Below are 106,323 nucleotides of genomic sequence, written 5' to 3' on the forward strand. Positions count from 1 at the left end.
GCTTGCCCTGGCAACCTGCTGGGTTGCAGTATAAGGGCTCATTTTCCATTTGAAAAAGCAATACAGGCATTCCCAGGGTGGGAAGGTTCGAGGGTACCTGCTTAGCACAGAACACAGGAGAGTGCTTTGTCACCCATTGTGAGGTGTGACCAGGAGTGGGGTGGCTGGGCATCTGAGGCCTCAGGTGAGGTGCAGGGGCTTGGAGATTGCAGATGCACGAGAACCTTGTCCTCAGAGCAGCTGTCCCTAAAGATCACCCTTCTTTCCCAAACATACCCTTCTCTGAGCCACCTCTGTATCTCAAACATTCCTGCAGACTAACACAGATCATAATTATGTCTTCAAAGGGCCTTACATGCATTAATGTATATATTTAATGCATTTAAGTCTCCTGAGAGATGAGTCTGTCGGGTAGGAGTCATGATTATACCCACCTTATGGATGAGGAGACTGAGACACCATAGGCAATGTAACATGGCTGAATTCTCTCAGTTACTAAACTGGCCCAATCAGGATGCCAAACAATAGGTTTTTTATCTACTTTGCAGAAGAAGTTGAGGCTCAGGGAACAGCTGACTTGCTTGAAGTCTCATGCCAAGCAAAGGGACCGAACCCACATTCACGTGTGCACGGTCCAGAATGCAAAGCCCAGAATGTGTTCTGCTACACACACCACATGGGTTCCCCTGCTCTCTGTGAGCTCTCAGACCTTGTCTCCATCCCCTACCCCATCCCCCATGCCCACAAGTGCTCCCTGAAGGACAGATCAGAGGAGGGCTGACATGTGACACACAGGTGACGTATGTGTACACAGGGGAGCTGAAAGGGGCTTTGGAGAACAAGTAAGGATCAAGAAAAGGGAAAGGGCCTATTCAGGATCACAATTTGTCATTTGTCCCACTTCTATCTCCTGTCCCTTACCCCATCACTGACCACATGAGGTGGCAAAAGGCTTCTCCATGGATGGGGAAGGGTGACAAGGAGAAGAAAGGTCCCACAGTTCAACACCCACACTTTGCCACACAGTGCTGTGTGCTCTCCCTGACACTCTCACCCTTCCTGATGACCTTTGGCATTATTTCTGGCCTAGTCTCCCATCTAATGCCTCTCTTCTCCCCTTTTGTCCTGAGCTCTCTACTCTATTCTCAGGCATGGGGGAGGAAACCCTGACTGTCTGCAGGGTCTTGGGTGCATCAGGCAGCACCAGGTCTCCAGGACCTTGATGTCAGGGGCAGAAGGCCATGGGCTTATTGCCAGAAAAAGTAGGGAGCCAAGGCAAGTTTTGGGTCAAAGATGACATGATGGAAAGGATGTTTCAGGAAGGTTGGACCAGAAGAATGTGAGAAGCGGGTTGGCAGGGAGGTGTGTGAAGAACCTGAGATAATACCAACAAGGGTGGATTTGGACAAGGGTTGTAAGGAAAAGAAAAAAAAAAACAAAAACAGTTTTCATTTGGAAAACCTCTGGAACCAGAGACTTGGTGGCTGATTAAATATGGAGAGAAGAAGGACCGAGATGTTGGCTAGACCCACACCAGTGGCTCACACCTGTCATTCTAGCTTCGTGGGAGGCTGAGATCAGGAGAATGGCAGTTCAAGGCCAGCAAAAATACCCCATATAGAAAGGGCTGGTGGACTGGCTCAAGTGGTAGAGCACTTGCCTAGCAAGCATGAGGCCCTGAGTTCAAACCCCAATACCACCACCACCAAAAAAAAAAAATGTTGACCAGGACTCAGCATGTCTCCCCTAGGTAAATTGTAGCAGCAGTGATGGACACTTGCCCAGCAGAGGAGCCTGGAGAGAGAATGGGCTTGGTGAGAGTGTCTTTGCCATGTCAGAGTCAGCCTGATCAAGTGACAGATTGGTCTCAGTGGGTCCAAAGTCTGTAATCTCCAGGAAGGAACATTGGGCTGTGAGTCAACCCCAGGTGGAGACTTGTCACGCTAGTCCAGCTCTAAGTGTCATCATCATAAACTTCTGACCCCAGCACAAGTTGACCTTTTGGGATGCCCACTCCTCTAAGAGAAGGGAGCAGAAGGAAGAGGGTCTGGAAGCTGGTGTGGCCTCCATGTGCAGCAAGGACAGATGGCACAGCCATGGCTTTGTCCTTATCAAACACCTTGATGACACCAGGCAGCTGACAATGGAGTGGGACTTTTTATTTGAAGCAGGTGAATCTAGCATTGCCCCCAACTGTCCCCAGGCATTTTGCCACAAGGAATCCTCTCAATCTGGCACTCCCTGGCCTTCGCCATTTAGCCTCTCTGAGTTGCTGTTCCCAGTGACTGACGGCAGAGGGCAGCAGAAGCCCGGCTCCCAGTCAGGGACCTCTGCGGGTACCTGACTGAGCTCAGCCTCCACTAAAATGCAGTGCTCCTGGGGGTGTCTCTGTGGAGTGGAGGGGCACTAGCTCCCCATGTGCTCAAAACCAGGCATCCACACAGGTGGCTTGGGTGCTTGCAGGATCCCTGGCAGGGCCAGCTCTTGTACCTGCCCAAGGAGTAAGTCCAGCTCGGGGTCCACATCTCAAAGATGGAGTGAACCAGGGGATGGCCCAAGCCTGAGGAAGCAACAGCTACAGACAGAAAGGAAGAGAGAAAGGCTTTCATCTGGGTACTCTCTTGTCCCAGTGAGAGTCAGGGTGACAGAAGGAAACTCCAGTGAAAAGACACTAGAAAGAGTACACTAGAAAGAGCCCAGGGGCTGCTGTGGCTGCTGCTACTGTTATTGCTTCAGGGGGAGGAGGCTACACCGATGCTCACAGGCTCATCACCGTTTCTGTCCTTCTCAGCTACTGGGAGGCCCGCCTGAGGTGAGCAGAGGAGGAAGGGAACTGTGGACCCCTCCAAGAAGAACAGCAAGGGAATGATAGAGGGCAGCCCCTTTGGGCAGCGCCAAGTCTGCAGGTGTGCACACACGTTCTGGACATATTTATAGGGAAATGGGAGTGCGGACAGGTATGTGTGATCATGAAACTGAGTGTGTCCACTGTCCTACTGTGCATGCAGAGGGGGCAAAGCATGGGTGGGCCCACCTGCAAGTGTGACTGCTGAGTCTGTGTAACTGTGGAGATGAACTACACCTGCAGTGCCCATAAGAAAGGCCAGAAGGTGGGGCTAAGCAGAGTACAGGAGGGTGTGACCTGTCCCCTCCCTTCACCCACCACTCATATGCAGGAGTGAGGGAGCAGAGCTGAGGAGACCTGTGGATGGGGAGGTGACAGGTATACACATACAGAAGAGTCTGGGCACTGGGTGCCTGTGTATATACAGGTTGACCACATATGACTTCACAGGGGCACACGTGCTGTACATAGAGGCCTTCCAACCTCTAGTGCCACTCTGAGGAACCCTGAGGCCTCGGCACCCATCTTAGGCACTGAGATCCACCACTATGTGTCTGTATACAAGTGTTTGTCCCTTGAAGCTGGGGGCCAGAAGCAGCTGGGCGTCCCCAGCAAGCATGTAGCAAAAGGCCCGAGGGGCCTGCACTGCCAGCTCCTGGAACCGTACAAACTTCTGTCGACCCTCGTCCCACTGGTAAATCTGAGTGAAGGAGAAGTCGCTGCCCAGCGCCAGGTAGCGGCGGCCACCCACCAGGAAGGGCTGCAGGGCCAGTGAGCCCCGGGAGGGCAGGGCCTGCACTTCGGAGAAACGGGTGCCTTCCCAGCGCAGGATCTTGGAGTCACCTATGTAACGGCTGAGGCACAGGTAGCTGTCTCGGCCAGCACGAAAGTGTTTCACAGCCTGGGCATCAGGCACTTGAGTCACCTCTCCCTGGGGCACAAACTGCTTCTGGGTACGACTCCACTGATAGATGACAGGAGCCTGAGAACTACTAGACACAATCAGCCGTGGCTTGCCCTCGCCATCCACAAACTCAAGGTCAGTGTCACGGTGCCAGGCATGCAGGGCCTGGTGGGAGTAGAAGCCATTCTGGTGCCAGCGGTAGAGGCTGGTGGCGCCTGCCTTGGAGCTGTCGGCCACAGCAAAGTACCAGTCGCCATCGATGCGGAAGGCCTCCAGGTCATTGGGCTTGCGCACGCGCTGCGGGTCTATGTCCTGTAGCTTGGTGAAGCGCGTGGTGTTGGGATCCCAGTGGTAAATGTAAGAGCCACCAAACAGCTGGGCCACTACCACATACAGCTGGCTGTCCACCACCATCGGCTTGCAGTGCACGGCAGAGGGGGCTGCCAGACAGAAACGGACAGGGTCAGGCAGTGTCAGATAGGCCTGCAGATCCCATCCCACCCCACCCATGGGAGGAGACTGTCCCCCCTACCATGGGCCAGGACCCAACTCTCTACTACAGTATCCGCTCCCTCTGAAATCCATCCACCCAGCACTCATGGCTCCCTAATTTCCAATAGTCTCACATCCAACCATCAGTTTTAGTAGCATCCTTGCCTCCAGGGTTCAAATACAAGTTGACATTGAACATAAAACAGGTATCCCTAGATACTGACTGATGGTTTAACCATAATGTTGGGCATTGGATTTTTATTGTGTGTAGTGACTGTGCTAAGTGTAAGCATTTATTTGCTCCATTAGTTATGCAGAAAACGACCCTATGATTTTGCCCATTTCACGTAGAGAGAAGCTGAGATTCAGAGAGAGACAGTGACTTGACCACAGCCATGCCACTGGCAAGTGGTCAGCCAGGAAAGAATGACATAGGTGACAAAGGAGAAATCCTAGACATACTAAAAGGACATGTTTGATGTTCAGATTGCTGTGCTCCTCAGGGTTCTCATTTTTGGAAGGATTTTGATGTACAAGGATGTATGGCCAGCGTGCCTGTGCTCATAGCCAGATCTACCTAAACCCTCCTCACCCACAAAGCACAGGAGGCCACACACGGCTTACCTGGCATGTGGGAAAGCCCTGCCTTGCTCACTGTCCTCTTCACCATGACCCTACCTTTCCCCTGGGGAATTGCATGCAGTGCCTCAGTCTCCAGCAGTCACTGCCTTGGTCTGTCCCCCAGCTTCAGCTCTGCCCCACAGACTTTTGCTGCATACCCACCCAAACACCTCAGCCTCTGCCTGGCCCACACTGAGCTCCACACCACAGCTACGCTGGCTCCTCCTGGGAATTCCATTTTAGCATGTGGCCCACCCAGTCCAGAATCCCAGGGGTCATGGTCAGCCCCAATACTCTTCTGTCCTTCGTTTGCCACTTCCTTATTAGCCCCAGTCCTGGCCATCCTTCCTTCTACTTTCTAAGACTTTAAGATATGAGTTGCTTATTCCTTAAAAGTTTGATAAAGAGCCGGGTACCTGTGGCTCACGCCTGTATTCCTAGCTTCTCAGGAGGCAGATATCAGGAGGATCACAGTTCGAAGCCAACCCTGGCAAACAGTTAGAAAGACCCTATCTCGAAAAAACCAAACATAAAAGGGGCTGGTGGAGTCTCTGAAGGTGTAGGCCCTGAGTTCAAGCCCCAGAACCACAAAAAAAAAAAAAAAAAAAAGTTTGATAGACTTCACCAGGGAAATGCTTTGGGCCTGGAATTGTCTTTGGGGGAAGGATTTGTTTTGTTTTGTTTTGTTTAATAGACTTCAAGTTCATTAATAAACAGATTTAAATGTCCTGTGATCTTGTGTTAGTTCAATCCTCCTTTCTAAGCCTCTCTCTATCCTCACTGCTGCTGCCCAAGTCTCAGCTCCAGCATCCTTTCTGAAGACAGGCATGCATCCTCTACTGGTCTACCTACATGACCTGGCTTTTTCCCACACAGTATGCTTTCTAAAATGCAGATTGGGCCAGGTGACTGTAGCTCATGCCTGTAATCTTAGCTACTCAGGAGGCAGAGAAGGCCTCCTAAGCAAATAGTTCTCAAAACCCTATCTCAAAAAATCTCATCACAAAAAAGGGCTGATGGAGTGCCTCCAGTGATAAAAGTGCCTGCCTAGCAAGCACGAGGCCCCCCGCCCCCCCTCCCCGTTTATTTTTTTTTTGGCCTCCCTCCTTCCTTCCTTTCTTTCTTTCTTTCATGCTGGGGATTAAACCTGGGGTCTCATGCATTTGAGGCAAGTGTTCTATCCATGAGCTCCACCCCCAGTCCCACTTATTTTTTTTCCATAGAGTCTCTATGAGAGTTTTTGCCATGCTGGCCTTAGACTGCAATCCTCCTACACCTTCCATGTAGCTAGGATAACAGGCATGTACCACCATACCTGGCTCATTTGTTGAGATCGGAATTTTTTTTTTTTTTTTTTTGGTGGCCCTGGAGTTTAAACTCAGGTCCTCATGCTTGCTAGACAGATGCTTCACCACTTAAGCCACTCTGCCAGTCTTTTATTTGTGTTAGGTATTTTCAAAATAGGGTCTCTTGAACTATTTCCCCAAGCTGGCTTCAAACTGTGATCCTCCTGATCTCTGCCTACTGAATAGCTAGGATTACAGGTGTCAGCCACTGGCACTCAGCCTGAGGGCCTAAGATGGGATCTTGCTAACTTTTTGCTCAGGCTGGCCTGGAATCTCAATTTTCCTGATCTCCTCCTTCTGAGTCACTATGCCTGACCCAATGAATTTTTTTTTTTTGAACTCAGGGCCTCCAACTTGCTAGTCAAGCACTTTACCATGTGGGCTATGCCCCCAGCCCTGCTGACCTGAATCTTATGTTGCAGTTAATTCAAGCTACCTATGATGTACACACACATGCACTTACACAGTAAGTTATTGCACACCTTTTTGACTTTATACCATTCCCTCTGTCAGAACACCCTTCCCCTCTCCCTTTTTTTGTTGTTGTGAGACTGGGGTTTGAACTCAGGGCTTCACACTTGGAAAGCAGGTACTGTACTGCTTGAGCCACACCTCGAGTCCATTTTGTTCTGCTTATTTTGGAGATGGGGGTCTCATAAGCTATTTGCCCTGGCTGGCCTCAAACCTATCTTCCTGATTTCAGCCTCCCAAGTAGCTAGGATTACAGGTGTGAGCCACCAGTGCCCCACGCCACTTCCCCTATCTTCCTCTCCTAATGAATTATCCCTTAGCTTTCAAAACTCAGCTCAAACTCAGTATATCCAAAACTGAACTCAACAGCCACTCCTATCTCCTCCTTCATATTTTTCTCACATTCTTCCCTCTCCCTCATTCTTCAAGAGGCTTAGGTATCTCCTCCACCAGGAAGCCTTTTTTTTTTCAGTGCGAGGGATTGAATGCAGAGCCTTGCACATGGTAGGTAAATGCACCACCAGTGAGCTACAGCCCAGCCCAGGAAGCCTTCCGTGACTGCTCAGAGCATTGTCTTCATACCTTCCTCTTAGCACCTATCAATCACTCTGTGGATGTCATCTGTGTATGTACCGGCCTCCCCCAAACACAGGAAAGTCTTTATGGGCAGACACCATGCCTACCTCTCTCCCTGTTCCTATAGGAATTCAATGGAGTTGAACAGATCCTACTGCTACCTCCCAGACCAGGGCCAGCACAGCCAGGTCGGTGCAGTACCTGGGATTCTATCATAGTCTCGAAGCTGCCGTTCCACATAGTCCCACTTCAGGATGGTGCAGGCGCTGGCACCTGGCTGGGCCAGAGCCAAATACAAGTCACTGGAGTATAGGAAGGGCTCAGCTGACACAGCTGGGAAGGACAGAGTCTGGTAGAGCACGAAATCTGTAGGGATGAGAAGTGTGGGCAGTGGAACTCAACACGGGGAAAGAAGGTACTGGCCACTGGGTGGCAGCCATGACCTAGCAGCTGGGGCTAGGTGGGCCATTTAGCCAGTGCCTGGGGCACCTCCTACCCGTGGTGATGCAGTCAAACTCTCGCAGTGGCAGGTCCTGCACCTTGTGCTCCTGAAAGCGGGGCGGGCTGGCACAGTAGATGGGAGCCACGGTGGTGTTGGTATGAGACAGCCACTCCACCAGCCACTTCACCTTGCAGTCACAGTTGAGTGAGTTACCCCGTAGATCCCTGGATCATGAGGGCAGGGTAGGGGGCACAGAGGAGACAGGCTCTTAGCTACTCTGCCCATCTGCCCTTTAGGCTTTCAGAAGTAGATCTTGCCAAGGCTGCTTCGAGTTGCTCATGGGCAGCTTTGTGTAGAGTAGAGAGAGACCCCCCGCCCCCCGCCAGAGAAAATGCAGCCCTACAACACAGGAGCAGCCAGAGGAGTGCAGAATGAGTGGGGTGCCAGCCTGGCACCCCTCCTGGGCTGGATGCCTTCTGCGGTGGAAAACCCACACAGTTATATGTCATATTCCTGTTCCTCCACCTCTCCTGGGATCCAGGAGAGTTTTATTTTCTTGTATAAATAATGATAAATGATTGTGGCTATGCTATACAACTTTAATGTAGATTCAAGTCAAACAAACATTTAAAAAGTATGTTTTTGAAAAGCACTATAATCTCTCATGTGCATTTTGTGAGGAACCCCAATTTGGAAAGTAATATGATCTTACCTTCTTAGAGCCTCCCAAACTCAAGCCTCCCAGACTGTCAAGACCCTATGATCACCCAATGCTGGCTCCCACACTCCTCCCTCCAGGGATGTACCCTCTAAGGCATTGTTAGAAGAGGCAGGACTCAGGCCTTACAAGTCACTCAGGATGTCCAGAGGCCGAAAGATATCTCTGGGTAGCGTCTGCAGGTTATTGTTGGCCAGTGAGCTGCAAGAGAGATCCTAGGGTCACTGAAGACCATGACTGAGGCCAAAGGCCAGAGGACACATGGGGCTGTGGTCCAGTGTGTATCTGTGTGTCAGGTACTCACAGGTGTGTCAAGGACTTGAGTCCTCTGAAGGTAAACTTGGACAGTGCCCAGATGTCATTGTTTTCAATGAAGCTGGAGAAAACAAGAATGTGCCTCAGTTGCCACTCAGGACCCCAGACACCCACGCAGCCATCTCCCCTCATCTGAGCCCAGATCCCAGCCCAGAAGTCTAAGACAGGCTTCCATCTAGTGCAATGACATCAAGCCTGGAGTCACAAGGTGGTCAGGCAGGATGGTACAAGCAGGGCCGTGGATGCAATGACCCCCTGCCTGGTCCTGCTGTGAGATGATCCAAGGCTCCCATATCCACTACATCCCCAGCCTTCCCATTCCACCTCAGCCCACTCAGGTCTGGGCTCCCGCCTCCCTTTTCCTTTCCCATTGCCCCTTTCCCTCCCACACACAGGTACTGCAGGTGCGACAGCCCTGTGAAGGCGTTGTCTCCAATCAGCGTGAACTTGTTGGAGTTGAGTAACCTGTGGAGACAAAGGTGGAATTAGAGCTTCCAAGTGTGTGCCTGCTGCCCCTAGCCCACTGCCTCACCCCAGAGCTTCCCTAAGATCTGTCTGTCCTCTCCGAACACGTCTGGACCCTAGCAGTGAGCCCCTGAGCCACCTGGGCACCAAGACCTCATGGGAATCTGTTCCAATGCCAGAAGCTCCCAGGCTCCCTGCTTGCTCCTAAAAACTTGGGAAAGTTCTCCTGCCAATATGGCTTACCCCACAGGTGTCTCCTCTCTGTCCCTATCCTCACCCCAGTCCTCTCCAGTCTTTCATGGACAGCTGCTCTGCCATGCTGGCCTTTTAGCCCCCAGCTGTTTCTTTAAGTCCTAGTTCCTGGCTTGAAGAAATCCGTTTCTAAGATGACCCTCCCCACTGTTGTCCACTCTCTGGTATTGGCCCAAGCTATTGCACCCAATTCCCTTGGGTTCCTACAGGAGCCAAGACCATGCCCCAGATTCCACGTTCTTGGCTTCTACATGCAGTCTACTTGTTGCCCTGACTCCTGACTTCCGGCTGCCCCACCTTTCGTGGGTATATTCTAGCTAAGCAAAAAAGGATACCTGAATCTTCATCAACCTGGGCTGCCTCTACCCACTCTCCCTTGCCCGCTTCCGCCATGCCCCCACCCGCCTTCCCCAAGGCCATCCATACAAGAACTGCAGCAATGGCAGGTGGGAGAAGGCTCCATCCTGGATCTCTGAGAAGGCCGCATTCACCAGGGTCCTGCAGGGGACACCCCAGTTATTACTGTGGGGAATGCTCAGGGCCCTTGCTGGGCACAAAGGTACACTGGGCGGTGACTTCTCACCAGCCCTGGCCCCCACCTGCATCAGTCCTTCCCTTCTCCTCCCAAACTCACTGCCCTCCTTCGCCATTCTCCTCCCCCACTGCCTGCGGGAGCACCAGTGGCCCCAGGCTCACCTTCCCTCTCAGCCAAGAGAAGGCTCCATTACCCGCACCACAGTCATCATCCAAACACCCACAATGGGCTGGTACTGTTGAGGGACCAGGCACTGCGATGAGGGAGGGAGCTGGCATCCTGTTCTCAAGAACCTGGCAGCCTCTCTAGTCCCTCAGGCAAGGGGAGCCTGGGGCCAGTTGCTGCAAGTGATGCTGGCCAGGCTGGGTGCAAAGCAGCTGGCTCAGTGGCAGGCGTCTGCCCTGTGCCAGGGTACCGTGCGGGCAGGCTCCCTTGTCACCCCTCCCCCAGCTGCCATCCCTCCTCCTGCTTTCTGTCCTTGGTGTAACATCACAGGCAGGGACACACATGCTCATGTAAACTCCCCCTCTGCCAGGTCTGTATGCTCTGCAAGCACACACTATCACTAATGGCTGCTGCTGGTGATGATTCATTCTTGGCCATGAACTCTGGCTTTCCTCAGTCATGGCTGCTGAGCCTGCAAGACTGCAAAGCTCCCTGATGGCTGGGACCTGGAGTCCCCAGCATTGAGGATCCCTCAAAGTGCTCCTGGTCCCTACACTCTGAAGAGAGGGAATGGGGGTTCTCCCACCCACCCAAAGCAGTCCTTGCCCTGTCTCCCACCCCACTCCAAGGCCAGGTGGCCACTCACAGGGAGATGACCTCTGAGGGCAGGTTCCTGGGTACTGCCTTTGAGTCCACGCAGAAAGCGGTGTCCCTAGTGCAGGAGCAGCTGGGTGGGCAGGGGGGCGTCTTGGGAGGCCTCTTAGCACTGACTTGCAGCATCAGGCAAAAACCGAGCATGGACAGCGCCAATAGCCAGCACCGGGGACCCCGCCCGGCCTGCAGCACCGCCATGCCGCCTGCAGGTTCTTCCTTCAGCCACCAACCGGCCTGAGCCCTGCTGCTGCCTGCAGTCTGTGCCCACCCGCTTGGGCTGCCACCTCCCAGCTGCTGCAGTCCGAGGCACCTGCACTGTAGGTTCAGCGGACTCCTCCTGCCCTCTGGCGCTGGCTGCAGGACCCCTCCCCCGCTCGCTCCCGCCAGCCGGCTGCAGAGCGCTGCGCTGAACCCCGACCGACCGACCGACCGACCGCAGTCTAGGGCTGCCCTGGCTGGTGGTGGACGCAGACTGCGGCGGAGGAGGCGCGCGTGGGGCGGAGCGGGGAGGCCCACGCCCACCCGAGAGCAGTCAAAGGAAGCACGGGTTGCACCCGGGCGGCAGTATGCCTTACCAGGCTCTCTGCGACCACCGATTGTGTGTCTGATCCCTGGGGCTCAGTGCATGAGTGCACGTGTGTGAGAGCGCACGTATGCATCTGTGTCTTCGGCATGACTGCGTGTAGACCTGTCTTTGCATGGGGCACGTGGATTGCTGTGTCTCTGTGTACTTGTGTGCATGTCTTGACTGTGAGGGGACATAGGTACAGAGGCATGTCATAAGTGACACGTGTGCATACAGGTTGGCTTGGAAACTCAAGGGTGCTTATCTGTACTCATGTCTTTCCACTGGCCGCTGAACAGAACGTGCCTTTGTGTCTGTCAGCTGAAAAGCGAAATGTAGCCTTTGGAGTTGGAGTGGGAACTTGTGGAATTCTGGAACATTTCTCATTGTACAACCACAGCCTGTTGGAGCTGGGAAGTGCCTTGGATGGGTTCCAGTACAGCCCATTGTTTTACAAAGGAGGAAACTGAGGCCTCAAGAAAGAGGAAAGGAGCCAAGCTTGGTATCTCTATTATGTGCTGTGTACTTGGCGTAGTTAATCCTCTTGCCCTTTGGAGGGAATCAATATTAACTCCCGTTCACAGATATGGGAAGTATAGCCCTACGACCAGTAGTTCAATTTCAAGTTCACAGCAGTTCTTCTACATTAAGAATCTTCTTCTGGGAACTATTTGCACCTTTCACTTCTGTGCTCTTACAAAAGTACCCTGGAATTTTCCAGAGGCAACATAGATTGTCTCCTACTAAGCTCCAAATTAAAGAGACTGGCAAAAAATGTAAAATAGTTGCATCCTTCTTAGTTTTGTTTTTTGTTTTTTGGTTTTTTTTTGCAACAAATATATAGTTATTTTCATTTTAAAATATGTATGACTTCGCCAGGCACCAGTGACTTACACCTGTAATCCTAGCTCCTTGGGAGGCAGAGATCAGGAAGATCATGGTAGTTTGAGACCAGTCTGGACAAGTATTTCTCCAGACCCTATCTCAAAAATACCCAACACAAGAAAGGGCTGGTGGAAAGGCTCAGTGGTATATTGCCTTTCTAGGAAGTATGAGGCCCTGAGTTCAAACTCTGTACCAACAAATATATATAATATTTAAAATATTTATTTATATGTTAATATTTGAAAATTTTTGGTAAATGCCAATATGGTAAATATCAATAGATTTAACCCACAACACAAAAGCTTTCTGGGGTTTTCAATACTTTTTGAGAGCATTAAGAGGTACTGCCAATGCTGGGTATTGAGGGGTGGCGGGGAGAGGGAGGGGACAGAGTAGGTGGTAAGGGAGGGGGTGGGGGCAGGGGGGAGAAATGACCCAAGCATTATATGCACATATGAATAATAAAAATAAATAAATAAATAAAAAGAGGTACTGCCAAGAGTGGTGGCCACACCTAAAACCCCAGCTCGGGAGGCTGGGGCAGGAGGATCAAGAGTTTGAAGCCAGCCTGGGCTACACAGTGAGACCCTGTCTTTAAAATGACAGAGAGAGAGAGAGAGAGAGAGAGAGAGAGAGATCATTAAACCAAAAAACTTGAGAATTACTGCTCTACTCCATGTGACCTGGGAGAATGAAAAGGGACTGTCCCAAGAGCTCATAGGTACAGGGAAGGGGAGACTAGAAGACAGTGTTGGGCTCTCAGTCTTATGATTGTCCACATCAGTCCAGCGAACTGACATCAAGAGACGCATGGCTGCAAGATGCTTCCCAAGCTGTTCTCAGCATCTGCCAGCCTAGGAGTCTTCTCTGAGCTTAAGTCCATGTTCTCCCAGCCAGGGATGTCCCTGTGCTGTGACACCCACTTGCCTCTGACCATCCAGCTGCCTGTGCTACCCTTTTCATGCCAGCTTGAGGGAAGGGAAGTGATGGGGGTGGGGAGGATGCCTGGGCAGCTGGGCAACCGTCCCCACCCGTCCCTGGCACGGCTCTGCCTAGCACACAATGCGCAAGTGAATCTTATCCCAGCCCGTGCAGCTGAGAGGTTGGGAGGAGGAAAAGGAGAGGCACATAGAGAAGGGGTGACCACTGTGGGGCTCTCTATCACCCACAGTTCTCAAAGAGGGTAACGCAGAGACAGATGAAGGAAGGAGCTTGGGTCCTAGACTTAGCTAGTGAGAGGCAGTCTGGGGGATGAGTGAGGTGATGATAACGATGATGACTGAACTTTCACATCTGTGATTGGAGCCTCACAACAGCTTAGTGAGGTGGACAAGACAAACAGAAGTAGTTCCATTTCACAGATGAACATTCTAAAGACTAGAAAAGCAGAATGATTCGCTCCTGATCCCAGAGCTACCACTGGAAACAGAGACCACACATACCAAAGGAAGGAACTAGGAATGTCCCAGAAGGAGCCTCCTTGGGTTTGGATGGTCTTATCATTGAATATAATTACATGTGGGCTGTGCACATGCTCCCTGTCCTATGGCAAGTTCACAGAAGAACAAGGAAAGCATGCCCCTTTCCTTCTCAGGACAATAGCCTAGTTGGGGAGACAGTGGACAACCTTCTTCTTCCCTCCGGCCCCAGCTGATCACCCTGTGTGTGGTATGATGCAGTGCGGCAGAGAGGTGAGATATCAGAGGAGGGAGGGTATAGTGGGCTGGGGGGGGGGGGAGGTCATACAGAAGGTGCCATTGGCTGTATGGCCTTTTAGGGTAGGTGGCATTCAGAGGGAGAGATGGCTTCAGTAAATACCTAAAAGTGAGAAGTCTGCAGTTCAGAGCTGGAATGGGGGCTGAGGTTGAAGGCTGTGCATATGCACCTAAAGGGCCTCCTTTCTTCCTCTTCCAAAGAGCCCAAGATCACTTTCAGGTGGGGGTCAGTATCTGAATATGAATTTCACTTATGAAACTTGATGGCACTTTTGTCCAGCCCCCAAACAGACAAAAACAAGTGAAAAATAAAAATAAAGCAGTGGGAACACAACCTAGAGGCAGTCAGCAGGGGACACTGAGGACCTGAGAGAGAACAGAGGCTCTCTTCCCACACCTGGTGATGATGGCAAGCCCTACTCGTGAACCTGCTCAGAGCAAGGCCCACCACTGGACACTGCGGCCCCCTGAGATGCCCGCAGGGACCCCGTGATGCCTGCAGTTCTTCTTGGTTCTCTCACTGGCCAGCTGCCCACCTGGCTCAGGCCCAGCGTGTGTGAGTCAGCCATCAATCCCAAGGTTGCTGGGACAACAGGGTGAGGGAACGAGAGTGGGAGCCTGGGGGGTGGACAGGAGTGGGCAATGCAAGCAGACTATCTCCTACATCTGGCACCTGCACACAGCTGATGCCAACCTGAGAGGAGCAGAGAGCAGGAAACAGCCCCCCTTCGTCCTACAGCCCTTTCCTTCTTCCACTCATCCTAGAACACTGGCTCACTGCTGGAGGCTTAGGCAAATATTGAAAGGGGCAGTTAGGAGGGTGAGGAGCAAACATTTCCTTCCCTGAGCTTCTCAGAGGTTCTCAGCTCAGATGCCATGCTGTTGTACCATGTAGAAGTTGAGGCCCTCCAGCTAGAGAGGGGCTCCTTGTCAGGGCAGAGGAGCCTGCCAGCCCTTGAGAGGGGGCCGGCAGGCCCCTCTCATGATCAAAGTGCAGGGACAAGATGTGAGAGAGCCTGGCAAAAGGGACAGGAAGTGAGGTGATGTTTTAAAGTACAACTGGTTCTCTGTGTCCATGGGCTTTGCATTCACCAATTCTAACAAAAGTTGATGGAAAGTATTCAGGGAGTACTTCTACTGAATGAGTAGACATTTTTCTTGTCATTATTCTGTAAACAGTACCGTATTATAACTATTTACATTGCTTTAGGTATTTTAAGTCATCTAGAGATGAATTAGAGTACAAAGGAGGCTGTGGATAGGTGCTATGCACATACTATATGACATTTTATATAAGGGACTTGAGCATCTGTGAATTGGGTATCCACGGGGGAGGGAGTGTCCTGGAACAAATCCAAGGGATACTAAGCAATGGTTATATAAGAGGACAAGAGAGGCCAAGAAAGGGAAGTGCGGGGCTCTGGCTTACACATTGATGAAACTTTCAAGATAGAGGGATTTTAGAGACCACCTGGTCAGCAAGTAAAGGGGAGCCCAAGAGAAGGGCACAGACAACTCCAAATCACTGATAGATTTGATTTAGTGCATAAGCACAGAGATGGCTTAAGGAAAACGGATAAAGCAGGAGAGGGGAGAAGATTCAGAAAGTGGATGGATTTGGTTGTGTAGCACTCAGAGGACATTTAGAATCCAAAAATATAAAAAGGAGACTAGGAGCCTAAGAGCCTAGAAGGGCAAGGAGCAAGTGGGTTGACTCCCAGACTAGAAGACTGGGACCACGCCCAGCACTGCATAGAGCTGTTTCTGTCTAAGAAAGCACTATCAGGGGCTGGTGGTGTGAGCATTTGTCTAGCATGCTAGAGGTTCTGGATTTAGTCCTCAGCACCACAAAAGCAAACACCTGATGTTAGGCATGGAATCTGCCATCAGAGCTTTCAGCCTACAGATGAGCCCAGAGCAAAAAATGAAACATCACCCATGAGTAAGAGTTTCCCAGCAGTGGGGACAGAGTTTCCAGAATTAGGAAAAGAATGACTGGGGCAAGTCTGAGGTTAGGTATGGCATGCGTGGGAGGAGGTGAAACAAGGTAAAGAGGACTCTGATCTTCTTGGAGTATGTGCTTATAGACCCTCCAACTGCTGTCACAGCCCCTCCTCCTCAGCAGAGCTCCCCTGGGTATACAGGTAATGTTCTGGTAGAGCTGCTGCCCATGCGTGGGGAAAGTCTGTTGGGAAATGGGACAGCCAGACCCTTGGCTGCCGCCGGAGAGGCTCAGCCTGGCAGAAGAAGAAGGGAAGCCACAGGGTTGCAGGGGGAGGTGCCAGCAAGAGAGTCAGACAAGCCAGGAAGACACCCACGGTGAGAGGAGCAGGTGGCCTGAGGGCAAGTTTGCTTAGCTCACCCAGGTTTACTCTTGCTGGCCAAGAGAACTCATGTGCCTGGGCCAAGGGCCCTTAGGAGCTCTTGCAGCTGGCTTATCAGGGCCTTGGCTCTGGAGGACCAGGAACAAATAAGCTTCAAAGCTAAGAGCTTGATTGGCAGACAGATGACCCCATCCTTCACCTCTGTCCCCTCTCCCTGCTGATACATATAAGACCCTGGCCACACTTGAGGGATGAGGAGAGGAGAGAGCACAGAAAGATGGATGTGGGCAGCAAAGAGGTCTTGATGGAGAGCCCTCCAGTGAGTGTGTGTGTGTGTGTGTGTGTGTGTGTGTGTGTGCATACTGGTCTCTGCCTTCTCTATTCTCCCCTAGGCCTGTTTCCTCATCCAGAATCACTCAGTCAACTAGCCTAGGACCGTGCTAAGTTACAATGGGGACACCAAGACTACAAACCTGGTGGAGATGAATGTGACAAGTCAACAATTCTAGTATAAAGGGGTTGAGGGCTACCATAGGGGTCAGTGGAAAGGACTGTGGAAAATGCTGAACCACTAAGTACTTGGGAGGTCACAGGAAGTTATCACAGAGAAAATGACATGTGACTTGGATCCAGAAGAATAAGTCAGAACTTACAAGATAGAGGAGGAGAAAGGCATGGCAGAAGGATATGGATAAAGTCATGGAAGCAGGACAGCCTGGATCCTTTGGGGGAACAGAGACTGGCCACGGCTGGGGTGCAGAGGCCTTAGGGGGACAGCAAGAGCCCAGACCTTACTTCTAAAAATCTATGGATTTATTGGAATCTAGGCCACCTCCTCTAAGAAGCCTCCTTGGATCTCCTCAGCCCTCCTCTGCATATCAATAGCATTGCCTGTCCAGTCCTAAGAGGGTGTGGGAGGGTGTCCAGTTTGCGTGGGGAAAGATGTCTTCATCACTTCATGCTTGTCTCCCTACTTGCCCCACCTTGTTAGGATTACTCGGCAGGCTCCCGGGGCCGGTTTGGCATCCCCTGTTGCCCAGTGCACCTCAAACGCCTTCTCATCGTGGTTGTGGTGGTGGTCCTTATCGTCGTGGTGATTGTAGGGGCTCTGCTCATGGGTCTTCATATGAGCCAGAAACATACGGAGATGGTGAGTAAGTCTGGGACAGGATAGGCTGTGGCCATGGGAGCAGGCGAGAGGAGGGCTGGGTGAGTTAGGCAGATGGGAAACCATCCAAGAGGAATGGGGGCAGGCAAGGACATAGCTTGGAAGGACAGACACATGAATGGTGGCCACCTGGCTTAGACTTCTCTACCAGGTCTCTGCCCCACAGTGTGACAACCAATTTCCTCCAGCACTCGGTTCTGCTCACCTCCCTGAGCTCCCAGGAATGAAGGCATTGCATTTGAGTAAAGGAGACTGAGGCTGGGCACCAGTGCCAAAGAGGAATGCCAGGCACCATTATGCTTCCTTCCCCAGGTCCTCGAGATGAGCATTGGAGCACCAGAAGCCCAGAAACGCCTGGCCCTGAGTGAGCACATGGATACCACTGCCACCTTCCCCATTGGCAACACTGGCATCACTGTGTGCGATTACCAGCGGGTAGGTATGCCTGGACTTCGTGCCCTGGAGCACAGTGACAAGGCTTTGCTAGAGCCATTCAGCTGGGTCACTTCATCACACTCACCTCTCTCTTTTTTTGTCCTCCCCATCTCTTAGCCCTCTTGCCTCCCCTAGGGTGCCTGAATCCCAGAGGCTAATGTGACTCCAGTGTCCAAGTAGTGGGAGCTGGCTGAGGACCAAGGTTAGGGAAAGAGCAAGGCAGGGACCTTCCTTAATGACCTCTAGCGGTATTCTGTGACTAGCTCCTGATTGCCTACAAGCCAGCCCCAGGAACCTGCTGTTACATCATGAAGATGGCTCCAGAGAGCATCCCCAGTCTTGAGGCTCTCACTAGAAAATTCCAGAACTTGCAGGTGTGTATGGGTAAAAGAAGTGGGTTGTCTCCCTCACAGGAAGTTAGGGAGGGGTGTTTGAGATGATGGTCATTTGCTACCTGTAAGGCTGTTTTTTCTGGGCTGCCATGTGAGTGCGCCTCTTCATCTCTGTCCATCCCCCCACTCACCACACCTTCCCTACCTGTTCTCCGTCAAGCTGCTGGCCCCAGTGGAGCCCACATATCACCTGTGGCTTGTCCCCTGCACAGTGCTCTCTGAATAGGCAAGGAAACTGAGGCTCAGAGGGGTTGGCTGATGAGCTGAGGGTCCCCAGTAAGGGCTACAGGTGAGACAGAAACAGTTTCCAGACTCTAAAGTAGGTGTTCTTTCCAGGCCAAACCTGAAGCACTGACCTCTAAAATGGGCCAGGAGGAGGGGCATGATTCAGGCTCTGCACCCTTGGGAGGAGACCAGGCCTTCCTGGGACTGGCCATAGGCACCCTGTGTGGAGAGCTGCCTCTCTACTACATCTAGGACTCCTCAGGTGAGCAGGGTGGCTGCCAGGGTTCAGGAGCAGCATCAGGGAAAGCTTAGCTGCCACATCGTCTGACCAGGCACTGAGGACCTCTTGAAGAAGGTGTTCTGGGGGAGTTCAGGAGAGGGAAGGCTCACAGACACATGACCACACCGAGTCAGGTGGATAGCTCCCCTGTTCCTCTTCATCACAAGTTAACACTCGTTTGCTTCACAGGGTCTGTGGAAGCCTTCATGGGACGGCAAAGATCGTGAGAATACAGTCTTTTGCAGACAGGCAGAAGCTGCTCCTGCCCACACCCCAGGGACTGGAGCTGCAGGGAGAGGATGGGAGGGGCAGAGGAGAGGTGGCTCCTAGGGGCCAGGCCAGGGGACTCCTACCATAAAAGAATAAAGCATCCTGATTGAAAAACAAGAGAAGGATGGAACTTCTCTTTTCCCACACCTGCTCAGTCTGCTCTGTGTGGTGACCCGCTAGGAGAAGGGAAGAGCCTTGAGGGAGTTTTGCCGTGTCGCCTCCGTCCCAGAGTGCTGGGGATTCGGTCCACTCCAACTGGGGGAGAAGGGGGCAGTAGGGAGGGGGACCTCTGAGCCATCTACAGGCGTTAGGCGCCCTCCAGTGGTGTGTCCGGAGGGAGAGACAGCGACAGAGAGTGAGAGAGACAGCAAGACAGGGAGAGAGAGAGATGGGAGAGAGCAAGGGTCCAAGAAAGCGAGAGACAAGAAACACAGGCTAAGAGACACGATCGCAGACCGAGAGGTAGAGGCAGCGGGAGCGACCTGACAGCGTGTCCCGCGTCGGGAGGGGCTCCGGGCCGCGCCGGGGTGGTGGTAGGGGGGGACAGCGGCCGCTAGGGGGCCCCTCGTGGGAGTGGCCTCGGGCGGGCACCCCAGGGCGGGCGCCCCCCTCTTCTCCCCTCCCTGGTCCCGACCCGGGCAGCCGAGCCCCTCCGGGGCGGGTGGTGCGGCTCTCGCCCTCCCCGTCCGGCTGGCGCGCTTCCCGGCCCGGGCCGAGCACAGTGCCGGCCCCGCGGGGGCCGAGCAGGGCGAAAACCCGCCCTCCAGCGAGCTCATTTCCCTAAAAAGGAGGGGGGGGAGCGGGAGGCCGGCGAGAAAGAAAGGGAGAAGGCGCAGGGAGAGCGAGGGACGCCGGAGCGGAGGGCGATCGCGAGCCGGGCCGAGCCGAGCGGGGGGCGGGAGACAGGAAGCGGGAAGGGAAGAGGTAGGACCGCGGGGGGAGCCAGCGGGCGGGCGGCGAGCGCCGGGAGCGCCTCCCCTTCGCCTCCGGTGCTCCGCTTCTCTGTCGTCCGCTCCCGCGTCCGGGCGCGATCGCCGCCGCCGCCCGCCAGCATGCCCGGCGTGGCCCGCCCGCCGCTGCCGCTGCTGCTGCGGCTGCTGCTGCTGCTGCTGCTGCTGCTCCCGCGCCCCGGCCGGCCGCTGGACTTGGCCGATTACACCTACGACCTGGGCGAGGAGGATGCCTCTGAGCCCCTCAACTACAAAGACCCCTGCAAGGCGGGTAAGCGTCCCCCAGTCCCCCCGGCGCGCGGGGCCGGGCGCGAGGCGCGGGCTGGGTATAGGCTTTGGGGTGGGGGGAGGACAGTCCAGTGTGGGAAGCCCGGAGTTGCCTGGTTGGCAATGCAGTGGGGAACAAAAGAACGAGGGGGAGAGGGAGGGGGGAAGTTTAGGGGACTTTAGGACTGAAGTTTTGCTGCCGTTTGTGGAAGCTGCTGCCGGGCTCTGCCTCTTGCCTTCCCAGCGGATTCCTGGGGAAATCTCCCTGGGTCCAAGAGAATTCCGTGGCTAAGAGGCTTTTCCGTCTGCAGGAAACTTTTCTGGCCAAACTCTGTGTGTGAGTGTGTGTGTGTGCGCTTTTCCGTCTCCCCCATCCCTCCACCGTGGAACACTGGTGTCTGCCAGCCTGTCTCTCCGTCTGGGCTGCCCTGGGGCTGCACATCTGTCTAGGCTGGTACCAGGAGACCTGCAGCTCTGAGGAATAGGTCACCCAGACCCAGCCCAAGGGGAAGAAGGTTTTCCAAGGGATCCCCTGAGATCCTGGTCCATGGGTATCCCATACTCCTAGCCAGCAGCAGCTATCTGGGACTCAGGAGACAGCTGTCAAAGTTAGAGAAGCCTGCCCAGGAGGGGGACTTACCTGTGTCCCTGTGTGCCAGGAGGACCCTGCCCGGGCCAAGCCTGTGTGGCAAAGAGGACACAAAAGAGAACTCAGATATTCTACATCAACCCTCTCACCCCACAGAAACCAAAGGCTAATAGCCTAGGTCAGGGCCTGGGAGTGTGTGTGTGTGTGTGTGTGTGTGTGTGTGTGTATGCTTTGTCCGTGAGGTTCACTCTTGCTGGGACCAGAAGGGTCCTGACCCTGGAGTTACCAGATGGCCAGGCACTGGGGCCATTGGCCTGATCAAATGACCTGACCTGAGCAGGCTGCCTGGGACACAGAGGGGACAAAATATCAGAACTTTTCCTCAACTTCCTGCCTCTGACACCAAATAGCCAGCACCAGGGGCAGAGTTGTGGTTCCTCCACCTGGACACAGGGGTAAGAGGCAGCTCACTATAACCCTGGCTCTGGAAACCCTGAATCAGGGTCTCCATACCTGCTCTCTGGATGGGTGGATGCCAGGAAGGAATAGACTTTTCCAGTGGGGGAAGGACAAACCAAATTCCTCAGCCCTTCCTCCTTCATGCCTGCTGGGCTGTGGGCAAACCAGGATGTTAGCTGTCATCTTTCTCAGTAGGGGCGTGAGGTGGACAGGAGGCAGAGTGGACAGAGTATGGACTCTGGAGGACTTATTAGCTGCTTCCACCTTGGGAAAGCTACCTCTCATCTCTCACTTCAATTTTCTTATCTGTAAAATGGGACTGATAACGTATCTCTTCATAGAGTTGGTGATAAGGACTAAATCTGAGAACGTATATAAAACACTTATTGGTGCTTAGCATACAGAAAGCACTTAATAAATGTTGGCTGCTACTCTCTGTGTTCTGTGTCTCTGGCTCTCCTTTTTTTTTTTAAGGTGGTTTGGATTTGCTTTTTAGGAAAAGGTAATATCTCCCTGATTCTGTCCTTGTGTCACTTATCCATTCATTGATTTGGTGAGGCCTGATATGCCCCAGGCCTGGGTTTGATGTGGAGGTGCAGAGAGGTGCCAGACAGGCTCCTGCCCTCAAGGAGCTTACAGTCCACCAGAGCCCAAGAGTATACAGATGTAACCAACAGCATAAACCAAGATGTGAGGTGTCACACTGGAGGGTATTGTGTCCCTTGTCCCTTCTGTAGGCCTGATAGTGGGAACGGCAGAGCAAAGAGATTACAGGGGCTGAAGTCTTCGTGAGCCCAGGCATGGTCTCAAAGAATGGGTAGGAAGCCATGCTGATGTTGAAAATGGGAGTGATTTTGGGAACAGCAAGAGGTTGTGGGCTCTATCCCCAGTCTCGGGTTTCATGCTAGGGTGGGGCTGGCTGAGTTGGAACTTCAAATAAGAGCTCTGGAGAAAGTTCTCCACCAGGGTGAAGTGAGGTTTGTGGGGAGCTGGGCCAGGCCTGGGGGTGGCTGAGAGGGCTGGAGAGCCTGACAAGGCCACGCTTCAAGGTCAGATCAGGCCTCCCTCTTGGGCGTGACTGATGCTCAAGTTCTGTGGCTCACCCCTGGAGGAAACTTGGATTGATATTTCGAGGCACTCACATCCACGCGTGCATACAGACACACACACACACCTCTGCTGAGCCTGGCCTGCTGTACTGCCTCTCCTCCCCTCAATCCACGTGCTCTCATTTCTGTGTTGTCTCCTCTTTCCTGACTTTCAACCCTGACCTCCAGATGCTGGAGGTGACCTTGGCAGGTGCCTGACTCTACTTCCTTGAGATGTACCTGATGCGCCTCTCACCCCACAGCCATCTCCTCTCTTGCTCTCTCCATTTCTTCCTCTACCTACACTAAAGGCCAGCAATGAAAGCCCCTTTGACTCCCCCAGTTTACCTGTCAGGTTGCTGCAAGGACAGCCAGGCCCCATCATTTGAAATCATCTGAGTTTTTGCTTGTTTGTTGTTGTTGTTGTTGTTGGTTTGTTTAGAAAGGGTCTCACTATGTAGCTATGTGACCCAGGCTGGCCTTGAACTTGTGGTCCTCCTGCCTCAGCCTCCCAAGTACTGGGATTACAGGCATGCACCACCAAAACAGCTAAGTTAAGACCCCTGAGACCCTGGGGAAAGCCCTAGATTTTTGGGCAAGACCAGTTCAATGGACAGAACGCCAGGCTGGTCTGTTGGTGTGCCCAGGGATGATTTCACCATGCCTGCTTTCTAACCCTTGCCCAGGGAGACTTCGAGGAAGCCCTGATTTCTTTTTTTTTTTTTTCTTTTTTCTTCTTGTGGAACTGGGGTTGTCCCTGATTTCTTGTATGTTGGGATGCCAAGACAATAAGGGGGTCCCTCTCTGAGATTCCAAGCATTGCTTCACTGCTCCAGGTGACTTGCCAGTGACACTTGTGACTCTAGGAAAGGTCTTTCCTGGAGGCTGGATTAACAAAGCTGATCTCATAAACAGAAAGCCCAGAGGCCCTGACCTTGAGCTAGGGAGCAGTTACTTCCACCTCTATCTTCACTGGCGCTCAGAGGTCTTTGGGAAGAGAGGTGAGCAGTAGCTCACCAGCCCTCCTAACCATCCTCACAAGTCAGGGGGTTGGGGTGGAGGGGGGAAGGAGAGGAGGGGGCAGGTGCTCCAGGCCCAGGTGTGGACTTCACAGGGCCTGGGGAGTAGGAAGCAGACTCCAGAGATTGAGCATCCTCTCTCATCAGACCAAACTCCCCTTTCCAGACATGCTGAGTGAGTCACCCACCCACCTAAGCCCCTGCTCCCTGAGTCACCCTGTCTTTTAGGTGCCCCGAGGGAGGAGACAACACAAATCTTCTGGGCTCCGGATGGAGGGAGACCAGTGAGATTCCGTGGGAAAAAGGGACTCTTGAGAATTTTGTTTCTCCAGAGATTTGGGGAGAAAATATTGGGGAAGGAGGTGGGAGTAAAATGGGCCATTCCTCAGGCCTCTAAGGACCTCCTAAGGAAGATGAGGGGGGCTCAGTTGGTCTGTTTCTCTCTTTGTCTCTTTCCCTCTCCCTTACTTTCTCTCACACACATGCACAACCCTGTTGATTTATAGGGCTGTTCTTCTCCTTTGGGGAGTGTGGCCTGTGAAATGTAGTGAACACCTACAGTTTTTTGAGGGTCTGACAACACCAGCACTTGCACAGGGAAGTGACTGATGTGTGCTGGTGCACATTTGTGGGTACACTCTTGCTTTACAGCTGATCTGTGTACCTGTTCACATTTGGCCCTCACTCATGTGAGCAGACACCAGTCTGCCCTACACACGTGGCCTTGGAGCTCCATCAAGCTAGCCAGACTGCTGTCCCTGCCCACTCAGGAGGGGAGGTCTTGCTGTGTCCCGGGGGTGGGGACTTCAGAGTCCAGAGGCTGATCTAGGGGACAAAGGTCCTCCCCAGGTCCAAGCACACATTGTAGCTCTCTCTGCTCTTTCCCCACCTGTGCCTGGCCTGGAGATGGAGTAGCCACGAGTGTTCCTGGCTGGTTTACAACCAGAAAACAAAACAAAAACTTATCATCCTATGTTGAAAACAACTACTACCCTGACCTTGACCCTGACACTGACCCTGGAGCTTCCTTTGGATCAGAGGGGCATCCTGGGCTCTCCAAAATCCAGATTCCCTAGCTTCCCCAGGTCAGGGTCCCAAATGGGCAGGCCCTGCTGCCCTGCTCCCAGCTATAAGGCTCTCCTGCCCACACTAGCCCTCCTCTGCTTTGTTCCCACGCATTCTTCAGCCATGACATCCCGACCACAGGGCACTGCTCACAGCTGAGCTCTGCAGCCAGCCCTGTTCTACCTTCTACTTGCCCTGCCCTGGTCCCACACTGCCCAGGTCCCACACTGTCCTGGTCCCACACTGCCCTGGTCCCACAGGCCAGCATAGTCCTGTGGCTTCTGTTTTAGGTTTCCCTCAACTAGGGAAGTGAGTATAGAGGGAAGGTGTGGAGCTGATCTTGAGCTTCTGGGATTGGTGTTGGGGTTAATATTGAGGTGGTTATTTAGTGGGTGCTTACTGTGCTGCAGGCTTGGTTGCTAGGGGCTTCATTTATAGGCCTTATTTCATGCAGTACTCCTAGGAGACAGATTCCATCATTGGCTTCTTTTATATGGGACAAAATTGAACTGTAGAAGAGTCTACACGAATTGTCAGCTAGCAGTAGCCAAGATGGAATTCAAAGACATGTCTGTCTGACTTCAAAGACAATCTAAAAGTTCAGCCACATGTGTACCAATTGCCTTCCATATCCAAGGCTTCCACACTCACAGGTTCAACCAACTGCAGATCAAAAATATTTGAGAAGAAACTATGTCTGTACTGAATATGTACAGACTTCTTTTCTTATCATTTTCTAAGCAATACAGTATAACAACTGTTTACATTGTATTACATATAAATGTAATCTAGAGCTGATTTAAAGTATGCAGTAGGACATGTGTAGGTTCTATGCAAATACTATGCCATTTTATATAAGGGACTTGAGCATCCTCAGATTTTGGTGTCTGTGGGAGTCCTGAACAAATCCCTCAATAGACTAAATGACAGCTGTGTATGGCAATGCCTGTGAGTGTGGAGTGGAAGCCTGGAGGTACAGCACGTGTGCAAAGTTGCGAAGTATGCAACAGTGCTAAGTGTTCTTGTGGTATGTGCATACTCTGGTAAGTGTTCTTGTGGTGTGTGCGTACACTGGTAACGTTGGCACATAGGAATCTACCACCTTCTATTTCATATCTGCTAAGTCCCCTCTTGCATGTCAGCTGAGAAGTGTCTTCTGTTGCTGTCCCATCAAGTCAATGAGTCTACCCTCAGAGGGTGGCATTCTGAGTAAGAGAAGCTTTCTAATGGACTGGAAGAGACTATAGACTAGTTACAGGCTATTGAACTTGGCCAAGTCATTTCCCTCTTAGACCCAAGGGCTCTGGTCCTGAAGTCAGGGAGATGGGGTCAGGGAGCTGGGCTGGTGTCTGGAACAAGGTGATTGCTCCAAGTGTTTGTTATGGGACCACACGTGTGGTTTACTGGGCATGTCGTGGGTGGGCCAGGATTAAATAAATTCATTAATGTGCAAGCACTTTGTCAACTGGAAAGCACTACGTAAATTTCAGCAGACATTTACATAAGGTATTACTATCGCTACTATAATTGGCTTAATGAGTTTAGAACTTGTCACTGGTTTGCGTGTGTTAAAGCTTGCGCCTGTGTGTTTTTAGGACTGTCTGTGACTGTGTGTGTATTTATTGGTAGATGTGTGTGTCTGAATGGCTATTTTTGTGTATTTGTAGTTACAATATGGCTCCAGAGAGGTAATGAACTTGAGCACAGTTGTCATTGGACTAGGAATGGGAGGTTTGAATTATAAATTGAATTTTCCAGCAATTGGCAAAGTGTGGTCTTGATTAAATCATTTCCTTTCTGGCCTCAGTTTCCTTAACTGTAAAATGGGAAGATTGGCTAGATGACTGCTAAAGTCACTTCCACATTTTGTTGATCTGTGTCTCAGTGAGCGTGTCTCTGGGCATGTATTTTGGGGCTGGAAGAAAACAGGCACGGCACTTCATTCAGAAAACATCACTGAAAGTCCTCGACATACTCTGCATTTGGCAGCATGGGTGGGGATGTCCCCATATGTCTGTAGAGACACTAATTTCATGTCTGATTCTGCGTGTGAAGTAAGCAGATATATGTCCACCCAATGAGCCCAACTGGGGAGCCCAAACCTGCGTGTAAGACCTCAAGGTTAAAACAACTTGTATAAGCCTGACCTTTGCAGCCCTCTGCTAGGAGAAGAAGCAGATGTCACCGTGGGTGGGGCTTCAGGGAAGCTGCTCTGGTTCTACCTCCAGCTCAGCCTTCCACCTCCCCCAACCCCCACCCCCACCCCACACTGCCCAGCCCAGCGTGGAGCTCACATCTGGGCTTCTTCCAAAGCAGCCAGTTCTATGGCTCTATTTGCTCCAGACTTCTCGGAAAGAAGACGGCTGTTCAGCCCATCTCTCTGGAAACATCTCTCCCCAACTCCAGAAATGGAAATGGCTGTTTGGGGAAGATCTTCTCTGCCTCCACCTCAGGCTTTTCTTCTTCAGATAGGGATTCAAAAACTCAGGGTAGGAATCACTCTGAGGACTGTTAAACCTTTTCCTGCTACCTGGGGAGCTCTCAGTATGTGCCTTGGTTTTCCAGGTATACCTCCCTGCTCCAAGTCTCATTGGACTAGATAAGCGTATTAGATGTTATATATTTTTTTTCATAACCTCCCTTTGATTCGATTGAAATGGTTTTTGCTTCATGAACACCATATGCTTAGTACAGTGCCAAGGCTATGGGCCCACAAATAGACTATGTTAGTCAGCTTTCTGTTGCTATAACAAAATACCTGAAACTGTTGACTTAGAACGAGAAAACCAGTTCTGGAGTTTCCAATCCAAGACAGGAGGGGGCATGATTTGGGGCCTCTGACAAAGCAGGACATTATGGCTGGAGTCCATGGTGGAGCTAAACTGCTTACCTCATCAACCAGGAAGCAAAGAGGGGAAGAGGAAGAGGCCAGGATCTCACAATCCACTTTAAGGGCACCCCAGTAACCTAATGACCTCCCATAAACTCTCATCTTCTAATGGTCCACAGTACCTCCCAATAGTACCACCCTGGGAACCAAACCTCTAACATGGACACTTGGTGGACACTTAGCCAAATCTTAGCACCTGTCACTGCCCAGAATTCTCTAAGTCAGTATTTGTGTGCTCATGTATTGGTGAAGTTTAGTTCCACGAGGACAGGGACCTCTTCTGTCTTGCTAATCACTGACATAGTGCCTGGCCCACAGTAGGTGCTGACTAAGTATTTGCTGAGGAATGATGGAATAAATGACACAACTGTCTCTGTGGAGCTAACAGTCTGGTAGAAGTTGGGTATCTGCTTTGCTGGGATTTTATTTTAATTTTTATGGTGCTAGGGATGGATTCCAGGGCCTTGTTCATGCTAGGTAAGTGCTCTATACCGAGCTACATCCCCAGCCCTATTTTTTATTATTTAAACTCAGGACCTCACACTTGCTAGATAGGTGCTCTGCCACTTGAGCTACGCCTCCAGCCCTTTTTTGCTTTATTTTTCAAATAGTGTCTTGTGGGTTTTTTTTTTTTTTAACCCCCTGGGGCTGGCCTCAGATCGTGATCCTGTTACCTCTCTCTCCCAAGTAGCTAGAATTACAGACATGTACCACCTAGCTTATTTGCTGAAATGGGGGTCTCACTAACTTTTTGCCCAGGCTAGCTGGGAACTGCATCCTCCTGAGTAGTTGGGATTACAGGCATGAGCCACAGCACTCACCTATTCTTACTGTTATTTTCTTAAGAGACAGAGTCTCAGCTGGGTGTGGTAGTACCTGGGCTGTAATCAGTCCCAGCTATCAGGAGTCAGAGGCAGGAGGATCACAAGTTTGAGGTTAGCCTGGGCAAAGTTAAGATCCTGTCTCTCAAAAACAAAATGCAAAGCAAAGGACTGGGAGAATGGCTCAAATGGGTAGAGTGCTTATGTAGCATACCAAGGCTCTGGGTTCAATCACTAACGCACACACACGCACACGCACACGCACAAGTGACAGGGTCTCGCATGTTGTCCAGGCTGGCCTCCAACCCCTGGGCTCAAGTCGTTCTCCTCTCTCAGTCACCCAAGTACCTGGGACTACAAACACGTGTCATCATGCCCCACTTTTGTTGGGATTTTAACTAAAAAGTGAGCATGATCTCCCAAGAGATTCTAGAACCCGATTCCTTACTGCCTTTCTCCATCTTCCTCTGGTGGAATCTGAGTGTCAGAGTTGCTGTGGGGACTGGGGCTGTGTACCCACAGGGTTGGGTCTGTAAGCACAGTCCAGGGTAAGAGGATTAATTCCGCCCTTGGCCTCTTCTTTTTTCTCCAGCTGCCTTTCTTGGGGACATAGCCCTGGACGAGGAGGACTTGAGGGCCTTCCAGGTGCAGCAGGCTGGGGATCTCAGACAGCGAGCAGCCTGTAGGTCACCCATCAAAGCTGCAGGTACACTGGGGACAGGCCAGCTTTCTGTGTTCCAGAAATGGGAGTACTTGGAGAAACAAGGAATGCCCCTGTTTCCATCCAGGCCCTCCCAGGACAGAGGCCACGAGCTTGAACCCAGCACACAGGCTTGTCCTCCCTTGGGATACCTTTATCTCTTCCCCTGGAAAGTAGTAAGTGTAGACATCCCCAGGACCTAAGAGCTGACATCCTTTCTGCTTACAGCCTACAAAATACTTTCAAAAGTATTATCTAACTTGACTGTCCCCAGCACCTTCAGACCAGGCCAGCTCTAGTCTTACAGATAAGGAGACCAAGTCTCACAGAGGTAAAGTGGCTTGCTTAGTAACACACAGCTTGTCACGGGCAGGGTTGGGACTCCACAGCACAAGTCTTCAAATTGAAGATGCTCTACCCAATACCACAGAACTGCCTGGGCCTCCTCGTCCCACTTTGCAAGCTCTATGCATCCTTTAGGGCCCACCTCATGTGCTTCAGGACTCTTGCCCGCCGTCCCTTAGATGTGACTGTACACCTGCATTTCCTGTGCCCTCTGCTCTGCGTAAACAGTATCTCACATTCCATGACACATGCAAATGACTTGTTTCCATGTCCCACTGCCCTAGCTGGGCCCAAGACCTCTTCAAGCTTAGGGTCACCTCCTTCTTCCTCCCCGGTGGCCTAGGCACCTGACTGCCTATGTGAAACTGGGACAGGGGAAGGGAATGGAAGACCAAGGGCCTGGCTAGAAAGAGTCGACTTTTCCCAGACTTCTCACTGCTCTGTAGAGGAAGCAAGTCCTGCCGGCACCGTGCGGATGCTCAGAGCAGGTCCTTAGGGCCCCTGTCCAGCTCTCCTGTTGCCAAGGCTCAGTCCTGGGCACACTCCAGTCATCCTGGCCATCCGGAGGGAGGACCCTGGCATGGGCAACCTGGGGAGCAAAGATCAACTACCCCAGACAGCAGCTGGAATCAGAGGGTGGCCTGGTAGCCTGGAGGGTTTACTGATCTTAGTGGGGAACTGGTAGGCATGGCACAGGGGAAAGCCACACGAGGGGCCTGCTGCCAAACCTTCAGGTGACTTTTGGCAATGCTTTGGCCTCAGTCTTTTCTTCGGTCAGATGTAGACAATGGCACTTGTCCACCTCCCATAGAGCTGTCGCGGCCCATGAAAATGTAAACCTGGGAAGCTTCCAGAAATCATAAAGCCCCATAATCACTACAGATATGAAGGTTTCTTAGATGAGAAGGGATGTTTTCCAAATCTCAGATCCCCCAGGCCCCATAGTTCCTAGAAATGAGGACATCATTGTTCAGCCCATTCCTACCATTCATGGTAGCTGTGAATAGTTATAGAATAACTTCATGGTGATCATAGAACTTTGTAATTTTTCTGTACAGTCACTATGAACACTGAATTAGTGAATACTGAGTCATTGCTCCTAGGGTGAAATGCAGACTCCTGCTTGCCTCGGACCACGTTTTTGTGAACTGATTACTGTGTGACCCCTGGAGTTTGAACATCTAAGTGCTCTACGAACTGAGCATGCCCCCCCAGCCCTTTTTTGCTTTAGTCATTTTTCAAATAGGGTGTTGTGCTTTTGCCACAGGGCCCAGCCTGGGACGACGATTCTATTTCTGCCTCTGGTGTAGCTGGAATTACAGGCATGAGTGACTATACCTAGCTCTGACCATACTTCATGCGTACTTCATTTAAAGACACCTTACTTAATACCTAGTTGATTCATTAAAATTGACTCAGGCCTGAACAAATTCACCGAATGCATGTATTTCTCAGAAAGACACACACCAGCCTTCTTGCCCTTGGGAACAAGAGACAGCACTTCAGCACTACATTTGGGAGTCATTTGAAACAGCAAAACCATCAATAAAAAGCCAAAAATGCAAGCAGGTAGCACTCAACTATACCTCAGAAGGCATAGTTGTTTACAGTATAAGAGCTGAGACAAGCAGGCAGAGAGTCACCTCGTTCAGCCTCAGCTGGCAATGTGTACGTTGGGTGGTTCAACTTTTTCACTGCTTTGTGTATGTCCACGAATGATGATGAAAGCCCTCAGTATTGATTTGGGGTTGCAGATAAATGTTAGCAAGTAGACTAATTCTCAGATGCAGAATCCACAAATTCAGGGCTTGTTATGCTTTGGATCCTCTTCCTTCCATCCACTCACCTGCTGCCAGTGCCTTCTTCCTCTTACAATTTCAGGAAACTCTTCTGCCCCTAGCTGCCAGAGCACTAGTGGGCAGTCACAGAGGGAAACCCGGGGGAGATGGAGAGGCAGGCCCCGCAGCCGGCGGGCAGCTACATCCAGACCAGAGCGTGTGTGGCCGGATGGAGTCATCCCCTTTGTCATTGGGGGAAACTTCACTGGTGAGCATTCTGTTGTGGGACCCCAAGCACAGTCTGTGTCCAGCCCTGGCCGTTCCTTTGATCCGTCTGTCCACAAGTTCCTGGCTGGGCAGTATGCACTCGAAATGACTATAATGCTTTAGCAGTGGGTGAAGGTGGCCCACCGGACACTGTGACAGCCTAGCATTCTTCCTCCTGGCAGGTAGCCAGAGGGCAGTTTTTCGGCAAGCCATGAGGCACTGGGAAAAGCACACCTGTGTCACCTTCTTGGAGCGCACTGATGAGGACAGCTATATTGTATTCACCTACCGACCCTGCGGGTGAGCAAGGACCCTGGGACACCGTGTCCTTGGCCATGATCCCCAGCCAGGTTCTGCCCTGGGCACTGCCACTGCCCCAAGTTGGGCACTACCCTGGGCCCACCCAGCCCTTCCTGCCATGGGGCATCTCCTATTGATAAGGCTCTGACCTTGGCACACAGCCTGGGCATTGTGCAGTGCACTCAGGGCTTTCCCACCCCTCCACTCCCCTGCCTCCTCGGCAGCCTGGCCCGGCCCCTGAGTGGATGCACTCCCCCAGCTCGGGACCGCCCCCCTGAGCTGGCCCCGCCCTCCAGGTGCTGCTCCTATGTGGGTCGCCGTGGTGGGGGCCCCCAGGCCATCTCCATCGGCAAGAACTGTGACAAGTTCGGCATCGTGGTCCATGAGCTAGGTCATGTCATTGGCTTCTGGCATGAGCACACGCGGCCTGACCGGGACCGTCATGTCTCCATTGTGCGTGAGAACATCCAGCCAGGTATGGGGCACCTCCTGCCCCAGCTCCACCTCCAGGGCCCCTTTTGGGGTGAGAGCTGCATCTGCAACTGGTGGGGGGTGGAGTTGGACCCCACCCCCAGGCATCTGCACGGCAGTGATAGCAGCTCAGTGACTCCACATCAGTGTGGAGCTGCTTGGGGCACAGGTCCTGGTCCTGGTCACAGGGGCCATGCTGAGTAGCCAGAACCCAGCTGGCCCATGGGGGCAGGTTAGGGTGCAGTTGGCCCATCCCTGGATGTTACTGCAGACCTTTCTCTTCACCTTATTGCAGTCTCCTGCCCTCTGCCTGTTCTGTCCTCTATGAGTTTTCCTTCCTTCTCCTTTTCATTCATTGGCTCCTCTGATGGACAGGACTGTCCTACAGACCTCCCCACCCCCTCCCCTGCTCCCCTTGGCTGTTCTCCAGACCCTTAGGTAGGCGGTCCCTCACAGGTACAGGGAGATATACAGGTCATTTCTTCCCCCACACACCCTTCTCCTGGTCCTCCCAGGGCAGGAGTATAACTTCCTGAAGATGGAAATTCAAGAGGTGGAGTCCTTGGGGGAGACCTATGACTTCGACAGTATCATGCACTATGCCCGGAACACGTTCTCCAGGTGAGAGATGGGCTGGGTCTCTTCCAGGGACTTGCCCTCTGGAAACCATTTCCTTTCCAGCTCCCATTTGCCCTGGCCTGCCCTGCTGTGGCAGGCGCTGTGGCAGCCCCCACCCACAGGGTCTGCCTGCCCTATTGTCTTCTTCTAGGGTGGAGTGATGGCCAGCCCAAGTTCCTTGCTTATAGCTGTACACGCTAAGGGCCTTTGGCCTGGAAGGCTGAAATCTAGCACTCCATGAGCCCCTAAACTGTACCAGCTCAAAGGAGCTCTGAGCTTGTCTCATCTGTTGCCTGAGAGGGCATATTTTTCTCATTGGTACCCCTTTCTAGTTATTTGCCTTTTGTGGGTGGCTAATTCGCACAAAGCCTGACTCCTGCTCTGGACTGGTCCCCATCACCACTCTCACGATGCCTTCTTACTCTGCTGGATTCCCAGAAGTCACAGTCAGAATCCCCAGGAGTTGGCGGCCCAGCCTCCTCCCCAGCTGCTGCCACCAGGGTGTGGGGAACTCCCACCCCACTCCCCACAATGCTCCTTCCTGGAGTGGCCTTCCTGTGCCTAACTCTTTCCTCATCCACATTCCAGCCCCGGGGTGGTGGCCCATCCCCCTCTTCTCTGAAGTCCTTCTACATTCATTCTTCCTGCTCCAGACCTGAGAACAGAGACCAAGGAAGGGCAGTGAGGTCATTCTGCCCGCTACACCCACAGACCCTCCTTCCATTTCCCACCACATCCCACCCCACCCCTGCTCTGCTCTGCACAGCTGGGTGTGAGTCAGGGGCCCTAGGGAGGTGAGGGGCTGCTGCCTCCCCTTCCTTCTCTTCCCACATGAAACACCAGGGCTTAGCAGGGAGGAACTGGGGAACAGGGACACTGGGGACTGGGAGCTGGCCAGCCACGGTGGAAGCTGCTCTTGCCCTTTGGCCTTGCTCCAGATGCTGTCAGACACAGCGTGTTGGAGGATGACGACTTGGCTGGGCAGACCTGGGAGAAGTTCACCAGGTTGAATCAGCATGTAAGGCCTAGAAGCAGGAGCTGGGTGTGATCAGAGATGATGGACTAGGGGCCCAAAGTTCTCCTGGGGCTGGGAGTTGGGGCCAGACTGAGTCGGGGCACCAGGGAGTCCTTTTGCCATCGTAGGCCTGGGTCTCTGACCACCCAAAGCATCCCTGGGGCTCCCCCAGCTCCTGCGGTATGGCTGCCACGGAACAGGGTGGCTGCTGGTCAGTGGGCAGCTTAATGACAGGGTGAGATGTCTCCACCCGTCCCTGACCCTGCCGAGGAATGTCTGGGCTCTGGCAGGGTCGTGACCTGAGGGTGCAGATGGGCCTGCCGTCTTCCCTTCTTGCCTACCTTGCACATGTCATCCTCAGGGGCATCTTCCTGGACACCATTGTTCCCAAGTATGAGGTGAATGGTGTAAAGCCTCCCATCGGCCAAAGGACCCGACTAAGCAAAGGGGACATCGCCCAGGCCCGCAAACTCTACAAGTGCCCAGGTTAGAGCAAGAAAGGGACAGGCCAGGAGGGGTGGAGGACAAGGTCCAAGGGAGGCAGCCTGGGGCCACCAAAGTCAGAGCTGTAGGTCTCAGAGGAGGGTGTTGGGGGAGGAATGTCAAGGGAGGGTCAGGTTTCCACCCAGGGACCAAATTGGGACTAAGCTCTGAGCACCCATCTTTGAGAGGGAAGGGTCTAGAGGATTGAAGAGTACATGGTAGAAGCAGAAAAGGGGAAAACAGAGCCATTCCAGGGCAGTGAGGAGTGAGGCCCATCAAAAGGAGCTTGACCTTAACTCTGGGACCCACGTTACCTTGACAACAGTGCATCTGGTTACCCTGACAGCCTTAGGCCAGGGTGATAGGATGGTATGTGCCTGTGTGTAAGGAGGAAGGGATGGATCTTAAAGGCACAGAACCAGCCCCACTCCTCAGCTACTCCTCTCACCACCAAAGGGCACCAGGTGAGCCAGGGGGAGGGGGATCTGGTGCCTGTAGCCAGCTGCCCAGTTATTTCCTTTCCTTGACAGCTTGTGGAGAGACCCTACAGGACAGCACAGGCAACTTCTCCTCTCCTGAATACCCCAACGGCTACTCCGCTCACATGCACTGCGTATGGCGTATCTCAGTCACACCTGGGGAGAAGGTAACTGTGGTCAGTCGTGGGCGTCTAAGCCTCCCCTCCTCTGCTGGGAGGGAGAGACCATATTTCCTCCTGGGAGCCCCAGCTTAGGGACCGTCCCCACACCGGGATGCATCAACTCACAAGTCTGATGGAACACCACAGTGAGGACAAGTGTTCCCACCAACTCTCAGCCTGCCTTGGCTCTCAGGTATTGTGAGTCAGCACTGCCAGTTCAGTTTTGATCGTCCGGCTCCTCTTGAATGCTTTTCTTTCTTTTTATTCTCCTGGCAATCTTTTGTCTTCATTTTACAGAGGAGGAAACTGAAGCACAAGGAGGTCACGTAATTTAGTCACACAACTAATGAGGAGTGAGGAGGAATATGAACGTTTCCCAGGGCTGGGTTCTATCCCAGCCTTGGTTTTGATAGCCTGGGTGGCCTTGGATGAACTGCTCAGCCCCAATCCTGGGCTTTCTCATCTTTGTCCTCAGGGTTTGGGTCAGGGCCTCCCAAAGGACCCCTCCCAGTTCTGACAGTTCTGATCCTGGGAACAGTAAAGGAACAAGACAGGTGCCCCCAGCAGGCTGCTTCCTGGTACATCTCTCCTTCCCATCCTTCCTTCCTCCTACCTGGCCTCTGGGCCTGATTTTGTGTCCCTGGCTCTCTCTCACTGGCATCCCATTTCTTCTCCCTCTCCCTGTCACCTGAATGTCAGTCCTGATCCAAAGTCTGTGGGTAAGCTCTAGGTTCTCACATGTACTGCCACTGTGATAAGGCTGGCTTTGGGCAGCTATAGAAGTGAATCAAAGCTGTCTGCATCTTCTTGGTCTACTCAGACAAGACCTCTTCTGGGAAGCCTGCTTTGCTTGCTATTCATGCAGACAAGCAGAGTGGACACCAAGTACCCAGAGGGCCCTAGCCTGTCTATTGCCATCCCTCATGTATGTTTAATTAGCTTTGTTTGAATACCTGAGATGACAAAGGGCTCACTACTTCTCACAATATTGTATTTTGTTCTCTAACCAGCTCTTCCTGTTCTAAAGTCTCTTCTTAATAGAGAGGGGGTCCACTGTCCCTAAAGATCTCAGTCCTTCCCTCAAGAACAATTCACTGTAACTTAACCTCCAACCTGGGGAGGTCACCCTCCTGCCTTCTTAGATGTACTTGTCATGTGCAACCTGGACCTTCTTCGGTCCTTCATGTTTTTATTGCTCCCAAGAATGAGCTACGAGACTTTGTTCCCTTGGTTGGAATGTGGTATTTGACGTACTGCAGAAGCCTTGAGCTAGATCCCTTGTTGTGATTGGTTGCGTCATTCATGCCCACATCTCTCTAAGGTGGTTTTGAACAAGCATTCCACCAATCCAGCAGGTGGTCAGTCTTTCACTTCTGCCATGGCTCTTTTCATAAGTGTGTCCTCTGGATCTCTGGCCTGGTCTTTGATCAGACCTTGCTTGCCATCTTCTGTCCCTGGTACAGGAAGTGGTGAATAAATGCTAAATACATAAGCTGGAACGCCTAACCAAATCACTTCCACTGTTCTGCCAATGGAGAAAACCCCCTTAACTTTTTGTTGTTGGTGTTTGTTTTGAGACAGGGTCTCAAACTGAGCCCAGCTGGCCTCAGTCTCATGAGCCTCCTGTTTCAGCCTCCCAAGTGCTGGGATTTTAGGCATACACCACCAGGTCTGGCTAGGTGAGAACACCCCCTTTAAGAAGGAAGAGAAGTGGGTTTGATGGGTCTTGTTTCAAGTGAACTCAAACTGGCTCCCAGCAATCAAGTGCTACGTGGCCACAGACAGTTAACTGGGAATTGACATTTGGCTCAGTGGTTTACAATTCCCAGAATCCACTCCTAATCCCCTCCCAACCCCCACACACGCATTACCCCATAAAGTTTGGGAAAGCTTTTGCTTTGGGTTCTCGAGATTGCATATGCTGATCACATCTGCAAGTTATTTGACTGTCTCTGATGTCGTTGGTGAGCCGAGAGACCAAAGCCAATTTTGAGAGGTGTCCCTAACTCTCTTCTGAATTATGGGGCAGCTTCCCTTTCCTTTCCAACCGATGCTTATTTTTACTTTTTGCAATTTGAAGATCATTCTCACATCAGATGGACTTCTACTGAAAATTGAGTAATGCTGTCATCTTTTTTGCTTGGCGTTCTACCATCTTCCCTCAAAAGCAAACCCATCTCTTCCTTGTTCTTCTCATTCCAAGTCTCTTCACTTAAAATTGCAATCCTTTTGGCTAATTTGAACTGACCGAGCCCTGGCTGCTTTCATCCCTCTCCCAAGGGTCCCCTCTACTCCAGCCTGTGGAAATCTCACCCACAAATAATAATAATAACTAACATTTATTAAGCATATGATTGACCAGGTGCATGTCTTTACATGCGTTACGTCTTTTGGTTAGCACACTAACATTATAGGCCAGGTACTGACATTGTCCCTGTTTTGCATACGAGAAAATAGACTTGGAAAATTCAGTAACTGAGCTAAGGTCATGTGGAACCTGAATTTCTTTTTTTGGCATTAGTGGAGTTTGAACTCAGGACCTTATGCTTGCTAGAGGCAGGCACTCTATCACTTGAGCCACACCCCTAAAGAAAAAAGGGCTCTTTTTTCTTTAGTCATTTTTCAGATAGGGTCTCATGTTTTTGCCCAGGTCTAGCCTCAGACAGTGGTCTTCATACCTATACCTCCCCATAGCTGAGTTTACAGGGTGTGCTCCACCATGTACAGCTTATTTGTTGAGGGGTCTCCTCAACTTTTTGCCTGGGCTGGTCTTGAACCATGATCCTCTTGATCTCTGCCTTCCAGGTAGCTAGGATTACAGGTGTAAGCCATCTTGCCCAGCTCTAGAACCTGGCTAGTGATGCACAAGTCTATGGTTTCAGTAAGGCTGTGTTGCACATCAGCAATTACTGTAGTGCTTGTCAGCAAACCTATGTGCTTTTGATGTGTTGGAGAGTGTAGGATACAAATTCTAGACGAATCAATGTGTAGCTATCGAAGTGCACCAAGTGACAGGTGATCAAGTTGTAAGTAAATCCACGATGGCACCCTAGGAACATTAAGCTTGAAAGGGCCTACAGATAGCTGGTGGCACATATACCTGTAATCCCAGCACTCTGGAGGTAATGGCAGGTGGACTGTGAATTTGAGGACAAACTGAACTCCTGGCTTTTCTACCATTTTGAACTGACTGTACCCTGACTTTGTTGTTACAATTATGTGTCAGGCAAAGTGTTAGACATCTTACACGCACAAACTCATTTCTCCCCACCACAATTTTACAAGCAAGGTACTGTCATCCCTCCTGTATAGTGAGGGAATAGAGGCTCACACTGCCGAGTGCAGATCTGCACTCAGGTTTACACAGATCGTAGCAGTGGAACTGACATTCAGTTCTAGACTGACTCCAAAGTCTGTGATCTTTCAACAGTAAACCTTAAATAAAGCCACCTGCTGGGCTGGGTGGACTTTGACATGGATTTTGGCTGCTGGGAGGCTGTTTTTCACTTCCCAGGGCTCAGCTTATGGCCAGAAGTATGAAGGATAGGGGACAACATGTACATCGAGGTATGTCAACCACAAGGAAGAGCTGCTTCGAAAGCCTTCTTTAGGATCTCCAGTGTCTACACTTGCTCAGTTAGCTTAGCAGTGACCTACCTGAGGACTTGCAGTGGTTCCCAGGCAACCAAGCAGACTTTACTAGGAGGAGATAGTTTTAAGGAGGAACCTGTGGCCAACAGGACATTTTAGAGGAGCCAGGAAGATAAGAATGGCAAATGTCTTTTGGAACTGGCAACACCCACCCTCATTCCCATCCCTGCCTTCAGAAATACCTCCTGCTTTTTAAGATCCAACCCTAATTCCTCATCCCCCATCATGCCTTCCCAGGCCCACCTCCCATCCCCCAACCAGGCAGAAGTGATCCCTCCCCACTCTGGGAAGCCTGAGTCCTAAGTCCTGCTTCTTGGGTGCTAGAGAGCATGGGGCTGTGCGAAGGAAGGAAAAGTGGACCCTTCTTCTTCGCATAGCTGCTTAGTAGAGTGGACTAGAGGCCCATGGTGCAGTGGTGAAGGGGTCAGTTTGGGAGCCAGGGGTTTGACTGCCAGCTGTGCTGTCTACTGGCTGTGAGATCTTGGGGAAGTTGCCTAGCCTCTCTGTGCCTTTTTTCCCACCTGAGAAATGGGCCTGGTGATAGTACCTCCCACATGGGATACATATAAAGATTAAACAGATTCATCTACAGAAAGTATTTAGAGCAATTCCAATCACATAGAGTGACAATTCAGCCATGTTAGCTGCTGTTGTCTTTCTGTTTCAAATCATTAAACAAGTAAACCCTGGTCAGGGTCTCAGGCACCTTGTTTGCCAATCTTTACTGCTAGGATCTGATCTTACGCTAATTCAGTTCTAAAGGTAAAATCAGCACTTTTTGACTGCTTACCCTGTGCCAGCCCCAGATGTGAGCTTTGCTTACTGGGCTTCATTCCCCTAAGCCCTGAGGTGAGTCCTATCATCTTCACCCTCTTACAAATAAGTAAATAGGCACCGAGGAGTTCAGTGCCGTGTCTTCCACATTGAAGTCAGTGAGCGGCTGAGGGTTGATAGTCCTAGCATGCAGTGTAGCTCCTGAATGAAATGAGAAGCAGTGATTCTATCAGTTCACCCCTGAGAGCATCCCCTAGTGTGGAGAGGTCTCCCCACCTGTGGGTGCGCTAGGAGACGCCATACTCCTGTCTCCCAGTGCAGTCACTATGGCCATCTCCAATTGTTAGACAAAGACCCTAAGGCTCAAGGAAGCTAGCTGAGCCACAGCCCAAGGTCCCCAGCCAGGAAGTGGTGGAGCTGGCCAGGTTTTCTTTGGCAAAAGGCAGGGCCCCTGCCACAGGGCACAGCTGTGCCCACATGACAGAAGTCACTACAACTCTTAATTAGACACCTCCAGTCTCAATATAGCCACACATGGGCCTCCCTGGAGGGTGCTGCTAACTGCCAGCACAGGTCTCTTCCTCCTCCACAGGTGACCCCGGATCCTCCTACCCTTTGGGAGGTCTTGGGTGGGCCCTTTGGGTTCCTGCCCGCTGGGTGTGGTCTCTTTGGAACCAGTCTTCCATGGACAGAGCCAGACTTACTTCTGTGGATGAGGGAAAGCAGATGCTTGTTTGTAGCATGGCTGCTGAGCAGGAAGACCGGCTGCCCAGGGGCCCCTGCAGGAGTGAAGGTTGCAGGTTTGGGAGCTGGGACCTTGCTTGGCCCTCTGCATTTCTTTCCCTCTGTGCAGCATATCTTTGAAAGACATTTTTGTCCTTTCCCAAATAAAAATAACATAAGCATGTTGTAAATTTTTTTTTTTTGTTTGGTACTAGTGTTTGAACTCAGGGCCTCAACACTTGCCAGGCAGGCGCTCTAATACTTGAGGCACGCTCCCAACCCATGTTGTAAAATTTTTGAACAGTCTAGAAATGCCTAAGTAAAAAAAAAATCCTACTTGTCAGAGGTGAGTGGATATTGGAATCATTTGTTGTGCCCTTCCAGACCCTGCGAGGGTATTTGTGTGTGCACAAACTCAGAAGGACTTTACACACCCATACATAGTGTGCAACCCATCTTCGCTCGTGCGAGCCCATACAGATGTGCCGCATTCATTTTCATGGCTGCTTAATATTCTATCCTCCTGATTTCCCTTTGTTTAATATTTCAGGGCTCATTTCATAGATGGCTGATTTAAGCTTTTTCAAGTTTTTGTTACTACCCAAAATGCTTCAGTAAACACCTTTACATTTTACACTTCTACCTTGTACAGTTAAGCAAATCTGTCTGTAGTATAAACTCCTAAAAGGAGAATTCCACTCAGAAGTTCCTGAGTCCCGACTATGTGCCACACGCTGAGGAGTCCCCTGGGAACTAAACAAATGAAATTCCTGACTGTCTAGGTTTACATTTCAATGTGGGGCAGAGGAGAGACAGACAATAAACAGATAAGCAAGTCACTGCACAGTAAGTCAGATGGTGATAAGTGTTGGGAGCGGAGGTGGGGGGTAGGAGGGTAACTGATTCATGTGGGTTGGTCAGGGAAGACTTTATTCCTGTCATGTGAGTTGGAACAGAAACTAGCAGGAAGTGAGGGAGCACATGGCAGATAGCTGGGAAGAACTTCCAGGCAAAAAATGCAGAGGTCCTTGAGGAAGGCTTTACGTGTTGAGCACAGGTAAAGTCAATATGGCTACAGCCAAGTAAGCTAAGAGGAGAGTGGTGAGAGATGGAGTCAGAGAGATGACAGGATCAGACCGTAAATGCCTTTCATGTTGAGGACTTTGGGGTTTATGCTGAGTTACATTAAAGGATTTTAAACAAAGGGAAGATGTAATCAAATTTATATCATAAAAGCCCTGCTGTGGTTGCTGTGGCTGGGGATAAAGCCAGGATCAAGGACTGCTGAACTAATCCCAGAAAAAGATGATGGTGAGACTAGGACTGAGAGTGAAGAAATGAGGTAGCTAGAAAAGAGAAGAGCAGTGTGTTGGGGGGGAGGGGTAGAAGGTGTGTCTGGCAGCATCGAGGGCCCAGCAAACAGGTGTCTGGAGTACCAGGTGAGACATCGGCTGGGCTTTGTGGGGTTCTCTAGCTGTTGGTACAGGCAGGAGGAGGCAGCAGCAAGTTGAATGAAACCTGGCTGTAGTTTGCAAGTGAGTATAATGAGGAGGAAGAGGAGCATGAGTGTGGAGGTTGTGTGCAAGGAGGTGTTCATCCAGGCTGACATGGACTTGCTTTGAAGGGTTGCCGTACCAGCTCTTGGCTGCTCCTCTGTGGGTGCATGTGGTCATTTTCTAAAAAGATGAGATACTGGCTCCATAGCAAGAGCTAGAATAGATTTATAACTTCAGTGTTTGAAAATGCTAGGACTTACTCATCACAGTGGTACACACCTAAATTCCCAGCTACTCAGGAGGCCAAGGTAGGAGGACTGAGGTCCAAGGCCAATCCCAGCAAAAGCATAAAACCCTGTCTGAAACACAAACTAAAGGGCTGACGGAGTGGCTCAAGTGGCAGATAGGTAGGGCACCTTTCTAGCAAGCATGAGGCTCTGAGTTCAAACCCTAATACTTTAAAAAAAAAAACGAAAAGAAAGAACAGAAAAAAGACAGAGAGAGAGAGAGAGAGAGAACAAACTAAAAAAGCAAAAGAACTGGGGAGCATGGCTCAAGTGAAGGCCCCGAATTCAATTACCAGTATGGCAAAAAAAAATGAAGGAAGGAAGAGAAGGAAATGCTAGGGCTCATAACAGCAATAATAACTTTCAGTGAAGATGAATAATAACAAGAGAACTGATATATGAATACAAAAATAAGAAAGGAAAGAAAAAAGGGTGACTGTGAACTAAGGTAAGGAGAGAAGGGAGCAGGCAGAGGAGAGAACATGCTGTAGGCTCAGTGCTTTGAGGGTCTTAGTGAGAACTGTTGGAGGATGAGCTAGGAAAAACTAGGGGATGCAAAGGGGAGCAAGAACCTGGGAAAGGAGTTTATGGAGGGGTCACACAGATGGTGCCTGGGCCCAGGGCATAGCATGCTAGGGAGTGACCCAGAAGGGATAGAGAGAGGGTGGACAGAGGATGTCAAGGAACTGGGAGGCCAGGAAGTAGAAGGACCGTCTAGGTGGGTGTTAAAACCACCCCACATTGTGACGAGGCTGGCATGAGAGTGCTTGGGAACCAGAAACTCTTACTCAACTGCATTGGTCTTGATATAGACAGCAGGTGCCAGGATCCATCTGGAAATCTGTTTCATCCTGGCCTCCACTCTGTCTAACTATCCATCATGGCAGAGGAGAGGCAGAGCTCCTGTCCTTCCTAGCAGAGAATCTCACTAGCTTAGAACAGGAGATCTTCTTGGCCCTATTGTATCCACCTCACAGGTCTTGGCCAACACTTCCCAAATCCCTAGCTTGTGGGAACGCTGACTGCATAGCAGGCTGCAGGCCCCTCTGGACCTGCCCAAGGAAATGGGTTCCTGCTTGGAAAGGGCGCCCCCTGCCTGTTAAAACGCCCCTTGCTGGGGAGCGTTGAGACTCACCAAAGTGATTGTGCTCCTCCAGTGTTATGCCAGCATCTCGAAGCCTGCAACTAGGCCCTGTGGACAGTGCCTGTCCTGAGGGCCCAAGGCTCTCACTCACCTTTTGCACATGAGCTGGCTGAGTTTGGCTCAAGGAGATTTGGTGGTTCACCTAGGACTCAGGCAGTAATGCAGGACTGAGATCAAACCAAGGTCTGGGGGGCTGGAGTCTGGTGTTTTTTAACCACATGATCTTTTCATATGAATGTCTTAACCCTCTAATCCTAAGTCACTTGGGCACAGGGACATAAGTTAAATCCCCCAGGGGAAGGTTTCAGATCTGGTAGTTCCCTGCAACAGTTAGCAGGCCTCTACCCAGTGAATTCCTGCTGATTGGTGACAGCTTTCCTTGCCTCTGTTTCTCCTCTCTGGCCCCTTCATTCCCATCTTAGTCCCCTCACACTATCCTGGGCCCTTTCTGTCACTGGGAAAACCTGTTCCCTCTTAAAGACATTGCGACTTATATTGACTGTGAGGGGAGCTGGGCTGTTGAACTCAACACAATGAGAGAGGCTACCCTTACTTGGGAAGAAGGGGGTACAGTGCAGTGGGACTGCTATGTATGCTGTGATGGGAACAATTGATGTGCGTTTTCAGCAGGGACTGGGCTGTCTGGGAGCCATGCTGACCACAACTAAAAGAGAGTTAGCTTTTACCCTGGTGACACACCTAACATAAGGTGGGCAGTGATCATGCAACTGCCCCAGGCACAGATGCAGAGTAGGGAGCAGCATAACCCTCTACTGCCCTGGCTTCCTAGATCATTCTGAACTTCACATCCATGGACCTGTACCGCAGCCGTCTGTGCTGGTATGACTACGTGGAGGTGCGTGATGGTTTCTGGAGGAAGGCGCCCCTTCGAGGTAAGAGAGCCACTTCCTTCTCAGAATTACCTATGTCATGGTCTTCATCCTTCAAGGTCAGCATCGTGGGCTGACATCCTGATGTGGGACCTGGAAGTCTTTGGGGGTTGGTCCTGGCAGCTCAGTCACTAACCAGCAGTGTGACCCCCAAACCTCAGATTCCTCAGTGTTGGCTTCTAGGCTTGCCTCAGAGGATGGCTGTCACTATACAGGTGGGGGAATCATAGGAGTTGACAGAGCCAGACAGGCTGTTCTGTGCATTCTATAGTTCCAGGTTTCTCCTGCATCACAGAGATTGCATAAGCTTCATTTTATCTGTCTGCAAGGTCTGACTTTCAGGTATCTACTCTGCAGCCTGGCTGAAAAGCAACTTGTTATAAACCTGCTGGGCAGGCTGTTAACTCACCTTAGAAGTCTTTATGCTTGAAATGGTGGCCTGACCCTGTTTACACAGGATATGTTGTCACTGATCGTGTGTGCAGGAGATGCGCGTGTGTGTGTGTGTGTGTGTGTGTGTGTGTGTGTGTGTGTGAAGCACATGGGACTAAGTGGATCAAAACTGCAGGGCAAGATTGGGTGTGGTGTGCTTGCCTGTAGTCCCAGTACTCAGGAGGTTGAGGTAGGAAGAACATGAATTCAAGGCCAGCCTGGAATACAGAGTGAATCTGAGGCCTGCTGGGGCTGTATAGTGAGATCCTACCTAAATGGTAACACATGTACACACACACACACACACACACGCACACACCCACAGGACAAAGTAGGGTGTAGTGGTGTATGCCTGTAAGCCCAGTGCATGGTAAGCTGAGGCAGGAGGATCATGAGTTGAAGGCCAATTTGGGTACATAGTGAGACCTTGTTTCAACAAAGAGCAAACACACAGACACACACACACACACACACACACACGAAGGCACTTCAACTGACATAGAATTAGCGGAAAGTGAGTCTGTTGTTAATAGAGAACATCTGGATCAAGCCTGGTTGCTGTATGACTTGCTTCTCCATCTGGACGCAGTCCTTAGCAGTGCAGGCCTGCCCTGCAGCCTTAGCACCTCTGCCTCACAGACTGCAGGAGGCAGCCTGACACGCTCTTGCAAACCCTCTCTCTTTGTCCCTCAGTTTCTGGTATCTGAAGAGTTCTTGTGAGTCGCTCAAAGCAGCTGTCATTACACTTCCTCTGCAGCCATGTTAGGTCTCCAAAACTGCAGTTTCTTTCTCATAACTGACATTCCTAGGCCAGCTCCCTTTGTCCCTTGCCGAAAATTGGGAAACACCCAATCTTATTAGGAACACACAAATCATTCATGGTCAATTCTTGACTGCAAAGAATCCCACAGATGGCCAGCCTCACCCTTTCTGTTGACTCTTGTTGAATTTTATTTCAATGGAATCATTTGCTGACCTAGTCCCCAGATCCTGGAGTTAGGAGTTCTGGGGCATCCCCTGCACGTGATCCAATGAAGTCATGCCTGTGAGAGATGCCTTAATGTGCAGGAAAAGCTTGGTCCATTTCTTGATTATTACTTTTTGGTATGAAGAACAAATATGGAAAGACCATATTTGTGTGTATGCATGTGGCTTTTTGAGACAGGGTCTTTCTATGTAGCTCAAGCTGGCCTGGAATTCACGATCCTTCTGCCTCACCTCCCGAGTGCTGGGGTTACAAGTGTGAGCCACCACACCCAGCTTGGTAATATGTTTTCAAATAAAACACATGTGCAGTCAGATACTATGAGGATCCATCATTCCAGAAACAGACTCACGTTCTCTTCCCCCGAAAGGAGTCTCTAGCTCTTTGAAACCAAATTGGGCCTTGGGCAAGCTGGAAGCCAACTGGCGGTCATGTTAGGAATGCACGTTAGGAACGTGCAGTAGGGTGGCTGTAAAACAGAGTTCCAACCCCCTTGGAGAGGTAGAGCTTCTTAGGGAGGTGTCAGGGCTCAAGGCTCCTTTGTCCACACTGTCTGCAGGTCGGTTCTGTGGCGGGAAACTCCCGGAGCCCATCGTCTCCACCGACAGTCGTCTCTGGGTTGAATTCCGCAGCAGCAGCAACTGGGTTGGGAAGGGTTTCTTTGCCGTCTATGAAGGTACTGAGGAAGTGGGGGGGAGGTCCCTGACCATCCTAGAGCTACTCCCTCCTGGCCCCCAGGGACTCAGTGTGGGTCTTGATGGAAGCAGAGGGAAGGGTGGGGTTGGTAGGGTGGGTGATGGGGAGACTAGTTGTGTGGGAAGGGAAGGAGGAGTGGTGAGGGGAGAACATGCTGACCTACCACCTGTCCCACCTTATCCTATGTCTCCATGTCCCTGTGTCCCCAAAGCCATCTGTGGGGGTGATGTGAAAAAGGACAATGGCCATATCCAGTCGCCCAATTACCCAGATGACTACAGGCCCAACAAAGTCTGTATCTGGCGGATCCAGGTGTCTGAGGGTTTCCACGTGGGCCTCACGTTCCAGTCCTTTGAGGTAGCCAGAGATACTGATCTGACCCTTGAATGTCCCTAGTGTCCTCCGGGACAGCCCCATTCTCTGCAGACTCCAAGGGACTGGGGCCTTGGCAACCAGAACTCCTTCCACTAACAGAGCCCCTCACCCCTAGATCGAGCGCCATGACAGCTGTGCCTATGACTACCTGGAAGTGCGTGATGGTCACAGTGAGAGCAGCTCCCTCATCGGGCGCTATTGTGGCTATGAGAAGCCCGATGATATCAAGAGCACATCCAGTCGCCTCTGGCTCAAGTTCGTCTCTGATGGCTCCATTAACAAAGCTGGCTTTGCAGTCAACTTTTTCAAAGGTGTCTCCTTCATTCCTTCTTCGGTCACTCATTCCACATAGAGATTCCATGAGGGAGGCAAATGCCAGAAAGTTGCTGAGCGCTGATCTTCACAAGCTGTGGGAACATGGGAAAAGGGCAACCTCCATGAGGAGGGTTTTTTGTTTTATTTTGGTTTGTTTGTTTTTTCTTCAGTACTGGAGCCTCGTGCTTGCTAGGCAGCACTCTATCACTTGAGTCATGCCTCCAGCCCTTTTTGTTTTAGTTATTTTTTAGCTGTGGTCTTGTGTTTTTGCCTGGGGCAGATGTTGAACTCTTCCTACCTATGCTCCCTACTTAGCAGGAATTATGGGCAAGTGTCGCCATGCTAGCCAATGTAGAGTTTTTAAAGAATGACCAGAGGCAGGTGTTCTCCCCGAGCCTTAGTTCCTTACCAGTGTGATGGGCACAGTAACGGCTCCATCAGAGTATTTTAGCAGGGATTGGCACCAGGAAGTGGTGGTGGCCTCCAGTCAACCTGTGTGCTCAGAAGGAAGGCTCTGTGGGGTCTCCTCATGGGGTTCCAAGTGACCCTGGGGGCTCAGGGGACTTGGATCTGAGCAGGCAAGTGTGGCTTCCATCTGACTTCTCCCTGGGATAAGGGTGGATGTGGGTCATAGGAAGCCCAGAGGACCCTGGACTTGACCCCCCTCCCCAAGCAGAGGCCAGGAGGAAGAAGCCTGGCCTGGCCTGCAATCTGTGACCCCCTTTCCTTCCCCACAGAGGTAGATGAATGCTCTCGGCCCAACCGTGGAGGCTGTGAGCAGCGGTGTCTGAACACCCTGGGCAGCTACAAATGCAGCTGTGACCCTGGGTATGAGCTGGCCCCAGACAAGCGCCACTGCGAGGGTGAGTGCACAGACTGCCTTGGGACCCCTGGTCCCTTTCCTGTGGCCTGAACAAGCTGGGATTGCCTAGTGCTGCTCCCAATTTTCTATTGCAGCTCCAGGTACTAGTACTCTGTGTGACTGCTTTTAGAATATTTTAATTCTTACTCTTTCATTAAAGCTGATCTTGACTTGGTAATCAATATCACCACCTACTAGAGGTGAACAGTGGAAACCACTGTTCTCTGATGGTGACCAAATCTCAGTTTCTTGCATGTCCCCAAGGTGCTGGTGACAGCACTTCGAGCTAATGACTCCAGCTTGGGCACCTTTGAGCAGCCCCTCTGTGCACCTCCTGGAACTGTCCAACCATACTGCTTTCCCAGACCCTCCCTGCCTGCCTCCCCTGCAGCAGTTTTTGGGCCCATTCTCCAGCCACGGTGATAGAAGTGGCCACAGTGCAGCCCCTCCATGTCTTTCCTTCTTCCTCCAGACCCCTGGAGACCCCCCACCTTCACCTTGCTTCCTTCCATCTGTCCCAAGCCCCGTGGCTGTAGGACCTACAGACCCTATCTTCTCCCAACTGCATCCCAGACCAGGCCTCCTAGAGCAGAGACTCCTGGCAGATGATCCCACGTCATTTGTCTCCCCAGCTGCCTGTGGTGGATTCCTCACCAAGCTCAATGGCTCCATCACCAGCCCAGGCTGGCCTAAGGAGTACCCACCTAACAAAAATTGCATCTGGCAGCTGGTGGCCCCCACTCAGTACCGCATCTCCCTGCAGTTTGACTTCTTTGAGACAGAGGGCAATGATGTAAGTGCCTCCCAGGGCATGGGTGGGTAGGAAGGTGTAGGCTGTGGGGCCTAGGCTCAACACCTGCCTCCTACCATCTGGGAGAGGTCCAGGCAGAAAGGCAGAGAATGTAGAGGTAGACGCTGCACCCAGTGTGGGTGGGGGTCAGAAGCTTGGGGGATCCTTGAAGGAGTGTCTGGCAGGTGTGAATGAAGGACATAGGTCTGAAGCCTATAGAGTGAGGAAGATCTTGGGCTGCCCCAGGGCTTTGTGGATTGCACTGGAGCATCTGCTGGGGGTGAGCAGCTAACCAAAAGCTAAAGGATCTGTAGACCTTCTGCAAGCTTCCGAGTGTCGGAGTAGTCTGGAGAGGCTTCCTGGAAGAGACAGCCAGAGCTGGGTTCCCCTGCAGGTGTGCAAGTATGACTTTGTGGAGGTGCGCAGTGGACTCACAGCTGACTCCAAGCTGCATGGCAAGTTCTGTGGTTCTGAGAAGCCCGAGGTCATCACCTCCCAGTACAACAACATGCGTGTGGAGTTCAAATCCGATAACACTGTGTCCAAAAAGGGCTTCAAGGCCCACTTCTTCTCAGGTAACCCCGAGCTCCCCAGCTCCAAGTCCTGCCTCCCTCAAAGAACGAGGCTCCCCTTGCCCCTGACCCTGTGTACTTTCCAGCCCTCTGTGGTACCTGGCCTGCCTGCTGCTGCCTCCCTTTCACCACCCACCACCAAGCCAGCCTCAGGGACATCTGAATCCCATATTCCTAAGTCCTCCATGCCTGTCAGGCCTGGGGAAGGGTAGAACAAAGGGAGGGAACATTCCAGGTACTGGGAGCCTGCAAGCCAAGGCCTGAGAGAGGGCAGGCTCTGGAACAGGGAGTTCAGTTTGACTGAGAACACGGGGTGGATGGAGAAGAGGAGGGTGTTTTCCTTGGACTGTTTGGGGCAGATTATCTGGCAGTAGCTGGACTTCTAATCAGACCCTGTACAAGCCAAATGGGTTCATGCCTGGGCCTTCTGAAAAGGAAGACACCTCCCTGCCTTTGATATCAAAGCTTCCCACTCTTTTCCCCTGGGTGGGGGGCTCAGGTCCCCTCAGCATGTCAGCTGAGAGCTGTCCCATATAAAATGTGGGCTCATTTGTGCTTTCAAGGCCCCTCTCTGGGTGGCCTAAATGGTAGTCAGACAACCCTCCCCAGCCTATCGAAGGTGGACCTGGGGCGAGGGGGGATGGATGGGGGAGGAGTCCCAGGAGACTTCTCCCCTGATTTAGGAATCCCATAGACTTTGGCCCCAGGCTAGGCTGTGAGACAGCTGGTGACCTCCAGAGGCAAAGGACCCAGGCAGTGAAGGTCAGAAGCTCTGCAATGGAGCTGGAAAGAACAGGAAGTGTGGGCTGGTGGGAGCAGGTGGTTTTGTAGAGGAGTGGTCCAGGGACCCTCACCCCAACGTCTCCTGATGGGCCAGGCATAGGCGGGCAGGAGGCAGGAGGCAGGAAGCCCACAACTACATCTATGCCACCTTCCTTCTCCTGTCCCACCCAGGGTCCTATATCCTTTAGTCCCCTGTGCGGTTGCCCTGCACCCCTGCCTGCCCACCTGGATGCAATGCACCTGCCCCTGTGCACTGGTTCCCTGCTTGGCACTGCCAGCTGCTCTGCTCTGCTCAAAGTGCTCAGTTGAGCTTTTGGCCCCCCACCCTCAGCCCTGCCCCACTGCTTGCCGTGACCCTCCCCTGTAACACCAAGCCCTTCCTTCCCTGACCCCAACTAGAAGTCCTACAAGGTGCTCACCAGAGGGCTGGGGGGATATAACACCTGCTCAGGGTGGGAGCTGCCCCAGGGCAACCATTACCTGCTTACTCTTGTCTCTTCCTGCCCTTCTGTTGCTCCAGCCTTGAAGGGGACAGGGCGACACTCACATCTGTCTAGAGTTACTGCCTTGTCTCCCCACCCCACCCCACATAACACTATGCCCACCCTACTCAGCTCTGCATAAGACACACACACACACACGCACACGCACACGCACGCACACACACACAATACCCCCTCGTACAAGAAATCTGCAGAGGACCCCCATCGGTGGGCATCAAGGTGCAGCCTCAGGACCTGGGGCACCTGACTCTGGCCCCCCAGGAGGGGCTGTGTGGACTTTTGGGACACCCATCGAGGAGACCCTAAGTCAAGAAGGAGAAGCAAGAGCCTGAAGACCTTCAGTCTGACCCCAGCACCTCCAGGGCATTTGGGCACTGTAGGGTGAGTGCCATCTCCTTGTTGGGACCCACACCACCTCCCCTGCCCCTGCATCCCTTGTTACTTGTTTCCCTGGCACCAAGGTGGGCTGCCCACTCCTCCAGGTGCCAAAGCCCTGCCCAGACACTGAGGCAGCCATCTTTGGGCCTGACTTTCTGTCACTCATTCCTTCAGCCATTCACATGCATACCCACTCATTCATTCAACAAGTATTTATTTTACACATATTGTGTTCTGTGCGTTGGACTTGGCGTCTGGGGTGCAAATATGAGAAAGACATGGAGATCCAAAATTGTCAGGGCAGTCTTTGCTCAGCCCTTGAGCTAAGCTCTATACAGCTCTCAGCAGAGTCCCAGGCATGTCCTCAGAGAACCTCCCACACCTACATGTCCCATGGGCTAGTGCAAAGACTGCTTCCTCAGGCCCTCAGTCAGACTCCCCTCTAATGTGCATGGAAGGGACCCTTTTGAAGAAACATGGGGACTCTACCTGTTGACCCTGTGTCCCTGAGGGCCCTGACAGGTCTGGTCTTATGGGAGCCAGGTCTTCTAGGAGCCGATGCTCTATCCCTCAGGCTCCTCTCCTGGGATACCAGGAACAGGATCCTCTTGTCACAGGCCCACCTGGCCCATTGAATCCCAGCTGACATCTTTCTACCTCATGGTTCATCTCTAGAATTCTGGGTATCCGCTTTTCCTGAATGCCTGCCTCTATGACAGGCACACTGTCCCCAAAATGATCACAGACAGACCTAAGAATATGTGGCCGTGGCATACACATGCCTGTAACCACGTGCATCTCTGTGTGTCAGTGCACATGTGTGTGTGAGTGTGTGCACTAGACCATCGGCATGATCAGCCTGAGCGTCTCTGCACATGTGCGTGTCTGATCCACGTCTGGGTTCCCAAGTGTGCATGTGTGTCTGTCTCCCTGTGTGTGTCTGCACCCACCTGTGTGTTCCTATCTGCACTTTTCTCCACTTATGAGGGAGAAAATCCTGTGAATCTCATGTGTGCACCTGTGTATAGGCAGGGTGGATGGGTGGTGTGTGTGTGTGTGACTGTCTTTGTACCTTTTTCTGCATGGTATACAGTAGGTTTGTATCTGTCTGTGTGTCTGTGGTATGTGTCACCTGATCATTTGTATCACCATGTTTGGACAGCAGTACATTCGTGCTGGGCTGTGCTGGGGGCCTGACTGTAGATGTGTTTATGTGAGTGTGTGTGTGTGTCTGTGTCTAACACTCTGTACATGAGCGCCAGACTGAGAATTTGAGGCGAGCCCTCACGCAGCCCTCTCCACACACTGCTCCCCTCTACCAACAACTTCTCCTTTCTCTTCCTCCTTGATGTTGCGCGCCATGGGGCGGGCCATCCCTCCAGCCCTTCCCCTTGCCACTGGCCCGGTGGTCTTCCCTGTCGCTGTGCCTCCTCCTACCTGCTAACTCAGCCCTCTGTGACCTGGCTGCGTGTCATGGCCCGCCTGCATGTGTGTCCGCCTGCCCTCCTGCCCCACCACACCCTGCCCGCCTGCCTCAAGGCCCTGGGTCTGGTTTCCACTGCTCTCCCTCCCTGGTCCCTGCCCTCCACCCCCACCTCTTGGTCCCTTTTCTCCTTTCTCTCTCTCGTTTCAGAAAAGAGGCCAACTCTGCAGCCCCCTCGGGGACGCCCCCAGCAGGTCAAATTCCGAGTGCAGAAAAGAAACCGGACCCCCCAGTGAGGCCTGCCAGGCCTCCCAGACCCTTCGTTACTCAGGAAGCTCACCTCGGACGGAGTGGGCTGGGGGCTTTGGAGCCCACCTACCCCCTGCCTCCGCTCTGCCATTCCGGCTGCCTCCTCTGGCTGGACAGAACTGGTGCTCTCCTCTCCCCCTGTCCCCCTCAGCCGACAGGGGACCCTTCCCTACCCCCTTCCCATTTTGATGGTGTCTGTGACATTTCTTGTTGTGAAGTAAAAGAGGGACCCCTGCGTCCTGCTCCTTTCTCTTGCAGTCTGCTTGTCCATGTGTCTGTTTTTCCACTTGTCCGTCTGTCCAGTAAGCAGGTAATGGTAGAGGTCCCATGCTGGTCAGCTCCTGACCCCCAGCCCTCCCTCCACCCACTTCTACCTTCTCTCCCCACAGCTGGGCCCCACAAGCTGCCTCCGCTTGATGCAGTACCTGGGACCTTGCCATCGCCTTGGCCTCCCACTCCCCACATGCCCTGCTGGCCGGTGCTGGCTCTTGCACTCTCCCTCCCTATGAGAGGAAGCCCAGCCAGGTCTCCACTTCCCCTGGGGTGACGAGACCTCAGCCCACACAGACCCACCACCCTTGTTTGCTCCCTTAGACAAGGATGAGTGCTCCAAGGACAACGGCGGCTGCCAGCAAGACTGTGTCAACACGTTTGGCAGTTATGAGTGTCAGTGTCGTAGCGGCTTTGTCCTCCATGACAACAAACATGACTGCAAGGAAGGTAAGGGCTGCACAGAGGCCAAGGCTGATGGTGGGGGTGACCAGAGCTTGCTGAACACCGGGCATTGCCCCAGGGCATCTGCACAGGAGATTTCCGTGATGGGAAATGGCAGACTGGTGGTGCCATCTCCATGGGCCTCAGTTTACCTGTGCAGTGAGTGACCTCTGAGGTCATGCATTTCATCTCCTACCAGGTACACAGGCCTCCTCCCCTGCCTGCAGTATCATGGTCACATGCTAGTGGTTTCCCCTTGTCTTCGTCAGGAAAGGAGCTCATAGCTGTCCTGAGGCTCCATTTCCAGACTCTTCTGGTGGTCAGTGCTTCTTAAAACCCATGTCCAGATAGGCACAGGGAGGCTTACACCTGTAATCCTAGCTACTCAGGAGGCAGAGGTCAGGAGGACTGAGGTTCAAAGCCAGCCCAGGCCAAATGGTTCATGAGACCCTATCTCGAAAAAAACTTATCACAAAAAAGGGCTGGTGGAGTGGTTTCACGTTGTAGGCCCTAAGTTCAAGCCCCAGTACCACAAAAAGGAAAGAAAAAAATACACGTCCAAGTCTTTCTGTTTCTAATTGCTTCCTATTGGCACATAGTGGCTTAAAAGCACAGACTCTGAGGCAGGCGCCAGTGGCTCGTGCCTATAATCCTAGTTAGTTGGGAAGCTGAGACCAGGAGGATCGAGGTTTGAGGCCAGCCCAGGCAAATAGTTCACAAGACCTCACCTTCAAGGAAACCAAAGTAAAAATAGATTAGAGATGTGGCTCAGTAGGTAGAGTACCTGCTTTGCAAGCTTGAAGTCCTGAGTTCAAATTCCAGTCCCCCCCAAAAAAAGAGAAAAAACAGACTCTGGAGACAGGGTGTCTGGTTTGACTCTGCCACTTGGCTAGCTGTGTGCCCTTGAGTAACCACTTGCTCAGTTGCTCCTGTGTACAACGTGGATCATAATTGACCCGTCTCTGAGGCAATACTTCAAGCAGCATAGTTACATATATTCCCATTACTGGTCACACTTCTCACCCCTGGGGACACCCAGGACATGCTGCTGCCTTTCTGACTTTGGAGCCCTGCTTATACATATTAAGCATCCCTAATTTGCTCCAAAATACTCCAAAATCTGAAACCTCTGGAGCACCAACATGATGGCACAAGTGGAAAATTCCACACCTGACCTCATGGGGTGGGTCACAGTCAAAACGCAGGTGCACTAAAAATATTGCACAATATTACCTTCAGACTGGGTATATAAGGTACATAGGAAACATAAATCAGACTTGGGTCCCATTCCCAAGATACCTCATTACCTATGTGCAATATATTCCAATATCACCAAAAACACTTCTGGTCCCAGGCATTTTAGGTAAGGGATGTCCAATCTGTATTTCAAAATAGCTCTCATGCCATATCATCTGATACCTGGTCAGATATGCTACAACACTGTCTGCTCCAACTTGCTAATTCTGTGTCCCTGTGTCTGTTCAACATGTATAATCCCACATGTATAATCCCAACAGCACAACACAATACAGGCCTGCTTCCACCCCTGAATGTCTGTGTGCTTTGGGGCAAGTCGCTTAACTTCTCCGTGCTTCAGTTTCCTCATCCATGAAATGATAAACAGTGATCCCGCCTTTTAGAGATTGTGTTTTATCAACATTCCTCTGAGGACTGAACACAGTGCTTGGCAAATGACTCTTCACCGTTATTAAGTGGACAACCCAGGTTTAAACAAATGAGCTGCTGAGCAGAATAAATAGAATTGAAGCACCCTACAGTGATCCAGTGGGGAGTTGACAACCTCCAGTCCCATCTCCAGGGTGTGGGAATCCTGACTCGGAGATTCCACTTCTTTTTTTTTTTTCTTTCTGTGCCTGACTTATTTTTTTTTTAATTTTTTAGCATAAATTAATTGTACAAAGGGGTTTGTTTCATCATGGTATTTACAACATGCAGGAACTGTACTTTGATCAAATTCACCTCATCTATATTATTCTTTCTTAAGTACCCTCAATCCTTGCCCCTCCTTTTTAAGTTTTTGGTGGGTTTCATTGAGAGTGTCCACTTCTTTTAGCTAGAGGGGAGCTTTGTCCTGATGTGGTCTAAAGAGCATCTGTGTTTGTAGTCTTGGTGCAAAAGAGGGTTTGAATAAAAAATAGCATCAACAAAGACAACCAGGCCAGGGTGTACACGTCTCAGGAAAGTGACCTACCCACCTGCTTGTCTTCAGATTCACTCGGGAAGCTCTACTGAGGAGTGCCTCACATGGGTGTAGATCAGTCCACGTGCCCTGACCTCTGTGGACCATCCAGTGCTGTGCAGAGTTCTGTAGGGAATTCAAGAGAGCAGGTCTCCCACTCCCACAGACATTGCTGGGAAGGACATGACATGGGGGTGCAAGGGAAATGGCAGGGAGACTAGCATAGAAGTGGGGAGGGCAGGGCAGAGTAGCCATGAGAGGCTGCAGATGAGCAATGGGAATGGCTCAGCGGTGAGACAGGAGCCTGAACCGCTGGAACTCAGCCCTATGTTTGGTGAGCCTCAGACTCTAGGCCCAGCTGTACCTGCCCATCCCTTTTTCCTCCCTGGACCCACAGTACAATGGCTGCCTGTTTGCTGAGTTAGTCAGTTGTCTGTTACTGTGATAAAACACCTGAGAAAAATAACTTAAAGGAAGAAAGATTCTGGCTCATGCTTTCCGAAGTTTCAGCCCATGATCACTTGGTTCCATTGCTTTGGACCTGAGACAAGATCAATCGTGGCGGAAAGCACACAGTAGAGCAAAGCTGCTCACCTCATGGCAGCTGGGAGCAGAGAGAGAGAGGCACTAGAGACAAGATACACCCAAGGGCACACCCAAAATGACTTACTTTCTCCAGGTAGGCCTCACCTCCTAGTTTCCATCACCTTCCAATAGTCCATTCAGTTGTGAACCCATCAATGGATTAATCCATGGATGAGATGAGATCCAATGACATCCCCAAAGTGCCACCTCTGAACATTGCATTGGGGACCAACTTTTAACACATGAGCCTTTAGGGGACATATTAGATCCAAGCCGTAACACTTGCCCTTAGAGGGACCTGCCAGAGTATCTGATCATGAATACTGGTCATTGGTTTTTTTTGTTTGTTTGTTTGTTTTTTTGTGATACAGGTTGGAGAGACACCTCCCCTGAGGCCACAGGACAGGAGGCAAGAGAGAGTTAGGAAAGGTTGTGTTTGAGGGCCCTGGTTTCTTCAGGAGGCAAGAGGAAACTGCAGCTGGGAGGGATGGGAACTTGAGACAGTGGCTTTATTTTTTGGGGTGATACTGAGGTTTAAACTCAGGCCCTTGAACTTGGTAGGCAGGCACTCTGCTACTTGAGTCATACCCCCAACCATTTTTTGCTTTAAGTTATTTTTCAGCTAGAGTTGTGTTTTTGCCTGGGACCAGCCTTAGATCACAGTCCTCCTACCTATTCCTTCCTTGTGCATACAGGCACGTGTTACCACATCCCCACTTATTTGTTGGGATAGGCTCACACTAACATTTTGCCTGGGCTGGCCTAGAACCACAGTCCTTCCCCTCACCACCTGTTGGGTAGCTGGGATTATAGTACGAGCCATTGCACCCAGCCCCGCAGATGGGGTTTCTAAAATGGAAGGACAGCATGAGGGAAGCTGGGCCACAAGGAGTGTCAGCAAACACTTTGGGTGATTAGCCATGTAGTTCAGCCACAGAGGACAGTCATCTAAGTCAGACAGGGAAGAAGATGGTCAGCCCTCCAGGTCTGTGAGTTCCATCTTTAAGTTCAGCCAACCTTGGGTTGAAAGTATAGTTAGGCCTGTGATGGTTGCATCTGTACTGAATATGTACAAGCTTTTTTTCTGATCATTATTTCCTAAATAGTGCAGTATATCAATGGTTGAGATAGCATTTACATTGTGTTAGGCATTATATAAGTAACCCAGAGATAATTTAAAGTGTACAGGCTGATGCAGTAGGTCCCATGCAAATACTATGCCATTTTACATAAGAGACTTGGACATCTGTGAATTTTGGTATCTGTGGAGGGTCCTAGAACACATCTCCTTTGGACACAGAGGGTTAGCTATATGGTCTATAAAGACCATGGAGGTCCCTCTAAAGTGAAGTAAGCCTTGGGAAAGCTAGGGCCTGAGCATGCTGGAGAAGTGGGAGGTGGCTGTCAAGAGGGTGACGTGTTGGTAGCAAAGCCTACAGTGAGGTTGTGAGGAAAGGAAATAAGAACCAGCAGAGCTGAGTAGGTCAAGGGACAGAGGTGTGTTGGGTGGGCCAGCTGCCTGTTTGATGGTGTCAGGAGTGGGGTTGGAGAGGACTGAGTCAGGTAACAAGGTCTACCATGACTGCGGAGGCTGCTGCGGCTCGGTGGATGACAGCCTCAGGATGCACAAAAATTCTCAGGCTGCAGAGCTGGGAGAGGGGGATATTTGTGGTATGAGGGGTCCCTAGCAGAAGTAATGTGGCCAGATGGCTGCAAAGTGATGGGGTACTTACCCAAGGGAGCTGCTTCCATGAGTGCTGCCAGGGGCCTCACCCAGGGCTTTTGTAGAGACCAAGCAGTTAGGTTCTCCCAGTTATTCGCAATCCTTGTGCGTGAGGGACAAGAGGCAGAGGAAAGGAGCGGGCAGGAGAGAAGGGTCCTCTTCATAGGAAGCACTGGAGCTTGGGGTCCCTGCCAATCCCACTCCATCACTCACGTTCCCACAGCTGGCTGTGACCACAAGGTGACATCCACCAGTGGCACCATCACCAGCCCCAACTGGCCTGACAAATATCCCAGCAAGAAGGAGTGCACATGGGCTATCTCCAGTACCCCAGGGCATCGGGTCAAGCTGGTAAGATGCCCACTGCCCAGCTGTTTGGGACCCCTGCACCTCCGTATCATATGGCCACTTCTGTCTCACCAAAGTCTTGCTTGAGTCAGGAGTGTTGGCTGTAGAGTGGGTGGTCTAGCTGAGCTCCTGAGTCTACATAGACAGAACACCCTCTTCTCAGGATGCAGTGGGGTTGTCTCTGCCATTACCTATTCCTGGGTCCTCCCTATAACCATCATCCTCCCAGCCATGGCTGCTCTCACAGGTGTGTATGAGCTGGGATCACACACCCCAATGTATGATCAAGCCTAGATTTGGGACTCCCTGATTCCTGCCCCAGCTGCCCCCAACTTAATCCGTAATCTGCACTCCTCTCTTGTGCCTTCCAGACTTTCATGGAGATGGACATCGAGTCTCAACCTGAGTGTGCTTACGACCACCTGGAGGTATTTGATGGGCGTGACGCCAAGGCGCCTGTTCTTGGTCGCTTCTGTGGCAGCAAGAAGCCCGAACCTGTCCTGGCCACAGGCAGTCGTATGTTCCTGCGCTTCTACTCAGACAACTCCGTCCAGAGGAAGGGATTCCAAGCGTCCCACTCCACAGGTGAGGCCTGCCTCGGGCCAGCATACTGCCTTCATGCTATTAGCTCCAGAGGCACTGCTGATCCTGGTCTCTAAGCCAGGCTCAGGGTTTAGGAAGGCCAGATAGACAGAGCCCTGTGACCCTGGGAGACAAGACAATGGGCTCCAAGAACCAGGTCAGAGGTGCAGAGTGAGCACTGAGGGCCAGGGAAGGGTATGTCATGGGTAGAGGTTATGAAAGTCAGAAAACAGAGAGCAGTGACAAGTTGGGGGGTGGGGTTGGGAACCCAGGAATGAGGAAGGAATCCCCCACATCTTCACTAATTGCATACTTGGCAATACATCACCCCACCCACCCTTCAACCCCCCAAATGCACTTCTCATTCTTTTTACAGGTATTTATTAACACATGATATGAACGAGGCAGCATTCTAAGTGCAGGTTCTTGAGGGGCTTGCTCTGTGTTCATTTGTTTATTCAGCCACCACCTCTGAAGCTCTCCCTATTCCAAAGACTGAGGGGCAAATGGCAATGAATCAGACACAAGCCTTTCTCCCCTACCCATCCAGGAACTCATAGTCCAAGGACAAGATAAGTCAGGCACAGATAATTACAACATAAGACAAAACACAATAGGAATGAGAAGAAAGGCTCTCCAGCCTGAGTGGGAGCTGGTGGAGTCTGCCCAGGCAGGGGGTAGAGCCAAGCTCCACCACAGCTCAGGGTGTACCCAGGTGACAGCAAGTCACTTACTTTGGAGGGAGCAGAGTGTGTGATCACAGCAGCTGAAGTGGGGTCCATGTTGCTGTAGAGAGAGGCTGGAGTCCAATTCTTGGAGGCCGGAATGCTGACCAAAGATGTCAGCTGCCAACTTCATAATATCCTGATGGATCTTGAGCCACCTGTCAGTGTGTCTCCAGAACTAATGGGTCCACAGACTCCCCTCTTCCCCTTCACCTCTAACCTGACCCAGGCCCTACTTGGGTCTCTCCTCATCTCCTCCAGAGAATCTGAACACAGGGTATAGGAGTCTAGGGGCACTGGGAGGAGGGTGACCACTGATGACACTGTTCTGTGTGCTCCCACTTTTCCTGACCAGCACAAACAGTACAAACCAGAGGCTGGAACTCCTTCCGGCTCACAGACCTCAGTGTTTGGCCCACACTGTATTTTTTAAAAATTTGAGCTAACACTTAAAATCAGGAGTTTTCACATAAAACCCAGATGTACAGCTTCTCTGTTAAAAATGGAAATTCTGGCAACACTGGGCCACATTCTTCTATGACAGCCCTCAGCTGGAGCAAATTAGCAATGTCCTTTTTTGACAAAGCTGCCTTCCCCAGTGCTGCCACTCTGCTGCCTTCCACTCAAGATGCTTCACCCCAGAGTGTCCCCGCAGCCCCCTCTGTAAGCACCTATCCAGAAATGACACAGCAGAACCCTTGCTCTGGGCTGAGTCCTAGGCCAAGTCCCAGCCCACCTGTACTGTCACGTGGCCTCTGTCCCAGGCATCCATCTCTTCATAGTTCAGCACGGTGTGGCAGGGTGCCCAACACATGGCAGTGCTCAGGAAGAGGTGGCCAATTTTGTCATCCCCCGCAGAGTGTGGGGGCCAGATGAGGGCAGACGTGAAGACCAAGGACCTATACTCCCATGCTCAGTTTGGTGACAACAACTACCCCGGAGGGGTAGACTGCGAGTGGGTCATCGTGGCCGAGGAGGGCTATGGTGTGGAGCTGATATTCCAGACCTTCGAGGTGGAGGAGGAGACAGACTGTGGCTACGACTATATGGAGCTCTTTGACGGTTATGACAGCACAGCCCCAAGGCTGGGACGATACTGCGGCTCTGGGGTAACTACCATCCTGGCTCCACAGCCCCTTATTACCCTCCAGCCCTTACCTCAACTCAGAGACCCAGCACCAATACAGCAGTGCCGCTGGAGTCCTGGGTGCTAGGCTGAGTGGCAGTACATGCCCGGCCTTCTTCAGGAGCCAGTACACACAGCCTAGTGGCTACTAGACTCTGGACCACCCCCACCCAAGAGACCAGGGTCTTTTCTGAATAGCAGAGGTTCCTGAAGCTTCTGGCCCAGGCCCTGCCCTGACAAAGCCTGTTCAGAACCAGCTTGGTTGGACTTGCAGGACAGCTTGTGTTTGAAGTGTCCCAAGGCAGCTCTCCAGGGCCTGGAATGGGAGCACCACTAGGGCAGAGCCAGGGACAGGAGGCCTGAGCTGTTGCTCTTACTAGACTGGCTGAGCCATAAAAACACCCTCTTCTCTTCCTCTGCTCAGTCCTCCCCTGGTGAGAGGCCACTTGGTTCCAAAGCTGTTTCTGCTGTCGTTCAAGCAGGGTCTGAATATTGCTTCTTGCTCTGTGGGATGGCTCTTGCACAGGCCATGTGCATAGTCAGCTTGGTGGGCTTGTAACCAAGGTCATGGGCCAACCCACAGATGGATTTTTCTTTTCCTCCCAATAAGAGCTTATGCCCCACCTACCTTCTTTATTTTCTTTTTGTCCTTTTAATTCTTTCTACTTTCAGACAAAGCTGTCATCCCCTTTCCATCTCTCTCATACACACAGGCTTGTACTTTCTCATGCACACTCAGTCATAAGTCCCTGGCCCCCACTTCTCTCATTGGCCATCCTCCAGGGCAGGCTGCTACCCCAGGAAGGGTTAACCCTCCCAGGAGAGGCAACAGCTGCTGGCCTCAGCATTGGCCAAGCCTCTCTTTAGAAGCAGAACTTTAGCCTTAGTGACCGGCAGGGGTTGGGCCAAGGTGGGATGGGCAGTGGGAAATGCTTGCAAAACCCCAGCATGCCTGTTCAGCTGCTCTGGCATCCCCGGGCTACCAAGCTCATACCCTCTCCCCACTTCGCCCCTTCCTGTGAGTCGCACACCAAATGGAGTATCTCCAGGGCACTCCTCCCAAAGACCTTCCCAGGCTGGGGGCAAGGGGATGGGACATGGGGGAAGAACCCAGGCAGGGCTCTTTGGCACAGTTATTGAAATGTTCCTAAGGCTCTCAGGAATGATTCTTTCTATGCCTGGAGGACCAGTGCATCACTGTGGGCTTGTGGAACCACCAAGAAGGGTATCACCTGGCAGCAACCACAGTCAGAACCAGGTCAGGGACAGGGATGGACAGGGATGGAAGAGTTCAGGTCTAGGGGAGACCATCTTCTCCCTATGGCTTCCTCCACACCCCAGCAGGCAGAGGAGTGCTAGTCCATCTTCTTTAGGATCTAAAATTATCAAAGCAAGCCACCTCTGCCTTTGCACACTTCAACCTTTATCCTCTTGCTGCATCCCCGCTCTAACACACACCACCCTCAGGAATCCTTCCAGGCTTGGAGAGCAGGAAGCTTTTGCTCCAGTATAGATATGAGGCCCAGAGGGGTTAGCATGCCCAAGCTACTAACTAGTTAATAGCAGAACGGAGTTTAAAATGGAATGTGATTCTGAACTTAATACAAGCTGCCCTCCTTCAGGTACCCCATTAAACTCCCAGAAGCATGACAATCTGTTTCTTTTCTTTTACTTTTTTGTGACAGGGGTATCACAACATAGCCTAGACTGGCCTCAAACTCTCAATCTTCCTGCCTCTGCCACCTGAGTGCTGGAATTACAGGTGTGCACCACCACTCCTGGCACATACTCTGTTTCAAGGGGCTAGGGGATCTGGTGAAAGTAGGGGAACATCATGCCTTCCTGTGAGCTGGGGATCTTGAGGAGGGAAGAGAGCAACCCTACTCTCCTCCCTCCTCCTCATGCCTGTCCCTTTCTCCACAGCCTCCTGAGGAGGTGTACTCTGCTGGAGATTCTGTCCTGGTGAAGTTCCACTCAGATGACACCATCACCAAGAAAGGCTTCCACCTGCGGTACACGAGCACGAAGTTCCAGGACACACTCCATAGCAGGAAGTGACCACTGCCCTCACATGGGGGCAGGGATAGAAGTCCTGCCTCCCTCAGTCATCTAGACTGGACAGTAGGGATGACAGGCAGGAGGTGACACATCGTCCCTCACCCCCAGGCACCAGGACCTGCAGGGCCAACAGGCCAGGTGACACTGTCCTCAGGAGGTGGGGAAATTGGACTCCTCATAAACCACTTCCCTACAGTCCCCCCACCAGAGTGCGGGGTCAGGGCCCAGGGGCCAGAGCTTCCACTGAGACACTTGAAGTGACCATTCCTCCCTGAGGCCCTGCCTGGTGGCAAGAGGGCCTGTCAACAGGACCCGGCCACCTTCCCTGCCGTCTCTACACGCTGTATTGTGTATAGCCGGTGGTCGTAATCTTCATTGTAATGTACATCTCCCTCCTCTTCTCCAGCCTTGACTTGGTTTTATTTGACCCCTACCTTCCCTGTTTCTTGGGGCATGAGTATCTGTGTGTGTCCCCTAGGAGCCATAATGGGGAGATGGAGAGGAGAGGGGGAAAAAAACAAGACAGGGCTTCTCCAGGCCCGTGGCTGGTCAGCCACACCAGAGCACACCAGCCAATAAACCGAAAGTGTTACAGCCAACATTCTGTGCCAGATACTCTCTGGGACATGGGGGAGGGGACAGCTCCTTCCAGATGTGCAGGCTTGCTGGGTGTCTGAAGCCGGCATGTGGCCAGAACACCTGGCTTCACTGGCTGCCTTTCCCTTCCACAATTCCAGGACCCCTAAGGGTGTGATTTCACACTTGGACACACACACACACACACACACACACACAGCTTATAGCCCTCCTACACAATAAAGAGAGAACATTCTATAAAGAGGCTGTTTCGGGGGAGGAAGGAGGCACATAAAAGGAATTTGGGGTGTGTTTGTCCATCTGGCTTTTCTATCTTGATCTGGGGAAGGAATGGGCTATGGTGTGTCTGGCCCACCAGAAGCCAGAGAACCCACACCAACTAGGACAGGTCCACTAGCTGGCCCCCAGAGCCTGGCTTTGTGACAGTCAGACAGAGTGCTGGTCCCATGGGCCCTCCCTTCTTGGAGACAAGAGCCAGATACTGGCTAGGCAGCCACACTGAGCAAATATTCCAGCTGGCCCCTCTCCCCAGGCAACTCAAGGCTATGTCTTATTCAGCCTTCTCCTTCCTGCCATTGCCCCCTCCCTCCCAAACCAGTGGTGGGGCCCAGACCTGTGCCTCCCAGTGGAAAGAATCCACACTCCTACTGCCTCCCTTCCAGGGGCTGTCCCTCCCCTTTCTCTGCCTGGATCTTACAGGGGAAGAAAGCAGAGGAGGATGTGGAGATAAGGGTCTTCTGCCTGGGCTGGTCACACCCAGATTCTGCAGCTAACTGGCAGCCTGCAACAAGCCCAGTCTCCCTGAGAGCTTTTAGTGGACTGTGAGTCTTCTGTTGCTGGGGCAGGTGTTGTGCCAGATGCTATCTGGACTTAGGGATCCACTCCCAGGGATCGGTGTGGCATGGTGGACCTGTATCAGCTTTTTATGCAGAAAGCAGTAGTAGAAAACACAAAGGAAGCCAGCAGCTCCCTTGTCAGACAGTGGGCCTCCCCTCCAGGCCTGACCATAGGTGAGGCACTGAAGCCCTGCCAGGAGCAGGAGATGCCTAGAGGGGCCACTACATACCCTTCCAGGCAGAGATGCTCAGGACAGCCTGGAGGGCTATGAGCAGAATAGAAGGACCCCCAAATGATGGGAGGTACATGGGCACCTCAGCCAGACAATTTGTCCATTAACTCGGCATTGACTCCTCCATGGCAGAATTTGTAGTCAGTGTCCACAGCTCTCCATTCTAGTCCTCCAGGTTCTTCCAAATCTAAAAGGACAACAATCCCAGCTGGAAAACCATGTGCCCAAAGAAGCCAAAGTCATAATCCTGTCCAGACTGGGGCTTCAGCCCACGGAGATGAATCTGGTCCTCCACCCAAAGGGAGGCCTTATGCAAGCAGCAGCATCACAACTAGAGGCAGGTGAGGATCCACCCACGCAGCCTCCCTGGCACATGTGCCTGGACCATCATCCTGGCAAACTGGGACTCCTCTGAGGATTTGGATGAGCCTCCTGGTCTTCCCTGGGCCCATCTTCAAAGGAAGCTAGGAGCTGTAGCCTCTCAGGTCCAGGGTAGGCCTAGCAGGGGGGATTTGGCGCCAGCAGTAAAAGGTGCATATCATCTTGGAGACCCCCCCCATCCAGATGGAAACACTGTTGGAGGCTATTGTGCAGGACCAGAGCCTCAGTGTGAGCTCCCAGGCCATTTGAGGAGTGTGTACGGATGCAGATCTTAAAGACCAATGAGCAGATTCTCTTTGCAGATCGCCAAGAAGCAGGGAGTCAGGCCTGTCTGGATGCCCATACATCCACCCCCAAGTGCTTGCAATCAGACAGCAAGCATCCCAAAGCATGGGTGAGGGGCAGGCTTTGATGGACAGGAATGAGGAGGAGGAAGAGGGGGAAGGGGAGGAACGGAGGGAGGGGAAGACGAGGAGGAACGCTGGAGGGCAGAGGACAGAGAGCACCGAAGGAAGACAAGATGATCGGAGAGGAGGAGGACATAGAGCAGGATGTCCTCCTCAGGGTTGTGGGAGCTGCTCAGAACGCTCAGAGTTGAAGCCGTGGAAACTACTTAGAATTTAGTAAATCACTGGCCCAGTCACCTTCTCCTGGTTGCTTCATGGCTCTGGACTAGGCCAACTCCAGTGCAGAACAGGTGAGGCCATGGTCAAGGAGGGTACAGTGGTTCCTCTAAACTTCTCCTAACCTTGAGGTCTCCCTGGGGCCTGAGTACATGATGAGCTATGGAAGAGCCAGAGTGGGGCACCCCAACTCTGCACTCCCAATCTCAGAATCAGGTGGAGAAAAGTGCACCCCAGAGCTTCAGGACTGCCTCCCTGGGAGCACAATTCTAGCCCTAGGCAGAGGGGTCAGTGCAAGCACAGCAGTCAGGTGACCTAGCTCTGCCATGGTTAGCTCTGTGATGTTTGTGAGGTGTCCCCTTCTTGGGCTTCTTTTCCCCAAACCTGTCACTCATCCCCAGCACTCTTACTGCCATGGTCAGAGACATATAAGAAACCCCAATGTTAAGCTCCAAAGCAGCCAGAATGCAGGGGACGTAGCTGTTGAAGCTACCAGGATCCTTAGGAAAGGTGTCCAGGCTTCCAGGGCCAACTATTGGCTGGACACTCAAATCAGGAAAGTTGGGAGCCCATCTCTGCCCCTCTCTTGCTTTTTCTCCTTGTTTCTGTTCATCCCCTCCCCCCACCTGCTTCCTAGAAGTAAAAAGAGCAGATAGCCTGTTTTGAACCCTTGCTCTACCATTGGTGCCTGTGTGACCCCGAATGAGTCACTTAACCCTTTGAGCCTCAGTTTCTTAATCTGAAACCCAGGTAATAATCACACCTGACATAGTTATGAAGAAGGAACAAGGTGACCTTTGAAGAGAGCCTGTCACTGTGTCTGGCAAACAGCATGCTCTTAATAAGAGGCCTTTTCTCCACCAGAAAATTTTCTTGCCCTGGACTGCTCTGTTCCTGGGCCAAAAGTAAGCCTCATACACTGGTTTCCAGTCAGACATTTAGAGCTCACTGCAGATCTTCTTCTGCCAGAGGGCTCAATGTTGGGCCCACAATAAGGAGGGGCTTGTGGGGCAGCAGGGACATAGTTCTGGCCAGCTCGTGGCCTTTCTGGGCACCTCCTGAGTCACACCCTGTTCTTGACTGTCCCTACACACAAGGCTGATTCTGGAATCCGTGAAAAGATTTGCTGCTCCAGTTTGCAAAAATAGTGGTGCCTGACTTGCAGAGTTTTGGGGGAAGAGGCTGGCCAGATGTTTTCCCCAGCATACTGTGAGGCCCCTAACCCAGCCCCCTGATGACCAGAGCTGCCACTCCTGCCCCACACCCTCCCTTCTCCCATCCCGGGACATCTGGTTCCAATCTCTTCCAGATGCTGCAGCCATGCTGTTTTATGGCCAATCGCCTCAGCTCTGCTTCCTGAATCAGGCCTCCCTCCATTTTGGGGGATGGTCCCCTCTTTGTTCCTTTCCTTAGGACCTCTTTTCCAGCCACCTCTTTTCCCAACATGGAGAAGAAACACATTCTAAAGTCAGCCTCCCCCCGACCTCAACTTATGGCAGACTGGGGCTCTTATTCACCCAGGATTAAAAGAACCAAGATGCTAGCTTCGGAGGACAGAAAGAGCAGGGAAGTATGGGTGCACATCAGAGCAGAGGAGAACACAAGAGTTGTATGTGTTGGAGACTCAAACATGCAACCACGTGTTTGTGTTTGATGTGTCTGTGTGTTTGTGCCTACACAGCATAATACCCCACCTGTTACCTAGGGCCTCACCTTCTGACCACTGCCTTGGTTTCCCTCCCTGCCTGTACTAGAGACAGAGCTAACTTGGGTCCCTCAGCTGGATTGTAAAGCTAGCTACAGTCCATGGTTGTCCCTTACCTTGGAGCTCTCTGGGGTCTCCTAGACATTCTCTAACCCCAGCCCAGGGAGGGTATGTTGTGTGCAGGCCAGAAGGAACCCCAGGGCATATTCCAGCAAATGCTTTGGCCCTGTTTCATCTGCCCAGTGCTCCACGCAGCCCAGGCTGGCCATGTGCCGGGAGTGGCCATCTGGACAGAGGTCAGAGAAACACATTCTCTAGGGGAAACTGCATGCTACCCTCCATCTCAGTTTGCTGCCTTTGTCACCAATGAGAGGACTCTGACAGAGAGCCAGTCCCTCCTTCCAAGAAACCTAGAATTGCTCTCTAAAAGAAGACTAAACCTGCTCTCGTGGAGAACTCTGAAAACCCACCCAACCCAGAGACAGGAGGGGAACCCTGGAGTCACTCCCCATCCTGGGAATCTTGGGCTCAAGTGCTGCCCACTATGTCTTTAAGTTAAGCCTCCATGGCATGTGTGACTCCACAGTACCTCCCACCCCCACCCCGCGTTACTCTGGAACTACGCACAGCCTTGCTTAGCTGGAAGAGATGTGGAGACCCTGGGGGAAGCCCACTGTACCTGAGATATCTGAGATGGGGCCAGCCTTTGTCTTACTGTCCAAGGTGGCCCCTGACTAGGGGAGGCAGGCACAGAATATTAAAAAGGGAAGACTCCTATTCCTGGCTTGACATGGGCCTTTTAGCTTCTTTGTGCCTCGGTTTCTTCACATGTTAGGTAGGAATAGTCCTGCTCAGGGCCATTGTGCAGACTAACGGCTGGTATGAAAGCATTGGCCCAGTGTCTGTACCCAGTAGGTCCTAGGAAGTAGTCACCTGCTCTTCAGATTTCCTTCCTATCTCAAAGAAACCATACCCCACAGTTTGATGACACATGTGATCTTGGCCCTGACGCAGGCTATGTTGGTAAGGTACCTCTGACTGTTCTGGAGTGTTTCTACTCCAGCTGAGGACCATTTTAATAAGCCCATAATTACAGCCACAGAAGTGACTCAGATCTGCAACTGAGGAGCCTGCTGGAGGAAGGGACAATCTGGCTCTTGGGAGAGGGAAATCCTTTGGCGCCTGGGTCTGAGCCATGGCAGGCTGCAGTGGTGAACTTCAACAGGAGCCCAGGGACCATGGTGAGGCCTCCAGATGACCTTCATAGCCTCTTCCAAGCTGGAGCTATGTCTCTGCACTCTGAGCCTTGCCACCCACAGTAGGACTTGGGTACATTCTTGCAGACAGTTCCAGGTGGCCTGTCCTGGCACCCCCATTTGAGCACCTCTACAAACTCTACCAGAGAGGTGCTGCTGTGTCCTCAGGGCTTGTGATCCCTACACCCCAAAGTTCATATGTTGAACTCCTGACCCCACGGTGATGATATTAGAAAGGGGGCTGGCCTTTGGGAGGCACCTAGGTCATGAGGGTGGAGCCTTCATGAATGTGATTAGTCCTCTTATAAAAGAGGCCAAGGGAGCTTGTTCACCCCTTCCAGCATGTGGGAACACAGCAAGAAGATGGCTGTCTAGGCCATCACCAGATACCAAATCTGCTGGTAACTTCACCTTGGACTTCTCCAGAACAGTTATTCATAAGCCATTTTGAATGGTATTTTGAGTGGTATTTTGTATGGCAGCCTGAATGGACCAAGACATGCAGGGCCCTCAGGCCACGTGATTTATTGGTACACATCGCAAGCACAGCACAGGCGGGTGTGCTCCCGCCCAAGGAGGACACAGGACCAGGGGAAGACAGTGGGTCACCCACAGCAATGCTGTCAGCACAGGGGGAAGGGCCTGAGGGCTGTGTCCTCTCTTTCTCTACACTCTCCCAGAGACCCAGACTTCCTGGCCTACCCCAAGGAGACAGCTGACCGTAGCAGTCCCCCTGGCAACCAGCCGTCTACCTGCCCATCACCAAAATATGGCCTGTTGGCTTGTCAGCTCCCCTGCCCTTCACAGAAATCCAGCTGCTTGTGCATTGTCCTTGTCACCTCTGAGTCACTAAGGGGGCTGCTCTCTGCTGCCTCCATCATACCTCCCTTGTCCATCCACCTGCTTTGCTTATCTCTGGGAGTCCACCCCCATGACCCATACAACAGTTAAGATAAAAATGCAAGGAGCCCAGGGAGGCTTAACCAAGAACTCAGGGCCAGTGTGCAGGACAGGATGTGGAGTGGTAGAATACCCACAGTCCAGCTCTCACATAGGTACAGAGCAGTCACAGCACTGTGGCAGAGTGCGGGAGCAAAGCACATAGCCAGACAAGGTGGCAGGGCTCTGTGGGTAGCCCTCAGTCCTCTAGTTCCATGTATGGCCCCATCAAGGATGAATGATGAGGCCCACTTCTGGCTGAGGAAGGGTCTCAGGGGTCTCCTTCCCCCTCCTCGACCCCAGCGGTACTGTTCCAGATCCCAGCACTCTTTGTACAAGGAAGAAGTTTTTCCAGGGAATGTATTGTCTCCAGATAGAAGGGAAAGTCCCAAGAGCCTGGAACCTCCAAAGCCAAGAGAAGAGAGAGGGTCCCTTTCTAGACAGCAGGAGGTTGTCCCCAAGTGGGCCAGCGGCAGAAGGAAGGGACAGCTCTCCCATGCAAGAAGAGGGCTCTTGGGGTTAAGGAGCAGCCGGGGCATGAGAGCAGTGCAGGAGACTATTTATAGAGGGAGGGTCCAGGACTGAAGTGGAAGCCCCCAGGCCCAGCTCAGCAGGAAGGTGGCTTCCTGGGGTGGCCCTGAGTAGGGTGGGTGGGCTAAGGAGAAGGTTCCCCACAGCTCTCTGCGTCTCCGTGGAGGCTGCCAGGCTACACATGGGCTTTGGCCCAGAGGGACTTCCTGGGAGAGCCCGGGAAGGGGGCAGAACTCTGGGAGATGGAGACTCTGGATGAGGCAGAGAACAGGAGAGGAAAACCAGAGGAAGGGGGAGTTCTCCAGAAATGCAACTCACTTGCTGACCTACTGACGCCGAGAAGCCCTCCCAAGTCCACCAGGCCTGATGTGGGCCACGCTAACCACCATCTGTTGCCTCTAATGGCGAGGGGAGAGGGGTAGGCAGATGTATTGAGGGAGCAGGGGGCAGGGGACAGAAAGCCAGTTCCCTGAACTTAAGCCACCCACTTCGAACCTCAGCCTCCAGCTCCCCAGGAGTCCCTAGCGGCCCACGCTGATATTACAGGTCTTGCAGCTGGGGTCTTTCTTGGCGTCAGCAGTGGACAGGCTCATGAGCTGGTGCCCACTGATCTCCCCCAGGGTGCCCAGGGACAGATCCACAGGCTCGGTGTAGATGATCTCCAGGATGAGATCCTGGGCATGGCGGAAGACCAGCTCCCCATCTTCCACGCTGCAGGTCAGGAACTTGTTGCAGGCAATGTCCAGGAGGGGCAGACGGTCACGGCAGAAGCGGTCCCCCAAGGAGCCCTTGGGTGCCAGCACCAGGATGGCATAGTGGTAGGCGGTGTACATACAGTAGAAGTCCGCGAAGTAAAGGTTGGTGCTGGGGTTGAAGAGGCGCTGGGCGGGGATCTGGAAGCGCCAGCGGCCATAGGGGGAGTCCTGGGGGGGCTGGCCAGTGTTGAACTCAGTGTTGCAGCTGAAGAAGACGCCATGGAGCATGCCGCTGGTGGGGGAGCCGTGGCTGCCGCTGTTGTCCTTTAGGTAAGGCTGTAGCATGTTTCCACAGTGGGTCCTGCGGCCAGGGAGGGATACCGAAGGGAAGGGGAAATGCCGTGGGTTAGCTCTGCTGGGGCTTAGCCGCTGTGTGTGGTTGAGAAGAGAGTGAGCCAGCTCAGCTCTCAGCGTTCTCACCAACTCACAGTGGCCACAAGTCACAAATACGCAAATATGCTGTGTTTCTGAGTAGACTCTGAGGTTCTTAAAAGGGCAGTCTGTGCCTTAGTCTTCACATCCTGGCCCCTAGTAAGAGTCTGACACACGTACATCCCCTGTCCTGTTTCTTACCGCTAAAGAAGCCCAAACTGGACCACTGCCTCTCTTTTTGAGGCAAATACCAAAGACCCCAAGGTCCTCACTGCCCTGCATAGGGTTGAAATGACTGCTCCTGCTGCCTACAATGATAGACAGAAATAATGGCAGCTTGCTCTGGCTGAGCTTAGAACATGGAAAGTCCTGGTCTGGTCACACTCTTGCCCGGTCCTGGTTATCCTGATTGACCCGTCACTTGCTGGCTCAACAGGACAACCAAGGCCCCTCTAAGCTTCAGGCTGAAAATATAGGATGTAGGATCAGATCATCACACTTTTGAGTTACAGAACCCCTCTTCTTTTTCCCCACAGGTGGGTCATAGCTAAATAACACTGAGACTGCTCTGGCTGGACCGTAGGTTTACGACCCACCAAGCCCTACTTCCAGTTTCCCCCTCAGCAGCACCCTAAAGGATTCCCCATCCTTTCTGAGCCTCTAGGCTCCTCAGCCTCCAGCTTGAAAACAAGTGAGCCAGGTGTTCTCTGAACCCTGCATGCTAAGAACACTCCCATTTTGCCTTCTTGCTACTGCTCCTGGGTACTGAAATGGAGAAACAGCTGATCTGTGGTCGTAGCCCCCAGTGCAGGAACTGTCTCAAAGGGGGATCAAACCCAGACTTCATTCACCTGGGCTTGTCAGCCTGGTGCTCTGCCACGTGGCCCTGTCCCAGAGCCCTGATCTTTCCTGGACCTAATCCCTGAGTAGTGGTCACTCCTGAGCCAGCCTGATGCAGTGAGGGTAGCGGGACCCCAGAGGCAGCCAATGGAGTGGTGACCTCAGGCAGCCAGGGCAAGAAGAAGGACAGCTGAGGGAGGGAGGAGTGGCCTGATGAGCTCCCGGGAGCCTGAGTCACCCTACCTGGCATGCTGGAAGTATTCCTTGTGATGGTTGCGGTAGAAGACGGAGAAGCGTAGCATTCGGCCAGCAATCTGCTCGGCCTTCTCCTGCAGCTGGGCCAGGTGCTCCTTAGCGTAATCTACAAGATTCCACACAGGGCGAGGTGAGCCAAGGGCCAGCTGTGGGATCACAGCCTCTTCCTCTCTCCGGCCCTACCCGCTCTCCACCTCTGTCCTCTGGAACAGCAGGGGGACCCGACAACCAGCCACTGCAACATCTTGGGCTCAGATGGGCACAGGACAGCTGGCCTCAGCTGGGAACATGGAAAGCTGCATGTTGTCTGTCCTTGTCACCTCTGCATCCTCATTGCCAGAGGCTCAGGACTCCCTGAGTCCAGAAAGGGCCGTGGTGGGAAAGGCGGGGGGGGGGTGCCCTGTTACCTGTTACCATGCCAGGGGCCCCAAAGGCTGTCATCTGTCACTGTCATGTGAAAAGAGGCTGAGCAGGCAAAAGAAGGACTTAAGGGGGAGAATTTAAGGTCCTTTGGGCAGAGCCCCTTAAATCTAGTGGGTAGGAGGTTGTCCTCATCACCATGTGGAAGCTGGTGTGTAATTACAGGTGTGTGCTCAGAAAGAATTGGAGAACCGAGCTTGAGCCTCATGCAGAGTGTGAATGTTTAGGCAGACCAGACCTGGGGCGCTGGCTCTCTGCTTGAGCCTCTCAGGATAAACAGAGAAGGCTGGCCCCAAGATGGGAAAATTGACCTCCTGGGCCTGAGCCCCCTGCAGCAAGGCCTTGACAGTGACTTGGTACAAATTAGAAAAAGTTGTTCTTTCCTTATTGTGGAGACATCCCTTGCTGGGTGCTTGATTTGGCAAGAGGAGTATGGACTGGACTGCAGCCATCCCCAACTTCCCGGTTTGAATTAAACGCCCTCTGCATGTGCATTTCTAGGAGCAAATCAAGAAGCTTCTCCTACGATGAACAGGAACCTCCTAAGAGTGGGGTTCACAGCAACTCAAGGAGACTTAGGGCATAGATCTCGGCAGAGGATGGAGCCAACAGCCTCAGAGGCCCCAGGGCAGAGAATGTTCCCTGTCCCTGTCTTGTGACAGAGAGCAATCTGGAGCAGTTCTCACATGGATGCCAAAGGGATGGAATATTGTGGGACAGATTCCGGGTCATCAGTGACCAAGTACACACAAGACTGGTGTTTGTTCATACTGGAATTTGTAAGCTAGGCTCTTCAAAGAGTACTTGCAAGACCATGGGATAGGGACCGTTTTCCCAGGCTAAGGGGAAACTCAGGGCAAACAAGATGTGATTGCCCTACCAAGTGACATTGACAGACCATTGATAAACAAAATATGGTCTACCCATACAATGGAATGCCATTCAGCCTTGAGGAGGAAGAAAATTTTGACACATGCTACAGCATTCATGCACCTTGAGGACATTTTGCTAAGAGAAATGAGCCAGTCACAAAAGGACAAATGCTAGATGGCTCCACTTATGTGAGGCACCTAGAGGAGTCAGAATCACAGAGAAAGAAAGTAGAAGGGTGGTTGCCATGGGGAGTGGTTGTTTAGTGGGTATAGAGTTTCAGTTTTGCAAGATGAAAATGTTCTGGAGACTGGTTGCATAACAGTATAAATACGCTTAACACTACTGCTACACGCTTAGAAGTGGTTAAGAGGGTAGATTTCATGTTTTATGTATTTTACTGCTTTCAAAAAATACTGTTGGCCCAAACCAGAAAAGTAACCCCATCATTTTATGGAGGTGATATTGCCAACAGATAGATATATACATTTGTCTCTTATTAGAGAAAAGACAGGTTCTCTGAGGGTAGGGAGAGGCCTGTCCAGGTGTACCTTCCTTCTGGTCTAAGCATGGTGTACTTAGGGGTTTGTGAGTGTTTGCCGGATTAAGATGAAGCCCCTATTAGCCTAACTAAACCAGACATGCCAAGGAAGCAAGGAAGTGATGCAACAGAAGGGCCTCACCCCCAGTGCAGAACTCCACTGTCTCACTCCAGCCGGACACGAGGTACTCTCCATCACTCTGCTTCACAGCTGTCTGCACAGCCACGCTGTACTCTGTGCGAGGGCTCAGAAACCAGTGGCCTCTCACTGTCATGGGCAATGGTACTGCCTTAGCCACAAGCTTGGTGGGAACATCCTGAGGAGCAGAGCACAGACAGAGAGCCAAGAATCAATCTGGAGGTCATACCCAATCATGGCAGTCTCCCCAGATGGTCCCCTCTTCCTTCAGAGGAGGGTCAGAGACCTGATGGCTCTGTGCCCTGGCCACCATTTTCCTGTAGAAGTAAGCAGTAGCTTGGGATAATCACACAGACTCTCTCCAGCCTCTACCCCTCCTCAAATCCCTCTGGTACCCCATTCTCTTGGGAACAGAGGGGAAAGGTCTCTTGTGAGAAGGCCCCCAAAGTTGAAGGTGGCAAGACTTTCATTTTTTGAGGGAAACTTCGAGAGCTCTGCACACTGCAGTGCCGTCTCCACGGCAACGGCAAATGCTGAGAAGCCAGGGAGGAAAGGAAAATATGCCTTATTCTTTGGGGGGAGGGTTAAGGGGGTGGTGGTGAACATTCACGTCACCGTGGCAACTGGCCTGCCAAAAGACACCCAGATCAGGAGAGCTGATCCAAAGAGAGAGAGAGAGAGCGAGAAAGAGAGAGGGTGAGTAACCCACACCAAGCCTCATCCTTCGAGCCAGCTTTTCCCACCTCTCTCTCCCCTGCCTCTCTGCCAGCTGGAGAAGATGCAAGGCTTCCACCCACACGCCCCCACACTGGCTCTTAACCCAGAGAAAGGACACACCAGCCACGACCCTCTCACATACCTTTTCTAGACCAAGCAAACAGTAGGCCAGGGGGCAGGCAAGGAGCAGAGAGACTGATGGGGACCACAGGAGAATCAAGTATTTAGCAAAAGGGTCCCATACCTGCCCAAGGACCGCATTGGCCACCCAGTCAACAAGGCTCCTCCCCGAGTCCTGGGTCTTGTTGGAACTTCTCGGTCATTCACACGTGTGATGTCTTCCGCCCCACCCAGCCTGCCTGGGCGCTCTGCCCCTGTCTGAAGTCCTAGTCGTGGCACTGATAACAGCACTCACGCTGTGCTAGGCATCCTGCCAAACACCATGCAAACATTACTCATGGAATTCTCTCAACAACCCTATGTAGCTGGGCGTGATTATTTCCTTTCACCAGGAAAGCAACTCAGGCTCAAGGAGGTCAAATCATTTTCCTGAGATAACTCAGTGAGAAGACCAAGCCCTGACTCCACCCCGCCACCCTGACTCTAGGCAATCCATCATCCTACCTTCTTCAAAAACATGGCGTGGGGACAGGTGTCAGAGTACCCGCTACTTACCCGATGCTTGAACTTGTTGGAATTCTTGTTCTCCTTTTTGTTGAGGTCAATGAAGTAATGGGTGACCCTCTCCAGGTCACTGTCCTCCATGGTCCAGGAGATGCGGAACGAGTCACAGGTGATGTTGTTGATCTCAATGCTGTGGGGGGTGGACAGCAGCTCCATGCTCCCCTCTGGTTTGGCTCCTGTGGGGACTGAGTCCAGGGAAAGAATCAGCACCTCCTTCCCACCACAGAACTTTCTGGAATGTGTTGCTCCCAACATGCCTTGAGAGGTGGAACCTTGCACACCCATCAAATGCACCTGCCTCATAAATCTGATAGAAAAGATTGGAGGTAGACTGGAGAGTGGGGAACCAAGGTGGGATGGGTGGGGGCTCTCCACTGTCCTCGGAGGGTCTGAGCAGCAGACGGCACCTGACAGGTGGCAGAGGCTGTGGGAATGCTGCGAACACTGGGCAGGGACAGATCTGCAGCAGATGGAGCCGAGGAGGGAGGGGCCCTCAGCCAGCAGGCGTGAAAAGAGGAAGGGTGGGGGTGGAGAGGATGGGTAGGAGGCAGAGGCATGCAGGAATGCACCTGCTGAGGGGCTGAGGTTCCTGGATTGAGGCAGGTAGCAGGCAGTAGTGGCCAAGAGGCCACAGGTGCCAAGACCCTCGGCTCAGGCCTCTCTCCTCCCTCACTGAGGACTGACTCTATGGTGCGGGACTTGGAGGACAAGTGTCACACATAGGTGCATGTGGACACATTCATGGTGGGAGGGGGTCTCATGGGCCACAGCCGGCTTCCAGCTCTTTTTGTCCATAGCGATTTTGATAATCACTCTTGTTCTTTTCTCTGATCCTCACCTGACACTTTAAAATAACTAGTTTCAACATTGATGTCTATTAGGGGCCGACATGTATTGGCAATTTCACTGACACCATTTCACACAAATCTCACAATAGGTCCATGGTATTTTTCTCCCCATTTTACAGATAGGTAGCTGAGATTGGGGGCATTAACATATTCAAGGCAGCACAGCCAATTCATGACTTGCACTCTGGAGGTCAAGTTCTTTGTTACTGAGCTAAGAGTGCATGGTGTGTGTGTGTGTGTGTGTGTGTGTGTGTGTGTGTGTGTGTGTGTGAGAGAGAGAGAGAGAGAGAGAGAGAGAGAGAGAGAGAGAGAATGTGTGTGGTCTATGTATGGCATGTGGCCAGCACAGGACACATATGTTTCTGCTGTTTATTTTTCTTCCTTGTATCAATGCCTTTCAAGCAGCTGGGTTCTCTCTCTCCCTCTCCACTCCTTTGACTCTAGCCCTTCAGATGTGAAAGGACTCCACCACTGTCTCTCTCACCTGTGCTTTGGCTAGGAAGAGCTAACTGGCCTTATCTAGCTGGCCTGGCTCACCTAAGCACCTGGGAACTGGTGGGAAAGAGGGAGGGGGAAGAGAGGCTGCAGCTGTGGGTGGACTTTCTTGGGCATTCAACGTCAGCCTTGTGTTTTCCTGTATCCTTTTCCCCAGCCCAACACCCAGCACAACTCATGCCACCTCCTTTTCTCTTCTCTTCCCCCTTCCTCTCCTCCCCTTGCCCAAGAGCTAGGGGTGAGGGCACCTTGTATCTGCAAAAGCAGGTACTTTTATTTATAGCTTCCAGAAGTTCCATCCCACACTTCCCTGTCAATTAAGCCTGCTCTAGAGCCTGCCACTTCTCAATTAGCCTGTGGGCTGCCTGGATGGCAGGTATAGGGGGAAGGCTATGGGTGATGACCTTTAACTATCCCAGGTGTCCCTCCAGTCCTGTTTGTTCTTAGTCTCCCATCCTACAGCCAAATGCCAGTGGCTTCATACACAGGGAATCCTATGGTGAGCAAGGGGGTGCTACCAGGTCTTCCCCGAAATAAAACAGATGGGATGGGGTGTCTGGAATCAACAACCCCATTTGTTATTTGAGGGACAGATGTGGAGCAGTGGAGAGTTACCATCACCCTGGATCTCAACAAGAAGTTCCTAGGGAGACACACATGTGCCCCTCACATTCACACATATGTATGCACCCATGCACACAACATAGACACACTCCTACCCAAGAGGTCCTGAGAGGCTCCCACCCACAGGGGATGCAGCTTACGACCGCCCTGTGAGTGAGCACCTGCCCCTGCCTCAATACCTCTTCTTGTTTGTCTTCCTAGGTGCAAGGGCAGCTGTGGAACCCAGGGGCTCAGGGTTCAGGGTGCTGCCTATCTTTTCTCTCTCCAGTCCTGGGAGAGCTGAGATGACTCCCGACCCTAGCCTGGAAGAATGTCAGTGACTGACTCTGAGAGAGCAGCCAGAAAGGGTGGACCGAGGGTAGGTGTGAGCCCAGCCTCTCTACGCCCAGATGCCTGGGGAAGGGCAAGCTGTGAGGGACAGGTTGAGGCAACACCCTAGAAACACCCACATTCCCACATGAATCCACCCGGGGCCTGCACGCACACACCCACACACAGGCAGGAATGCATGCACATCTACATGCTCAAGGGAGCCCACCCACTCCCGCGCATGCCTCCTCAGATAGCCTCACTCCCACACACCTAGGCATGGAGGTACCTTCTGCCACCTTGCACATTCTAAGAATGCCCCATGATTTTCTCTCCGCAAGCTGTTGCTTTCATACAGCCCCATACATGTTCATATCCACAGGCTCAATCTCACCCACATACAATTGCCCTTCTTCACAAGCCATATTTGGGGAAAAGAAGAAGCCATGGACACTGACATACATGCGTGCCACCTCCCCAAAAAGGCACACAACCCACATGCCTGCCTGAGCACACATGTACATTCGCACACACATCAACCACCCCTGGATTCTGGTATTCTGTCAGGGAGACATCTCTAGCCTCAAAGACTCAGACTGAGAACGTTTGCCCCTGGCCACACTCTGCCAGCCTGCTCTTTCACATGTCAACAGGTTTGCGCACCTATGCGGGTCTGCCCCCTAAAATGGTTTCTCCCCACACTTTCCACCTACTCGCCCCATCTTGCCCTGGTTGCTACACTCCCTCCACATGTATTCCCGCCCACATGACAAGTGACATGTCCACCCCCTGAATATGCTGCTTCACAGGGCCCCCACCCATGAATACCCACAGGCTACTCAGATAAGCACTGCCCACACACACGTACCTCACGTGTACAAGAAAGCTATGTTCCTAGACATGCCACAAGCCAGTCAAAACCCCCACAGAGCACAACTGTGTGCAGACATATCTATCTACGCCAGCAAGCCTCCAGCCTCCCTCACAAGCATGCATGCACATTGTATACTGGGGCCCCTTCCCCACGCCCATTGAGAAAAGCCACCAGCATGCCAGGGGAATAGCTCCCCCACCCGATGTCCCTGTTGGCATCGCTGACTGCAGCAGAATGATCACGGGGTAACTAACTGTGTCGCCCCGGAGACCAGATCCGGCTGTTAAGCTGTTTGCCAAGGGCCTGGGGAAAAGGGGACAAGGTCGTCGGGCCTTGTGATCCAGGTGGACACCTCAGACAGTGGTAGGACCCTGGTGCCCCCACGTCTCAGCCTCTGTCTATCATCAAGATAGATGACAGGATGGTCTGGCAAGGAAGGGCGCTCACCTGGCTTTCCTGGGCTTTGCAGAGGGAGTCCTGTCAGGGAGGGAAGAGATGCGTGGATGAGCTCCCCAGGCAGGGGACAGCAGCCGGACGCCTGGGTCACAGGCGGCAAGCGCTCGCTCCTCTCCTGGCTGCCAAGGAGGCTGCTTCCATGCCCGGCAGGCAGCTCCTGTCTGGTTCTGCAGCTACTGCTGCTGCCCCCAGTGAGATGATGTTCCCAGCCAAGCAAGTGAGCGAGCCGCAAGTAGAGAGGCAAGAGCAAAATCAAAGCAGCGTGGAAGAGAGAGAGGCAGAGAAGGCGAGAAACAAGGAGAGAGCCAGACCGAATCTGGCTCCACCAATGGGATCAGTGGCTGCTCAGCGTCAGGTGATAATAAGCAAGCTTGGTGCCTGCTCGCCTGGGCTAGTGGGAGGGAGAAAGGGCAGAGGGTCCCCCAGGGAGCTACATAGCTGTCCTTGGAGGCAGCGGCTGCTGCCACCTTTCCCTCATTCTTCCAGGACAAGCTGCCCTCAGAAGTGCCTCCTGCACACCCTCTACTTGGAAATCTCTGACTTGAATATAAACCCCAAACTTTAGGATGCTGGGAGAGGGGTGGAGCTTAGCCCAAGGGCTCAGGCCCCCCAAACAAGGATTCTGACTGGGGGAAGGGCAGGGAAGCTATGTAGGGGAAGGGTCCAGATGGGCTGCATAAGTGGGGGTGGGAGGAGGCCTGTCTTCAGTCTGGGTCCTGTCCTGGGGGAGGCCCTTCACTGAGCCCAGCTCCATTTTCTTACCAACTCTATCAAGAGATACCAGACCTGCAGCCCTAGAGAATCCGGATTATCCAGTGAGAATCCTGTAGCTGCTTAGTTGTCCCCTGGGAAAGGAAGAGGAGAGAGAAGTATAGAGCAATGAAGGATGCAAGCAGGTGAGGGTGGGAAGACACACAGAGCTTTAAGTATTCTCATCCCAACCAACCCTCGGGGCTCCAGGAAGTCAAGCCCTGAGCCCTGAGCCCTGAGCCAGAGAGCGTAATATCGGCAGGAGGCTTATCTATTACTAAGAAACAGGAATGCTCCCAAGAAGAATGTTAAAGGAAATCTGAGTCAAACAACAAACAGTGACAAAGAGTTTGTGCAGTGATGAAAAGCAGAGGCTTTGCAGTCTGACAGAAATGGGGGCAATTCCTGCTCTATAGCTTTCCATCTGGGTGACTTTGAAGAAGTGACTCAGTCTCCCTTTGAGCTTCAGTTTCTTCATCTGTCAAGTGGGATAACACAGATTTACTGTGGTCGTGAAATGAGATCATTACGTAATTCACCTAGCTCTGGGCTTGGCACATCAACGATGCCAGACGCCTGTCAGAGCTGCTAGCTTTCCCATCATTGTTGGCAGGGTCTGCCTTCAAGGAGCCCTCCAGGGGAGAAGAGGTGGGCATTTGATGACATAATTAGAGAACAAGGCACACACGGTCAGCACTCTATATCTACTCTGTATGTTCTGCATCTGCAGATTCAACCAACCAAAGATCGAAAATATTTTTTTAATTGCATTTATACTGACTGAGCACGTACAGACTTTTTCTTGTCATTATTCCAAAATAACATAACACCTGTTTACATAGTGTTTACACTGTATTAGGTTATTATAAGGAATCTAGATACGATTTAAAGTAACAGGAGGATTCGTATCGGTTATATGTAAATACCAAGCCATTTTATATAAGGAGTTTGAGCAACTGAGGATTTTGGTATCCGAGGAGATCCTGGATCCAGTCCCCTGCGGGTACAAAGGGATGATGTAGAACTAAGTTTCAGGTACAGATGAGGATTCAGAACAGGAAAAGAGGCCAGCTCCAGAGCTAGGAGGAGATGGTGGAAGAAGGGGGTGAAGAGGAAAGTGTGGCATGGGGTCAATAGATGGCACGTGGGTTCAGAGCTGAGGGTCTCAGAGAGCAGAAGGGATGACTTGAGTGTAAGAGACACTCATGGAGAGAGACTTAGGGGTTTCAGACATAGGCAGCAAAGGTCAGTGAAGGTGAGTGACAGAGTGAAGAGTTCACAGAATGCAAAGCCAAACAGAAGCCAGTCCTGCCTTAAATGGCTGTGAGAACCTGAGCAAGTCTGGTCAGATCCTGACCCAGAGAATGTGGTGTGGTGTGTCACACTGAGGCAGAATTAAGCTCTCCCTTAACCAAGCCCAAGGCCCATCCCCTCACACACCTACACAGAGATGTTGAAACTCAGAAGAGATGTGAGACGTCATCTCCCTGTTATGAATAGCACCAGTCAGTCATCTGGCCTAAAACCATATCCCTCAGACTAATTGGAGGGACAGTGTATATGTGTGTGTGGTGGGGGAGCAGGTTCTCTGTGACTTGGTTTCCCCTTCTGTGAAAGGAAGATGAGTCCCAGTACCACCTCTGGATGGCACTTGAATACTGCATAAGATCATGTGCCCCAGCAGTGAACAGTGGTCGCCTGAATGGCCCTTTGTGCTGCTGGGTGCTGGCATAGTGGACAGGCAGGTGAGGACACAACCCTTCCAGGTCTCATGCTTCTTCTTGCCCTCACAGGACTCCTCTGCAGATCAGGAGAGGAATCCCGTGGTAAGATCGAAGCTCAGTGTGCCAAGTATAACTAACTCCATGGAAAATCAAACAACCACAAGACACACTTCTGCATTGTTGTTCTCAATAACTTTTTAAACACAAGTCATACTTGCTCTTTGTAGAAAGATGAGAAGATTTCGTTGTAAAAAATGAAGAGGAAATTTAAAAATCATTCCTTTTCCCACCATTCAGAAATAGGAATATGTGTATAGAATTTATTAACAAAAAATGGAAGGGAGGAGACAACGCTGTTTTATAATCTTCTGCTCTTTTCACCTACAAATATCTTTTCTGTTCATTGCATGATCTTTCTGCAGTGTCATTTTAAATTGCTGGCTAGCGTTTCAGTATCAGGTCACACATTTTTTGGGAGCCAATCCCATACTGTTCTATGATTCATTTGCTTTTCTTCTATTCTAAACAACACCGGAATGTTGCAAATGTTACAGCAAAAACTCTTCCCATGGAGCTGGCATGGTCGTACACATCTGTAATCCCAGCACTTGGGAGGCTAAGGCAGGAGGATCATGAGTTTGCAGCCAGCCTGGGCTTCAAAACTTTTTGGAGACCCTGTCCCAAAAAAAAAAAAAAAAAGTCTATTGGTAAACATTTTTATATTAAAAAAAAAAAACTCTTCCCATACCTTAATTATACTTCCAATAAAATACTAAAGTGTATGAGGCCAGGCGCTGGAGGCTCATGCCTGTAATCCTAGCTACTTAGGACACTGACATCAGGAGGAGCAAGATTCAAGGCCAGCCTGGGCAAGTATTCGACAGACACCCCAACCCCATCTCCAAAATAACTAGAGCAAAATGCAAAATGGACTGGAGATGTGGCTCAAGAAGTAGAGTGCCTGCTTTGCAAGTGCGAAGCCATGAGTTCAAACCCCAGTCCCACCAAAAAAAAAAAAAATGTATTACATATATACATATATATTAAAGTTAACAGATCTTATCTGAATACTGATTTAACAAATCTTCAAAAAAAAAAGAAAACCTATGTAACTAAAGCACAAAAGAGTTGAGGACATGGCTCAAGTGATAGAACACCTGCCTAACAAGCACGATATTTTCATCAAAGAAAATAAATACTGAATTCTTAACTGGATATCTCATAATACTTAGGAATTATTAGCTCTGATGATGATATTGTAGTTATTTTTTAAGGAGTCCTTTCCTTTACAGATTGTAATATTTATGGATGAATGGCATAATGTCTTATTTTTCTTAAAATAATCTTGGGGGCTGGGAGTGAGTATTGGTAGAGATAAAGGCAAGAATGGATAATTATTATTCAAGCTGGGTACTTTGAGATCCAATCAACTGTTCTCAATTTTTGTGCATGGGTAAAGTTTCCATGTTAAATATTGTATCTAAGTTATGATTACAATTATAACAAAAGCATTTATTAAGCACCAAGACACAACATAAGGCATATGATTCTACCACTTGAGTCACTCCCCTCAGTTCTTTTTTTTTTTTTTGCTCTTTTTTTTGTTGTTTTTGTGTTTTTGTTTGGTTTTGGTAGGCTTGGGGTTTGAACTCAGGGCTTTGAGCTTACAAAGCAGGTGCTTTACTACTTGAGCCACACCTCCAGTCCATTTTGCTCTGGTTATTTTGGAGATGGGGGTCTTGAGTACTAGTTGCCCCAGCTGGCTTCAAACCACTATCCTCCCAATCTCAGACTCCCAAATAGCTAAGATTACAGGTGTGAGCTACCAGTGCTGGGTTGGCCTGGCTGGGCTTGACCCTATCCTCCTATTTGTGTTCCCCCTACACACAGCTGGGATGACAGATACATGTCACCCAGCCATTGGTTGAGATAGGGGCTCTTGAACTTTTTCCTCCTCAGCCCGGCCTCAAACCAATATCCTCCTGATCTCCACCTCCTAAGTTACTAAGATTGCAGACTTGAGTCACTGTGCCTGTCAGGCATGTCCCTTTCTTTGTTTGTGTGGTTTTTTTGGTGGGACTGGGGGTTCACCTCAGGGCTTCATGCTCTACCATTTAAGCCACACTTCCAGAAGCATGTGAGTCTTAAAACAGCCTTGAAAGATTGATCCATTAACCCCATTTTGAAAAGGTGGATAGGAAGCAGACCCAGACCAAAACAAGTAAAACTAGCATTCAACTTCAGATCTGAATGCAAAGGCCAGATTTTTCATGGTAGAAAGATCACATAGCAAACACAGAGTCTGATAGAACAGAGAATGAGGCTGCTTGTGCACTTTATAGACTCAAAATGTATTTGTGACATTCCTCAGGGCAGAACTGAGTGTGGAGATCCCATGAGCCAACGAAGCACACGCATTCAGCGCATTAACTCCCCATTCATTTACATGTGCATATGATGGGAGAGGGGAATGACTGTTCATAAGGACTTCATGGGCTTCCCTTGCTTATTTACTTTCTCTTTTTGAAATTGTTCTTAGACATCCTACAGTCCTCATTGGCCATCTATTTTGCACTTAGTAAAGAGCATTGATTAAAGTGATTTTATAAACTTACTCTCCTAAAGACCAGAATAGGATTTTTAGCTTTTTAAAATTTAAATATTTAACTATTTAAATTATATATTCAAGGACTCTGCAAAACTGTAGGTGATAAGAGACACATTAATGAAATATTGGAAGGTCAAAGAAAACTTCAAGGGGAAATGATAGAAAACAATCATGAGAGAGAATCCCAAGTGACCTGAGGACTAATACAGAACCACGTTGTTGGAACAGTCGGTTATTCTGAAGCATAAGACCGTGATGTGGGAAATAAGGAAGGCCACTGAGCATGGTGAGGTGCTGGACATGAGTTTGACATACTGAGCACATGCTACTGCTGGGCTTCCCACCTCTCACTCAATATGGATTTGCTACACTTACTCTGTGCAGGGGGAGGAAGGAGATAGACATCCTCCCCTCTACAAAAAAAAAATACTCTTCTCATAGGGGTTTCTCTTTGGTGAGAGGAAGACAGACAAATAAACAAGTGAATTCCACAGTCTATTAGGTAGTGATAAATGCTTTAGAGAAACATAACTCAGTAAACAGAGGGAATGTCAAGGAAAGTTGGGGTGGGGTTACAATTTTAAATAGGGCCATCGGACAAGGCCTTTCTGAAAAGGCAAGTTTGGGCTACAGACTCCACTGAAAGGAGGGAGGGAGCTGTGTAGAATTCTATAGGGGAAGAGCACTGCAGGCAGCAGGTGCAGAGGACCTGAAACAGGAGCATGCCAGATGTGTCCCAGAAACAGCCAGAGCAGCTGGAAAATTGAATGGGAGTCTCCTAGGAGTGGAGGCTGGGGGTGGGGAAGGGGTTAGATCATGCAGGGCTGCAGAGGCCATCCTAAAGACTGGTTTTGCTCTGTAATATGCATCCAATGGGAAACCTAAGCAGAGATGTGACCTGATGTCAATTTGTCAGTTGTGCTATTCAAGATGAGATTGTGGGGGTCAGCCAGAAGGAAGGCAGGAAGGAGGCTGTTATAACAATGATAGCAGCCAAAAATGATGGTGGCCTGGACCAGGGAGATGTGTAAGAAGTGCTAAGATGCTGGTAAGATGCTGGCATGGTAAAGGCAGAGCATGAGAACAAGAAGACAGTCAAGAAGAACTGAAAGATTTTTGACCCAAACAACCAGAGAGAGGCAGTTGCTATTTACTGAGATGGGGACCACCTCCTCTTATGAGGAGGATCAGAAGTTTGGATTTGGTTTGAGAAGCCTAGTAGGCATCCAAATGGCAGAGATTCGGAGACTTGCAGGCTGAAGACACGCGTCGAGGATTGCCTTTGAAGCAGGCAAACCAGACCATGGCAGTGGAGTAAGCACAAGGGGCAAAGGGGAAGAATTCTGAGGACTGAATCTTAGCACTCTCCGATGCTTAGAGGTCAAGGCAATGAGGAGGAACCAGAAAAAATATTGCCTGCAAAGCGAAGCAAAGAAATTCAGACGAATTACAGAGAGAGAGTATGTAATAGCTTAAACTTGACTACTTGAGTACACACATTCGCGTTATTTATGTTACTGCTATGTGTTCACAATAGTTCCTTATTCAGGTCATATTTCCAATGCCCATCAAGAGTCCACAGAAACAAGGTTTTGACAAAAATCTACAACTTCTAAAATCTACACTTAGACCCCAAAACTATATTTGCCGAGTTTGATTATTCATTTCATTATTTAAAAAAGAGAATAGGACTGTTATCTTAAGTATAAAATTTTCGAAAATAAAGTGCAAAAAGTGTTGTGAATAGCAAATTAAGATATGCTAGAACACATCCATCTCATGGGGCTCAGATCGTCATAATTTATAAGTTTCCTTTGAGGCTAGCGAAAAGAATGAACATTCTTTTGGAGACAATGAAGAGAGAGGTGTGGAAGCAAGTAAAGAATGAAAGCAGATTGGTGCTAAAAATAGAGGGAAGGCTGGAGAAAGGTCCAGAAAAAAATTATAATAATTCTCATTAGGAAGTAACCTCCAAAATGTCAAAAAACCTGGTTTAATTCTTCTCTCTTCTTGTCTTTTCATGGGTAAAAAATGCTGTGGAAATGCCACAAACATTACAAGAGGAAATTGATTAAATAGATTACAGTGTAAGACAACAATATGGAGTACTATTTAGCTATTAAAAATCATGATTGAGAAGTATATTTAATAGTTCAAAAAGTTACGTATAGAATATTGTTAAGCAGGAGTCTCACTCCCCTGCCCTAGAAATGTCTTTTTTTCTTCTTCTTCTTTTTCTCATGGGAATGCAGCCCAGGTCCTTGCACATACTAAGCAAGCACTCTAACCACCAACCTGTATCTCCAGTCATTCCCATGTCTAAAGGGTACAATAAATCCTGTAAGCTGGGTATGGTGACACAAACCTATAATCTGAGCACTCAGGAGGTGAAGGCTACAGGATGAAGAATTCTAGGCCAGCATGAGCTACATAGTGACTAGACCTTATCTCAAAAAAAAGTAGCTGGGCGCCTCTGGCTCATACCTATAATCCTAGCTATTTGGGAGGTGGGAAGATGGAGGTTTGAGGCCAACCTGGGCAAAGGTGTTTGTGAGTCCCCATCTCAATGGGAGTAAAAAAGCTGACTGTGGTGATGTGAGACTGTCTTCTCAGCTAAGGTGGGAAGCTTAAAATAAGATCACTGTGTAAGTCCAGAGCACAAAGGCTGGGAGTGTGGTTCAAGTGGTAAAGCACCTGCCTAAGCTCAAAATCCTGAGTTCAAACTCCAGTACCACCACAACCAAAAAAAAAAAAAAAATCCAGATTATAGTATTATATGTAAATTATTCTAATTTTCAGAAACCTAATTGCAAAAAAAATTTTCAAATATATACAACAGTTGATAGAATAATAGATTATTTAAATTTTCTTCTCAATGTTTTTAAATTTTTTCCACATTTTCTATGATAAGTAAATGTGTTTGTAAGAAAACAAAACAGAACAAAAAAATTAGAAGCTGCTAAAAGGTTGGTAGTCTTCAAAGCCCAGAGAATGAGATAAAAGCAATTTTATCTAGAGCACCAATCAAAGCTGAAGAGCTGCTGGTGTAGTTCTGGAGCAGAGAAGGGGGTGATTTGGTTTGATATTGCAAAACCAACAGGGAGAAAAGAAGTTTAAAAGGTCTAGTCATAACAAAAGGTTAATATAATATTAAATTATATTATTAAATTGATAGAAGTTAGAAATTTCAACAGCCAGTGCTTGATAGAATGTGGCTATGGATTCTTATGTTCTCTCTCTCTCTATATATATATATTCTCATTACATTTTGATTAGTGAAGTATTAGCACAATACATTTTTTGTTGTTGTTTTGGGGTTTTTTTTTGGTGGTAGTGGGGTCTGAACTCAGGGCCTCATGCTTGCTAGCTGGTGCTCTACTGCTTTGAGTCACTCCACCAGCCCTTTCTTTGTGAAGGATTTTTTTGAGATAGGGGCTGGCTTTGAACTGCAATCCTCCTGATCTCTACCTCCTGCGTATCTAGGATTACAGATGTGAGTTACTGGCGCCGGGCCATTTGTTTGTTACATTTTGAGACAGGATCTCACCCTGAAGCCCAGGTTAGTCTGAAATTTACTGTGTAGCCCAGGCCGTCCTCAAACGTGGTACCTCCTGCCTCAGGCTTCCATGTGCTGGGATTACAGGTGTCTACCACCACACCCAGCTCCCACAATGCTTTTTGAAAGCAATTTCAAAAAGAAGAACCATAAAATGAGCTAGGTCAAAGTGGTAGTGTCACTGTGGGAAAGAGTTTGTTGGCTTCTTATAAAACTAACCATACAACAACCACTTAACTCAACAATTACAATCATGGGCAATTATCCCAGAAAAATGAAAACTTGTGTTTACAAAAGAAACATGTACATGTTTATTCACAGTAACTTTATTCATAATAGCCCCAAACTGGAAACAACTCAGATGTCCTTCAAAGGATGGTTACAACAACCACAGATATTCAGTAATAAAAAGAACAAACTATTGATACACAACTTGGATAATCTCCATGGAGTAATGCTGAGTTAAAAAGCAACCCCATGAAGTCACATACTGTATGATTCCATTTCTAGAACTTTTGAAATAACAAAATTATAGAAATGGAGAACAGATTAGTGGTGGGAGGAGCAGCGCTGAAGGATGTGTGTATAGAAAAGGGCAACTAGAGGGATCCTTGTGGTAATGAAAATGTCTTGTATCCTGACTGTAAAAATGTTGGGACATTGTCCTATAGTTTTGCCAGATGCTACTACTGGGGGAGCAAAGCAAACAGAACTTGGGATCTCCCTATCTTTCTGCATTTTTTTCCTTTCTTTTTTTTTGGTGGGACTAGGGTTTGAACTCAGGGCTTTGGCCTTGCAAAGCAGGAGCTCTACTGCTTAAGCCATACCTCCAACTCTTTCTGCATTATTTTTTATAAACTGAATGATCTAGAAATAAGAGTTTACTTTTAAAAAATGTACATCTTTTGGTCAGTTATCCCAGGTCTGGAAATCTGTCCTCAGTGTGAGAAATATGCTCACCTGTTCAAACTCAAAAGAATGGGCTCAGAGACACTGGGGTGAAAGTGAAACTTTAATGCTGACCTTGCAAGGAAGGTCCAGTGCTTGAAAAGCAGAGACCCCAGAAGCTGTTACAGTAAATGAACATTATATTGTTTAGTGTGCAAGTCCCTCCCTCAAGTCCTCACTGGCTGATTTTCACAAGCCCTCACCTAATTCCTACTGGGTTATTTAAAATATGCTTCTTGAAATTGGTCAACTTTTAGAGGCGGGTTTTAGGTGGTTATCTACCTTTGTGGTGGCAAGTTCTCCACGTGATACGTGCTTTTCTGGCACTTAACCCATTCGCTCACTCTATCGTGATTTACCTCACCCAGATTAAGTTCCCTTATCAATTGCCCCTCTCCCAACATCCACAAGCTGAAAGGCAAGTAAGCAACTAGGGTTAAATGCCTTGAAAATGGACCACCACTGATTCTAACACAGGATATAATCCAAAAAAGAAAAAATGATGAATGTACCTCATGTTCAGTACAGCGTTATTTAAAACAGGGAAAATGTGTCCAAACAGGGAAATAGAGAAAATCATGATAGAGCCTTTTGAGAATTAGTCATTTCATGCAAAAAAGAAATGCTATTTGGAAAATTGTGGCACAATATAACAGCTCTGTGAAGGGGACTGGGTATATCACTAACTTTTTTTTTTTTTTTTTTTTGTGGCACTGGGGTTTGAACTCAGGGGCTCGTGCTTGCTAGGCAAGTCCTCTTACCGCTTGAGCCACTAATTGCCAGGGCTGGCTTTGAACCTCCATCCTCCTGATCTCTGCCTCCTGAATAGCTAGGATTACAGGCATGCACCACTGGCACCTACCATCAACTTTTGGTTTTTTTGGCAACATTGGGACTTGAACTCACAGCCTCATGGTTGCTGTTTGCTAGATAGGTCCTCTTACACCACTTGAGCCACTCTGGCAGCCCTATCAAAAACATTTTAATAGTATCATTTTGTGGAATTCCCGCAGAAATGGTTTCCTCCCCTCAAATTATGTAATGGTGTTACATGGTTTCTACATAGTTTGGGAGGTAGGAGAGTAACACTGAAGGTCATTTTTTAGGTTAAATTGAAAGTGTGGAAGTCACAATAAAAGTTCTTTCCACTCGTCTCTCCAGCAGTAGCGTCAACTTCGTTTTCAGTCTTCCAGGCTTTTACTTGAGTGGGCACACAAGGCCCTGGACAACCGTGAGCCGGGGCAAGCGTGGGTAAGGCACTGGCTGGTCTACTCCAGCAGCTCCAGGGCTGTCCCCATAAGCCCACCCCAGGACCCCCGCCAGTCCTGGGAAGGGGCTCCTAAGCAAGGATGAGGCCGCTGCCCGAGGGTGCAGTGACCACTCCAGGGTCATCAGGGAGAACACCAGGTCTCCCCGACTCTGACTCCAGGTTGCGCTCCCCGTCCCGCGCCCAATCCGGACATGCGACCCCACTGTCGCCAGAGGCTCCCCTAAGGCTATTCCCCACATTGCAGCGTGGTGACCTCCAAGGACCCGGATCCAGAGCTCGGCGCCGCCAGTCCCCCTGCCCGGGGCCAAGACCTCTGAGAGCCACACTGCAGCGCAGCCACCACCGGCCCCCTCGTCCTTTTTCGCCCTCTCAACCCAGCTTTTCCCGACTCCGGGAAGAACCGGGAAGAGAAGGCGGAGGGCAGCCCGCCGCCGTCGGATAAATACTATGCTGTGGCCCCGCCCCCTGACGTCACTTCCGCCCCGCGGCAAGATGGCAGCGCCCGGGCCTTGCCACGCAGACTTCCGTTCGGTGCTGAGGCGGAGGGCCTGTGCCGGGTCGCTTCGGGCGTGAAGTCGTGACGCGTGGTGTGGAACCACCGCCCAGGTACGTCCCAGCCCCTCGTACCGAGCACGGGGATTTGGGGAGATGGCCAGGAGCGAGCCAAAAACTCTAGCGGGGGTAGGGGGCGGGGGAGGCGCGCCACGTGGGAGGGGGAGGAGCTGAGACGCCGCGCGCGCCACGCACTGCGGGGGAGGGGGTGGGAAGCCACGTGGGTGGGGTTCCGCCCAGGTTTCGGCGCGTTGCTGCTTTGGAGTGACTTCGTTGCCCCTTTTCTCCCAGGCATCATGTCTGAAGGAAACGCTGCGGGGGAGCCCAGCGCTCCGGGAGGGCCGCGACCCCTCCTCTCGGGGGCGCGGGGGCTTGTCGGGCGGCGGCCCGCGCCCTCCCTAACTCCGGGCCGCCTTCCCTCCATCCGCTCCCGGGACCTCACCCTCGGGGGAGTCAAGAAGGTACCTGACTGACTAAAGAAACCAACCACCGTGAATTCCAGGTCACTGGCATTCAGCTCACGTTCGTGCGCGGCCTGATGCGATGTTGGGCCTCTTGTATCTTTTCCCCAGACTTCTTTCCTACCCTTCTTCAAATTCTAGGAAGCCTAAACAACGTCCAAGTGCAGGTGCAGGGTACATGATGGTGAGCTTGTTCTCACAGGTAATTGAAGGGCAGAGATCCTATTTAGCTGAGGACATTTAAAAAGAGAGTTGAGCAGTCCATATTTACTTTGGTTGTGCGTTCTGGACGCCTTTTAAAATCCCGTGAAAGCCAAGCAGGTGTATCTTTTGCTTGCAGTTTTGAGGGTTCAGAATTCTGTATGGATACCAGTAAGCAAACTTCTAATCTAGATTGTAACGAATCCTAGGCCTGGCATTAGGGGCTCTGTGACCTCTCCCTTTATGTGTGTGACTGGAGATGTTAAGAGTAACCCTGTAAGGGACAGGCAGGATGACAGAAGCATAAGGCACCCAGTTTTTGTTGTTTTGGCAGTATTGGGGTTTGAACTCAGGGCTTCCTGCTTGCTAGGCAGGTGCTGTACCCCTTGAGCCATACCTCCAAGCCCAAGCAGACAGTTTTAAAAGACTGTGTTGGAAACTTCTCAGAAGTATATTTTAGTTGCTTCTAGTTATAGTTTGCCTGGGTCATCCAGTTGTGAGTGCTGGCAGGTCTACTGTCTCCTTATTTAAACCTTTCTGCTAGAATTGTTTCCCTGTGAAACCAAGAGGTTTCGCTAGAATTTCGAAGATGAGGTGTGATAGGTCAGTTCCTGTGCTTTTGGAGGTCCGGAGTCTCCTTTCAGAGGGCTGAAGCAGAGGCTGCTAGTTAGAATGGTTTTCGGTACCCCTTTCTGCTAAGTGTAATTCCATTGCTTCCAGAGGCATGCAGGTCCTTCTTTTCAGACACCTGCCCACTGCTTTAAGCCCTGACAACGGTGTGCAATGTGCAGGAGAACCATGGTGATCTTGGTGTGTAGAAGATGCCCGCTAAGCATCTTTTCCTCTGCACTTGGGGGTCAAACTTACCAAATCAGTGACTCCTGTATTTTACTTTCAGAAAACCTTCACCCCAAATATCATCAGTCGGAAGATCAAGGAAGAGTAAGTAGCTAGGTCTTCTGGATACTTGCCCCTTATTTACTTGCTCTGAATTAGGGGCTTTGGGGAAGTAACTAGGTGTGTGTCTCAGAAATTTGGATTTATGTTCTTCTCACTAACGATTTTTCAGCCTTAACTTCTGGGTTTTTCTAGTGTACAACTTTTAAACACACCAAAGCCTGAGGTACCATATGTTAGTCAGAATTCTGTTACTGTAACCAATAGCTGACATAATCAGTTTATAAAGAGAAAAGATTTATTTTGGCTCACAGTTTTGGAGGTCTCAGTCCATGATCAATTGACTTCCTTACTTTTGGGCCTGTGGTGAGGCAACCCCTGAGGGAGTCAAAGAGGAAGAGAAAGGGACTGGGATTCTACTGTCTCCTTCAGGGACACATGCCACAACGACTAGAAGACTTTCCACTAGGCCCTGGCTCTTCAAGATTCCATCATCTCCCAAGAGAGTGAAGCTGGAGACTAAACCTTTAACACATGGACCTTTGGGGGAGTTAAGATCTGTGCTATAGAACTGTATCTCTAGAAACTGATTTCACTCACAGTGGAATGGAGTGATTCCTTTCTACTATTTTTTTTTTTTTTTTGGCAGTACCTGGGTTTGAACTTTGCCTCATGCTTGTTAGGCAGGTGTTCTACTACTAAAGCCACTCCACCAGCCCAAGTGATTCTCTTTTACAGCCAAATGAGAGCCATTAGCTTAAACATATATTACACTTTCCCTTAAGTTCTTTTTTATTCCAGCCTTCCTGCTTTCAGTCAATGAAAATAAATCCACATTTTTGGACAAGAAGGTAAAGTAAAGCAAACTGGAAGGTCCCTGCCTCATCAGGGAGTTGAGGAAAGTACCAGACTTAAGTCTGAGTTCTACTTCTTGGCTCATAAACGCTATGCTCAGTTGGATGAAATGGTTTGGTGAGGAGGGCTGGTTTTTCAAGGCAGAGAAAGTGAGTATATTCCCTTCATTCTCTTTTCCAGGCCTAAGGAAGAAATTACTGTGAAGAAGGAGAAGCGTGAACGTGATAGAGACCGCCAGCGTGAGGGGCATGGACGGGGCCGTGGCCGTCCAGAAGTGATCCAGTCCCACTCTATCTTTGAGCAGGGTCCCGCCGAAATGATGAAAAAAAAAGGTACTAGGAAGAGATCCGTAGTGGGTTTCAGTTCAGACTGCCCAAGAAAAGGGCAAGAGTGAGGGACTCCCTTGTTCCCAGTTTAGTTTTCCTTGCTATTGCCCCTTTCCTGATTTATCCCTAGTGAACAGGGTGCTTTCCCACAGGGAACTGGGATAAGACTGTGGATGTGTCGGATGTGGGACCCTCTCATATTATCAACATCAAAAAAGAGAAGAGGGAGACTGATGAAGAAACTAAGCAGATCCTGCGCATGCTGGAGAAGGATGATGTAGGTAGCAGGAGGCTGGGGTGGGGTTGGTGGGCTTCCTTATGGCTACAGAAGGAGGCCTCTGGGAGCCAGTCTGGAGGAAGAGCTCATTGATATCCTGGAACTCTGGTGAGCAGCAAGGACCTTTGGTTAGAAAAAGACTAAAGTGCAGGCATATGTGCTGGCAGGCTGTGTGACCTGACTCTTCTTTGGCAGTTCATCGATGACCCTGGGTTAAGGAATGACACACGAAACATGCCTGTGCAGCTGCCGCTGGCACATTCAGGGTGGCTTTTTAAGGAGGAGAGTGAAGAAGCAGATGTTAAGCCTTGGTTGGCTGGCCCCAAGGAAGAGGACATGGAGGTGGACATGCCTGCTGTAAAAGGTATTCTGTGTCAGTTACTTCTCTCTTCTTCCTGGCTACCCCAGAAAGCCCTCACATGAGCCTCCAGGACTGCTGCTCACAAGCAACTCTTTTTCCATTCCAGCTCTAATGTAAAGGTGCTGGACAAAGACATAAACTCCCCTCTCAGAGGGTTGGTTTGTTGGTGTAGATCAGAGTGCCCAGCCTCAGGCGTTCCTTTTTAGAGAAGTCATGCACCTCTTGAATGTACTGTCTCTTGCATGTCTCCATAACCAGTGTCTCCCCCCAGCTTCTTGGCTGAGTGACAGTGGGACAGACGGGAGTGAGGACTGGGAACAAGAGATGGCATAGACAATAGCTGCTTAATATCTCTCCCTTTGTCTCATCTCGTGCAGTGAAAGAAGAGCCACGAGATGAAGAGGAGGAGGCCAAGGTGAAGGCCCCTCCCAGAGCAGCCAGAAAGACCCCAGGCCTCCCAAAAGATGTGTCTGTGGCCGAGCTACTCAGGGAGCTGAGCCTCACCAAAGATGAGGAGCTGCTATTCCTCCAGCTGCCCGACACCCTCCCTGGCCAGCCACCCACTCAGGACATCAAGCCTGTCAAGACAGAGGTGCAGGGCGAGGACGGACAAATGGTGGTCATAAAGCAGGAGAGAGACCGGGTATGCTCAGGAGTGAGTTCGGGTATGCTCAGGAGTGAGTTCTGGGGAAATTTCAGGGCAGGGACACCAGGAACAGAAGGTGATGGGCAGGGAGAAGTGAAGGTATACTGCCCAAGCCAAAGTGTGAGAATGGCGGGTGTTCGTTCTTAGCACCTACAAGGGCTTTGGGTTCTTGGACTTCCAACATCAGTTCTGTGTGTATGTGTGTTTACTTTTTCTTCCCCCACCCCCCCCCCTTTGGTACCTTGAGCCACTCCACCAGCCCTTTTTTGTGATGAGTTTTTTCAGATAGGGTCTCACAGACTGTTTGCCTGGGCTGGCTTCGAACTTCAATCCTCCTGATCTTTGCCTCCTGAGTAGCTAAGATTACAGATGTGAGCCACCAGTGCAGCTGTGTTTACTATTTATAATGAGTAATTTTGAGAATAGACAAATGAGAGATCACAAACTACTGTGTACCATAATTCAGTTTCAGCATTTATGAATGTTTTTTTCCATTTGCTTGTTTGCTTTGGGTTTTGTTTTATAGCCAGTGCCAGACAGGACCAGGACAAGGCCTTCTTTGGGGAGACCTCTGCTGCCGATACCTCTCTGGGAAGTAGAATGGGGTTTGCTCACGAGAGATGGAGGAACAAGCCCCTTGCCCAGTTTTCATCTGCTGATTCTCCACAGGAAGCCAAGCTGGCAGAGAACACTTGTACCTTGGTTGACCTGACAGAGGGTCAGGTGGGCAAGCTGCTCATCCGCAAGTCAGGGAAGGTGCAGCTCCTCCTGGGCAAGGTGACCCTGGATGTGACGATGGGAACCACCTGTTCTTTCCTGCAGGTTTGAACCCATGGGCCAGGGAGGGGCTCTGGGTGAGCTAGCATGTGTTTTGCTGAGGTAGTGCTAAGGAAGCATGGGGAGTTTTTGAGCTATCATGTCAGTCACAAGACTGAGGGCTCGGCATGGGCTTGTGGTTCTCACTGGTGTGTTTGTCCATTGGCAGGAGCTGGTGTCTGTGAGCCTTGGAGACAATAAGACGGGGGAGATGACAGTCCTGGGACATGTGAAGCACAAACTTGTATGTTCTCCGGATTTTGAATCCCTCTTGGATCACAAACACCGGTAAAATGAGCAGATGGAGGAGGATGGCGATTCTGCCCACGGCTGCTGCCTGCTCCAGACATTTTGTTCTTGAATCCATGCGACCCAGAAGGGGCCTGTTTAGCCCACCCACTTCAGCTTTTGGCATCCATCGTCCTAGTTTCCCCCACCACCAGAGCCCACGCAGCTCCCTTCCTGGGCAGCTGTGAATGGCACAGTGACCTTCCCACAACATGGATATGGATGGCACATCCTCCCTGCAGGGGACTTATACCTGCTATTTATTTTTATATTTATATTTATGTCTGAGTTTCAGCTGACTGCACCTTCCCAAAGTAGGCTCCTTCTCTCAGGGCCGTGGGCAGCAAGGGGTTGGAAGTATAAGGGTTGCAGCTTTGGCTTCTGCTCCCTCCTTCCTCCCAGGAGGCAGGCTGGAGAGAGAGCTGGGATGGAGTATGAGACTTAAGTACTCAGTCCTGGCTCTTTGGTTCCCAGTTCTGTGTCCTTGGACAAACTACCTAACCTTTCTGAGCCTCGTCTTCCTCATCTAACAAAAGTGGGGATAAATACCTACCTCACAGGGTTGGTGTGAGGATCCAGTGGAATATTGTGGATGAAAACTCCTTGCACAAGACCGGACATACATACCTGTAGGCACTCAATAAATGTTTCCCTTTTCTTTGTCTGAGTCTGTTTTCAAACTAAATGGTCATTATAAGAGTCACTAAAGAACTGAGTACAACTGCTCAGATCCCCACTTTTGGTCTCTTTCCTCCCCTCCTTCCGTCCTCCCCCATAAATCATGCTGAGGCTCAAACCCAGGGCTTTACCATCTAGCCACACCCCAGCCCTTCTTCATTACTCTACCTCATCTCCACCCTGGGCCTGATGCTGTGAATGTTCTGTGCCTTTTATTTCCTAGTACTCTTAATCAGGTGCTCATTCTCTGTACCTCCACCTCTGCAGTAAATAGCCAGTACTCATCTAGCTTCCATTACAATATTTCTCAAACCTGTGGCCAACCAAACAACAGTACTAAAACAAAACAAAAACCCTTGATAATACAGAAGCTAGGAATTGGCACTGAACAAGTGACCTCCTACTTCAAAAGCTTTGTGTTTGATGGCCAGGGAGTGTTTCTCAAGCAGTCGAGCACCTGCCTGAGGCCCTGAATTAAAACTTTAGTACCACAAAAAAAACCAAAAACAACTTTGTGTTTGAGAGGCATCCTCTGCCTCCCATTCTAGCATCACCAGGTCCCCTTGCTCAGTGTGGACCCCGGTCCCTGCTGCCAAGCTCACCGTGGGGCTCATGAGCCTGTGATCTTGCTGCCTTCATGGGTCGTTGGGCTCTGTAGAGAGCCTAGAGAAGCAGCTTTGTACCTGCCTTTGTTAGTAGGGTGGAAATGTTTGCAGGTTGGAGCAAAGCTTCACCCCCATGCTGGTGGTGTCTTAGTGTGGAGCTTCTGCAACCAGTGAGTGCCAAGCCCAGTGAGAACTGCCAGGTGGCCCCAGAGCTTTTAGATGCATGTTCTTTTGGCCTTGCTTTTTCTGCTCCTCTAGCCTGTCACTTGTTTAGCACAAGTGGGGCTTTTTCTGTAGAGCCCCATAAGCTACCCAGCCAGCTGTTGTGAGGGAGGTTGAATTTTTAGTGACCACCTTGCCCCTTTTGGAACCAAAAGCTGTGTTAGCTCTGTTGAGTAGTGCTCTGATATTTTCTTACTATAGAAATGAGTAGAAAGGGTTCCTTAGAAGGATGTACTGTGGAAGTCCTGTTTGGTCTAAGACAGCTTTGATTAGCTCTAGGTTCCAGCCCTTTGTTCTTTTAAAGCTGGTGTACTACTCTTGGGTTGCTGTTGTAATTCTCTCTCTCTGTGTGTGCTGTTTCTTTGGCTCAGAAATACCCTTCTGCTTTTTTTTTTTTTTTTTTTTTTTTGACTAACCCAATGGCCCTGTGTCCTTAGATGTATTCTGTAGTCTAGTTTTTTGGGTTTATTTGATACCGGGTCTCTATGTAGCCCAGATTGATTTTAAACTCAATCCTTCTGCCTTCACTTCCCAAGTGCTGGGATTACAGGTATGCACCACCATGTGGACCCAGCAGTTTTTAAAAATTTTTCCAAGAAAGCTTGAGGTAGAATATATATCACCTTTGTGTTCATCTCACCAACTCTGATGTCTTGAGGAATGAAGCTTACAACTGCATCACAGTCCTCACTGCCTGTCACTAGATGCCTGATACACAAATTAGATCTCATCAAGAAATGTGAGAAAAACATGAGGCAAGTCTGCCTTCTTGACTGAGCCTCTGAAGCACACATTTAATACCAACAAATCTGTGCAAATATCAGGGAAGAAAAGCCCAAAGGCAAATTCATGTGTGGGTGCAAATGGGTGCAAATTTATTACTACCTGTATCTGTGTATATACATTCTGTTAGAAGTAAAATGATAGGGTTTTTCATTTGTTTATGTAAGTGACTGTAAGTTTTAGAATTAGTTTGGCTTTAGATTCAACTCCATCAGTAATGGGAGGAAAAAAAAACACTTCCTAAGCTCAGTTTTACTTTCCATAAGAACAAGATTATGGTTGCTTTTAAAAATTACTTTTAAATTAGGGTGAACATGAATTATTTATTGGGTGCCAGACAGGTAAGTGCCTGTAACAGACAACTTGTAATCTGAACGAGTAACACAAAAGTAGACTGACTGTGACTTAAACAATAAGGATGTTTATCATGCAGCAAAGTCTAGAGATAAGTGGTTCCAGAATTGGGTGGCAGCCAAAATGTCATCAAGATTTTCTTGGATCCATTTCCTTGGACATCCTCAGTGTCAAAAATGGCTGCTACAACTCTCAATATCATTTCTTCAAATACCAGTGTCCAAAATTGTATTTTTTGCTATAGCAAAATACCTAATGCTGGTTATTTTGTAAAAGTTTATTCACGGTTTTGGAGGTCCAGGAGCATGACACCAGTACCTGCTGACTCTAATGAGGGCCTTCTGACTACATCACAGCATGGTGAATGGTATAATGGTGGTCATGCATGCAAGAGAGAGATCAAATGGCAGGAAGGGAAGCCAGAGAGGGGTCAGGGGCCAGGCTTGCACTTTTATAACAACCCATCCTTAGAATTAACTCCATCACACTAGCATTAATCCCTCCCAAAGGTGATGTTCCCTGTGACCTAACCACTTCCCACTAGGCTCTGCCTCTTACAGGTTCTACTGCCTCTTCATACCACCATACTAGGGATCAGACCTCCAGTCTACGAACCCTTAGGGAACACACCACATCAAATTATAGCAAAAACCAATGCGGTAGGCAGTAGGCAGCAATAAAGAAGCTTTCTCTTCATTCTGCTCTTATCAGAAGCCCCAGGAGACTTGCCCCTGAGTCTCTAAGAGCAGGACTGCATATAGCACTGTTGAAGAGGAAGAGTAGGTGACTTCACTCCCTGGCCCTGGACATGCTGTAAGCCTATGTGAAAGGGTTTTGTTAGGGAGAAACTTGGAGGAGCAGTTAAGTAGACAGTCTGTAATAGCAGCCATCATGTTTTTAAAAAAAATATATTGTAAAATTATAAGGTACAGCTAGGTAGAATTTTTTTTTCAATACTGGGATTTGAACTTGGTCTCATGCTTGCTAGGCAGGCACTTTACCACTTGAGCCACCCCATTAGCCCTAGGTAGAGTTGGTTTGTTTGTTTTTTGGTTTTTGGTTTTTTTTTTTTTAGTGTTCAATGTCACTTTAATTCTAAGTAAGCCAGTTTTAACATTTTAGTCCGTAGTCTTTCAGACTCCAAAATTCTATTATATGCTGTTTTGTCATGTGCTCCATCTCAGTCAGAAATGCATGCAGTTCTTCCATGTTACTGAGCATTTGTGAGTTAGCTGAAATAATTAAAGACAATGTTAGTCCTCTGAGACATAACTGTGGTCCAACTGAATTGAGCCTCAACACTAGGCTCTGTAAAGGAAAAGAGGCTTATTTGTTGGGTGTGGTGCTCAGGAGTTGGGGGCTGCCCTGGGCCACATAATGGGCTCTTGTTTCTTTTCCTTCTTCTCTCTCTCTCTCTCTTTGGCAGGGGAGTGGGGTTTGAACTCAGGGTCTCACACTGGCTAGGCAGGGGCTCTACCACTTGACCAATCTGCCAGCCTGTTTTGTGTTGGGCTTTTTTGAGAAAGGGTCTCATGAGCTATTTCCCTGGGCTGGCTTCGAACCAGCCTGATCTCTGCCTTCCAAGTAGCTAGTATTACAGGCGTGAGCCACCAGCACCCAGCCTCTCTTTTCTTTCAGGTTTTGGTTTTTGTAAGAGAGGATCTTCTCACTGTGCAGCCTAGGCTAGCCTCGGACTTGCCATCTTCCTTCCTCAACCTGCCACGTGTTGGGATTATAGCTGTGTTCCACCACTCCCAGCTTGGAACCCCATTTAAAAAAAAAAAAAAAAAAGGAGGTGAGGAGTTGGTAGTGGTGGGCAGGTGGTAGTGAGTAGGACAGACCTCAGTGGAAAGGTCTCATTTAAGGAAGGGAAGCAACAGAATCAGGTAGGGAGAGTGAATGGAGGGAACGGACAAGAAGGAGACTGACTTGGAGCTGAGGGATTAGGGAAGGAGCAGCAGGAGAGGGGGCTGTTAGATCACTGTGAGGATTTTGGCTTCATTCTTCAATGAGGGGGCAGCTGGAAGCACCCCTGTGTAGGTTTTCAGAGTATCTTCGCCTTGCTGCTAGGTGAGGCAAGGGCAGGGCAGGGCTACGGTCGGGGCTGGGACAGTCAGCCTGGCCACAGATGGCAGTAGCAGGGACAAGGGTGGTGATAGTGGAGGTGGAAGGAAGTGGTGAGAGTAGATATTTACTTTGAAGATGGAGTCAGCATGATCTGCTGATAGACTAAATGCCTGAAAGAGGAATCGAGCTCACTCCACAGCATTGGCAGTAGTAAGAAGATGGTCTCACCCAATCTCAATTGGTGCTTGAGCCCTAATTCACATCCAGAGCCCTAGTAGAAGAGATCGGGCAAGTGTTAGGATTTTGCTGTCTAGCCCCTGTAATCCAGGCTGGCACTTTATAAAGTGGTGGGATTGGAGTGAATGGTGAGTGCTGCCCATGTGTTCCCCACAGTTGGTGCCAGCTGCAGAGTTGAAATGTAAAGCTCTCTGTGGCCATGTCCTGCTGCATTCCAAATGAAAGCATACCAGGTACCTAGACAAACTGCGCTAAGTGCAGCTCTCAAACCTCTCCCAAGAACAAACATCACAGGAGCTCTGGACATGGCTCTTTCTTACATTGTACAACTTAACTTGAATGATTATATTAAAATCCATCTATGAACTATAAAAACTTGCCCAAGAAATCTGTTTCTGACATTAGTGGGTTTTTTTTCCCTCCAGTTTTTCACCATTTAAAACAATGGTGTGATAAACAATTATATTTAAGATGTTGCTGACATTCTTAATTATTTCTCTAGGGTTCTTTAATAAAAATAGTTTTGCCTACTAAGCAAGGTAGCACACACCTGGAGGATAACTTGAGCCTAGGAGTTTGGGAGTAGCCTGGGTTACATAGTAAGACTCCCATCTCAAAACAAACAAACAGCAGGGCACCAGTGGCTCACTCTAATCCTTCAGGAGGATGGCAGTTTGAAGCCAGCCCAGGCAAATAGTTGGAAAGATCCTATCTCAAACAAAGCCACCCCAGCATGGTTGGTGGAGTGGCTCAAGTGGCAGAGTACCTGTCTGGCAAGTGTGAGACCCTGAATTCAAACCTCAGTTCTGCCAATGATTCTTTTTCCAGTCAAAAAAAAAGGTCTATAATCTTTTTGTTTGCTTGTTTGCAGGCTGGGGGTGGAACCCAGGGCGTTGTGCAGGCTAGGCAAGTGTTGTATCACTAAGCCATGTTCCCCACCCAATCTATGACCCAATCTATGCCATGTGGAAGGGAGGTGGTACTTGGGGGTTGAACTCAGGTCTTTATGCTTACTAGCCAAGCATTCTACTGCTTGAGCCACACCCCAACCCCAGCCCCAAAAGTGCATTTGTAAAGCTAAAGGTGTAATCAAGGCTCAGTTTTTTAAACTACACAAACATTAAAAAAAAAAAAGTGTTCAACTGGGGACCTGACCTATGTTTCTGACATCTGGATAGCTGCCTAAGCCTGCTCATTCTCTTCTTGTCAGCATCTGTGGGGTTGGTGTGCTGAGTGACGACACACAGCTCCCTCCCACTGCTAAGTGAGATGCTTTCCAAGTCAGGTGTGTTTCCCCAAGCTTGTTTTTGCCAGTTGTGTTCACCTTCATAATGGCAGAATCTAAACAATTATTTAATAAAATATGAGGGCTAAGTTACTATTGTTGAGAATACAAAAAATACTTGATTTGAAGTAGTTATATAAACTGATGATATATGAGTGCCAAAAGAAAGAGTTCTTATTTCTATGGGAACTAAAGAAAATGCTTCAGAAAGACTCAACAAAGCCAAGTTTCTAAAAAAAGTACAGTTGAGTTCAGTTTAGGCAAAATGGATATGAAGATAGGAGGGAAACTGTGAACGTCCAGGGAAGTTCTGCACTGACATTGCCTCACAAGATCTCTAGTCTTTGACTTCTCAGTCTACTTTTAGAGAAATCAAAACTGGTAGTCTTAGCAACACATGGTGGGTATGTGTAGATTCTGTGGAATGCCAGTCAGCAGGCCCATGTCAGAGAAATGGGCCTGTCCTTAAACCAATGAATGTCCATTTAGGTGTGTTGGATTAAAATATTTAAGATGGATATGTTTCTTTTTTCTTTTTTTGCAGTACTGGGGTTTAAACTCAGGGCCTACACCTTAAGGCACTCCACCAGCCCTTTTTTGGAATGGGTTTTTTCAAGATAGGGTCTCTTGAACTATTTGCCCAGGCTGGCTTCAAACTGCAATCCTCCTGATCTCTGCCTCCTGAGTAGCTAGGATTACAGGCATGAGCCACTGGGTGCCCTATGGATATGTTTCTTTAACTAAGCCAAAATCTATTTAGTCTACCAGATGGCATGATATGCCAGTCTCCTCCTGGGTCATCCCATTCCAGCCGCACAGGTCTAGCTGCTTGTATCACACAGTGGGCAGGCTCCAGCTTTGGAGCTTTAGCATTCTTTTTCTTCCAGCCTAGAATACCCTTTCCCTAGATTTCTGTAGGTCTTATTTCCTGAAATCCTTTAGTTCTCTGAGGCTCCCTAACCATACTACAAAAATTAGCAAACTCAGCTGGGCATGCTTGTGATCCCAGAAGGATTGTGAATTAGAGGCTGGCCTGACCTGCATACCAAGACCCTATCTCAAAAACAAACAAACAACCTTGAATTTCCATCCCTGACATCTCTTATCCCCTTTCCTGCTTTCTTTTTCTCCACAGCATTTGTCACATTCTGATATATTATCCTTTTCCTTTTTTATCTAATATTCCCACTAGAAAATATAATGTCAATTAACTTTTGATTCCCACTTGGGGCTACTGGCTCACCAGTGCTGATACTTTTTTAGGTTCCCAGTATTGTTGTTCCCAGTCCAATTAGTTGACTTGGCCACTCCACTGTGACTCTTAAAAAAATAACCTTTGTCATATTTTTGGCTTTGTAGACATTTTCAGTCTAACCTTATATCAAAGGGGATTTTCTAGCCACTCAAAGTAGTCAGTGAACCTTCCAGAGCTCACCAGACACAGGCATCCAGTATTGGAATAAACTCCTCAAAAATCAACTCAAAACCTCTGCTATGGTTTGAATGTCCCCTCCAAAACTCATGGTGAGATTTAATTGCCACTGGGAAAATATTGGGAGGTGCAACCTATAAGAGGTCATGAGGACCCCATCTCATGAACTGATTGATGATGTTACCAAGGGGGTGGCTTTGTCATAAAAGCGAGCAGTCCTGTGTGCACGTTCTTGATCTTGCCCTGTTTCACGTGAGTACTCTTTTCATTTGTGACCTCTGCCAAGTTATGATGCATTGAGAAGACCCTCACCAGGTGTGGCCCTTCAGTTTTAGACTTGTAGCCTCCAGAACTGTGAGAAATGAATTAATTTTCTTTATGAATTTCCCAGTCTGTGGTATTCTGCTATCACAACAAGAACAGACTAAGTCAATTATCTTTTTTTTTTTTTTTTGGTGATAGTGGGTTTGAACTCAGGGCCTCACACTTGCCAGGCAGGTGTTCTACCACTTGAGCCACTCCACAAGCTCTGATCCATATCTTAGCAACCATCTCAGTCTGTTCTGTGTTCTGTAAAAGAATACCTGAGACTGGGTAATTTATGAAGACAAGTTTATTTTTGCTCACAGTTCTGGAGGTCCAAGAGCAAAATGCCAGCATCTGCATGGCTTCTAATGAGGAACTCATGGCAGACAGTGGAAGGAAAGTAGAACATGCAGAACAGAGAGAGGATAGGTGTGAGAGAGACCAAGGGAGGGGCCAGACTTGCTTTATAACAATCCGCCCCTGCAAAAAACAAATCCGTTCCCAGGAGAACTAAACCACTCGCTTGAGAAACTGAGAGCTCGAAAGCTGAGACCTAATCACCTCCCACAGGCACCACATTGGAAATCAAATTTCAACATAAGTTGGTTTTTTTTCCTTCAGCTGTGGGGTTTGAACTCATGGTCTTATATTTGCTAGACAGGCACTCTACCCCTTGAGCCATACCTCTAGTTCCCTGGTTTTTGGTGGAGACAAATGATATCCAAACCACAGCAATAAGGCAGTTTAGTCACTGAAGATGACTGTTCTCAGAAAGGATTGTTCCTACTTGGCCACTCTCTGGGCACTAATCAAGATGAAAGGGGAAGCTGTGCGCTGGTGGCTCAACTTCTGTAATCCTAGCTATTCAGGAAGCAGAGATCAGGAGCATCAGGGTTGGAAGTCAGCCCGAGGAAAATAGTTTGTGAGACCCTATCTCAAAAATATCCCAAAAAAAGACTGGCAAAATGGCTCAAATTATAAGTGCTGCCTACCAAGTGTGAGGCCCTGAATTCAAACCCTAGTGCTGCCAAAAAAAAAAAAAAATAGGTGAGTTGGTAGCTGGAGAGCCAATGGTGTAGCTCTAGTCCAAAGGCTGGCAGGCTAAGGACTCAAGTAGAGCTGATGTTTCAGTTTGAGTCTTGAAGCAGGAAAAGCTGACATCCCATTTGAAGGCTGTCAGATAGAAGAAATTCTCTTTTAATTGAAGGGAGTCAGCCCTATTGTTCTAGTCAGGCCTTCAACTGATTGGATGAGGCCCAGCCACATTAAAAAGGGAAACTTTGTCTTACTCAGTCTACTGATTCAAATGTTAGTCTCAACCCCTAAACACCTTCATGGAACACTCAAGAATGACCAAAAATCTGGGCACCTCATGATATTAAGTTGGCGCATAGTCTATTTTATTTATTTTTTATAGCTATTTTAGTGATTATGAAGTGATATCTCATTGTTTTTTATTTGTATTTATTTAATGAACAATAATAGTGTGTTTATTTTCCATTTGTATAACTTATCTGGTGAAAGGTCCATTCATAGTTTTTTAATTTAGGTTTGTTGGTTTTTTTTTTTTTTTTTGGCACAGGATCATACTATTTAGCCCAGGCTGGCCTTGAAATTTTGATCCTCCTGCCTCTGCCTCCCCTACTGCTGGCATTGTAGCCATGCACCACCATACCTGTCTGGTCCATTCATCTCTTTTGCCCATTTTTTAATTTTGTTGTTTGTTTGTTCTCTTATTATTGAGCTTGATATATACTGCAATTTTTTTCTTGTAAGCTCATATTTAAAAAAAATTATTAGCATAAAATTAATTGTACAAGGAAGTTTTGTGTGGCTTTTTTTCTTTTTTTTTTGGTGGTACTGGGGTTTGAACTCAGGGTCACACTTGCTAGACAGGTTCTCTACCACTTGAGCCACTGTGCCAGTGCTTACATAGAAGTTTCATTGTGATATTTACATACATGCATATAATGTACTTTGATCAAATAGCATAATTAAAACCCACTAAACTTAAAAAGCAGGGTAAGAGAGTAATGTAGACAGGGTGAATTTGCTCTTTTCATATATATGATGTACTGTGATTATATTGTGAATATGCCCTCCTCCTCCAAACAGTCCCCCCTTTATGATCATGTCATATTATTTTTTTTTCAGGTGTAGATTCCACATATGTGAGCTAATATTTGTTGACACCTTTTATGTGGGAGCTTTAGGACCTGGTTATGGGTGTATTTCTCCTGAGAGGATTTATATTTACATCTTCCAGGAACCCAGAGATACTAAAGGCATAACTCTACTTTAAATGATGAAATCCCCCCACCCCATGTAGTTTCTAGGCCAGTGGGATATAATTTTCTGCCCTTAATCTTACTGTAGCTTTGGTAATCCAATTTTCTGAATAACAACACTAAATCAAAATGCATGGTCATAAAGAAGAACTTACTGGGATAAGGGGCCAGAGTATTTGAAGTCATGACTGTCTAGGAAAATCCAGATTGTATTAGTTATAGGTCCATCTTCACACCAAGTTTTACAGTCCGGTAGGGTCAGGTGGACAGAATTTGAGGTTATGACTTTTTTGGGTTAAAAAACACAATCTCTAAATAACTCAAATACTTTATCTTAGACAATATGATACATGTGTGCTGTTTTCTTTTAATTGACAAATAATCACTATACATTTATGGAGGTACAATATGATATATATTTGAGGTACAAATTGATAAATGTTTAAATTGTGAAATGATTAAAGTAAACTAATTAATGTGTCCATTATCTCACTCACTTATCTTTGTGTATGTGGATGTTTTGTTTTTGTTTTTTGAGGCAGAGTCTTAATATATGGCCCAGGCTGGTCTTGAACTTAAGATCCTCCTACTTTAGCCTCCCTAGTGCTTAGATTAGAGACCTGAACTACCATGCCAGGCTTAGGGTGTGCTATTTTTATCCAAGGGACGGTTAATTTATTAGCTACTAAAGTATACAGATAAGAAATACAAACTCCAGGAAAAGTTGATTGACTTTGGAAAGATTCTAAACAGATGCCTGTATTTCATAGAACATCAAGCAAACCATCTTTTTTTTTTTTTAACTCAGGGCCTTATGCTTGTTAGGCAGACTCTCACCACTTGAGCCACTCCACCAGCCCTCTTTTTGTGACTGGTTTTTTTTGAGATAGGGCCTCAAGAACTATTTGCCCAGGCTGGCTTCAAACCTTGATCCTTCTAATGTCTGCCTCCTGAAA

General features: G+C 50.1%; 5 protein-coding genes across 13 annotated transcripts; 3 read left to right on the top strand and 2 right to left on the bottom strand.

Annotated features, from left to right (window-relative positions):
- Positions 1-2,144: 2,144 nt before the first annotated feature.
- Positions 2,145-11,431, bottom strand: Lgi3 (leucine rich repeat LGI family member 3). The gene is made up of 8 exons (XM_020169817.2): positions 10,794-11,431; positions 9,874-9,945; positions 9,124-9,195; positions 8,720-8,791; positions 8,545-8,616; positions 7,752-7,921; positions 7,457-7,621; positions 2,145-4,189 (listed from the first exon to the last, which is right to left on the bottom strand). Exons 1-8 carry the CDS (start codon positions 10,997-10,999, stop codon positions 3,372-3,374), a joined length of 1,647 nt encoding a protein of 548 aa, XP_020025406.1. The 5' UTR covers positions 11,000-11,431; the 3' UTR covers positions 2,145-3,371.
- Positions 11,432-16,452: 5,021 nt separating this feature from the next.
- Positions 16,453-19,206, top strand: Sftpc (surfactant protein C). The gene is made up of 6 exons (XM_020169815.2): positions 16,453-16,609; positions 17,282-17,440; positions 17,771-17,893; positions 18,157-18,267; positions 18,622-18,772; positions 18,980-19,206. Exons 1-5 carry the CDS (start codon positions 16,568-16,570, stop codon positions 18,760-18,762), a joined length of 576 nt encoding a protein of 191 aa, XP_020025404.2. The 5' UTR covers positions 16,453-16,567; the 3' UTR covers positions 18,763-18,772; positions 18,980-19,206.
- A 494-nt stretch (positions 19,207-19,700) lies between these two features.
- On the top strand, positions 19,701-62,873 carry Bmp1 (bone morphogenetic protein 1). 5 transcript variants are annotated; one of them, XR_012441564.1, is made up of 21 exons: positions 20,054-20,281; positions 28,801-28,914; positions 31,135-31,299; positions 31,481-31,598; positions 31,895-32,073; positions 32,585-32,690; positions 34,064-34,188; positions 34,716-34,831; positions 43,691-43,793; positions 45,767-45,883; positions 46,115-46,260; positions 46,394-46,589; positions 47,331-47,456; positions 48,088-48,248; positions 48,640-48,820; positions 52,808-52,933; positions 57,659-57,786; positions 58,155-58,368; positions 59,949-60,199; positions 61,902-61,978; positions 62,140-62,274. XR_012441564.1 is itself a non-coding variant. In XM_020169800.2 (20 exons), the coding sequence occupies exons 1-20, from the start codon at positions 20,113-20,115 to the stop codon at positions 62,272-62,274; spliced, it is 2,976 nt and encodes a 991-aa protein (XP_020025389.2). In that variant the 5' UTR covers positions 19,704-20,112; the 3' UTR covers positions 62,275-62,873. The 5 variants fall into 5 exon arrangements, 4 of the variants coding, with proteins under 4 accessions (XP_020025391.2, XP_020025389.2, XP_020025387.2 ...); XM_020169800.2 differs by lacking the exon at positions 61,902-61,978 and having other exon boundaries at positions 19,704-20,281; positions 62,140-62,873; XM_020169798.2 differs by lacking the exons at positions 28,801-28,914; positions 61,902-61,978 and having other exon boundaries at positions 20,055-20,281; positions 62,140-62,873.
- A 5,522-nt stretch (positions 62,874-68,395) lies between these two features.
- Positions 68,396-79,477, bottom strand: Phyhip (phytanoyl-CoA 2-hydroxylase interacting protein). 2 transcript variants are annotated; one of them, XM_020169821.2, is made up of 6 exons: positions 79,361-79,477; positions 78,566-78,595; positions 74,960-75,153; positions 73,571-73,745; positions 71,586-71,703; positions 68,396-70,431 (listed from the first exon to the last, which is right to left on the bottom strand). In XM_020169821.2, exons 3-6 carry the CDS (start codon positions 75,122-75,124, stop codon positions 69,897-69,899), a joined length of 993 nt encoding a protein of 330 aa, XP_020025410.1. In that variant the 5' UTR covers positions 75,125-75,153; positions 78,566-78,595; positions 79,361-79,477; the 3' UTR covers positions 68,396-69,896. The 2 variants fall into 2 exon arrangements, with proteins under 2 accessions (XP_020025410.1, XP_073911248.1); XM_074055147.1 differs by lacking the exon at positions 79,361-79,477 and adding an exon at positions 79,337-79,355.
- Positions 79,478-89,902: 10,425 nt separating this feature from the next.
- Polr3d (RNA polymerase III subunit D) lies at positions 89,903-95,768 on the top strand. Of its 4 annotated transcripts, none has more exons than XR_012441565.1 (9): positions 89,903-90,036; positions 90,274-90,443; positions 91,543-91,586; positions 92,577-92,728; positions 92,875-92,999; positions 93,195-93,363; positions 93,738-94,015; positions 94,533-94,828; positions 94,992-95,768. XR_012441565.1 is itself a non-coding variant. In XM_020169794.2 (9 exons), the coding sequence occupies exons 2-9, from the start codon at positions 90,279-90,281 to the stop codon at positions 95,112-95,114; spliced, it is 1,209 nt and encodes a 402-aa protein (XP_020025383.1). In that variant the 5' UTR covers positions 89,903-90,036; positions 90,274-90,278; the 3' UTR covers positions 95,115-95,768. The 4 variants fall into 4 exon arrangements, 2 of the variants coding, with proteins under 2 accessions (XP_020025383.1, XP_020025384.1); XR_012441566.1 differs by having other exon boundaries at positions 93,738-94,003; XM_020169794.2 differs by having other exon boundaries at positions 94,676-94,828.
- Positions 95,769-106,323: the final 10,555 nt, after the last annotated feature.

Source organism: Castor canadensis, chromosome 14 (assembly GCF_047511655.1).
Source record: "Castor canadensis chromosome 14, mCasCan1.hap1v2, whole genome shotgun sequence".
Lineage (NCBI taxonomy): Eukaryota > Metazoa > Chordata > Mammalia > Rodentia > Castoridae > Castor > Castor canadensis.

Excerpts from the sequence above, each read along its gene's own strand:
- Lgi3 (XM_020169817.2), bottom strand. The coding sequence starts at position 10,999 with ATGGCGGTGCTGCAGGCCGGGCGGGGTCCCCGGTGCTGGCTATTGGCG. Across the intron at positions 9,196-9,873 it reads CTGCCATTGCTGCAGTTCTT|GTTACTCAACTCCAACAAGT; the intron begins GTATGGATGGCC and ends TTGTCTCCACAG. Across the intron at positions 8,792-9,123 it reads CTGTCGCACCTGCAGTACCT|CTTCATTGAAAACAATGACA; the intron begins GTGTGTGGGAGG and ends TGTTTTCTCCAG.
- Sftpc (XM_020169815.2), top strand. The coding sequence starts at position 16,568 with ATGGATGTGGGCAGCAAAGAGGTCTTGATGGAGAGCCCTCCA. Across the intron at positions 17,441-17,770 it reads GCCAGAAACATACGGAGATG|GTCCTCGAGATGAGCATTGG; the intron begins GTGAGTAAGTCT and ends TTCCTTCCCCAG. Across the intron at positions 18,268-18,621 it reads GAAAATTCCAGAACTTGCAG|GCCAAACCTGAAGCACTGAC; the intron begins GTGTGTATGGGT and ends TGTTCTTTCCAG.
- Bmp1 (XM_020169800.2), top strand. The coding sequence starts at position 20,113 with ATGCCCGGCGTGGCCCGCCCGCCGCTGCCGCTGCTGCTGCGGCTGCTG. Across the intron at positions 57,787-58,154 it reads CAGGGCATCGGGTCAAGCTG|ACTTTCATGGAGATGGACAT; the intron begins GTAAGATGCCCA and ends TGTGCCTTCCAG. Across the intron at positions 60,200-62,139 it reads GACGATACTGCGGCTCTGGG|CCTCCTGAGGAGGTGTACTC; the intron begins GTAACTACCATC and ends CTTTCTCCACAG.
- Phyhip (XM_020169821.2), bottom strand. The coding sequence starts at position 75,124 with ATGGAGCTGCTGTCCACCCCCCACAGCATTGAGATCAACAACATCACC. Across the intron at positions 73,746-74,959 it reads CCAACAAGTTCAAGCATCGG|GATGTTCCCACCAAGCTTGT; the intron begins GTAAGTAGCGGG and ends TCTGCTCCTCAG. Across the intron at positions 70,432-71,585 it reads GAATACTTCCAGCATGCCAG|GACCCACTGTGGAAACATGC; the intron begins GTAGGGTGACTC and ends CCCTGGCCGCAG.
- Polr3d (XM_020169794.2), top strand. The coding sequence starts at position 90,279 with ATGTCTGAAGGAAACGCTGCGGGGGAGCCCAGCGCTCCGGGAGGGCCG. Across the intron at positions 90,444-91,542 it reads CCCTCGGGGGAGTCAAGAAG|AAAACCTTCACCCCAAATAT; the intron begins GTACCTGACTGA and ends TTTTACTTTCAG. Across the intron at positions 94,016-94,675 it reads GAGACCGGGTATGCTCAGGA|GAAGCCAAGCTGGCAGAGAA; the intron begins GTGAGTTCGGGT and ends GATTCTCCACAG.